The 144,179-nt window shown below is 43.7% G+C and overlaps 1 protein-coding gene across 1 annotated transcript; it reads left to right on the plus strand.

The window, feature by feature from the left end:
* The first annotated feature begins 33,762 nt into the window (after positions 1 to 33,762).
* On the plus strand, positions 33,763 to 77,445 carry LOC124719707. The gene is made up of 7 exons (XM_047244912.1): positions 33,763 to 35,121; positions 35,220 to 35,386; positions 43,508 to 43,635; positions 55,296 to 55,471; positions 63,881 to 64,089; positions 76,531 to 76,822; positions 77,388 to 77,445. Exons 1-7 carry the CDS (start codon positions 35,075 to 35,077, stop codon positions 77,443 to 77,445), a joined length of 1,077 nt encoding a protein of 358 aa, XP_047100868.1. The 5' UTR covers positions 33,763 to 35,074.
* The last annotated feature ends 66,734 nt before the right edge of the window (positions 77,446 to 144,179 follow it).

Genomic DNA, 144,179 nt, shown 5'->3' on the forward strand with positions numbered 1-144,179 from the left:
ACTGATCATTATCAGAACGCAACAACAAAACACCACGTCGAACAAAAAGTCTCTCCTTGTGAGCAAAAAATTTGCGAACCAACGGATCCTCGATCCGAGACTTTGACAAAGGCCGTTGCGTAGCAACAAAACGCAAAACGGTAGCAAGGACCGGGTCAGCAGCTGTGGCTGTAGCTACACGACGAAAATCAATCGGAAACGATTCGACCACGTCATCAGTTTCCGCATCAATGAACATGCAAGCAAGTTCGGAAGAATCGAATGCTCTATCCTCAGCAACAGGCAAACGGGACAACGCATCGGCGTTTCCGTGCTTAGCAGTGGACCGATACAAGATATCGTAGCGGTACTGCGAGAGGAAAATAGACCAGCGAATGAATTTCTGTGCTGTACGCGGAGGTACAGGCTTGTTCGGATGAAAAAGCGACGTCAAAGGTTTGTGGTCTGTGATGATGGTAAAGTGACGACCATACAAGAAATCATGGAACTTAGTAACACCAAACACGAGAGCCAAAGCTTCTTTCTCTATCTGTGAATAATTTCTTTGCGAAGACGAGAGCAATTTGGACGCAAAGGCAATAGGGCGATCATGCGATCCATCTTTGTGCGCAAGCACAGCACCGATCCCGAAATCCGATGCATCTACCATCAACAAAAGGGGTTTCTGGGGATCGAATGGTGTAAGGCAAGTATTTGAAAGCAACGCCGATTTCAACTGGCGAAAAGCGCGTTCGCATTCCGTCGTCCAGACGAACGGAACACCTTTACGGCGTAAGCGATGAAGCGGAGCTGAAATGGAAGAGGCATTGCGCAGAAAGCGATGATAATAGTTAATTTTACCCAACACACTCTGTAGCTGCTGCAAAGTCTGCGGCGAAGGCAAGTCATGTATGGCACGGAGGTGTTCTGGACTGGGACGGATGCCTTGGGCATTGATTACATGTCCCAGATATGGCAAGTCACGAGCAAAAAACACACATTTGTCCTTCCGCAAGCGAAGACCATTTTGTCGCAATACCTGAAATAATGTTCTTAGATTTGCTAAATGTTCGTCGGCTGTCCGTCCGGAGATCACAATATCGTCCAGATAGTTCGCAGCAGTAGGGACCGACGCACAAACAGTTTGTAAATATTGCTGAAACAATGCAGGGGCGGAGGCACACCGGAACGGCAGTCTTTTGAATCGGTACAAACCAAGATGCGTGTTAACCACCAAGACGCGCTGGGATTCTTCGTCCACTGGTATTTGCAAGTACGCATCTTCGAGGTCCAACTTCGAAAAGTATTGACCCGGGCACAGTTTATCAAAAAGATCTTCCGGGCGGGGTAATGGAAAAGTTGCAATCACTAGTTGTGGATTCACTGTTGCCTTGAAGTCCACACAAAGTCTCAATTTTCCGGAAGGTTTCGGCAAAATTACTAAGGGTGAGGCCCAGAGAGAAGCCTGCACACGTTCAATCACACCTTGTGATTCTAAATCTTGTAATGTTCTTGCGACCTCATCACGCAATGCGTGAGGAACTTTGCGCGCTCTGAAAAATTTCGGTTGCGCGTTTACTTTCAGTTCCAAATGTGCTTCATAGTTCTGAGCGCAACCTAAGCCCGGTGCAAAAATGTCTGCAAATTCTTCACACAGACGAGAAACACTGTCTGAAGGCATAGTCTGATTCACTGATAGGACCTGATTTACTATAGACATGTTAAACAACTGAAATAAATCTAAACCAAACAAGTTCACTGCAGAAGAAGAACGAAGAACGTAAAATGACACAAGTTTTGTTTGTCCCTTGTATGTTGCAAGAAGAGTGCACTGTCCTAACAAAGGGATATGCTGGCCTGAATAACTAGTGAGCTGAACATTTGCGGCACGGTTTGCCCAGTTGTTTGTACGTGTTGTGATTGATCAAGGAAACTGCAGCTCCGGTATCGAGCTGGAATGGGATCACTTTGCCTTCAAAGTCCAAGTCTGCAAAAAGTTTATTGTCCTGCCGACGACAAGAGCGACTTTCGCGTGCAATTTGAATTGATACAGGTACAGAATCACTTGCTAATTGACGTGATTTCCGGCGACGTCGACGCACACTTCGTGTGGGATGAACACAGTCACTGTTAGAGAAAGTGGCACTGGACGAAGCAGAATTAACTACATGAATGTCCATGGGCGAAGGTCCACGAGCCTGAGTGTCCTGGGTTCGATTCCGGCGCGAAGCGAAGGGCCAGGAACGATTGTGATTGTCTGATCTGAGCTTTTTGTGGCAAACACTTTGAACATGTCCTTTTTTATTACAGTAAAAACAAATAGTTTGGCGTGACGGGCAAGTGTCACGCGAATGTCTAGTTGCACACCGCGGGCATGATTTCACTGCATTTGTATGCTTGCGCGGCACACCTGATTTAGAGTGTGGCGGCAGCTGCGTGGACGTGCGCGAGGGCAGTTTATCGGTCCGCGCAGCGCGCCCGGCGGGCCGGTTAATGTTACACACAGCTGGCGAAGTTGCAAATGATTCCTGAGCAAAGTCAAGTGTGTCTTGTCTATCTAATATGTCTATCACTTGCTGAAGGGAGGGATTAACTAGTTTCAAAATCTGTTCCCGTATACGAACATCAGAAACGTTCTGTGCAATTGCATCACGTACCATTGTATCTGAATAAGGGAGTCCACATTCACACTCAAAACCACAATCCCTTGTAAGGCCTTGCAATGTTGCAACCCACTCCCTATTAGTTTGACCGGCCGTACGTTTTGTACGAAAGAAAGTATACCTTTTTGCAACGACATTGACTGTTTCCTTGAAATAGGCATCCAATGCAGACAAAATTTCTTCGTAGGACAGAGTCGCTACGTCGCGTCAGGGAAACATTTTCACTATCACACGGTAGGTGGACACACCTACACACGAAATCAAAAACGGCTGCCGCTCATTACCTTGAATTCTGTAGGTGGCGAGATGGAATCCAAATTGACGTGACCACTCCGTCCATGATTCCTGGGCTGAATCAAAAGGCCGAAACTGGGGTGCAACTGCGTGTTGTGGCTGCGGTAGCGGTGGAGCGGCAGCTGCCGCATCGTTTGGCAGTGCACGTTGACCCTGGACGAGCTGACCAAGGGCATCCAATAACGCCTGCGTCTGCTGATTCTGCAAGCGATAAAATTCGGACAGTACATCTGGCGAAGCCATGACACAAGTAAATGTAAGCAATTAGAAAGAACAAGACCCTTTCCGTTGACTCGTCGCCAACTGTTGTGGCGTAGCAAGACAGCCACGCCACGGAAGTAGCCGAAAGGCACGCGTTTAGCAGGCAAGATATAGGTCTGTAACAGGATACGTAATGAATGTTATAAAGAAAAGTACGTAGCTTCTGGAATATTTAACTTTATTCCATCCTTGGTACATCGCTATTGACGATATAAGTGAGACTCCCTAGATACATGCAATGTTACTAATGGCGCCTTGCTAGGTCGTAGCCATTGACTTAGCTGAAGGCTATTCTAACTATTGGCTCGGCTAATGAGCAATGCTTCGTCCATGTAGTCGCTAGCAAATTCAGCCGTACAACTGGGGCGAGTGCTATCCCGTATCCCGAGACCTGCCTTGTGGTGGCGCTCGGTCTGCGATCACACAGTGGCAACACGCGGGTCCGACATGTACTAATGGACCGCGGCCGATTTAAAGCTACCACCCAGCAAGTGTGGTGTCTGGCGGTGACACCACACCAGTAGTCATTACATTTCATGCAATGGGCAAATAATTCTTTATTTCTTTCTTTGTCGCTGTGTTTTGTTTCTATCGAACTGCAGATGAAACAGCGCTCTACTGTCTGCTGTTCTCATCTGAGAGTGTGTACCTGCCTTTAGTTTTTCGAACGAAAGTGGAACGCTACATTCACGTTCAGGAGAAAGTGGAACAGGAAGTACGAGCTGGTCGCTCAGGGAAAGAAATGGAAAAAATGAAAACATTAACTCACCAACAAACCCAGGAAAAAATGCCAGTGTACTACCACCTACTTAATTGACATTAGACTACTTATGTGGCGAGATGGTGCATAAATTCATACGCGTTAGCGTAAATTCACTTGCATTTCTTCAAGACGAGACCCTGATTTCCATATGTCGTCAACCATGTGTCTGCTACCCCTGCACTCGTACATACGTTATGTATATTCCCGTACAGGGGAGACATGTTGCATGTTGCCGGCCGGGGTGGCCGAGCGGTTCTAGGCGCTACAGTCTGGAATCGTGCGATCGCTACGGTCGCAGGTTCGAATCCTGCCTCGGGCACGTATGTGTGATGTCCTTAGGTTAGTTAGGTTTAAGTAGTTCTAAGTTCTAGGGGACTAATGACCTAAGAAGTTAAGTCCCATAGTGCTCAGAGCCATTTGATTTGGAGACATGTTAACTGACAGTCGCTTTCCCGGTATCGGCGGATAAATGCGATGCTGAAGTGCCTGTGTTGTTCAGAAATACGATGCAATGTTTCTTCGGACATGCAAGCGTGCATATATGTATGCATGTCCGAAAGAACATTGCACTGTACTTCTGAAGAACACAGGTAGAATAGTAGGGGACTGACCGAAGAAAATCTGTGTCCCGAAGCAAAACTTTGACTATTATTTTAGTAATACTCTTTGCACAGTCGTTCGTAATGTATAGGAATGGATATCATAAACAATGTGTCTCAAATTGCCCTGCGAATGAGTATTAAACCTATGGATGCTAATATCTGTAAGTAATGTTTTCAATTGTAGCTAATGACGTAAAGAATTCCTGATACCTCCAACCATTCACTGCTTAGCTTCTTTGCTTTTTCTGTACTACCGCACACTTTGTTCCATTACCTGACTAACGATTCCTCGATACTTGAAGACGTTTGCTGTCAGTCGATTCCTTCTATATGTTTCATCCATTCGATTATGTAACTTTTCGTTAAGAACTGGATTTACCCATATTATTTTCAGCAGCATTATTCTGTGTAGGCTGCTGCCGCTCTACGGGAACCATATGTTGGTCTGGCTCCTGCACAGACGCCCCTTCCACGTTGTTGGATCTGCAGTACGGCTGTGTGCATCACTGAGGCACGCACGCCATCTCACGGCGGCGAGGGTCTTTCCGCCAAACAGTGTCGGTGGAGGAGGGATTGGAGTAATTTAGTGTACATTGTCGGATATTTTACTTCGTACATAAACGACATGAGGGTACCACAGATTCTCTGTATTCTATGTTGTACTGATAATCAACAGGTAAAATTTGCTACTCTGATATCTATATGTCTACTTAATCGATTTAATCTTCTCCTTATATTCTTTTATAAAATTTATAAATCAGTTATTTATATCTTTAAAACTTAATGAAGCGGTTATCAATGGGTGTAGCTATTCGAAACGGACGAAATTTATTTTAAATTCTTTGTAGGGATTTGGCATGAAGCCATGGTGAGACTCGCATCATGTAAGAGACACAGCGTGTCAGGCCATACATTTAGGTACAAAATGGCTCTGAGCGCTATGGCACTTAATATCTGAGGTCATCAGTCCCCCAGAACATAGAACTACTTAAAGCTAACTAATCTAAGGACATCACACACATCCAAGCTCGAGGCAGGAATCGAACCTGCGACCATAGCAGTCGCGTGATTCCAGACTGAAGCTCCTAGAACCGGTCGGCCACACCGGCCGGCCATAGTTTAAGTCTAGATGGCAGAGAGCGCAGTGGCGGCATGGCAAGGAGGACGGATTCAACGTTTTGGAAGGTGCCGATTCAAAAGTGTGTGGCACCTTCAAACTCACTGCTCCTGCACAACGATGGAAATTCTGAATTTTATTTTACGTTTTCTGTACTGCTTATCGACGTATCGGTAAGAGTCGACTGCAGCCACGTGTCACCACTACAGTGATTTTGGGTCGGTCCGTACGCTGCACCCCCTGGTGTGTGGACTCGGCCCGTGTCGCTCGCTGGCCTCCCTCGCCCTGTGTTGCTGTGACGCCCACAGCCGGGCTGTCGGAAACTGGAAGCGGCTCAGACCGCAAACGGGATGTTAGCTGCCCGCTGACCGCTAACTGCATGCTGACACAGCGAGGACATGACGCACGTCCCACACACACACACACACACACACACACACACACACACGTAAAAGCGTGGAGTATTCCTGGCACACATCCGCAAAGCTCCACTTACGCAAATACGACTTGGAGGCGAGAAATCGCGATCCTGCGACAGTAGCTTCCCACTAATGGACAGATTTATAGCAAACATGTTAGTAAGTCACGGCTCTATTCTCCCTTGGCACACAAAACAGCCACTGTTGAAGAAGAAACGAGAGAAATGACTTAAAAAAAGGACAGTATCACCAAGAATGGCGATGTTTTACTGAAAGTCAAAATTTTGCCGGGCTTCAATGCGATATGCTTTTAATAGTTTCCACAACGGAAGTGTGTCTTCACATCTGGCAGAAAACCCGCCTGTGTAAACATGTCGCCCACACATGTCGCGCGATCGCATTGACGAGGGTTGCAACCGGCAAGGTCAAAAACAAACTAATAGACGTCCACCATTTAACAGTAAATATATTGAAGCTGCGTTATAAGACAAAAATTCTCAACACATTCTAGAACAACTTTTATTCTCAAAAGAACGAATAACTTGGAGCAGTGAAAGTTATATTGTGTCAGAAATGATCAAATCAGTCATCCACACCGTACTCGTACATCCAGCAAACGTGTCTGTAACTGAATAGCTTACAAATACAGGCCTTGTCAAGAAATCACAGTGGGCACCTGCTATTCTTTGTTTCAACTGATACAGGGTCAGTGATTTAACAAGCAGCCGTGTTCACTATACTCCAGCATATTCTGTGTAACGCGCTATGGTAGGTATTAGTTCTCATCAAAGAACACTTCTAGCGAGCGTAGTACTGTATTACGCTCACCAGTAGGATCAGAGACACAAGTTTAGGGAACAATCAGGTGAACAAATCGTCAACGCGGATGTAGCATTTCGGCGTACACCGCCTGTGTTATTCACGTCACTCCGGTTTGCACACGCGAATAACCCAACACTGACGCCAGTGTACAGAGCTCTAGAGGGACTGCTCCGGCTGCAGTGCTGTGCTGACTGAGGTAGGCGGGGGCGGCCGCAGCGCCTCACCAGCTGCAGCGCCGGCCTCTGCTGCCGCCGTGCGGGGGCGGAGCGACGCCCCGGCGCCGACCGCTCTGCCACTGGGAGACCGCAGCAGCTGGCAGTGGAACAGCTCAGCTCCTTCACTAATACAGTAGGGATATGAGGTGAAATTAACACTGCATTCACCTATAAACCCACTATTGAGACTAAATATCTGAACAGCTATCATTTCTTTCCTTCTGGAAGATAGTATCAGTCATACTTAAATGCCGTTCCGCCGCGTCTTTTAAACTTTGCAATACTGTATCGACGCTGTTCACTTGATGAAAGTTACTGAACACCCAATTCAGTACCTATGAAAGACGGAAAAGTGAAACTAATGCTCTTCCATAAATCAAAACCAATATTTTCATTACAATGTTCATACGACAAATCAGGGTCAGACATTTTCGTTATGGAGTCCAAATGTTTCCTCTAGAGTCAGCCATGAATCTAACTAGTCAGCTAGATAATTTCTGCCTGACTGTCTGTTGACAATCTCTTGCTTTTTTACCAGACCAGGATGTTTAGTAATATCAAGCAACCAAAAATCTTATATTCTTTTCACAAAACTCAATTTATCCCTGATCATATTCATAACCATTATATATATTCGTACATCTGGAAGGGGTCAAATTGCCGTCCTTTTACAGAACTGCGGCATAAGCTGCACGTGCTGCGCCACTCTGTGATGCTGTCAGTGGTCACGTGATCACTCTCGCATTCGCAGACGAGCTCCTGCACGCCCACGCAGCCCTGACGCCCGCCAGAATCGTCTTATTCCAGGGGCAGCGGCGACAGGGCGTACAGCTACCACAGCACAGGTAACAGAGCTCGTGAGACCAGACACCTCAACACAAACTGTTGCGAGCCACCTATTAGCAATGACACTATGGGCACCCACACTCCTAACTCCTCTCCCACCCACACCACAGCATCGACTGGTGCCGCCAGGGCTTCTTTCATCTGGAAGAAGGAATGGCGCGCCCTGGTCTTCAGCGACGGCAGCAGATACTGCCTGCATCCAAGTGACGGTGGTTTGTGCATATGACGAAGAGCTGGTGAGTGCTACCTCAAAGAGTGTACTCTTCCGAAACATAATGGCCTTACTGTGCCGTTCCTGGAGAGGACATGCAGAATGTTGTTAAACCTGCTCTTTTGCTTTTCTTGTAACAGGAAGATGGTGTGTTGTTCCAAGAGGATAATGCTCGCCCACATACTGCTCATCGAGCTCAATGTGCCCTGCAAGACGTGTGGCAACTTCCCTGGCTGGTACGATCTCTGGACTCCTCTCCAGTGCAGCAGGTGTGGGCTATGATGGGACGACAAGTGACAGGTGCGGCGTGTCAAGCGAGGACTCTTTCACAACTAAGTGACATCACGTATCCCAGGGCTGTATTCGCCACCCATACTACTGACTCGATGACAGAGTCAGCGCTTGTGTTGCCGCCCGTGGTGGCTACGCCAGTTGCTAATATGGATGTCTCAGGTTGGGTCGATGCCTGGTTCGTCCAACCGTGTGTGCTAATCGTCTGTATGTGTTACCACTTCATGTACTCCATATGCAGTGTTGCAACAATAAATCTTGAGTGACCTATTAACCTACAAAAGCTCCAATTTTTTTTTTCTGGCAGTGTATTAGCAACAATGAGCGGCAACATTTGCAGACAATAATCCTATACTATGAGATCATCAGCGTCCATCTTCCACCTCTAGTCCACGCTCGCCATAGACATTAAATCACCAGTAACCTGTAGTCATAATAAATAACTTCACACAGAAATGTCCGTGGAAGCCCTGTAGGCTTGTTATAGCTCTACTACTGATGTGGCGACAATGATTTGCAACTCATATAGGGTGTGGGGTTACAAGCTCAGACGTCTAGGTTATAATTAATAAGTATTAAGGAAGAATATTTAAAAAATTGCAGTTCAAATTTGCCGAAACTAGTCATCACTGTACGATCAATTGCGATTTCGGCAAATAAAGTTTTCGAATCAGAACACTTCATCATTTAAAGTTATAGAGAGTCTTCTACAAGACTCTCTCTGTGCCAGGTAATCCAATAGGTGACTTTAATTATAATGAATGTAATCCAAATAGAGATGTACAGGGCGAATCAAAAAGGAATTTGCAACTTTAGAATGATATAGAAATGTATTGAGATAACTTATAGAATCGGTAGGTGTATGATTATGCAGCAAACAACCTCCATGTACTTCAGTCCATCATTACCCCATTCCACCACCAGGAACGCCAGCGTTGTGCACAGTTAAGATGGCTGCTTTCACTGGTGTGGAGCGTGCCCGCTGTGTGTTCTGGTACCATGAAACGAACTCTGCAATAACTGTCCTGTGGTTTCATTAAAGACCGCGCGTATGTTCCTCCCGTAGCAAACAATTCGGCCGACCTGAAAAATTTAATCTACGCTGCCGTTGCTGAAGTTTCGCCCGATTTGCCGCAATGTGGGAAGGGGAGGTTGACTACCAGTGGGATGTGTCCCGCATCATAGATGGTAGTAACATCGAAACGAAATGACACTTTTATGTGAAACTTGAGCTTCTTTGCTACTAAATAACACATCAACCGACTCTGTAAGATATTTCAATATATTTCTGTATCATTCCAAAGCTACAAAGTCCTTTTTGACACACACTTTCTTTTTAGCAATTTTCTAGAATGCTACTGTTGACCAAAGATAAGCTCCGTCTAAACGGTAAATCTTTGAACATTAGCCTTAGCCACACTCTTTGGTTTGTTTACACCCTGTGGAACAAGTGGGAGTTGTTGGCTGTGGAAAGTTTGCTTGGTGCTGTGTGATCAATTGAATGGAAAACATGAACTACGTTCTCCAATGTGGTTTGTGAGCAATGGGTAAACTGGTGGATGTTTATTACTGCAACTAATACCATCAAGCTGACCTTGGAGGGTAAGTACTTCTGGATACCTCGCCACATTCTGTGCTTCTTTCTATCGTCTTTTCTATCTTCCCAGGACTACATTTAGACATTAGAACAGCTATGCCACAGATGACAGGTCTCGTGACATTTTGTGAAATATCTCATGTGATAAACTAATAATGGGAGGCACTGCCCAGGGAAGTCGGGCTCGAGGACACGATCTGAGACCACGTTCCTCACCAGTGTTGTTGAGGCCACAACTACCAATCATTCCTACTTTGCATTTTCTCTCTTCTCAAAAGTTAAAAATTTTATAATTTTATATTTGTAAATTTGATGTATTATAATTTCGAGAAGTGATTACAACTGTATCTTATACAAAAAATGACAAAAGACCTCCACGCGGCAGTGCACGGGCAACGCTGCCCGTGACGTCAGCTGCGCAGCCAGACACCGCGGTGAGGCGGGGGCCGAGTGCACTGAGTGGAGCACTGAGGTCCGCAGAAAGTTATCAGACGGCGGACCCTGGCTGTGCAAATGCAGGCTCGCAAAAGAAAGAAAGTGCAGCCTTTGCTGGAGTCACTGATAGCTCGGTTAACTCGCGCCGGTCTTCCAGGACGCTTAGCACGATGCCGCAGCCGTGGCGGCTACCTCGGCAGTGAGCGCTCAGCCCCCACTGCCTGAGAGGACAGCGCCGGCCGCCACCGTCAGCTGCCGTCAGCCTCCGAGGCACCCACTACGTTGTTTCACGCGGCTGCACAGACAATTTGTTGTACTGCATTTGCGGCATTCTTAGTGGCCTTTCCTCCACGGAAAGCGAGCTGCCAGTAGTTTGTACCGCTCAGAAGCTGGTGAGTCGGCAGCTTGGCGCCAACCAGCTTTTCAAAGGCTTTTAACAGAACAGCCAGCAACCAGCTAGATCTATCGGACTTCCTTAATTATAATTACCTCCGCGATTTTCCATGGCCTATTTCTAGACACAGATTACAAACGAGACATTAACATGGAGTTACCTCTGGCGCCAAAAGTTATGTAATTTCTTCTGATAATCCGTTAGGACATTGAGGTGTGCCTCAAACAAGACTATTTAAGGGTATGGAGACAACCTCATGAATACATGTCAGCAGGGGACCGACCGTTCGAGAGGCTGGAGGCTCAGGAATGGTGTGGAGCGTTTTCAGTTGCAGTGACATGGGACTCCTGGTATGTCTATATACAATTCTGATAGGTGACACGTACATAAGCATCCTGTTTCATCATCTGCATCCATTCATGTCCATTGTAAAGTCCGACTGGTACAGCGAGAATACACGCATTTATACACTGCTCCTCTAACATTCAGATACCAGCACCCCAGTGTGTCTGTAGCAGTCGCTAAGATGCAGTATAAATCATGCAAATTCCCCACACTCGAATGTTTTATTTAAATGCGCATATCCCCTGAAGTTGATTCAGTCATAGCTTCCCTGTACATATTCACTGTTGACATCCTCCTCCCATACTTTTTAAAGTCAGTTGGTGATTGTAATGCACCACACTCTGTTGTCATCTACTTCTTTGTATACTCCCTCATGCTGCACGGATAGTCCTGTGATGCCAAAAACACGTCGAAAGTTTTCTATTTCTACAGCCATCCCAAAGTCACTGTCGGGTTCTGGACCTACACTAACGCTTTTAGATAGACTAACAGCCACAGTATATGTGTTGGTGAAAAGCAGTACACTTCTGCAACTTAACTAAGACTTGCCGACTTGGGGAACTTCTGATCTCTGTGTGAAATAGTTGAAAGACTGCAGGTCTGATAAATCTGGAAGATACTCTGTGGCTTGTTGCTGCATTCCAGCTGGAGTTCATTGGCCTGGTGTAAAAATACATACGTATTGCCGAGTATGTTTGGTTTTTCGGCCCATCCCTGCTGACTGCACTTTGTGACGTTCTTTTCACTACTTTATACAGAACTGAAATGATCTTTATTGGGTGAGAACAGTGTCGGGGAGGGGAATGTAGGGGGATTGGAGTGGGGAGGGAAGGGTGAGTGGATGGGAAGGCGATATACGGATATGTGTCTGCTGTAATATGACACCGGAAGAAAAGTACTGACAGATCCTGAGGCAGCGATTTCGCTCGCAGTCCACTGTGGTCCTGTGATACAGTGCCTCACTGCAGTCTCTTAACGGATGAACGCAGATAAGGTTTCTAGATATGGGAGTGGAACGCAAATTTCATAATAGCAGAACCCCTTACGTTGCACTCGACAGCGAGTGCTCATGAGAGACAAAGGTATCGCCAGGAGTGCGGCAGAACGTAATCTGACAGACAGGATGAGCTGATGATGCTGTGGTGTACAGGAACGTCTAAGTGTTGAGTAACTGTAGGAGGGTACAAGATGACTTAAGCAAAATTTCTAGTTGGTAAGATGAATTATAGTTAGATCTAAATGTAGAAATATTCGAATACAGAATTAGCAGCGCGCTACTTGACATTCACGTCGATGAAATATCTAGGTGTGACGTTGCAAAGGAATGTGAAATGAAATGAGCATGTAAGGGTGCAGCGGAGAAGGTGAATGCTCGACTTCGAGTAGGAGAATTTTAGGAAAGAACGGTTCATTTGTAGAAGACAGAATATATAACACTAGCACAATCTGTTCTTGAGCACTGTTTGAGTGTTTTGGATCCGCGCAAGGTCTTATTAAGGAAAGACGTGGAAGCAATTTAACTGTGCAGCCAGAGTTGTTACCTCCAGAATCGAACAACATGCTAGTGTTGTGGAGGTGGTTTGTGAACGAAAATAGGAACCCCTGTAGCGAACACGATATTATTTCTAGGAAAATTATAGAGGAAATTTAGAGAACCGATATTAGAAGCTGACTGCAGAACGATTTCACTGACGTCAACGTCCATTTCGCTTAAGGAGCACTAACAGAGAAATTTGGGTGTCTGTGGAGTAATGGTGAAGAAGTTGGATCTAGAGAAGGTAAGATCCAACAAATAACAAATTACAGAAATGCTGTCACTTGAGTTTCTAAACACATTAAGAGACAAAGAACCACCTGATAATGTCAACGAGTACTGGAATATGCTGAAAGAAGAAATCATTAAAGCAGAACAGCAAAATACACGATATGTAAAAGGGAAAAGGGAAAAGAAGCGATAGGTCACACAAGAAATTATTTCGAATGTGGAGGAGAGAAGAAAATTTAAAGACAAGAACACTGAAGATGCAAGAAAGATGTACCGAAGGTTAAATAATGAACTGCAAAGAGAAACAGAGCAGGCTAGGAAAAAATGGCTAAGAGGAATGTAATGCAATCGAAGAACTGGACAGGAAGGGAAGATACGACTTATTGTACAACAGAGTAAAGACTATGACATGGGATTAAAACAGAGCAGGAAGTGCTACTATGGAAATTTTGAGTAAAGACGAAGAGGTAGTGTACAAAGATCGTGACGATGTCCTCCAGCGATGGGAAGAATATCTAAAAGAGCTATATGACACAGATCGCAAACCAGAAACTGTGGAACTTGAATTACTCAACAGTGTAAATGATGACCAGAAAGGAAGGCCCAACCATCATAATGGAAGAAGTAATGTCTGGCATAACTGCAATGAAAAATGGTAAAACAGTAGGTACAGATACCGGGAGAAATATTAAAATGCTAGAAACAAGATAAAATAAGGGAAACATTGAGGTTATGAATAAAATATGTGACAGTGGTGAATGGCCTGAGGACTTTCTCACAAAATTAATGATTCCATTACCGAAAAAAACAAGGAATCAAGAAATGCAGTGAGCACGGGACAATCAGCCTCAATTCACATGCTGCCAAAATGATGTTAAGAATAGTTAATAAGAGACTTTAAAAATTAATGGAGGAGAATCTTGGCGAGGAGCAGTATGGCTTTAGACGGAATACGGACACCAGAGATGGAGTGGGGCTCCTACGACTCTTGTGAGAAAGGTTTATTGAAAAAGGAAGAGACCTCTAAATGTGCTTCACCGATCTAGAAAAGGCATTTGACAATGTGGCTTGGGACAAGCTGGCGACTGTAATGAGAGAAAAGAGAGTGGACTGTAAAACCAGAAGACTCATTATATCTTAATCAAAAAACCTCACTTAAAATGAGAGGAGAAAGTACAAACTGGATCGGACTAGGAAAAGGAGTAAGACAAGGATGCTGTCTATGACCTAACGTTTTCAATCTCTACTTGGAAAATATGATTGCCCAATGCACATTAGATGACAAAGGAGTAGAAATTGAAGAAGAGTAGGGTGTTTGAGGTTTGCTGATGACATGGTTCTTCTAGCCACAGGGGAAAAACAATTACAGGATTTAGTGGACACCGTTGACGCCATTATGGAATGAAAATTAACACAAAGAAAACAAAAGTATTGGCACTAGGAGAAAATAAAGAAATAAAAACTATGCTGAATGGAGAAATATTAGAACAGGTGCTAAATTTTAAGTATCTTGGAAGAAGGATAGACACCGACTGGAAGTGCACCACAGAAATGAAAACAAGGATAGCAATGGTAAAAGATGCATTTTATAAGAAAAGGAGAGTTTTCTGCAGCAGTGTGGACAGAGAACTGAGGAAAAGATAAAATGTTTTGTATTGAGTGTTCTTCTGTATGGCCTGAAACATGGGTTTTGAGGAATAAAGACCGAGAAAGGCTGGAGGCTTCTGAGATGTGGACATGGCGGAGTATGGAAAGAATAAGTTGGATGGACAGAGTAATAAATGAAGAGGTATTGAGATGAGTGGGAGAGAAAAGACAGTTGCTAGATGTAATAAAAAGAAGAAACAGAAATTGGATTGGGCATATATTAATAAAGAATGACGGACTGATAAAAACATGTGTAGAAGGTTATGTAGAAGGGAAAAGGAAGCGAGGAAGGAGGAGATTTCAGATACTGGATGACGTAATGGACGGTACAACATACCGCAGCTGTAAGAAGGAGGCAATGGATCGCAGAAAATGAAGAGGCAAATACCTGCTAATATAGCAAAAAACTGATGATGATGGAGGCATAAAGAGAGTCGCTTTTCCCTCTCTGTATTTACGAGCGTAACAGGAAAGAAAATGACTAGTGATGGTGCAAGGCAACTTCCACCATGCACCATATTGCGACTTACGGAGTATGTGTGGAGTTGTAGATGTACATCTGCATCTACACCAGTACTCCGCATGACACCCGGCGCTGTGTGGCGGAGGGTTCTTCTAGCATCACTAAGTGAAGGTCTCTTTAGTGGGCTTGTCGCTTTGTCTAGGTGTTCTGCAAACAAAACACAGTCTTCCCTACAAGATTTTCTATTTGATTGTTCCTATTTAAGTTGGCCCTAATTGTAGTACCTTGGCATTTAGCTGAAACGGCACCCTTTCGATTTGTGTGACTCATCGAGTAAAAGAAATTTAACGGGTTCCTTCTAGTTCTACTGTGGATGACATAACACTTTTCATTATTTAGAATCAAGTGCCACTTTACGCACCGCGCCGGTACACTCTCTAAATCATTTTCCTATTGCTTTGATCTTCTGATGACTTTACTAGATGGTAAAAGAAAGCATCATCTGCAAACAATGGCTGCTCAGATTGCCTCCTAAATCGTTTTTATAGATTAGGAACAGCACAATGACTACAACACTTCCTTGGGGAAGGGCAGATACCACTTTCGTTTTACTCGATGACTTTTGTGAACTGCTACCAGGCAAACAGGAATACGGGTGTGACCCGGATGAGAGGCGTCACGCCACGCTTCCCGTGGTTTGGCCGTCCTGCGGCAGACTTCCGCTGCGCCCGCCGTCATATTGAGCGCGCGCTCCCTGCGGTGCGCACTGCTTCTGTTTGCTCCCCAGTGTCGACAGCGGACAATGCAGCCGGCGGGCGTAATTGCCACAATGGCAGCTCTGCTTGCAGCAAACGGGACCTCCTCGGTGCTGGATTGCTTATGCTGGCACATGGACAAACGCCCGGCGTTCAGTATCGGTGAATATGTGCTACGGTTGCAGTACTGTCACCGTCCCGGTAAGTGCTCTTTCGTGCTGTACGGATTCATAAGACGTTATGCACAGTCCACTTATCAAACACTCACAGGCGGCTTGGCTTACATATGCTGTTATTAAAAATTATACGTTTTCTGCCTGACAGTGAAGGACTACGTTTATTATGAGGACGCTCAGCCAGGTATCCACGCTTAAGGAATACGTATACAAATGACATTGGTGTAACAGGGTGACGAGAACTGAAGGAAAGTGATGGCGTGCAACCGAATGTGAAACAGCCTGTCATGGAGCTTATCGTAAAACTGGCTGTCCTTTAAGGGGTTGCTGCAGGTAGTGTTATAAAATGTTTCATACGCACAGAAAAGACAGACATCTGGAGGTACTATTCATCTGGTGGTTCCAGGTGGTACGAACTGCTATGTCACACACTTTCCAGGAGCGGTAGCTTGTTCTTTAGGATTATGATTTCTATGCGCAGCCTAGGAATCAAGAAAAAACACCTATTTTGACGAGCTATTGGCCAAAAGTAGTGATCATACAATAGCTGTAGTTCTCTTACGTCTGTTCTCCCACTCTTGTTTGCTGTGACGTAAATATTCCCTACGGCCCCTGCCAAAATTACACGCACGAGAAAGAATCAAAGGGCACAGAGCAATAAATAGCGTTCCAGCCAATTTACTGTCTGGTTAATCAGTCGGCATAACTGTATACGAATGCGAATTGATAATAGATGATCTTGATTGATCTCTCTTGGTACCTCCAATTTCCAGGGTCCCTTTCATGTACGTTTCCTCTTCATATGCCGATTGGATGGAGTTGAAAACAAATTCCTTACTCAACGACGGGGTAAATTTACTTATCTCGTCTACAAATATTTCGGTCGATCCTGTAGTTTGCTGCGCATCGTTCAGTTGACGCTTTCTTCGAAATTTCATTATCTCACGTCTCACCCTACTGTAGCACTGTTTGACGTCATGCAAGCATCCACTGCTTCTTTTGAAATCTCTGTAATGTATGTCGAGCATCCTTGAAACGCGCAAGTGAGCCTTGTCCTCCGTTGAATGTCTGTAGTTTTCCTTACACACTAACGTCATATTTCTGCAGGCTTGTTCAAAGTATGTTCGTAATTGTTCTTTTGCTATGCTGTCTGCAATTTTGCAAGTACGTAATGATGTTTAGTATCCGCTCCTTGGACAACGACTGTCCTTCACTACGTGTGACTGGAAACGGGAGCTGCGGCCCTCTGTCCGACAGCGACGATGAAGTACAGCACACCTGTTTCAGTACAACTTTCTAGTGCCGTGCACGTATCGCCATCACTGCACTCCTCTTGTACACTGTTCGCACGACACCACGCATTCCACTGACTCACGCGCCACTTCTTTCACACTCAGCGAACTTTCTTGAGTTCCTTTCTGATCAAATCTCGACTTTGGCTACTGTTTCTGAAGATATAACGCAATGTTTGCTTTGTTTATCGGCGCCATTCCTCTGCTTTGTATCAACAGCACTAGCACTGTAGCACTGTCGTGAGTTACTCGTCAACTAAGCAGTTCAGCCACGCTCCGTAGCCTCGTGCTGTCGACATCATTTGACAGCTCCAGTCCCGCCCCCTGTTGCCATCATCAGCCAGTGTTGTGTTAGCATCGTGGGCAATATGTGGGCCGCCGAATGCTGTCACATCTGACATGCAAGTGCATGTCCGGCTTGTGTCTTTACCCATAGCTTACAGCAAACATGGAAAATAAAATAGGTTATTGGTAGGAGTTGACCAGGAAATCCAAATGTTACTTTTACAAATATTTATATTAAAAGAGCTGCAGGATGCCTTACTTCGGCGTTTTCACCTTTGCTTTACCTCGAGCTGAGGCAGCGGCTTTTGTACTTCATAGTTCCCTTCGAAGCTATAAGGTGTGTCATCCAGAGCGATGTACGCCCGCAATCTCATTCCTCTACAGTAATTTTTATTTTGTGCTGAGATTTTCTTTTCCGCCAGTGTATTTCTAGCGACCTTTGCCCTCGCTCCTCTCTGCTGAAGGAACGATCATCAACTTCCTCACGGAGGTTCAGAAGAGAAAGTGAACGTTATCAGTCCCCGGGTAATGCTTTCAGACATACACTTGCTATATGAACAAGTTAAAATATCACACGATAAAAACTAAAGATACAGAAAAAATGATCTCATACGACGCAGAATCGAAAGACGATTGTTTCATTAGATACAACCAGCTGTTTTCTGGGGCTTATAGAGTTTCCAGACTTATACAGATTCCAGGCCATGGCTGGAGTGTGTTCCCACGGCCGGAGAACGCGAGCGGCCCGCGGCGCGAGTCGTCCAGTGCGGGGGTGGGGCCCGTGGCCCGCTGCGTGGGAGGCCGGCCTGCCTGCAGCCAGACACACAGGTCGGGGAGTACGTGGAGGAGGCGCGCCAGTCGGCAGTAAACACACTTTCGCTTAATCACAATAGGAGTAGTTTCCTTTCGTTACAGTGATTGTCAGGGAAAGTCCCTGAGGCATTGGCCGTAACTGTGGCATTATTCCAGTGATGGAAGCTTCAAGTATCGCTGCACAGTTGACGGGGACAGGTTCTCGCGAGGATATACGAGAAACACCGAGTCGTACAATTGTACATCGCAGGTTACGGAGAGCGCCAAGTGCGTCAGTCGGCCCTCAGACACGACGAGGCGGAGGTCTCCGTGTTGGGTCAGGAGCGTGGACTTCGCTCTGTACGAGTCAATTACGTTCATTGATATCAGGTGTGCAATACTCGAACGTTCGCAGTGGTTAATTACAATAGACATACCGCAATGGCATCCCGATTTTTCGATTAACAGTAGCAGCTGCCCACAGTCCTATCAGAAGCGACTGTTTGTATGTTTACAGCCCGGTAGCCACACCGACTGGGAGAGACGTCTTCAGAATTAGCAGTCTCACTGGGCAGGTACGGAACTTTCAGAATGTTTACCGGCGAGGTCAGCTCACCGCCGAGGTAGCCTCAGCTGGGCTGCCTAAGCGAAGCGGATCTGACGAGTGAAGCTGCGCGGGCTGACCGTCTGTTCCTTCACAGAGACATTACGCTTTCTTCTTTCCTTTTGCTTCATTTTGCAGTCTAACTCATTGCGGGTTTTGTCACGCATTTGCTCAAAAAGACGTGAGTCCCTCGTGAGGGAATGAGCAGGCAGAATATCTTTTGTGTGTCCAGACACTCTGCCATAAACTTTCTGGCAGGTGAGAACAGATCAGCGCTTTTTACTGCAAAGCCACTCTCCGCCACTCAGTGCCTTCATTGCTGCTTTTTTTGCGGCGAGGAACCGTATGTCAACCGCACTCGCATATCGGTCGACAATTTAAGTACGATTATTTCTAAAATGATCTCAACATTTGATGAGTACTTAGCTATTACATTTGTTTTCTCCCTGCTCCGTAAGCGCTGAACGTTCCCACACAAGACAAAGGGACAGAAGTGCAACTACTGCCTCGGAAGTGTACAGAACAACGAATGGGAGCGCCTCTGCTACTTACCTAACGAGATACCCGGGGTAAACACGGCTACAGCTAAGAGGAAAATACAGCTCAGAGGCGGATCCCAGAGATTAAAGCGAGAGGAGAGTGGTATGCCGATTACATCATTGGGAATTCCAGCTCTTCTGGCTGCGGTTACTTGACTGTGACGCAGTACTTGGCGGGTAGACTGTGACGAGACAGGCCAAGTGTGCGCCGCTCCAGGAGATGAGAGTACAGAATGCCCGGGGTCGTCATTCACGGCCCAGCCTGGACTGGAGATCTGAAGTCACCAGGAAAGGCTCCCTCCGGCTGCCGCTCCAGTCTGGAGCGCCCTGCCGCCTGCAGTCCAGCTGCCTCTCGGCCAGCCTGGAGTCTCCTCTCCTGCCCCGCACTGCCAGCTCTGACACCAACGTGAGACTGTATCTGCTCTGGCGTTCTGCAGAGGTTTATGAGCACGGGTCCATATGTCTTATTCCCAATGTCGCCAATCAAACCAGTTAACGATAAGTGTGATTTTCACTTAAATATTACTGTCTGCGCCTAGCCAGGTACATCGCACGTTCCTGTGGTAGCGGTGCTAACTCTGTCAAGCTGGGGCAGAACAGCATGGCTGACATGCGACATTAAATTATTTTGTTGAAAGGATGTCGAAAATATCGCAAGCGAGCTGCCTCAAGGACTCAGAAATGTAACAGTTGCGATCAGTGTAAGCAATTACCAAGTGGCTCCCCGTGAGATGGGCGAGAGTGCAACGTGGCATTCTCCACTCTGCTCAGGGCCTCGATGCACGGACCGTCCACACCGATGCTGCAGTCAGAACCTCGGCTCATACGGAATGACGGCACAGTGTCCAGTGTTGTACTGTCGGCGCAGCTCTTCCCGCTTCCTCGTCAAGGGGAGCCGCAGCAGTGGCCGCCGTGCTGACAGTCGGCTGACTTGTTGACCTTTTGCTTGTAAAAGTGTGCAGCACACCTCACGCCGTGTCGATTATCGTTGGCTGCAGCTCTCTTAGTGTTTCACTTTCAGTAGCTGCTACTACTGATGTGCATATGAGTAGCCCATGGAAGCTCGTGAGTCAGAGTGCAGACCTCGAGGTGACTGAAGAACGTTTTGCAGATTGGTTACGCGAGTTCGTAACGTGCGGCAGCCTGGAGCAGCCGCCCCCCGCGTGGTCAGCTGCGCGGCGCCTGGCAGCCCGCCTCAGGGACTCCGGACTGCCTCCGCCGCCAGCAGGTGGAGCGGCGGAGGGAGGGGGGTGCGCCGGCGACCTGGCGCAGCTCCGCCGCCTCACGTTGGGCGAATCCTTGCAACTCCTCGTGGAGCTCGACTGCCGGATGGCTGACGACTGTATCGACTCCCGCTGTGTACCGAGGTATGTAGACCACTCGACGCCATTACTACTAACCGTTCAACTAATTCTTTCCTTAAATTTATTCTCAATGCTGTCACCTACTTTTCCTATTTTGCGATACTAACTATCTGTCAATAAGGGCACATTTGTGAGACCCAAAGAGGAAGCGCGCTAATACGTTCTGCCGCCGCCTCTTCTGTTGACACTTTCCACCGAGCAGTCAATGGAATGTGCCTCGTGGCATACGTCTCTCTCCGCTCGCTGTCTCCGCATATCGCTACAGCAGACGGTAAATAATCTGGTGATGACAGTCAAAGACTGAAAGCGGCAACTAACAACAAAAGCTTTTGCGATCGAGACTGCTAGCCTTACTAAAATTGAATTTATATCCCTATTTCCCAACCGTATTATCAAAAATCAATAAAAGTACAGTGTCGTTTGAGATGACAACAGCAGTAGCTCGATGTCGTTGTTAGTTGTACATCATTTCAAAAGTGAACAATAAACACTGCAAGTGGCTAAATTAATTACTTTTTCGAAAGAAGCAATTATAGAATCAACACCCTGCACCACCAGATTACAGTAATACTCCACAACATTTGCTGTACATACGTAATTAAAATCTCTAACACGGCAGCAGTCAGCAACAGTAAAATTATGGAAGCCATAGTTTCAAATGGTTCAAATGGCTCTGAGCACTATGGGACTTAACATCTATGGTCATCAGTCCCCTAGACCTTAGAACTACTTAAACCTAACTAACCTAAGGACATCACACAACACCCAGCCATCACGAGGCAGAGAAAATCCATGACCCCGCCGGGAATCGAACCCGGGAACCCGGGCGTGGGAAGCGAGAACGGTACCGCACGACCACGAGATGCGGGCGAAGCCATAGGAATCGTACAGCCAACCAGTGGCACGTCAGATGTTTATTCACACTTTTACGTTGCTTTACTGTTCATTAAGCCATGTGGCTATACCTTAGCATTTATATGGGTCATTTTAGTGTTGACTGAGCTTTATGACCTATTTTCTCTTTTCACACAATAAGTTTACACACGTTACTACTTCTTCCAAGGAAGAAAGGTTTATATCTGTTTAAACCTAGGTAAGGTTTCGAATAAACTTGTGAAGTACAACTAGCTGGTGCATGACTCCCATTCTGCCCATACATCATTAAGTTATAGTAAGACAGTCACATTCAAGCCAACTTTTGCTTCAATGATCATGAAATGGCATCACGGTATTACCGCCTCTAGCCTCGAAGACTTCGTCAACTCGGCGGGGAAGAGAGTCCCGAAAATTTCTTCAGATACGCAGCATCTGCCCGAGGCCTCCCACTGCTGCATCAGATCCCGCAGAGCTACCAGTGTGTGGGGATGTCGGCTGCCACGTCTCAGCTGCTGTTCCAGACAGTACCGTACAACGCGTGCAGCTCTGAGACCGGGATGTCTAGTGTTCGCCTCGAGGTGCTGCAGGGCGCCTGAGTGTTCGTGAAACCGGGAGTGTATGCACGCAGCCCTGGGAACACGACTGTGTGTGTCATCTTCTACAACGCAAGTGTCCAGAGAATAGGGTAACACTTCGTCACCGACAATGTTGAAATAAACGTGCTGGTTCAGGTTCACATTGACCGTAGTGACTGAATCCAAGTCGCGGCGACACAAACACCCCTATGACACCATGGAACCACCAGTGGCTTGAACTACATCCTCTATAGGCCGTCAGTCCAATCGCCACCTCCATAATTTCAGAAGAGGCGAAATCGCGCGACTCGTGTGACGCACCTCCACCCAGCCACTGTCCGTCTCTGTGTGGTTTGGCCCACTCAAGACGCGCAGCTGTGTGTGTCTGTGTGAGCGGCGGCTGCTGTCTCCATATGTCGAGCCTGTGCAGCCGCCTTCCGAACGATTGCTAGGCACTGGTTCAGATGGAGCTGCTTTGCCAGGCATTGGCAATTTGCGTCTCGTTTGAAAACTTGGAGTGGCAGTCGTCAACAGCCCTGTCGGCTAGGATCTTCTTACGGCACTGCCTCACATCACTACGAGTGGTTCACCATTCGTTGCAGGTACTTGGACAGTCCACATTGATTGACCAACAGATCGTGTAACTTTACTAGTGGTGTGGTCGTGGACATGTCGAAACGCAAAAAAATCCTTTCTGCCACTTCTCAACATCTCCACGTCGACGCAGGTGACCGCCTGATCCCACGCGAGCGACTGGCACAGCGATTGTCGCCTCACCGTCACCACTGACGTCAACGGTGGAGCGTCACGTGACCGCCTGGTTCCTGCCCTGCAGCACGGCATCCAGCCCTCCAAAGCGACCTCTGTGCTCGATTAAGTGGAGGCATAGCATTTCGTCTGATGAGATTAGTTCATGCTTTCTAGAAGGTCTGCGATTTGTACACTTTTAGCCAAAATTTACGATCGCCACCCAAGTGTTGTTATTGCTGTTAGAGGCATATGTGTACTCTTCACTGAACATACGCAAATTTCAAATCTTCGTTCCTCATTTGCATACGTATAAGGTTGTTATGTATGGAGCTGTTGCATCAGCATACTCTGAAGGAAACGTAATTGGTATGCAGTACGGACCGGAAGACTTGCTGTTATTAAGTGATTTAAGTTACCTCACAAATCGGAGGATATCTGCCTCTAGGTTACTCATGTGGAGAACTGTTCTTGATTCGGATTCTGGAATATGCAGAAAGAGTTTAAAGATTTGATTGACAATGAAACAGGATTAAATCACGAATGTCGACAGACGAGATTCATTGTTTTGTACATCAAAAAGCACTTTGTGCTAAATTTGCAGGCCTTTGGCACATGGCAAAATTGGAAGAAAGCATAGTATAATTGCTGAAGTCACACGCATCTTCTGTTTTCAGCTGCAACAGTTTTCAGTGAAACTGAACGATTCCTATGGAGACTTCGTATCGTACTGCAAAGTACGTAGGTTATGTCGAGACACATACCTGGAACGACTTAAAACTTGCTAGCGTTTAATTTTTTGACGGAAAAAGGAGTGCACGAACGAAAATGAAAACATGTGTAATCTAGTGCAGATTTCACATTTTAACTGTTCTTGACTGTACACTGCCCACAGCAATGCACTGCAAGGTAACTTTTTCCTCATTTGATGGGGATGCATTTAAAAAGAAAATCGCGTTTCTGGAACCGACACGTTCTGACAAAGACAGTGAAGTTCCCTAAGATCACTGCTGTTAAACAAAATATGAAGTTTGAAGAATACGCTGTGGCCTAGAAAGAATTACAAGGGTAGTTTTATGAAGTTTTTGAGATTTTTAAAAGTTTGTTTACATTAGCGCTTCATTGCGTATTAATACAGGTTACGTAATATCAGTGCTCTTGTACCAAGTTATCATCTTCCTTTGCGTAAATTTTTCTGTCAAAACATGTCTAGCAAATGTGATGTTTGCTGTAGAAATCTGAAGGCGGGGATGTGAAGACTGTGTAGGTTATAGTTTATTGGGGCGAATGTAGCGGCGAGGAAACTGGGTAGATAAAACGCTCTCCATGGCAACGTACGTTATGTAGAAAGGACAGAAAAGTCGCTGAAAAGGAGGCAAAAATTTGTGCCATTGAGGCTGAATTAGAAAATGAGGACTTGGAATTATGTAGGCTAAGGGAAGAAACAGGGACGGGAAAGGTAGAACCAAAAAGAGAAACTTGAAAAAACTTCGAAATTCAGTTAGTAAATCAGTTTGGCTTGCTATCTGAAGTAGTGGAGGAAGGGCCTCATCCAGATGTAGTTGAATGTATTTTGAAGCAGAATATTAGCTTCAAGAAAAAAAGACACGTAGGGATCAAATCAGAATAGGAAAAGAAGAATATTGCTTCTAGTTAACAGTCAACGCTAGGAGCGTCAGGAGGAATTAGGTGCAGCGTACCAGCTAACAAGTTTTGTGAAAACAATGCTAGGGAGACCAGGAAATTACAGTTGGGGCAGCAGGAAACAGCCTGTGGTATGAATCCAAGGTGTACTATTGCGAGAGACTTGGATGAAATAGGAACATGAACTGGCCACACAAATGTGGTGTTTGTGGAGGTCTTTCAGCGCCATGTTCGGTCCTGCGTAAACACTGCTGTAAGGCGTGTTAACACTCTGGCTTGCTATCTGAAGTAGTGGAGGAACGTGATGTTCCAGATACCCCCAAAACCTCACACACGCGAAGTTCCTGTTGATACTACTGGTAGGTGAGGATACACTACACATGGCCTGCACCTAAATAGGAAGGAGAAAGATAAGTCAGCTTCTCTATTAGCAGACACTGTAAGGGGGAGCCTCAGTCACACGAGGGTGACCCCTGTGGTTAATGGCACCAGGTAGACAGGTTTCTTATGTTAAGGTCAAAGTCCAAACAGATAACACTCAAGAAAAATAGAATAACAGAAGCTTCATGTACAGTAAATAGGGATGAAGCTAAGGGTAGTATCAACTTACTTCATCAGAATATCAGGGGAATAAAAAATAAAGTAGATGATCTGTTAACATCTACATTTATACTCCGCAAGCCACCCAACGGTGTGTGGTGGAGGGCACTTTACGTGCCACTGTCATTACCTCCCTTTTCTGTTCCAGTCGCGTATGGTTCGCGGGAAGAACGACTGTCTGAAAGCCTCCGTGCGCGCTTGAATCTCTCTAATTTTACATCCGTGATCTCCTCGGGAGGTATAAGTAGAGGGAAGCAATATATTCGATACCCCATCCAGAAACGCACCCTCTCGAAACCTGGCGAGCAAGCTACGCCGCGATGCAGAGCGCCTCTCTTGCAGAGTCTGCCACTTGAGTTTGCTAAACATCTCCGTAAAGCTATCACGGTTACCAAATAGCCATGTGACGAAACGCGCCGCTCTTCTTTGTATCTTCTCTACCTGCTCCGTCAACCCGATCTGGTACGGATCCCACACTGTTGAGCAATACTCAAGTATAGGTCGAACGAGTGTTTTGTAAGCCACCTCCCTTGTTGATGGACTACATTTTCTAAGGACTCTCCCAATGAATCTCAACCTGGTACCCGCCTTACCAACAATTAACTTTATATGATCATTCCACTTCAAATCGTTCCGCACGCATACTCCCAGATATTTTACAGAAGTAACTGCTACCAGTGTTTGTTCCGCAATCATATAATCATACAATAAAGGATCCTTCTTTCTATGTATTCGCAATACATTACATTTGTCTATGTTAAGGGTCAGTTGCCACTCCCAGCACCAAGTGCCTATCCGCTGCAGATCTTCCTGCATTTCGCTACAATTTTCTAATGCTGCAACTTCTCTGTATACTACAGCATCATCCGCGAAAAGCCGCATGGAACTTCCGACACTATCTACTAGGTCATTTATATATATTGTGAAAAGCAATGGTCCCATAGCACTCCCCTGTGGCACGCCAGAGGTTACTTTAACGTCTGTAGACGTCTCTCCATTGATAACAACATGCTGTGTTCTGTTTGCTAAAAACTCTTCAATCCAGCCACACAGCTGGTCTGATATTCCGTAGGCTCTTACTTTGTTTATCAGGCGACAGTGCGGAACTGTATCGAACGCCTTCCGGAATTCAAGGAAAACAGCATCTACCTGGGAGCCTGTATCTAATATTTTCTGGGTCTCATGAACAAATAAAGCGAGTTGGGTCTCACACGATCGCTGTTTCCGGAATCCATGTTGATTCCTACAGACTACATTCTGGGTTTCCAAAAACGACATGATACTCGAGCAAAAAACATGTTCTAAAATTCTACAACAGATCGACGTCAGAGATATAGGTCTATAGTTTTGCGCATCTGCTCGACGACCCTTCTTGAAGACTGGGACTACCTGTGCTCTTTTCCAATCATTTGGAACATTTCGTTCCTCTAGAGACTTGCGGTACACGGCTGTCAGAAGGGGGGGCAAGTTCTTTCGCGTGCTCTGTGTAGAAACGAACTGGTATCCCGTCAGGTCCAGTGGACTTTCCTCTGTTGAGTGATTCCAGTTGCTTTTCTATTCCTTGGACACTTATTTCGATGTCAGCCATTTTTTCCTTTGTGCGAGGATTTAGAGAAGGAACTGCAGTGCGGTCTTCCTCTGTGAAACAGCTTTGGAAAAAGGTGTTTAGTATTTCAGCTTTACTCGTGTCATCCTCTGTTTCAATGCCATCATCATCCCGGAGTGTCTGGATATGCTGTTTCGAGCCACTTACTGATTTAACGTAAGACCAGAACTTCCTAGGATTTTCTGTCAAGTCGGTACATAGAATTTTACTTTCGAATTCACTGAACGCTTCACGCATAGCCCTCCTTACGCTAACTTTGACATCGTTTAGGTTCTGTTTGTCTGAGAGGTTTTCACTGCGTTTAAACTTGGAGTGAAGCTCTCTTTGTAGATGACCTCACAAATAACAGTGGGATTGATATACTTTGTCTGAACACCATGTAACTGCGGTGATGGATAGTGTCAGCATAAATTAGTATAATTTAGCACCTTACACTTCCAGATATAGCATGGATAAAGGAGGGGTTGCCGTTTACAAAAAACAAGGATATAAGTACAAAACTGTAGAAGTACGCAAATTCTGCATTGATCAGCACTTTGAAGTTTGTGCATGTAAACTAGAGATAGATAATCTAGTGTTGATGTTAGCAACAGTGTACAGGTCCCCATTAGGAGATTGGGAGCTAGTCATAAAAAAGTTTGACTAACTATTACGCTGTCTGTCAGACAAAAACAGGATGTTATTAATCTGTGATGATTTCTATGTAAACTTTCTAACCAGTTCAGATCGGAAAAGTGTGAGTGTTATTAATTGCATATAACATAGAACCAGCTATCAATTTCCCTACACATATAGCTCAAGGCAGTAGCGCTCTAATAGATAATGTATTTGTACAGCAAGAGGGTGTAAAACTAACACATGCTTTTCCATTGATAAATGGATTATCAGCCCATGATGTACAATTGATTAAATTAGAAAACACAGCAAGGTGTACAGTTCAGAAACCATGAAATAAAACTGTAAGGTTGCTCAACCCCGTGTTTATTGAACACTTCAGGGAAAATTTAAGAAATCTTAATTGGGGAGATGTATATAATGAGCCAAATGCACTTGTGCCTGGCCAATGTCTTGGCCACCCCATTTCTACACTCCTCGTTTCTTTTGTAATTCCTGCAAACACTAACACCTGTACTCGTACTGGTAACTAATTTAAATACAACCTACTGGTGAATTTTGCTTAATGGCTATTAGGCCACTGTCCATGGCATATTTCTGCGCCTAAGACTTCGTCTCCTAAATGTGGAGGCACCACCAGAGGCAATAAACAATGACACAACACTAACTTGTGGAAAGACACCTATCCGAGATTTCAATTCTGATGTATTCTAGAGCTTCCAGCAGATAAGGGCAACGCTACAATGCTCATGAAATAATGAACCTACTGCAGAAAAACTTGCGTTATATTACAACCATGAAGGTAAAGTGAGATTAAAAGCAATCTCCCAAGATCAGTTCTTAGGGTAACGCATCAGCTAGTAAAAGCCTCTTTGATTTCTCTCACCAACTAGAAATGTCTTACTAAATCAGAACTGGTCCCATCAAGATTGTGTGGTATACTAAAAATTCACAAACCCGTCATTCCATTAAGACCAGTTGTTAGCGCTATGGACTGTTCGACAAGCGTGACTGCCAAATACCTGGACAGTCTGCAACACACCTCTGTAGCAAAAAAAGACGTATAAAAGGTTCAGTTCATTATACAAAAAATAGAATCCTTCATGTCCATCAGATATTTGCCCATTTAGACGTTCTATTACTGTTTACTATAGTTGCTCTTAATAAAACGATGTCACATATGGAATTTACACTCTTAGACAAAAAAAAGAACACTCCGTGAAGGAAATATCCGGAAGGTACAGAAAGTAGATGTTGTGCTGTACATGAGCAGACAAACAAGTGAATGACTTCTTCAAGAGGGAAGCTTAACAAGTTAAGTAAGTCAATAATGCGTCCTTATGTAAGCAATTTTTCATCTTGATATTTATTGACAGAGTTGTTGGATGTCTCCCTAAGGAACATCATGCCATATTTTGTCCAAATGCTGCGGTAGATCGTCAAAATCCCGACCTGGTAGGACGTCCCTGCCTATATTGCTCCAATTATTCTCAATTGGGAAGAAGTCTGGCAACCTTGCTGGCCAAGGTAGGGTTTGGCAAGTCTAAAAACAAATAGTAAAAACTCTTCCCATATGCGAGAGGGCATTATTTTGGAAAAAAAGTTAGCCAAGAATGGCTTACCTTGAAGGCAGCAAAACGGGGTGTTGAACAGCATAGACGAACTGCTGTGCTGTAAGGGTACCACAGATTAAAACCAAAGAAATCCTGCTGTGAAAAAAATGACACCCCACACCATCACTCGAGGTTGTCAGACCATATGGCGGACGACAGTAAGATTGGTATACCACGACCATCTGTGGCATCTCCAGATGCGACTTCGGCCAGGAATCTCATTGACTGGAACAGTCTTCTATGATGAGCCTCGCTTCTAATTGAGCCCCAATGTCCAGCAAAGATGTGTCTGGAAACGCCTTGGAGACTTGGGGGGGGGGGGGGGGGGGAGTTTCCAACCTGACTGTCGCCCGCCATGAAGCCCAACAACCGAGAGTGATGATCTGGGGTGCCGTTCACTTTCATAGCAGGACCACTTTAGTAGTCACCCACACAGCAGAGCGGTACGTCGACGATATTCGATGTTCCACGTCCAGTTTTGTTGTCCTTCATGGCAAGCCATACTGACATTACATATCAGCAAGGTAATGCCGGCCCACACACACAACGAGTGTTTCTATTGCTCGCCAAACATACCTTGACTAGGAAGGGCGCCAAACCTCTCCCCAACTGACAACGTTTGGGGCATACCGGGCAGGGTACTCGAACCATCTCGGGGTTTTCATGACTTAAGCTGCCAGCTGGACATGATTTCGGACGATGTCCCTCAGGAGGACATTCAACAGCTCTGCCAGTAAATGCGAAGCCGAATAACTGAGGCGGACCAAAGTGTTACTGACTTCGCTCAGTTTGTGAGGCACTGGAATAAATCATCCAGTTTTCTGAAACTGTATTCATTACAACATTACAGGAAACACACTCAGCACAGTTACAACGGAGTTCTACATGTAAAACTGGAAGGAACAGCTCATCAGCCCAGCAAGAAAAATCACTATCGTTGGCTTTGTTATATTGATGATACTCATACTTCGTTATATAGCCTCATGGGCAAAAAGAATTTCTAAACTTCCCGAATGATATTAGTTATAATATAAAATCCAGTATAGAAAAAGAGAAAGAAGTTGAAATATTTTAAAATGTACGGCTACTTAGAAAATCCACAGATGTTAGGCACAGAAGGTCTGCAAAAACCTCACTCACACATGTGGATACATTCACAAAAATTCCAGTCATTGTCACAAACTGAAAAGAGCAGTGATGAGAACATTGGTGGGCTTGGCTTAAATAATATGTCACCAGAGTAGTTGGAGGAATGCTCCGACCATTTAAACACTACTTTCAGAATAAATGATTAATCTGAGAAAGAGATAAATAGGGCAATAAGTCCATAAAGATATGGAGCGTCTCATGAAGAAGAAACAAAGATTTACTCCCATTCGTAAAAGCAGTCATGGTTCACATGATCATAGTACGAGGAATACATAGTATTGATGCAGTGTTTATACCAATTATGAAGGAGCGTCAATGTTTCGAACACTGTAAAGAATGTACGGCCAGCACTTGCCACAGGAGGAATATATAAATTGTCTTGCACACACAGTGAAGCACACATGTGTAGTACTCATTTCTTGCTTAAGGAACAGAAGAGCAGTTGTCATTTGCGAAATAGCAATAAATCGGCAGTTGCAGAACATCCACTGGGACCAGGGAAACTAAAAATTCGTCTCTGCAATACGGAACCAATATTACTGTGCTTGAATTTACAGAGAGGGCATTCAAATTCCAAAGCACGAAAGCAACTTTAACGGAAAGAAGAATGAGAGAAATTAGGCTAGTTGCTGACCTCAGTGCTGAATACTGAAACCAGCGCCAAGTGTTCCCCGGCAGAAGCTCGACAACACACGCACTCGTGACTCTGCGCTCTTAAGCAGCCGTCTGATGACATCATAGGGATCCGAACAAACAGTTCAGCTTGTACAGTTTATAGAAGTTTCAAACTGCTGCCTGAGCCTTTTTAGCCTCTGAAGATGTCTCCAGCATTTGGAGACGAAACGGTAGAGACCTTTCCATGTGTTTTTTTTTTTTTTTTTTTTGAGTCATCTGTCTTCTCATTCGTTTGGTGTGGTCCACTACAAATTCCTCTCCTATGCCAACCTCTTCACCTCAGAGCAGCACTTGCGACCTACGTCCTCAATTATTTGCTGGATGTATTCTCCAATTTCGTACCATGGAAGTCATTCCCTGATGTCTTAGCAGATGTCCTATCATCGTGTCCCTTCCACATATTCCTTTCCTCTTCCATTCTGCGCAGAACCTCCTCATTCCTTACTTTGTAAGTTGACCTAATTTTCAGCATTCGTCTGTAGTACATCATCTCAAATGCGTTGATTCTCTCCTTTTCCGGTTCTCCCACAATCCATGTTTCACTACCATTCTAGGTTCTGCTCCAAACGTACATTCTCAGAAAATTCTTCCTAAAAATTAAGGCCTATCTTTGATACTAATGGACTTCTCTTGGTCAGGAATGCCTTTTTTGCCGGTGCAAATCTGCTTTCGATGTCCTCCTTGCTCCATCTGTCATTGGTTATTTTGCTGCCTAGGTAGTAGAATTCCTTAATTTGATATACTTCGTGACAATTAATCCTGATGTTATGTTTATCTCTGTTCTCATTTCTCCTACTTCCAATTCCTTTCGTCTTTCTTCGATTTATTCTCAACCCATATTTTGTACTCATTAGACTGTCCATTCCATTCACCCCATCATGTAATTCTTCTTCACTTTCACTTTCAGGATAGCAATGTCATCAGCGAATCGCATCATTCATGCCCTTTCACCTTCAATTGTAATCCCACTCCTGAACCTTTCTTGTATTTCCATCATTGCTTCATCGATGTACATACTGAAAATACGGGCGAGACGCTACATCCCTGCCCACATCCTTCTTAATCCGAGCGCTTCATTCTTGGTCATCCACTCTTATTGTTTCCCTCTTGGCTTTTGTACATATTGTGTATTACCTGTCTCTCTCTACAGCCTACCCCTGTTTGTCTCAGAATTTCTAACACTTTGCGCCATTTTACATTGCTCAACATCTTTTCCAGGTCGGCAAATCCTATAAACGTAACTTTATTGTTCTTTAGTCTTGCTTCTATCACCGACAGCAACGTCGGAATTGCCTCTCTGTTGCATTTACCTTTCCTAAGGCCAAATTGATAGTCATCTAACTCATCCTCAATTTTCTTTTCCATTCTCCAATATATTATTCTTGTCAGCAATTTGGATGCATGAGATGTTAAGCAGACTGTTCGATAATTGTCGCACTTGTCAGTTCTTGCAGTCTAAGGAATTGTGTGCATGATATTTTTTCGAAAGCTAGATGGTATGTCGGCGGACTCACATATTTTACACACCAACATGAATAGTCGCTTTGTCACCAGTTCCCCCCAATGGTTTTAGACATCCTGATGGAAAGTTATCTACCCCTTCTGCCTTATTTGATCTTAAGTCATCCAAAGCTCTTTTAAATTCTATTACTGGATCTCGTATCTCTTCCAAATCGACTTTTCTTTCTTCTTCTATCACATCAGACAAATCTTCCCTCCTCATGGAGGCCTTCAATGTACTCATTCCATATATCCACTTCCTCCTCCTTTTTTGACGGTGAAATTCCCACTGCACTCTTAATACTACCACCCTTTGCTAACAATTTCATTCAAAGTTGCTTTGACTTTCTTATGCGTTGACTCAGTCCTTCCAACAATCATTTCTTTTTCGATTTCTTCACATTTTTCAGGCAGCTATTTCGTCTTAGCTTTCCTACACATCCTGTCTATTTCATCCCTCAGTGACTAGCCTTTCTGTATTCCTGAATTTCCCTGAACATTTTTGAACTTCCTTCTTTCATCATGGGTAATAAAAGAAATACTTCAGTTATTTATTTGAATTCCCATGGTTTCTTTGCAGTTACTTTCTTTGTATCTATATTTTTCTTTCCAACTTCTATTATTGTCGTTTTCAGAGATATCCATTCCTCTTGAAGTGGACTGCCTACTGGATTATTCCTTGTTGCTGTATCCATAGCCTTGCAGATCTTCAAGAGTATCTCGTCATTCCTTAGTACTTCTATATCTGACACATTTGCGTATCGATTCTTTCTGACTTATCTCTTAACCTTCAACGTACTGTTTATCATTACTACATTGTGATATGAGTCTATATCTGCTCCTGCGTATGCCTTACAATCCATTATATCATTTCAGAATCTCCTTCGGACCATGATGTAATCTAACTGTTGTTCCCCATATCACCCAGCCTTTTCCAATTATACATCCTCCTCTTGTGATTAAGAGTATTCGCTATTACTTGCCGAAATTTATTACAGGACTGAGTTAGTCTCTCTTCTCTCTCATTCCCTATCCCAACCCCATATTCTACAGTAACCATTTCTTCCACGTTTTCTCCTACAACTGCATTCCAGTCTCCCACGAGTAATGGAGTTTCATCTCCCTTTACGTACTGTATTACCCTTTCAGTACCTTCATATACTTTTCTGTCATCTTAAGCTTCCGACGTCGGCATGTACTATCTGAACTATCGTTGTGGGTATTGGTTTGCTGTCGATTGTGATAAGCTTAACTGTATCACTGAACTGTTCACTGTAACACACTCTCTGCTCTACCTTCCTAAAGAATCCGACTCCCGTTATACTGTTTCCTGCTACTGTTCATATTACCATAATGGCAGCCCAAAATACGACAGTCCCGCCCCGCAGCAGAACCCATGCATAGAGACCTGCACCGGTGCCTGGTCACCTACACAGCCTTGCACGACGATCCCCAGTCGACGTTCGAAACCTGTGCTCGCCGGTGAACACAAGCCCACTCCACTGATCCAGATTCCGTTTCACGTGTCCCCTTAGGCAATTTCTTCGCACTCCAAGGTCCCAGATAGTTTTTTATTGTTGTTCGTAGTGGTCGCCTAGTGACCACATTCATCGAGTGAAACTGGATACTTACTGACTGTGTCGACGAGCCTCCGAGTTGACACCAAACTGAGGGAGTACTTTTACAGATAGAGACTCCAGCAAAACACAAGCGGAAGTGAGCCCACAGAGTTCTACCTCCATGATACAGAGGCACACAGGCAGTCATATGTGCCCCTGGATAGGACCAAAATTTCCTGCAGCTACTTCCTTAATTACCTTGGTGTCTCCCTCTTCCCGTCACTGTCATTTATGCAGCACTGCGCGGACCTGTGAAAGTCGTTTGGTTCTATCCTAAATCAACTGCACTACATTCTTGCAAAAAAAACTGGGGAGGAAATGTAAACAAACAAAACAACGCTGCAATTTGTCTTGGTTATTGAGCTGTCGCATATTGTGCTAAAGCGTGGGAGAATGGCACTCACACAGTTAAGACGTAAGGAGCCATGTTGACTCTTAATGACATTGCTACAACAGCTCCCACTTAGGGGTTGCATGTTCTGTCAAATTTTGTCCCTGCTAATCTCACAATCAAGGATGCCAAGGTACTAATTCCTAAGACAGGGTGCAATAAGTATTCAGTCCAATTGAGTAAGGTAGCGCAGTATGGTCTTTCTTGTCACGAAAGACCAAGATTCAACCTCATCCAAATGGCACGAGAGAGACATGGCAACGTCTTGAAATCGTGGTATTATAGTGGAAGTGCTGCTCGTGACTATGGCGCCGAGGAGCAGACGGTGAGCCATGTTGTGGGGGAGCGCCCACTCCATGCCTTTGAAGGCGGTCTGCTGTGCTTGTCCATCATAGTTCTGGCTAATTGTTTGTATGTGAATTCTTGTATTTCATCAGAAATGATCAGTTCGCCAGAATATGTTAGCAGACTCGCATACCAGCCGTGATGTACGCAACAATTCCTGTCTGACACCTCGATTCGTCTCTAATGGGCTGGCGACCTCCATCAATGGGAAACGTAAAAGCTGGAGAAGGGCAAGTTCAGTTTAGTTTTCACTATTCTAGTCTACAAAATACAGTCAAGTTTCAGAATATGATCTGTCACATAAGCTGACTCCATTTTATTTTGAAAGGTTGAACAACATGGAATGGAACGTGACAGCGCTGCAAGCGGATGATCTGAGGCATCATATCCTGTCCCAGTCAGCGCATGCTGTTCGACGCATCACAAGAGCCACGGCCAGCAGGGTGAGATGTGAGTGGGAGCGTCATAATCAGTTTAAGTGGAGGAATAAACCTGGTGAGTATATTATTTGCAAGTTCGTTATTGTTAAATAAAGCGTAATGTGCACATTTAGGTTTTCTATAAAAACTCTCGTCGAAGTTAATCAACACATGGTGAAGGAGCTGCACCACATTTGAAAATTCTGTCCTAATTATAGTGCATAGAAATAAAAACATAAGAACTAAATAATAGTCACTCTGAAGAAAAGAAACAGTTATCTAATGACAACCGACTGCATCTAACAAGAGAAGATGACCAACCTGGTCTCACATACAAAACGCACACTTGCAAGGTGTGAGCCCCAGCTGTCTATGTCGCGCGGAGATTTGTGCCACGATTATGACTGTACGCAGTTAGACTTTCTGAACACATAGTTTTTCAACGCTCGTGTACCACTTGTTTCTGGCACGCTCCGCTGCGTTCGCCCATAGTCGGAGCTCGAACTACTGTACGGTACGGTGAGTAAGAGGTTCGCGTTTATAGTGCCGGTGAACCGACAAGCGACAGTGTGGCACCTGCAGGAGCAGTATACAGTGACGGTCAAATTGCCACGTTTAAACGTCAAAGCTCGCGACAGTTGTGACCCGTAAGCGTTGTTATATGTGGCTATTCGACTAACTCTTACACGAGGCAAAAGAAACTCTATGAGCGTTTCTTTGTGCTACTATTTGTACCTTGCGATCAGTTGCGGCAGTCATAAAGAAGACCCGTTAAATGGAGAGAAGAATAGTTGATTGACGTTAGACTATTCTTTATGAGAGGATGGTGGTGACAATGATGACGATACCCCTTCACCACTATCATTTTCGTCAAACAACTTCATTGGCACAATGCGACAGAGACGTAAAATCACGAACTGATTGTTTAGGAAGCTTGCTTTGAAGAGGTAATATTGTCAGATTTTACTTTGCCTCTGTCCGTAACAGAGATCTGTGTGTGTGTGTGTGTGTGTGTGTGTGTGTGTGTGTGTGTGTGCGTGTGTGTGTTTTATATAAAACAAGCTTGCTTTGAAGAGGTAATATTGTCAGATTTCACCTTGCCTCTGTCCGTAACAGAGATCCGTGTGTGTGTGTGTGTGTGTGTGTGTGTGTGTGTGAAACACATGGGGCAGAAGTGACCGGCTCCACACTCGTCTTCCCACGTCTTCGACGTGAAGAGGGTCTGAGGGCTCTGGACGTCACCCCGCTGCACAGTACTCTGCACTCGTGCATCAGGCAGCTGCAGTGCGGCGGAGCCAGTGGCAGGCAACCTGCACTCAAGACGTCTAAAATGACTATTATCATAAGTATGGCCATTTATTTTAAGAGAGGGCGGGTGTTTGGTATCTAGGGTTGAGATCTCGCAAGTGTACGTTTTTCTCCTTACAAAACAAGGTCGAGTTAGTTATGTTTATGTGGAAGGTTACAAGTAATAAACGTGAAGGTTGAGAACAGATTTCATTCGATGTCAGATAAGGAGACATCATGCTGACACAGGAGTAGAGCACACCGCCTCTAGCCCTGACAAGGGCCTGAGTTGGCCGACAAAGAGAGTCCACGAGTCTCTCCAGTTGTGTCGTGTTCAGCTGACGTCACTCAACAGGTCCCGTAGAGCCGCCAGACCGCAGGGACGTTGAGACCGCCGCTGTCCACACGCTGGTCGCAGACATTTGCTGTGAGGCTGAGACCGGATGGCTTAGCGGGCATGTCGGGATGCGGCAGGACGGCTGAGTGTTCGGTCTTCCAGCCAGGAGCGTGTCCACGCGGTCTGTGAACACGGCTGCTGTCTTGGGAGCGTCCCCAGGGTACTCAGCATGAAGGTAGCGCACAGGTCCGGATTAAAAAATCACTATGCGATGTGATGCGATCTAGACTGCTCGCTCACTAAACTTCAGCACAGATCTGAGACACGTGACGTTTTAAGACTCCCGTTCATTGTCGTTGCGATAAAAGTGACAATGCAGGAACGTACAGCAACTTTTACGAAATTTTTAGACCTTTAATGCCATACGCTACAGAGCGTACGGGGATCCACTACACGATGCCAACCTCAGCAGAACAGACACTAAGAGTCGCAAGAAACGACAGAGCCCGTGTCCTTAGAAATAGTGTAATGTGCGTTATAAAAAGTGGCGGAATTTGGCACATCGTGTACATTTATTTACTTCTTCATGCGTTTATTCCACCTGATAAAATTAAGGCATTCGTGCACTCTCTTATATATAACCTGACATCTCAATGAGTCAACATTACGGCATGCGAAGTACACGGGCAGCACACGATAGTGACAATTATACTACTTCTGCTAATAACAACAACAACAACAGTGGAGACACATAAGAACACACGTTTTTGTTGATGGGACATGCACAACTGTTGATACACATCCCAGTGATCAAATCAACTGCTGATGTACAATTTTGCAACTGTAGCACGTTATGCTTTATATCAGAATACACATACTACAAAAATTGTAGCTCTGCATCCTTAAGTTGACTTAAATGTAAAACAGTGTAACTGTTTCAAACTGTGGATGCATTACTTTTACATGTTTGTTCGCCTTTCTTTTAACAAATTACATGATAAAAATATCAAAACTTCACGTACTGCAATTACATAACATTATGGCTTCAGTACAAACAGTCATGATTGCACACGACGTTTGGCCTTGGAGCGGAGTGGAAGAGAGGGGAGTCGCTTTCTCTCTCCTTCTGTCGCTCTTTGTTTTAACTCGCAACCGTCGGTAGCTACAGAAAACTCTCGCTTCCCCACGGGAGGTATGCTTCGAAAAGGATCGAGGCACAGGAAACTTCCATCTGAGGTTACGTCCTGGCGAGACTCTTCTTAATACTCGCACATCTGTATTTATGGGAAGAATTGTCCGATTATCTATGTCTAGAAGTCGAAATGTATCGTTTTGTAAATCCTGCTCTTCGATTGTGTGGCACACCTAGGCCCAGACATAAGCTCAGATGTCAGTTGAATTGCGATCAAGGGTGGATTGAAGTTTAAGAGAATGGTCTGGAAGAACAAAACGCGGAAAGGAGTGGGACACTAAAGTGCAAAGCAATCACGAACTTCATTTGAATTTCTCTTGGTCTGTAGATATTACGTTGATGAATACCACACAGGCAGTTCATTTGAACAGAAATGGACACCTATGAAAAGGGCATCGTAGGAATTGGACAAACAAAGATAGATATAAGGAGCTAACGGAAAAGAAACCTTGGGAAACAGAAAAAAACACAGCAATTGATCAGCAAATCATTGGCGAAAGTGTCAACCAAGAATTATTGAAGTTGGCGTCTAGAATATACGAGAATGGCGCTATAGCATTAGATACAACCCTGAAGATATAAGCAGATAGTTGCGAGGCCTACCGCACAATGAGCATAACACCTCATGTATGGAATTTGTCGACAGGAATAATATATACAGAGGAATGGAAAAGATAATAGAGGATATGATAGATGACGATCATTTTGACTGTCAGAAGGCTAATAGCACAAGAGGGCGGCAAGTCTGACATTGTAACTGATGCGGGAAGCAAAACTTGGAAGATAAAATGGACACATTCATAGGCCCTGAAAGGAAAAGCATCCGGAAATGTAAAATTCTGCAAAATGTTCGGAATATTGAGAAAAATAAGAGTAAGTTGCAAAAAAAGACGGGTAATACGTACAAGAACCAAGAGGAAACAATAAGGTTGCATGACCAAGAACAAAATACTGTCCCATCTTCCTACCAAAGCGTTTGGTATGTTCCATTCTTCACCGATACTCCTGAGAACCTAATCATTTTTTCTTTTATCAGTCCATCTAATTTTCGAAATTCTTCTCTAGCACCACATCTCAAACGCTTCGATTCTCTTCCGTCCCGGTTTTCCCACTGTCCATGTTTCACTTTCACAGAATACTGTGCTCAAAACTTAAGGGGTAGATTTTGGGAAAGTCACCCAGAACTGTGGGTCAGGGGAAACTTACTGTACGAGATGAGGAGGGAAGACTAATTGTTGAGGACTGCATCGGACGAGATTTGAAAACCTAAGAGCTTAAGACAAGGTGATATGCACGACAGAGATTACTGCTAAATCACTGATCACAAGTTATTAAGAGTGAGAAGGTAAGCACATTGTACATAACAGAGGTGGGATGGGGCGGTGAAAAATAGATGGGAATGACAATGAAAGATGCAGCAAACTGAAACGGAGTGAAGCAAAGAGTAGTTACAGTGATAAAAAGCTGGGTGGCGAGAACCAAGCACACGTTGTAGAGTTAGTTTTCACCTACGGAGTCCTGAGATACTGGTGCCTGGGGGAGGAATCCAGGTGGTGAAACAGGCGCTGGTGTCACGAATGTCACGTCGTAGACCGTGCTCTGCAACAGGATATTGTGAGTTACCAGTATATACCCTCAGCCTATGCCCATTCATCCTAATTGATAATGTGATGGTAGTCATGCCTATGTAGAAGGCTAAACAGTGTTTACGTAGTAGCTGGAATATGACTTGTATCTTTTCGCAGCTGGCTCTCCCTTTGATAGAATATGTTTTGCCAGTTACAGGGCTATTATAGGAGGACACACTCTTGTTAACTCGAGATCAATGTTTTAGCAGTAACCTCTGTCTTGTATATTAACCTATCTTCCACCTTTTAGCTCCCTGGATGCGGTCCCCAACATTCCTTCTCATCTTGTACGGTAAGTCTCCTCTGACCCGCGGTTCTGGGTGACTTTCCGAAAATCTACCCTTTTTCCCCCTTTTCCTAGACCTGTCCAGTCCTTTTCCTTAACCCTTCTTCCTTCCGTTTCAACCCTTTTACCTGCAGAAAGAGCCACTGGTTCCGAAAGCTTGCCAATCACAACAGTTTCTATGTGTGTTCTGCCGCTGCTTCGTGAGTCGATTCTTTTATCTATCCTATTAAATAATTTTATCAATGATTCTTTGATTTCGTTGTTACAAAACTGACAGTTGATGTTAGTTGACTTCGTTTGGCCGTGAACATCCTCTTTGAATGTTCTTCTCTACTCTTCATGTTCTCTTTCATTTTTCCATTATGAGTTAGTTTGTCCTCGGTTAAAATGGCTCTGAGCACTATGGGACTCAACTTCTGAGGTCATTAGTCCCCTAGAACTTAGAACTAGTTAAACCTAACTAACCTAAGGACATCACACACATCCATGCCCGAGGCAGGATTCGAACCTGCGACCGTAGCTGTCTCGCAGTTCCAGACTGCACCGCCTAGAACCGCACGGCCACTTGAACCGGCTACTATGTCCTCAAGGTAGCAGAATTCTTTCAGTTCGTCTTGATCCTCGTCTACAGTTCTACAAGTTGAACACTGATCTGATTTCTGCTAGACATCATTAATTTAATCTTTGTTTGGTTTAGTCTTAATTCATAGAGTCTACCCATTAGATTGTTCATTCTACTCAACATCTCCTACTGTTACCTCTGACTTCCATTGAGAACAGCAATGACCTCAGCTATTCCTGTCACTGATAACCTTTCAACATGAATTTTAATTTCATTTCTGAACCCCATTTTTAATTCCGTCATTGCTTCTTCGATGTACAGATTGAATCGTAGGGGCGATTAGATGTATGTCTTTTACCTTTCTTAACCTAGTCTGTTTGTTATTGGTCTTCCTACTTTATCCTCTTGTTTGATGTACAAATTGCACGTAACCCTTCTTTCCCTAGAGGTTACACCCATTTTCCTTAGAGTTTCGGAAATCCTGCAACATTTTAAATTATCGTACGATTTTTATCTAACTACAAATCCTACGGACATGCCAAGATTTTCCTTAAGTCTCGCTTTAATCATCAATCGCCAACTGAGAAGTCCTTCGCTGATGCCTTTATCTTTCCTAAAACGAAATTGATCGTCATCTAGCACTTCCTCAATCTACTTTTTCCTCTTATACACATATTCTTGTCAGCAACTTGAGTGTGAGAGCGCTTTAGGTAATTGTGCGGATGTCCTCGCACTTGTCTGTCCTTGAACATACAGAACTATGTGAATGATATTTTCGAGAGATACTGATTGTTTATCTGGAGAACCAGTTTGAATAATAATTTGGCTTCCAAATTTTCGAAATTCCTAAGAACTCTTCCATATGCCTTCCACATCATATGATCGCGAGTCTTCCTGACCCCTGTTTGTTTCTGTGGGCTGGAGAGGTAGGCATCTCGACGACCGCTGCTTCCCGTGACGTCTCACGAGGCCACCTGAGGACAGAGCAGCGTCGACCTGACCGCCACAGGCAGAAGCGACTCCCGCCGCTGAACACCACAGAGCGCCCTACACTATGCTGCTTGTGGTGTGGTGTCAGTGGTAGCCACAGATCTCAACCCAGGCTACATCGGTCTGTCTGTGATGGCTGGTGAACTTCTCCCAACCCGTGGCTATACATTCTGCAGTCGTTGCCCTACAGCCAGATGCCAGTGTAATGTGTCGGTACGATGCTCTCAAGTCCCTCATGCCGATGATTCGTTATTAAGATGCACGTTCTTTGGACTTTCTCTTTTGCGATTTGCGCTGAGTAATTCCAATAGCATTAGGAACAGAACAAACATCGTGTCCACACATCATTCTCCATCTGTAGCAATGTCTTTTTTGTACTGAAAATAGGCTCGCATAAGAACGAAATGCCAAAAATCTGGCACAGGCATAAAAATAGTGGAGGTGTCAAAATTTACAAATCTTCTGACGTGTGTATATCTCACTGTTGTCTCTGTATGTTGAGTCTCCTAACTCCGAGAGTACATCAACTTTACATGAGCGTAAGGATCATAGCAATGGCATCAGGTAAATTTATTGTTACTGATGTTAACATCACTAACATGAATCCCCTCTAACCACTGTTCATGTTGTTCATATGACAACTGAGGCGGTTGGTGGGGAACATATTCACAAGTCGTTTCTTCTTTGCCCTTAGCAGTGATTGTACATCCCACAATAAAGGTTTTATACCAGAGTATCTTAATATCGTGTTTACATTTGTTAACAAAATTTGGCATTCTGTTTACGATACAAGCATTTCGCGTAAAGAAAAAACATAAGACATTTCTTTATTGTGATAGTGCGTAATAGTACATATGGTATCCATCGTCAAAGGCTTACAGTAGCTTGGCTGCTCATAAAAATATGGCAGTAATAATCATATATATATAATTTTACATGTGTATTCTTTGTACCACAGTAACATCACAAAGGTATAAATCGCATTCACAACAACATTCGTACATGAATTGATCCGGTGGACAAATAAAAAGAAAAAGGAGTACAAAAAAAGAGATAAAAACATGTGATGGGATACATGTCACATATTACAGAACATTATGTGTATCATCATGTAATTGTAAAATGTACTGTTAATATGTAAGGTACTGTAGCAGTACAAATGTAGTCATACATTTCCATGCTCCTTAGAAAGTTTAGGCCGTGAATGGCTTTTTCAGCTACACTTGCAAAACACCTTATTCAATTTTTTACTGAATTACTAAAATATATTACTTATGTTAAAATAAATACATCCTAAATATAAAAACGTTTATGAGTGGACATAATTCTTCCTCATTTCCATACATATCATACAACTCACGGGAAACATAGTAAAGACTACTCATATTATAAAACCAGCATAGACACGATTCTGTGCAAATCGTTACGTCCTATGCTTGTCAGTAAGTCAAAGTCAAATAGCCAAACTATGCATTCTCATTTATGTTACTTTCTATTATTAGCACGTAAAACTCACTGGAATTTATCTCAAGATCTCTTATTTCTTAAATCTGTCTTATTGTTGGGCAACCCGTATGGGTGATTTTTGAAATAGTTGTATATTTCCACTTCTTCAGGTATTTTGATACTTCTACCCTTAGGTTAATTTTTATTACTGGATCTACGTTAGGTGATGGTACTCTCTCTTTGCTTGATGTGCTCTTTAAATTTGTCGCTGGAATATGAGCTTTGTAACGTCCGGTCAAGGTGTCCGTGCTATAACTCATACGATTACTGACATTGTATATTGATCTAGTTTCAAAAGGTAAATGCTACCTGCATACGCTTTGTGGGGGCAGAAAGTGAAAGCTGTGCTTCCTACAGAAGTCTGATCCACTGGCTTGTTCACCAGTCCGTCGTCTCCCGTCTTGTGCAGGACTGCAGGTCCAGGCGGCTGTTTTCCGGGAGCGACTCTCCAGCTACTGGCGGGACTTGGCGCAGCTGCTCTCACTCGGTGCCACGCACGCCTCGCAGCTGTTGGTTCCCCTCGCATTCGAACGAATGGTAAGTGGAGTTTTTTCCTCCTCTTATAAACTGTATTATACGTACAGGGTGTGAGAAAATGACACACACCACCTGGTCAGTTCTTGGGGAGTGTTTCCCAGTATACCTTTTTCATCCTGTAGCTATCTTTGGCTCTCCAGTTCTAATACTAACCATCTGGAAGAATTCTGAACCAACCTCTACTTCTGTGAGCCTTTTGGGGCTATGATACAGGGAGGCTAAGTTCGGAATGGTTAGAGATCGAAGAAAATCGTCTGTATCTTTCTTTTCTCGTATTTGCTAGCTACTTCTTTAACAGATTCAGATAACTTTGCATGCTGCTTTACAAGGTGAAGGATGTTAGCTTCATATTCAGTGGGGAGTGGTCTAGAGTCTCAGTGTGGCAATTCAAGTCTCCATCAGCATCTTCTCTTCCTAAGAATCTCTACTCCATATTGAAGGCCTATAAACTTACTTCTCTCAACATGGAGGTTCGTCAACTTCAAATCTCCTTATTAACCTGTATACGTACCACATAATTCATACATTTCGAGACAACTGCTCAAACTCTTCCCACCTTAACATTCACGTGACCATTTCCCACGACTCCATGACAAGACGATAGCGCAGCTGACACTTGTGGCGCGACGCCATTGGCGGCCCCCTGTGCTCACCACTGCCAGCCACCACTGTCCGTGTGACACGGCAATGCCCCAGCCGCCGCAGCCACAGAGGACGCGCGTCAATAACGAAAACCTGCAGTTGAGGTCCACCAGTTGGAGCGTGTTGCGTCTGAGAGTGGCTTTGTTAAAGGCACTGTGCTACTACAGTCACAAGCGTCAAGGCCAATGAAAATCTGTGCCAGACTAACGGGAAACCGGATGCTGCTTTCTGAGAGCATTCATCTCAGTCGTTAGCATTTCTGCACGTGTCTCGTGGCCTAACTCGAACCATTATCGAGTCTGAATTCTCTGTCTATGATTTATGAACACCACCACCAGTGATTTTCCCACTACCGAGAGTAAAAGCTATGTGCTCTTAACACATACACTGGACTCGCATTCAGGAGGACGACGGTTCAATCCCGTGTCCGGCCATTCTGATTTAGGGCACGGCCGACTTCCTTCCCCATCCTTTCCTAATCCGATGAGACCGATGACCTCGCTGTCTGGTCTCCTTCCCCAAACAACCCAACCTTAACACATAGAATGGCCACTGTGCATTATGACTATTTGGATTCTGACAGTAGTATACATGGAAAGCAAAAAGACGCAGTATGATCTGTGTCTTTGTGTAACTTTTTGTGGCGTATGTAGCAACGTGCCAGTCCCTAAAGTATCGTGTGAGCCTCATTTTGGATCCTTTGAGAAGAGAATTACGCGATACCTGTTTTAGTGAACTGAAAAGGTTCTGGGTAGATTAAATGATTTTCCTATAAATATTACGGATGTTTGCTGGATGGTAATTTCAACGATTGACAGTAGCGGGTTCCGTATTTAAGAATGGTTTCTGCTGACATCGTATTATGTCCTATCATTGCATCTTGTTTTCGTTACCATCACCCAAGCATTTCACTGCAGCAAAGGCAATTTACCTGATACGCATCCAATATTTTGTAGAGTTAGTACCTCACAGCTTGCGAGAATGTTTAAAGGACGACTTCTTTATTACATTTGCGGTGCAGCTACGCTTCGTTGATCATACACTGCACCTGCTTAGGAAAAGTGTAATTGCTAAAAGTTATTCCGTGAAACCAATGTTGTACAGATAGTTTCGATTTAAAGACACACTTTGCTCTCTGAATGAAACTTGAGTCTTCAGACAGCTGCAGCAGTCTCGAGGTATTCGTATTCGAGATAATTCCTCTCGTGGTTCTTCACTACAGCCCTGCAGAGTAGTACGGCAAAGCGTGCTGTGGCCCAGGTAACGACGCAGCTGACGATTTTGACCCTGTGCCCCTGGTAGCTGGGCTCTCACATAATACTGTGTACAAATATGTATGTATGTATGGTCAGAATAGTTCAAATGTCTCTGAGCACTATGGGACTTATCAGGTCATCAGTCCCCTAGAACTTAGAACTACTTAAACCTAACTGACGTAAGGACATCACACACATCCATGTCAGAGGCAGGATTCGAACCTGCGACCGTAGCAGTCGCGCGGTTCCAGGCTGAAGCGTTTAGAACCGCTCGGCCACACCGGCCGGCATAGATTAGGTCTAGATGGCAGAAAGCGCAGTGGCGCCATGGCAAGGACGACGGATTCAACGTATTGGAAGGTGCCGATTCAAAAGTGTGCACCACCTTCCAATTCACTGCTCCTGGACAACGAGGGAAATTCTGAATTTTATTTTTCGTTTTCTATGCTGCTTATCAACGTATCGGTAAGAGTCGACTGCAGCCACGTGTCACCACTACAGTGCTTTTGGGTCGGGCCGTACGCCGGGCCCCCTACTGTGTGGACTCGGCCCGTGTCGCTCGCTGGCCCACCTCGCCCTGTATTGTTGTGACGCCCACAGCCGGGCTGGCGGAAGCGCGAAGCGGCTCAGACCACAAACGGGATGTTGGCTGCACGCTGACCGCTAACCGCACGCTGTCACAGCGAGGACGTGATGCACGTCCCACACACACACACACACACACACACACACACACACACGTAAACGCGTGCAGTATTCCTGGCGCACATCCGCAAAGCTCCACTTACGCAAATACGACTTGGAGGCGATAAATCGCGATCCCGCCTAGAACCGGTCGGCCATGTATGTATGTATGTAAATTTAAAAAATATTGTATTCGAAAAGGATTTCTTTTTTCTCTGGCTCCTGCCATCAATATAAAACTGATAAAGGAGGTATTTCATTCAAAAAATATGAAAAAGAAGAACAACTGTATTGTGAAAACAACTGAAAGCTTTTTAATTTCCATTTTTTCTCGTATTTGTTATATACGTAACAGTTTTGTTATTTCGTATTTGATTCATTACAATATACACATTCTTTTGTGAATAAGGTAATTTTTTCATTTCCAACGTCTATTAAACACTTATTAGTAACTCAGAGAGAGAGAGAGAAGTTTTCAGTGTGTACATACTTAGAACAGCAAAAGCAATGGCAGCTCAAAAACAATACACACACACACACACACACATACACACACACACACACACACACACACACACACACACACACACACGAACCATAAACATATAAAATACTTTCTTTACACGGATGCATATTGTACATGTTCCACACGAAATATATACTCTGTCTCTCTCTCTCTCTCTCTCTCTCTCTCTCTCTCTCACACACACACACACACACACACACACACACACACGTGGACGCACGCAGTGTGCAATGAAACATTCATAATCTCAAACATGCAGTCAGAACTGTGACAAACAGTTCATCAAACTATTCCACACACACCCAGTCAAGTGGAACACTCTTTTACCTTTTTACTAACAAATAAACCCACCCAGAGGCATCAGTAAATAGTCTGAGTGCAGCAGATTTCCACACCTATGCCCCCCAGTGAACCACTTGTGATCGTGGTAGGACACCCCTGCTTCCAGCTGGAATTGCAGTATATACCTCAGTATATACCCTCAGTCGAAAGGTCTCCTGATAAGCATTTGTGGTGCAGCGCCAATGCCCTAGAGGAGGCACCTGTTGAAGTCCCTGAACGTGAAAGTCTTTCAGGCTGTGCAAATCACCATGTTTGTCATGCAGACTTGTGGGATAGTCCAGCTCTACCTCTAGGACATATCCCTCAACAGCATCAGCAGCCACATATTTGATCTCTTTCCTCAGTATGGTGATTTCCCCTTTGGACATCCATCAGAACCCTCCAAATGGTATACGTTGTTGCATGGTTTGCCTGTAGAGACAGTTTACATCCAGGTAAAGGATGATACTGAAATCGTCAGACAACGTGTACTCCCCCTCGATTATTTGCAGGTTATTTGCCTTGGCATACCTGCGCACACGTTGGCAAAGTAACTCGTGAATCGCATGTTCCAGGAAGACAAGCATGTCAACGTTGGTCAAGAATTCGCTGCCGGCTTGTGTCTTTCTTAACATGGCATCCCACGAAATCTCAGCCGTATGCTACAGAACTTCTCGATGTTGTCGGTCAGATGTACATTCGTGTTCACCATTTTACATGTTGTGATAAATCAGAGATGCCGAAGTCCTGCTGTTCATTCACCAAGTGCCTGTTCTTTCCATTCATTATGGAAATGCCTCTTAGTTTACTAGAGAATCCAGATATTCCTATGGAAAGACCCCTTCTCCGTCACAAGTTGAAACTCTTGAAACTCTACATCATCGAGATAAGTGGCTCCCTTTGCTAAGAATATCTTCAGGACGCGTTGGTTCAGCAAATTTCTAAAGAGACGTGAGCATGAAGCGTTGTGAATCCAGGAAGTGGTGTGATCCTCTGTGAAGCGGCATGTATCTGTCAACGGTGTCAGCAATGACACTGATCTTATCATCCTACTACCCAGACTCGTCAAAGTGCTGAACTATAAAGTGGGCATCATCCTCACTTAAATTGTGGAAAAGATGGCTGTGTGCTGTGGCAGTTAGTACTTAAAGTTACATGGGTTGTCAGCTGCACTCTGGGACTTCCCCGTTACGTGGCAACAGTCTCTACAGGGAGCTTCCTCACCTCTGTCCAGTCACAGTCCCCAGATATAACGATCAGCTGCCTGCTTGCACAGTGCATCATTCTCCTTCACGTTGGTCATGAGGACGTTTTCACTATAAATGTTATAAACATCCCGGACAAGACTTTCAAGCTCAGTGAGCAGCCATCTCGCACTATTCCCTTGACATAAGATTTTAATTTTAGTGCACAGAACTTGATGGGTAGCCACATATCGTATGCATCATTTTGTGACAGTGATATGGGAGGCAGAGGCACCACGTTCACACTGTACCACAGGAGCTAGGAGGCGCTCTAAATCGACGTAAACGACGAAGGGACAGAAGTGTTGGTGAGAGGCATTCTTAAACTTCTAGAACCGTTTATCCTTGATAAGCATTTCCACACATATTGTTTCCTGGCTCTAGCAGTCAATTAGGTCTTTCAAGATACATGCTCTTGGTATACGAGACATCCACAGCAAAAATGTCTTGCACCTTTTTTGTTTTCATTTCAGAGGAACGTAGGTGGGACATGCATTTGATCCAAACGTTGTGTTGCTTATCGCCTTCAGAGATTAGCAGCAGGCCTACACTTTTTGGATGTTTCTCAGCTAATATGGACAAGAAGAGGGGACCACCTAATTTACGCTTGACTTCTTTGTCGATGGGCCACACAGTGTGTTAATGTTCGTCTTCTCCTTATGGCTTTCCAACATCCGGCCATATACGAGAAATTAGATCGTCAGTGGATATCTGGTGTTTGTTGTGTATCTGTATGCCCTGTATTTTTAGGGTAATTTCTATCGCTAGCGAGAAGCAACCATGGAAATCAATTTAAATTCCTCTCGTCATGATTCTGGGCATTAGGGCATGCTTTTTGTTAGCAGTATATACTTTTGAAGAGAGATGCAACTGGACCCCACAATAAGTTGATCAAAATCTTATGAACATAAATCAAGGCAGGGTATACAGCTGAGTGTCTTACAGGACCCCCTTTCCTGCACCTCAGAAAAGTGACTCAGTATGACCACTCTGGTATCGACTCACCCCATGACGTCACGACAGCTCTCCCCCTAACTTGGTCAATGCTCTTCCCCTCAACGACACGTCGAAATCCTAATAACTCTGCACACAAGAAGGAGAAAGAGACGCAGTTGATAAGTATCTAAGGAAGGAGAAATAAAAATCCGTATTCGTATAATAATAATAATAAATTCTGAGTACTTACAAGTGAAATTGTTGTTATGTTCATTACTGGAATACACTTCCGGCAACTCATCATCAGTGGGCATGTTTGTCATTAAGGGCATATCCAGCATGGGTACTAGAGGAGGTGTATGACGTCAGTAGGGGAATGTGTCTGAAAGAATATGGACAAACCCATACGAAAACATAGGTGCAAAAGAACTAGTAGCTGGTGGTCGTGTCAAAACACCGATATTCGCATTGAGAACATCTACAAACTAGAGCATCTCAAAAATAACAAACAAAAAATTTAATACTGTAGAACAAGCGATATCTGCCTCTGAACAATCTAAGTCGTTCCCCAGAGATCATCATCATCGTCATCATCATTATCAGCTGCTGGGCTCAGATCACACAGCGAGTAACGCCTGCTCACACCTGGAAAGGAAGAAGTAGAACCCATAAGAATCACTTACACTACTAGCCATTAAAATTGCTACACCAAGAAGAAATGCAGATGATAAACGGGTATTCATTGGACAAATATATTATTCTAGAACTGACAGTGATTACATTTTCATGGAATTTCGGTGCGTAGATCCTGAGAAATCAGTACCCAGAACAACCACCTCTGGCCGTAATAACGGCCTTCATACGTTCTGGGCATTGAGTCAAACAGAGCTTTGATGGCGTGTACAGGTACAGCTGCCCATGCAGCCTCAACACGATACCACAGTTCATCAAGAGTAGTGACTGGCGTATTGTGACGAGACGGTTGCTTGGCCACCATTGACCAGACGTTTTCAATTGGTGAGAGATCTGGAGAATGTGCTGGCCAGGGCAGCAGTCGAACATTTTCTGTATCCAGAAAGGCCCGTACAGGACCTGCAACATGCGGTCAGGAATTGTCCTGCTGAAATGTAGGATTTCGCAGGGATCGAATGAAGGTAGAGCCACGGGTCGTAAGACATCTGAATGTAACGTCCACTATTCAATGTGCCGTCATTGCGAACAAGAGGTGATCGAGACGTGTAACCAATGGCACCCCATACCATCACGCCGGGTGATACGCCAGTATGGCGATGACGAATACGCGCTTCCAATGTGCGTTCACCGCGACGTCGCCAAACATGGATGCGACCATCATGATGCCGTAAACAGAACCTGGATTCATCCGAAAAAATGACGTTTTGCCATTCGTGCACCCAGGTTCGTCGTTGACTACAGCATAGCAGGCGCTCCTGTCTGTGATGCAGCGTCAAGGGTAACCGCAGCCACAGTCTCCAAGCTGATAGTCCATGCTGCTGCAAGCGTCGAACTGTTCGTACAGATGATTGTTGTCTTGCAAACGTCTCCATCTGGACATGGCTGCACGATCCATTACAGCCATGCGGATAAGATGCCTGTCATCTCGACTGCTAGTCATATTAGGCCGTTGGGATCCAGCACGGCGTTCCATAGTACCTTCCTGAACCCACCGTTTCTAGTCTGCTAACAGTCATTGGATCTCGACCAAAGCGAGCAGCAATGTCGCGATACGATAAACCGCAATCGCGATAGGCTACAATCTGACCTTTATCAAAGTCGGAGACGTGATGGTACGCATTTCTCCTCCTTACACGAGGCATCATAACAACGTTTCACCAGGCAATGCCGGTCAACTGCTCTTTGTGCATTAGAAATCGGTTGTAAACTTTCCTCATGTCAGCACGTTGTAGGTGTCGCCACCGGCGCCAACATTGTGTGAATGCTCTGAAAAGCTAATCATTTGCATATCACAGCATCTTCTTCCTGTCGGTTAAATTTCGCATCTGTAGCACGTCATCTTCGTGGTGTAGCAATTTTAATGGCCAGTAGTGTATAAACAAAAACAGTATAGAAAATACGTATACTTGCTTTCATCCTCAGCCAAGGCGACCATGATGAATGACATCACACCGTCGTCGGTAAACAGTGACAACAGTGCGGCGTCATCATTGTTATCCAACGTGCGTGGCCATGACTGCAGTCACCATGGTCGTCACGGATATCGCACGAGCGCTTGAATCCGATATCGGGGCTGGCTGGCAGTCGGAGAGGGAGAAAAAGACTCGGGTCGCCCTCCGCAGGGCTGTTTACAAAACCCTTCAGCCACGCAGCGTGCGCTGATCAGCAATTCAAGTCGCAGTCCATCACGCTTCTTCTCTCCCCACTAACATTACTTACACATAGCGCATTGCGACAGTGCCCAGCGTGTTGGTACACATTTGAACATGCCTCTCTCAACTTGCTACTACTCTCATTACTTACCAAGCGTGGACGCAAGGCAGCACAAACGGGTTTATTTCTCGTAAGAAGAAGAACTTCCACATATTAAACGAGTGGGATTGTGCTGTGACAGAAACGCACGAAATGGAATATGCTGGCTACAAGTAGCTGCTGATCGGTTACGTTTCGTGTGACACATTGCAGAAACTTGGGAAATCATCTCGACAGTTCTCCAAAAAGAGTGTAGATGTGACCTGGTAAATAAACATAGCTGACAAAAGAACTGTAAAAAATGATCTCGGAGTAGCTAAATAAGTACAAAAATTTTATTAAGAAAATAATATTTGCACATATCTGCAACACAAGTAAATCCGTTTTTCTCTCCACCACCGTACACTTGCCTAAGGTGTCTGACTGACATACAGTTGAATGATTCCAAATTCAGGATGGCAGTGTTCTTGAAAATTTCGCACATTCATACCACCATCTCACGACCTTTGACTGCATGACGCTCTCTCTGTGATCACAGTTTCGGAGTGACGTCAGCATATCCTCACAGGTCATTCCTGTATCGTGGCGGCTACTGCGATAGTGGAATCGAGTCAATCACGCTACTGTCTTCCAAGACATGTCACACTTTATTGTTCTGAGCAGCTGGGCAGAAGTGACAACTGTGTAGAAACTTGTCGAGACACAGACTGAGTCGATGTGTGTGACAACAGCTACATCTTTAATCATCTTTAAACATGAAGCGGCCGCACTCGTCGTGGAGGCGTCGCCCGTGAGCAACAATGTTGTACCAGGAGGCGGGCAGCTTGGACCCTGGCAAGCAGGTCTTCAGGTGTATCTACAGGTGTTTCGTACACCTACATCTTGGCATAACCTCAGAGAATGATGTCGAGGGTTGTAAGACCCAGCGATCGCAATGGCCATCAGAGAGGACCCCCCCTTTCCAGTCCTACAATGAGAGTGAGTATTCTTCAGGTGCTTGTAAACTTTAACATCAAAGTGGAACGATCTTGGATAATGCCCTAAAATACCTTGACTGAGAATCTTTGCTGTTGGCCTCCCATATGGGTGGCGTGGGTGTTGTCCTCATTCTAGATCTGCCTGTTTGGCTTTTGAAAACAACATCACGGATGAATGAGGCCTCATCCACAAACAATACAAACTGTATGAAGTTGGACAGTACAGCGCTGTGAACGATACTGGATTGCCACAAGCAGACATAGGGCTCAAAATCCGTTCGTCGCAGTGCTTGCACATTTCATCTTTGATTACTCATTGTGCAGTGTACACAGCAACACACCTCACCATGAACACGACACAAGCTATCTGATGCAATGGACAGCTGACAGCAGGGTCAGTGGTGTGCTTGCGTCACAGGTTAATGCGCCACTGCGATGCTTGAGTGCTGTGAGACCAACTGTGTACAGTATGTCCGTTTGGTGGTCAGGTGTGTACACTGTTTATCAGCTGCTACTGTTCGAGTGCACAACGGACACCCGAGATCTTTGCAAGAGTGTGAAGAACTGCAGCCATCATTGCAATACATGCATTCATTCAGACTGACAGTCGTTGCTTTGAAGAATTGCTGTGAGCTACATTGTTGTTGGGTGGTGTATGCTGTGCATGTCCTTAACACAGCAAATATGCACTTTCGAGTATTGGTTCCCTATCTCAATATAATCTATTGTGGAACCACTGTCACCTGTTTCAGTGTGACCCAAAAGGATTGGGGACTCCACGTACAGAGAACAAGAGCAGTTCTGTCCCACTTCCCTCAGACACTCCTGACGGCACCCATGTCTGTGGTGAGCACTCACCTTCCAGAACAACATACTGGGTGATGCTAGGGTAGATAGAAGAAAGGAAAACAGAATGGGAAAGTGCGAGAGGGACTCACGCACTAAGGGTTCTGTACAAACTCCCCATCCTCGGAATCGAGATTCCCAATAATTTTTGCCTGTTATCGACACTTTGTAGATTTACTGGCAAGATACTGGTCCCAGGAATACCAAGATCGATTCAGAAATTCTACGTTATTTCCTCAGACCAGCCAAAACAAACAAGAACAAGCAAGCAGAGGACTTTAGTTTATGTATGTAGGGAGAGAAGATTTAATAACACATTTCCGTTTACGTACTACATCATGAATACAACATACATTTTATGTTTGGATGCAGTAATGTTCGTATGTTATACTTTCAACAGGTTATGAATACAATGTAAGTCCAAATCGAGAACGACATTTTTATGTGATATCATGAAAAATTAACAAGTTTCAGATTTTTTGCTTTACTTGTACTGGAAAACTTAGTTGTTGCCAAATCTCATGATTCCAAGTCAATGGAGGGCACCCTATAGGTTTCCATGAGTGAATTTTCGATTATAAAACACGAGACATAAACATCCATATCTATTGACTGGAGTCAGTTATAAGCTTACAATTTTTACGTATACCTTTGTATGTGACATAATTTGAACATGATACCCAGAACTGATCCAGAGAAAAAGATTCACAACAGATGGACAGACAAATCGACAGACTGATAAAAAATAATACGAAAAGTATTTTCTAGAGTTATATAGTTACCAATTATGGATTTTAAGATTTTTTCCTTTATTTTCACTGTGAAATCTGGCTTCTTCCAAAATGTCATGATTCTAAATCAACAGGGAGCGCCTTATAGATTTTTGTGAGTGATGTTTCGAGTATCAAAATATATCATTTAAATGGCCATATCTTTATTGCATTGACTTAGAAGCTTACGATTTTTACAACGCCAAAGTAGCATAGACCTTAATATGTGACACAAATGTGAACTTCGTACCCGAAAATGGTCCAGAAAAAATGATCTTAACACTCGGACAGTCAATACATTCCTTCAAATCTGCAATAGTCGAGACGTGTTGAGATGCAGACGACATCGTGTTAGATGACGAGCAACAAACGCAAATTTTCTGCAAAAGCGATCAGCCAGGCAACAGACAAACGCTACAAAATTTTTAGTCAAACTGACATTTCCCGTGTGCACAACTACCTCAGATAATGTTTCAGATATGGAGCGGCTGATGTCTATCGTTGCGTTTGTAGAAGGTCATAACATGTGTTCAGGTTTCTCAGAGCGTTGGTAACGAGTAGGATTTTGACGGATTTGTCAACAGTCTGGCCATTCTGTTTTCGAAAATCGTTCAAAAGTTTGAATAGAATCTCGTCAGAGTTCCAGCCAGGCCATGTGGCTTTACACGTAGGAACCCGACGCTGCTGGCAGCTGCAGAACATTTCAGTTGGATACATCGTCACGGGAGTATACATTCATACATTCAGGCGTCTGTAATGTCAACTACCAACAAATATCTGCACCTCTCTTATCTGATGTCACAGTTTGAGAAATGTATTTATTTTTAAAAAAACCACCGGGCATCTGCTGTGCATTAATGTTTTTATGCATGTACAAAACTGAATGTACTGCACTCATGCGCTGGCAGTAATTTCAGTGTCATGTAATAGTGCTACATGTAACTGTATACTAAGACAGGCTGCTGCTTGTGGATGTTATGAAAGTAATTTGAACTATTTTCTGTGTGTCTCAGGGTAACCACGCAAGTGATCAGCAACTCCACGGTTGGATTAAGGACATGGAACGTGTGAAAGACATGCTGCGCACGAAATTAACCGGATGGGTACATGACATGCAATTAGCCAGCAAACAGGTGGAGCACTACGAGATGGAAGAAGACAAGGACGGGCCAGGGAACTTGATAATCAGGTATAAACCAGTGTACACTCAAATGTCTGTCGTACTCACTATGGTTTATTGGAGTTTATCTCACTTTTATCCATGGAAGTATTCATTAAAGTTATAGAAAACACAGGGATCATTTAATTCAAAATGGATCAAAGAACTAGCACTAATAGACAGTAGTGAAGGACATGGTTAAAGAAACTCGTGATTTACAAAGGATTTTGACTGTGTTTGACCTTCGATTTTTTGATTCGTATTGTGTCTTAAAATGTGCCACGTATTACGTAACAGGCCAGCGGAGAAAACTGACACAATAAACGATGTTACTGCATTTACTAGAGAAAGTACTGATGGTTACAGATACTTCCGAATTTTTCATAATTTGTGGAAACAATGATGTGGAACCTGGCACGAAAAGTGAGCGTATCCTCGTCTTATTCGGGACAAAAAAAACAAAAACACTTCGGGAGTAATTACGGTAATACCGTGTAGTTGCGACTCTAGTCCAGATACTGGCATCCAGTCGGTGAGGAAAAGAGGCCACTTGTCATGTTCATCTCAATAGATGGAGGAAAAATCTAAGCAGCGATGAGGGCAGGAAGCGGATAGCCGTCATTCTTATATTTTGTCCTGTGATTGGTGTGTTTAAATCAGTCCGTAGCATAGAGCGTAAATAGTGGAGGTTGTGAGCGGGAGGAAAGCGGAATAGTCTCTCGAGTGGTTGACATACGGGGCCGTGGAATGGAGTATTGTAGGAGATACGTTGGCACTATGAAGTGTGACCAGGTGGCTTCCTATGTGGGAATGGGCAAGCTCCCAGCAGGCACCCCAGGTCTTGTGGCGGTGTTCTTGGATTCTTTCAGGTGGCTTATTGTGGGATAGCTATGGAGGTGGAGAACATAGATTAGGATGGACAATTAGACTCAGTCGTGATTACTATCAATAGGATGAAAGAGTTCTGCAGTTATATCTGAAGAGGTCGGTAGGGGAGCTACTTTGGGATGAGTGTGTCTGGGAAACGGACTAGGTCTTTTGAAACGAAGGTGATCAACCGACATCCACAGTTAAGTTCATCATGAGAATTGATGTGGGTAAACAGCTGTGGACAGGTAGTGGTCAGTGTAACGAAATTATGTGCTATAGGATGATGACTGGCAGTAGCACAGATCACGGTCAGGGTGGTAAAATACACACTCAGGATAAAGTATTATGCAGGATGATTGAACATGATTTGCAGCCAACTGGAGCTGTTTTTGAGGAACAGTATTGTTACTCCACAATGTTTATCGTGTGGGGTTTTTTGGTTTGCTACTCCACATCTGTCATCAGAACTGTGAGTAGGTTACCGGTTCACTGTGCACGGACACAGGCAGATAGTGTGGCGGGATAAAACTATCGATATTGTGTCAGGCAGTGGGAATGAAGGTAACAGTGATTGGGAAGGTGAACTGAAAATCGGAGATGGGTAGATTTCAAGACAGGTGTGCAGTACACAAACGAAGCCGCTAATCGGATAGCAGAGTACTTGTGGAGAGTACATGGGGGGTTTCAGGCTAGCCAGTAGTTTGAGGTACTCTCATGAACACTCGCCAGTTGGTACACATTTAGGGAAATCAGATAGCTTTCAGAGTAAAGTGAGTTCGACTCTGAAACTTTTATCAGTCAACTGTCGAAGTATTTGTAACATAGTTCCCAAATTTACTCTCCTCCATGAAAGTTCTCAGCCTCAAATTATTCTTGAATTGAGAGCTGGTTAAGACCCAAAGTGAAAAACTCTGAGATATTTAGCGAGTCTTGGAATGTTTATCGGAAAGACATATTCGACGCCGTAGGAGGGGAAGTGTTCATTGCAGTTGACAAAAAATATTCTCTTTACTGACGTTGAATTTGAGTGCAATAGTGAAGTTACGTGGTCGCACATAACAGGACTAGGTGAAACCATATCAGTTGTTGGATGTTTTTACCACCCACCCGACTCCGCTGGGACAGATGTGGAGCCATTCAAAGAAGGTAAATAGTCAGCATTGCATAAATATCCAGATCACGCGACACTAGCTGGCGGTGACCTTAACCTACCGAGTATAGACTGGGACGTCTATGGATTCACTGCAGGTCGTGCAGACAGACAGTCTTGTGAAGGACTTTTGAGCACATTTTCCGAAAACTGTGTTGAGCAGCTAGTTCGTCAGCCAGCACAAACAGGCAGGACCTTATCGATGGCGTCAGCATAGAGATGGGGATTAGTGATCATGATGTTATCATAGCGACTATGGTTACGAAAGTCAGTAAATCAGTCGAGAACGCTAGGAGAGTTGATATGCAGTTCAAAAATGGTTCAAATGGCTCTGAGCACTATGGGACTCAACTGCTGATGTCATTAGTCCCCTAGAACTTAGAACTAGTTAAACCTAACTAACCTAAGGACATCACAAACATCCATGCCCGAGGCAGGATTCGGACCTGCGACCGTAGCGGTCTTGCGGTTCCAGACTGCCGCGCCTTTAACCGCACGGCCACTTCGGCCGGCTAGATATGCAGTTGTCAGCGTCTCACTTAGACAATAAAATACAATCATTTAATTCCTGAATTATGGCCATAGAGGTATTATGGCTAAAGTTTAAAGAGATTGTAAATCGTGATCCGGAAAAGTATGCGCCTACTCAGTGGATCAAGGGCGGAAAAGACTCATCGTGCTTTAATAACGAAATTCGGAAAATGCTGAGGAACGAAAGGCTGTTACATTCTCGGTTCAAAAGAGAACGCGCAAATGAGGACAGCAATATTTGTAGAGATTCGTGCGTCTGTGAAAAGATCTGTGCGCGAAGCATACAACAGCTACCACCGGAGAACCGGAAAAAGTTTTGCTCCTCTGCAAAATCGTTAAGCGGATCCAACGCTTCTATTCAGTCACACGTTGACCAGTCTGCTTTGGCGCTAGAATATTCCAAAAGGAAGGCCGAAGTTAAAAATTCCTCGTTTAAGAAATCGCTCACGCAGGAGAATGGTACAAACGTGCCGTCGTTTGACCATCGCACAGAGTCCCGTGTGGAAATCATAGTAATGAGTACCGCTGGCGTAGAGAAACAGCTGAAACAGCTGAAAATAAATAAGTGGCAATGCCTAGGTGGAATGCCAGTTTGGTTTTATAAAGAGTAGTGTACGGCATTGGCCCCTTACTTAGCTTGCATTTACCGCGAATCTTGCGATCAGCGCTAAGAACCAAGCGAATGGAAAAAAGTGCAAGTGACTATAGTGTATACGAAAGGTAAAAGAACGGACCCACAAAATTGCAGACCAATATCCCTAACACCTGTTTCCTGCAGAATCCTTGAACGTATTCTCAGTTCGAACATTATCAACATTCTTCAGACTAAGGAGCTTATGTGCACAAATCAACACGGTTTTGGTAAGCATCGCTTCTGTGAATCTCACCTTTTCCTTTTCCCACATGATGCACTGAGAGCTATGGATGAAGGGCAACAGGCAGATTCCATGTTTCTAGATTTCTCGAAAGCATTTGACACGGTGTCCCATTGCGGGGTGCTAACGGAAGAACGAGCATATGGAATAAGTTGAGTGACTGCAGGTTGACACTAGATGACGTCGACAAAATTTCTAGTTGGTGTGATGTAGAAGAAAGCGGATGAGTAGCAAAAACGAACCCGTAATATCCGCATACGGCATTCGAAGTGTCCTCCTTACCACAGTCAGTTCGTTTAAATATCTGGGCCTAATGTTGCGAAGCGAGATGAAATGGAATAAACATGTGAGGATTCTGGTAGGGAAGGCCAACGGTCGGCTTCGGTGTATTCGGAGAGTTTTGTGAAAGTGTGGTTCGTATGTAAGGGAGACCCCGTATAGGACACCAGAGCGACTTCTTGTTCAGCATTGCTCGAGTGCTTCGGATCTGCTCGGAGAGCTGAGGTGCTGGCGAAGTGTAGTGGGGCGTGTCAGTAAAACGGAGGATATACTTCGTACTGGAAATTTTGGGAGGACATTTTGATGTTCGCATGAGTAAAGCGAGTCAGAGAATGTACTCCAGCCGATAATGTGCTCATCGCGAGTAAAAGGGTGAGGGATGTTGCTCGAAACAAAGAACGTTCTCCGATTTCGTGTGAACAAAACTAGAGGAGCTTCTCACAACCGGAAAATATTGAAGCGAGATCTGTAGCATTCTTCGGGCTGAGTAAGTTCTGTTAAGTTTTAGCTACATTTTGGCAATGATGGCAGAATTCATATTGCTTGGGAGGCAAAAAAAGAAATATATATCCCAACGAAGTGCTGAATTGAGGAGCTGTAGAAGTTTATATCGCTTTGACAATAAGAACATAATCTGCGGACTACCTCTCAAAAGAAGTGAAAACTGAAACGTTTTTATTGCTATTTAGTAGACCCAAGTTTTCAGACTGACGTACGAGAACATTTAGCTGTAGGCCTACACCAAACAACCGTGTCGCTGACTTTTCCAGACGTTCACCATCATGTCTTCTCACAGCATAAGTCTTATATAGTGTGATGTTATAAATAAGTAGGGTTACCAGAAAAATTAATAACTGGTTTATTGCAAACCTAGCGACCTGTTACTCATATCGAACGCATGGTGTGGCGCTTACGTGCTTGCCACGCGAGCAGACAGTTGTGGGCCGTATTTAACCAAAATTATCTCGTGTTAGAGAGCTCTGACAGAGTTCCGGCTTGAAGTAGATAAAAAGTCATGTAATCTTAAGATTTCGTTCGCATGATGTTCGCCTGACTTCTATAACTGAAAAGTTTTCCGCATGTTGTAAATTCGGTAACATCGCAAGTAAATACATTTTCGTAAACTGTACGTAATTGTCTTAATAATTTGTTGCCGCACATAAAATAAACAAAATGAAACGCAGTGCAACTCTGCCTGAACACACTGATGCCGGTTCCAGACTTGTCGCCCGTTTGAGCGAGCTGAATGACACGTGACACTGCGCGTGCTTTCTGTGCCGGACACGGCAGACCACACACACCGAGAACTCAGCAGGGAACAGAGGTAGTGAGAAAAAGGAAGACTCTCGTCACAGATTATGGCTTCGAATGTTTTGCTCGTAAGAGCTTTCCCAGAGAATGTCCTTTTGCTCGGAGAATCTTCTCCAGAGAACGTCGTCTTGTTTATTCATACGACCCAGCGTGTTTACCTTCTGTTGGATGTCAGTACAAAGGCGAGAACCAAAGACGCATGAGGGGCCACAGCGGCAGTGGTGGAACTTAGGTACCGCCCTCCTAGTCCAGGCAGCGCGCCATTTCGTGCCTCTTCTGTAGTTCACGTATCGCCATTTACAGTCGGTCATTTCTAAATTCCGTCAATCCACTTCATTACTGGACTCGCATGGTACGTTCAGAAATGGCTCCAGCACTACAGGCCAAAGCCGCCTATATGACACTGACCCTGCCTCTGCACGCAAATTGTCGACGATTGCCTCCCGTGGCAGCGGTCTGCCCCGCTTGTCGACACTCCACCTCCATGTGGCGAGTATTTATTGCGTCCTCTGTTGATTTGCCACTTTGTGTTGCAACGCACTTGCTCCTAAACTGAATATAGCAGTCAGTTTTGTATCATTATAGCTGTATAGTACATTCGCAACTGTCCACAAGTTTCGAGATTTTCTATAGAGCTTGTTTCAGTGGATATTGTTTGTTCACTTCCTTGCTGCATTTAAATCCGTTCTTTCGTTGCCTTATGGAATGAACGGCTCTATTACGTGAAAAACAGCCCTTTCCCGAAATTCTTCCCCAACCAAATCTCCGTATAATGTTTATTCAGATCATAGTCAGTGTGCACGTACATCCTGCATCTGGGGCGTAGAAATGATGATTTTCATCACGGCACGGGTTCTGAGTCCCAGCTTGTCAGTGGAGTAGGTGTGGTACTGTAGCTCCAAGCAGAACAGCGTGCTGGTGTACGTGGCGTGGATATGATTTGCGAGCCTTAGCACCATGGCACCACATGTCTTATGGGAGGGACAGCCTTCCGGTCAAACTGCGGACCCAGACATCACACGGAACTCATTATTGTGGTGTCACCGCCAGACACCACACTTGCTAGGTGGTAGCTTAAATCGGCCGCGGTCCATTTAGTACATGTCGGACCCGCGTGTCGCCACTGTGTAATCGCAGACCTAGCGCCACCACCAAGGCAGGTCTCGTGATACGAGAGAGCACTCAGCCCAGTTGTACGAGAACCTAGCTACCGACCAGATGTACGAAGCCTTTCTCTCTCATTAGCCGAGAGACAGAATAGCCATCAGCTAAGTTAATGGCTACGAACTAGCAAGGCGCCATTAGCCATACAGTGATTGTACTTAAAGTCTCCTGTGTATCGTCAAGATCGATGTACCACAATGATTGAGTAAAGTTAAGTATTAAACCTGCTCCGTACTTTTCTTCCTAACATTAATTACGTATCCTGTTCCAGTACTTCACGCCCGTCTGCGTTAGTCTAGCTTGCCTTTTCAGCCATCTCAACTTCACGGTGTCGGCCCAGCTACCGACACAACAATTATGATACAGCTTCATGCTTTAATTGACAACGTCGTTGTCAAATAACACTGATAAGCAAGAACCATACTACAAGGAGTAGAGGGAGTACTGATTGTTCTGCATTGTATCTGGCAGTATGGAAACTTTCCATCGTTGATGGGCTATAGGGAATGCAGTCGCAGATTAATCAGGAAAAAATTGTCTCATAACCGATTCTGAGGGCTCCATTCTCATCACAACATGTACCTGACACATATGCATCGAATCGATGTACGGAACACTGACCTTAGGACAAAGTTTTACGGCCGACAATTTCTATATGATAATTTTCACTGCCAAACGAGAGACCCGCACCAACCACTCACGAAGCGAGACTGAGCGAATGCTTCAGAGCCAAGTAAAAAAACATTTTTATGCAATATTACGTCAGCACACATGTACTTCTGCACGTCAAGCATAGCAGTGTGAGATGGTGGGATGCACACTGCCGGATGTAAGCAGAAACATTATAAAAATGCCACAACTGATAAGGGTATAATGAGTAAAACGAAAGACCTATTGTGAAATAAAAAAACATGTTTGGTATTTGCAAAGACGGATTTGAAATAGTGTAAGTCATCGTATCGCGCTGTCCTTAGCCGTTGGATTAGCTGAAAGGGACTGAATAAGTGGACCTGCTCGACGGTACATTCACGTTTGTCCATAGAGCTCTTCTTCCTGTGGGAGTTCTGCTTTCAGCTGTCATACAGTCTTTACGGAAAATTATCGCAGATGTCACATCACCTAATGCAGATAGGAAACTCCCTGGCAGGTCGGATCCGCGACGTTTCCAGTGACTGCACTCTCCACTGCAGAGTGAGGATTCGCCCAGGAAGCAACTCCCGAGGCCTCTGGTCACTGCAGTGCCCATCCTTCCGGGAGCGCTGGTCCCGCCGGCCGTGCAGGGGAGCTTCTGTGACGGCTGGAAGGCAGCGGCTGAGGTACTGGCGGAAGTAAGGCTGTCACGGCGGCTCTAGGTTCGTGCCTGCCTAGCTCGATGTCTATTTTCGCCATTGACTATAAAAATTGTTTTACAATTGCAGTTTCGGCCTTTTGAGCCATTTTCAAGTGGTAATGAGGACGATTTTGCTTCAGCTGATGACAGACATGTGTACATGTCAGCGTCTAAAATCATCTATAACAAAATTTGAACAAGTCATTCATATCCTTAACATAAATACCACATGTTCACTCTCTTGCAATGCATACGAAATTCCTCTTTAAAGAAAAGAGGTATTCTGCGACAAGCGCTGCAGTTCTGCGGTTTGGTGTGCCTGAAACCTGTTAAAACGATATAGCAGCAGAGAACGGAGTGGATGACCTGCAAGAAATAGTTACAATCGGTGTCTCACTAAAGTGCTCCGAAATCTAAAGATGAAATCTCGATGCGCTAAAATGCTAAGAAGACCAACGGATTTGCGATTGTTTGCTGTGTTACTATGCATCCTTTAAAGAATGAAAAAGTTCCAGGTTTGTGTCCCAGTCTGGCACACAGTACTCATCTGCCAGGAAGTTTCTCATCCACTGCTGAGTGGAAATCCGTTCTGGATACTTTTAGCCGCGCGGGATTAGCCGAGCGGTCTCAGGCGCTGAAGTCATGGGGTGCGCGGCTGGTCCCGGCGGAGGTGCGAGCCTTTCCTCGGGCATGGGTGTCTGTCTGTGTGTGTGTGTGTGTGTGTGTGTGTGTGTGTGTGTGTGTGTGTGTGTGTGTGTGTGTGTGTCCTTAGGATAATGTAGATTAAGTAGTGTGTAAGCTTAGGGACTGATGACCTTAGCAGTTAAGTCCCATAAAATTTCACACACATTTATGGATACTTGTACGTTCTTGCATAAACTATACATGCTAGGTTTTCAACTTTTAACCTGGCACCTTGTGTGCTACAGGCGGCCGCTGTTGAGTGAACGCCTGCTGCGCTATCAGCCGTGGAGCCTCTCCTCTGACGACGACTTCAGTGCGCTGTGCAAGGAGCGGCAGCCAGAGGCGTCGCAAATGTTCAGCCTCGCTGACGAACTGTACGCCTTCCATCGTGTCTCCTGGTACAATGCAGCTGACTACATCTGTTCATTCTACGAAGATGACTTCAAGATTGTAGGTAAGTTTAATACTGGGACCCGGCCACTTCACGGTTATGCGCTGACAACTGAGATTCAAATATCCTTCTGAACATGTAGTTTTAGATCTTGCGTGATTTTGCACGCCACGCATGATCTCTGGTGCTCTTTCCAAAGTCAGTTTTTTGATTCCTCGGCAACTCTCCGTCTGGATCTATGACAACCTAACTACTTCATTTCGATGTATTATTGTCTTCTTCATTATGCAGGGACTAAAAAAAGACTACGTACACAAAATTTTGGAGTGTTTAGAGAAGATTAAAAAGAACAAATTTTATGTGACACAAATGTCACAGGTGTGATGTTTTAGAGACGTTACTCAAGTGCCAGCTGGGTGCTAACGATTGTGTAACACACTCGAAACAAGTGGGTGTCTCACAAATAATGTTTGCATCCTCAGCCTAACAGGCTACCACCTCACCTGGGGTGTCTGCCAGGGTCTGTACACTGAACAACTCGTCTCCCTCCCGTAGGAGGCACGCAGCACCTCTAAAACAGGGCCCATCCCACAGCACTTTGAACTCCGTCTCTGAACGCCAGTGCAGATAAGACCTTCATACATATGCGACACGTGCCTCATATAAAAAAGTGTTCCTCTTTATCTTCTATAAACACTCTAAAATTCTGTACATGTAGTTTTTTTCAGACCTAGTCTAAGGCTTTTTAAAAATGGGGAATGGTCTCTGCAACATAACGGCTACAGACAAGCTAATTTTCTGTCAATACTGTAACTGGTGTAGTGTTCTAGATTTCTCATGTGTGATTCTAGCACGATACTGTTCGTATTTACTAATTTTCTTTGACGAACAATATTTAGATTTGTAACAGAACAGTTAATTGTATGAGATACACTGTTAATATTATCCTTAGAAATGTTACTACTATGAACTGTAGTAGGACTGAGGAAACACTGTATTTTCAGCTATCGCACCTGTTTGCTAAAGAACTCTATTTGTTCGAATCACTATATTCTTTAAATTTATTATTTTACTCTCGTTGCTGGGCTTTATCACTTACTCGGTTATCTATCTATCGTTGCACCAGACATGAAACAAGCTGTAATCGTTCTTTTCTTTGTAACTGTCCGATAGCTTCTTGTTCGGTAGAGGGTAACTCCATTTAAATGAGAGGAAGGGGGCACACTGAGCTTGTGCTCCCTCAGCGGAAAAATTATTTATGCCTGCCGTTGTCACTCTTGACCGCTTCAGGCAATCGAACTTGCAGGGTTTTCATTGGTAGTAAACCGACTAATTAAGAAACTAAGGTGGTCTAAAAGGGCTACAACACATAAAGAATTAAGTTATCATACGAATATGCGTATATTAGAACCAGGGACTGTAATACTGCGAAGAACGGTCTTTACAAAATTTCGGCTGCAGCCGATAATTTACGGCAGACACTCACATGAATAATAGTGGCACATAAACGGAAATACGCATTGTTAGCAAGTTACTAAACAAGCAGACTCTTACCCCATCTGTTTCTAGACTCAGCTGCACTCGGCAGCAAGTCTATAAGTATGACTGAAACTGTAATGGACACCGAGAACAAACGTGTGAGCTGAAGTTGATGTTTCCATTCCTCGCGAGTAGCGACCAGATATTAAAGAATGAGCAGCGACAAGAGCTTACAGAGTTGTGAATCACTAGCCGTTTGTCTGGAAGCTAACTTTAAACCCGACATTGAAGATATCTTCAGGGAAAAGTTGTCATGATAATTCAGAGAGATTGTGGCAGTTCGGTCGAGATAGGGAGTGGGGGGTGGGGGGGGGGGGGAGAAGAAGAAACGGGTGCGAATCTCTTCTGAGCACGTGGTGATGTTGGAGATGCCTTGCGACATCCAGCAGGCTGCTACAACGCCCCTGTCTGAAAGAGTTGCCCTCGTCACTATTAAAACCGTGGTGCTTTACTGTCGGCTGTTTTACGCATCACTGTCCAGCAGAACTAGATGCTTGCCCACAACAGACCAACGTATCAAGAACTAAGCCCTGATCTGTTGTCGCTGCCATTGTGTAAAATCACCTAAATCGCAAATCCAAGCCTACAGATCTCACAAATACTTCCAGTGTGACGACTATCTGACCCAGTATCGCAGAAGCACCTGACCTATCCCGGTTACAAACAAGACCCATCAGTAGGACGAAAAACCCGTCCTAGTTGCAAATTTTTATTTTTTATTCGTTCGATGACTTGTTTCGGACCGAGACCCATTTTCAAATCACCATAACATAGTCGAAAATGGCATTTCCGAAGATGTCAATAACGTGCAATGAAAATTTACAGCGCATACAGGTAACTCATCGAATGAACAAAAACTTGGAACGTTTTTTCGTTCACTGATTACCAGGGGTTGCTGACCCAAACTACTGCATCATACTGGAAGTTCGTAAAACCATCCATTTTAACTGTGCCCAAATGTACAATCCTTGCACAACTGCATCATTTACACAGCCTTAACTCGAATGATCTCATAAGTATAAAGTAAACGCATTATTCACGACACTAAACTTACATTCCGCATCCCAACAACTACATGCATTGCATCCTCACCATCAAAGACATTGAGTTCAGATCCACAGTTTTCTACACCGTCAGTCGAGCTCACCGTCATCATCTCAACAGTTTTTTGTGTCGCATCCCTAACATGAAAGACATCCAGTTTAGGATCACTGTTTCCGACAACATTCACTCTATTTCAACGTCCACATATCGTCCAACAGATGACGATAACAGCCACAGTCACCTTCCACTTTTAACATCCAAGTCACCTGTTCCAAAAAGGAATCCAACTTTATCTTCAGCCACAACAAAACATCAGCTTAAAACCTATACATAACCTTGTTTCACCACATAAAACATCAAGACAAAGCAGCAGCATAGCATTCCATCCATATGTCTGTTCCCTCAGCTCCAACGAGATCTTCATCACTCACATGTTATCTCAGTGCTACAACTATACTTTAATGAAAATTGTTACAGTCACGTAACACAGTCCCAGTCACTATACACTCTACAAGGCACAGATAATTGCTACAACATACAATCAGATGGTACTGCCAATGGGTGCTTGTGAGATATCTTGATACCAGCACCTCATTCCGCAGATAAGAAACCCTGGGATTGGTGGTACACATGAACAAAACACTGCCACATTTTCCATTAACTGAACAATCTTTTGAAAAAGCATTCATTCTCCTCTCATCCATAACAACCACACGTTACCAAACAACCTCAACAAGCCAGACTCAGTGCTTCATATGTTAAAGATATACTCACTGTATCTAATGACTGCTCGACAATTCGGTACGTACAATGTCACACAAATACGACCACCATATCTCTTGGTCCCAGTTTAAAATACCTGTCTATAACGCCACAAAACGAATTAAATATAGCACTTACAACACAAGACTATAAAGTCACACATTTTGTGAGTGTGTGGGTTGGTGCTATTCTGTCATTCTGCGCAACAGATTAATCTGAGATGTACCCTTTACCCTTTGGCCCCTGCAAGATGCAATTTCCACCCCCACACTACTACAGAAGTCAGATGGACACTCCTAAAGTTCTAAAGAGAAATGCCTGAAAAACTTTCAGCAATAAATACCTTCTGGAGTCGTCCACTGTAAGGAAATGACACAAAAATTCACAAAATGTCTTACGTAACTAGTGGGATACTTGGGTACTGGAGTAGTGCTAGTTAGTGTAAGATAAACATGAAAGTAACGAAAATTATTATTTATTTTGCAAAAATTCTGAGAAATCACAATAGCACTTTTAGTCATGAATTGAACACGTTATTTGCGGGTTCTTTTCAGAATGTGAAGTTACCTCTTAAGGATAGGATTCGCTAATGAAATTTCTATACAAAGTTTAAGATTGTTATTGACTTGGCGGAATGGCTGAGAGCCGCACCTACTCGAATAATTACCGGTTAGAATGTTGCTAGGTACAGTCGAGGCTGTCACGTGTGATATGCAGTGAAGGGTACTGTTGTGGAGGAAATGTGGGGGTCGCAAGAGCTGTAGCTGTGATGACTGCTGTCTGCGCCGCTCGCTGCCGACAAATAAGATAACTCTCGTTCTATCTGGATTGACCTTCGCCAATCAAACTCTCCCTACGCCTTGATGAATTCAAAGACTCCTATTCGCCCCTAGTCTATTGGCGTGGTACACCAGTCAGATAACCAGTCCACCACGATGCCACTCAAAAATTCGCTCACAGGCGTTTAACTATTACTCAGTCCATTCACACCGCACAATAAGTGTGGTGGCCAACACAGTGAACAACGCTTAATCGCAAGGACTCAATATACAGTTGCACTTCGATTGGCTCTCGACAGAGGTGCTCTCCCAGTGAAGTACTGAGGACAGACTTGTTCCTCGCTCTTTGAGTACATGTACGAGCGCGCACGCTCTCGTTACGTGTTCTCGCTCCAAGAACGACAACGGAACGGCCCCTCTGCACACCAGTCGTGAAGGGGTATATCCTTCTATCTCTTCCATTACTCCTTCAGCTCAAGGCGTCAGAAATATCGTCTGCCAATCAGAATTGCTCTTCTAAAACGGGAGAATGACATTTTGTTTAAGGTGACCAATCCGGAAATCTGTAGTATCGGTGTTTGGCGTTTGCTGTCTTCCTGTGAAAATCTCTGAAACTGCGTTCTATGTGTAAAGAATGCGTAGGCTAACCGCTCCCACACAATGTAGCGGAATTTGCTTTTAAGCCGAACACGGGGTCTTCCTTTCACTCGGGCTAACGCTGTCTGCTCTACAGGCGGTCACTGGCCGTCGTAGATAGCTTGGGACCGGCCTCCTGGGGTGCAGTTGCCTCTCTCGAGCTAAAAGCTCCTGTGACCGTCGAGTCTGGAATGTATGTGTGTACGCCAGCCTCGAGTATTTCAACCACAGTGCGCACTTGCGATTTATTAGTTATTTGCACATCGTTTACATGAATTCATACAATACTGACTTTATCTTATCGAGTTTGGGCTCGAATGAAGCGTCTTGATGTGCAGAATATGATTGTGAGGGCGGAATATGTAACCAATGAAGGAGACCACGACGTCTTACAATTTCAGGAAATTCTTATGAGAGGCTGCTCATGACTCCATTACTTTCGACCTCCTTAAAAAACTCTTATTTCCTACTAGCTCTAGTCAAGTTGTGTGATATCATACTGTATGCAAGTTTATATCCCACGGCTCACTTATGATTTGAGGGTAGTGTCTTTGTATACTAATCAAAACGTCATGGGACCCAGTCTCAAACCTCGCTACTGCTTAAATTTAGAATAAAAATCATCAGTAATGATGGATGGGCGGACAGAGCTTCAAGGAACTTTCTTCCCCTGCTCCTAAAACCCTGAAGAGTCAGCAGTGCTCAAAGGCATGAGAATGCAGAAGGTAATGGGAACCACTGGTGTCTGTCCACAGGACATTTGGCCTGATATTGAAAAGTGGTATGATGACTGCTCCATTGGCGAAATATTCCGCAATAGTCGCACATTCGGATCTCTGGGAGGAAACTGGCAAGTGCCAGGTGTCCCAATGAATTATGTTTACTGTATAGCTCCTTGTCTGGCACACCATGCTTCTTCTGTTACTGTAAATCTTACTCAACAGCGTATCTCCATCTGCCTCGATAACTTCACCTCTTGGTGTAGCCTCTGCTACATCAAAATCACTTACGTTAAAAACCCAAGGAATTATTACAATAAATACCACCAATCATTGCTCTCTCCCTAACTTCCACCATGGCACACATAAACATGACTGTGTGGTGGTACTCTCTTCAAAGGTAAGCTGGTTCGAATCCAGGTGATGGAAGAAATTTGCATTGCTGGTATTTCCCCAGTAATGGGAGGGGTAATTGAAGCATAAGGTTTCTCATCACCAGACCTCGTGTCAGTGTTCTACATTACATTACCTCTCCTCAATGTATCATGATACACTGATGCCTGTGACACTGTTGAAGGTGACACATGTGGTGTCGACGATACTCGCCTGCAGCAAATCGTCAATCGACTACCGTAGAGATGCTGTACACCCAAGCAGCATCGCCACCGCCTATGAGAAAGAAGTAGTAAGCCACTCCTCCTGTAGCTTCGAGGCGCCACACACGACAAGTATTTCCAGCTCTGCCAGTGCCTGGTACGAGTTCTGCCAGAGTCCAGCCTGACTTCTGTTCCGTCTACGAGGGTATCAACAGTTCCATGACGACTGCAAAAAAGCGACGAATTTCTGCCTTCAGAGTGCAGTGTTGGCGTAACGTCACTCAGTCAAGCCTAGGCCAAGCATGCACGTACAGAGAGTCGAGGGCCAACAACAGACACATATTTGGCACAGTTGTAGTAAACGTTCAGTGCTCATCATGTGCAGACTTGCACTGTAATGCCGCTCAGTGTTTTCAGCAGCTCCTGTGTATTTGGACCCCAATTAATACCACACGTGCTCACACAGCCACAGCCACGAGGAGCTAAAGATAAGTGTATTGCTTTCCAAACAATAAGGCGTTCTGATCATTGACTGTTTCATCTATCTACTTGTAAATTTATTAAAAGCATGACACAACAACATGTGTGTCAGATGTGGATGTTAAGCTCTTAACACATCCATTACAGTCATGTACACTCAACAGATAACTCCGAGTCACAGTTCTCTCATAATGCAAGGACAGTGCCCAATTATGTGGAGGAAGATAAGCGCTTGCAGTAAGGCGGTGGACCTGCTGCTCCATTCCTCTCTGCTGACATGGGCACTTTCTCATATCTTGGAATAATCACGCATCCCCAGCTTACAACAAACAGGAAAGACAGAAAACTCGATAATGTGGGGATTCCATCATTCAGCCATCCTCTGTACTTGGGTAAAACCCACTAAACGAGGCGATGCTGTGATAAGCTGTTGGCTCCAAACTTGATTTTCGACCATATTTAGTTTCTCTGCGATGTCCCTACACAGCTTAAGGTGAATGACACGACGGTTCCTATGGATGGACGCAGCTGTCCTGCTTCCCCGTTCTTCCCAATTCTGGGTTATCCTCTAATAGCTGTTTCACCAACAGGACGTTAACCCCTGATCTTGTTTCTTCCTTCGTCTTTCCAAAAGCCTTAGTGGCCCCAGTGTTACTTTCGCCAATATAGCTTGGATCTCAGCACTCTCAAAAATTTACCATTCCTTACAGTCTTAGAACACCTTGCATTCTGTATCATATCTGCAGTCTCAGACGCAACCTCTACCAGCTGATTAGATTGCCCTCTCTTCTGAAGTTCATCAGACTTTGTCACAAATTGTAAACGTCCCATAAACTTGGGGAACAAAAGCACTTTTTCTCGCCTATCCTCTGGATACCTAGGCTTCTGGTGCGCCTATACCAACATGTCATATCCACCCTCCACTTGCCACCCTTCTGTATCCTATTCGAGCGGAACTTCAGCTGGCTAGTTCTTCCTGTTCCAGAATAGTATGTAGACACTTACTCCTCCAACCAGCTATAATCCTAGCGTCTACGCCTCTTCAATATGTAGATGATCCCGCTTCCAGCCTCCTGACCACTGTCATCCCTCCCTCACACTTCCCTCTACCCACATCAACTTGTCAATCATACTTCCCAGCCCACTCCAACACCTTGAATACATACACCCTTTCTGGCCGGCACCTGCATCATACTGTATTACCCTCGTAGTAGTTATTGGGAACTGACTGCCAGTGACTTGCCAGAAGCAAGAGCCTTATCTTCACCATAGCACCATCATCAACTTCAATGTACATGTGTTTATGTAGAAACGCTATGTCTTTTATTTTTTTGAAACCTATCATTTTATTCATTCTCCCATAAAAACTATACTGGCCTAACTTCGATAGGCTGAAGAGCAGCAAAGTGTCCGAAGCTTGCGCACCACGCGATAATGTGGTGGGAGAGGAATGAATAACAAAGAAAATGGAGTGTTTACGACAAAGTCGTGCATTCGGCCTTTCACAGAACGTGCCGGTGTATAAGAATCTTTCAGAACTTATTCGTCTTACTGGGTATACATTTGCGCTCAACACGCCAATGAACTATACAGGGTGAGTCACCTAACATTACCGCTGGATATATTTCGTAAACCAGATCAAATACTGACGAATCGATTCCACAGACCGAACGGGAGGAGAGGGGCTAGTGTAATTGGTTAATACAAACCATAAAAAAATGCACGGAAGTATGTTTTTTAACACAAACCTACGTTTTTTTAAAATGGAACCCCGTTAGTTTTGTTAGCACATCTGTACATATAAACAACTACGTAATCAGTGCCGTTTGTTGCATTGTAAAATGTTAATTACATCCGGAGATATTGTAACCTAAAGTTGACGCTTGAGTACCACTCCTCCGCTGTTCGATCGTGTGTATCGGAGAGCACCGAATTACGTAGGGATCCAAAGGGAACGGTGATGGACCTTAGGTACAGAAGAGACTGGAACAGCACATTACGTCCACATGCTAACACCTTTTTATTGGTCTTTTTCACTGACGCATATGTACATTACCATGAGGGGTGAAGTACACGTACACACGTGGTTTCCGTTTTCAATTACGGAGTGGAATAGAGTGCGTCCCGACATGTCAGGCCAATAGATGTTCAATGTGGTGGCCACCATTTGCTGCACACAATTGCAATCTCTGGCGTAATGAATGTCGTACACACCAAAGTACATCTGGTGTAATGCCGCCGCAGGCTGCCACAATACGTTGTTTCATATCCTCTGGGGTTGCAAGCACATCACGGTACACATTCTCCTTTAACGTACCCCACAGAAAGAAGTCCGGAGGTGTAAGATCAGGAGAACGGGCTGGCCAATTTATGCGTCCTCCACGTACTATGAAACGCCCGTCGAACATCCTGTTAAGGGTCTGCCTAGTGTTAATTGCGGTATGTGCAGGTGCACCATCATGCTGATACCACATACGTCGACGTGTTTCCAGTGGGACATTTTCGAGCAACGTTGCCAGATCATTCTGTAGAAACGCGATGTATGTTGCAGCTGTTTGGGCCCCTGCAATGAAGTAAGGATCAATAAGGTGGTCGCCAATGATTCCGCACCATACATTTACAGTCCACGGTCGCTGTCGCTCTACCTGTCTGAGCCAGCGAGGATTGTCCACGGACCAGTAATGCATGTTCCGTAGATTCACTGCCCCGTGGTTTGTGAAACCCACTTCATCGGTAAACAGGTAGAACTGCAACGGATTCTCTGTTAATGCCCATTAACGGAATTGCACTCGATGATTACAGTCATCACCATGTAATTGCTGATGTAGCGACACATGAAACGGGTGAAAGCGGTGACAATGCAGTATGCGCATGACACTACTTTGACTCAGTCCACCGGCTCTCGCAATGTCCCGTGTACTCATGGCAACAGCAGCTAACACACCGACTGCACCCGCTTCTCCTGTGATGGGCCTGTTACGGACCCGTTTGCGTGCTACGACCATACCTGTTGCATACAGTTGGCGGTAGATGTTTTGCAATGTGCGGCACGTTGGATGCTCTCTGTCCTGGTACCGTTCTGCATACACCCTGCAAGCTTCAGCTGCATTTCGTCGACACTCGCCATAGATGAGTATCATCTCCGCCTTTTCAGAGTTCGAATACACCATGGTCACAGTTCCTACAACACTACACTATCACAGACGTCTGGTAACACGGTGTACTACAGTTGGTCTGCGTGCGGAGACGAATGCAGAATAACAATAGCAGCAAGCGCTACATGCGGACATTGCGACAGCTAGACCAAACCACAACAGTGCACTACAGCCACACCCGTAAACACGGTCGTCATCGAAACATGTCCCTGCAGATGCTGCTCGCCGACCGTGGCCCGTGTTTGTTACAAGACGCAACTGAACGTCGGAGATTTCAAGCGTCAACTTTAGGTTACAATATCTCCGGATGTAATTAACATTTTACAATGCAACAAACGGCACTGATTACGTATTTGTTTATATGTTCAGATGTGCTAACAAAACTAACGTGGCTCCATTTAAAAAAACGTATGTTTGTGTAAAAAAACATACTTCCGTGCATTTTTGTATGGTTTGTGTTAAACAGTTAGACTAGCCCCTCTCCTCACGTTCGGTCTGTGGAATCGGTTCGTCAGTATTTGATGTGGTTTACGAAATATATCCAGCGCTAACGTTAGATGACTCACCCTGTATACATTGGATGATGTGTAGCACATCAGTATCATTCTCCTTTGATTTGTACTCTGAACAGGAATAGTGCTCGAGGAAAACGACCATGAGGACTTCTCAGAATGCAGTAGGTAAAGCCGTCATCAAGCTGAAGCCTGGTTTGGTCACCACAGTGCTTCACGAGCCATTGTCCTACTGCAGGTTGTGGTCACTCGCCGTCTTCCTACTTCTGAACTAACTTACCCAGTTAATAATTGTGGGACACAGTTAATTATTGGGTCTCCGAACAATTCTACAGTTCCAACATTTTCGATTTCCATAAATCAATGTCAGAGGTGAAAGAAGAGATAAGTGACATAAGGAATCTCGGGAGCAATGCCTGAATCCCAAATCTCTGGAGTTGTAATCCCACATTCATCCACTCAGCAGCTGAGGCATATATGTCACAATTGCATTTATTGCTGCATCATTATCATTACCCAAGGTACAAGTGAGACGAAGTAATTACATTTTTCTGCGTGTTTTTGAATTCATGCAAACAGACTATTAACAGTAAATCGTTCATTGTGGTAAAGGTACTTTACTTCCAAAATCGTCAGTTACTGTATTTTGTTGTGCTTTTTCTCGACAATCTCGTGCTAACGAAACAAACTGGTGACAAATATGCTCCATCACTTTTTTTTACGCTGCGTGATGGGGTCACTAAGTTCACGGAGGAAAGTGAAATATCATACAGACGAGAATTCAGCCTGCATCCTATTTCTTTGTACAGCACGCCTATGGAGTTATGTCAAAAGAGTATATTCTATACGGACGTAGTTAGATATAAAAAAAATACGTATCCAACGGATCAGTGTATGGACGATCACAGCTTCCTCAGATATCTACGTGTCTCGCTGTCCCCCTTGCTTTATTGCGGATGGTTCTAGTAATTCTGCTTAGAAAGACTTCCTCAACACTTGTGTCAATTTTCCATTAATCTTTCAACGTTGAGCCACATGCGGCTTTATTATTCTTCATATTCAGTTATTTGCGTGGTAAGATCAAAAGTTTGTCATGACGATTTCAAAAGGTTGTTGAGGTGGTAATGTTGGGATTTCGTGATAACCATTTTAATGAGGCTTTAAATGCTGCAGAACCAAATACAATCCGAGAATAAGTTGTTCATTAAGAAACCCACACATCTGAACAACGAAACGAGACTCAAGCTCCTTTCTTCTATAACCACACAAGATCCGTGATTGCCTTGTCATGGAGCTGAGATACTGAAAACTTCTGTTGTACAGAGAAATAGAAGTTCCCATTCATGCAAGCTTCAAAAGAATGTGGTCCTAACAGGTATTCTGATCACACAATGACCCACATAATGTGAGGTAGGTTCCTTTCCAACTCTTGCTGATAATGGGTACTTTCCTTAGACAAGAAAACAATTTTTTCCTGAACAAACAGTGGTATATGGCACATTTATAAGTAACCAACACTCTTGAGCGAGACATGGCACAAGTCGCCACAACGAAGTACGGTAGGTTACAAATCGTTGCTCCACACCATTGTCAGTTAATTCAGTAACAAACATGGGCCTAAATCCTTTCGTATTCATATTTTTTCAGTGTGGTCGTGCATTGTTGAAGAAGATGCTTGAAGTCCAACTGCTCTCTTGCAAATGATTTTCATTGGAGACTGCTCATCTGATTAAGAGTGGGTGACACACGTTTCCTGTCACTTTTTATTGCTTCCAATATGTGGTCTGTCTCTGAGACAGCCTGAAAATACAGGACATTTATCTCAATCAGGCATGGCTACTTTACGAGGGGGACTGCGGCAAATGGTCTCATCATACCTTACATAGTTTTTCCTATCTGCGGATGTTCATGCACCCACGAATCCTCCACTGATCTCTCCATTACAAGATAACTGTTGGTCCATGGATTCGGAACTCAAAGACTGCAGTGCTGAAACAAAAATATAATTCTGATAACATTGTTTTTTTTTAACATCTTCAGTGCAGGACTATCAATAAAACCTATTAACTTCCTTATTTTTACTATGTCAAGAGTGATGCAGGGACTTCTTGGACATGATGAAATAGACGTGAATATTAACAATGATACCTGTCTTTGTTAATACTCTTACTTTGTGTTGACATGCCGCCTTACATACGCCCAGGCTCGTCATCCAGAGAAGACTTTGGACTCAGCTGCCTGCAGTGTACGGCCACCACCTACTTGCTGTCGTTTTCTTGCAGACGAGGAGTGGCAGCTGGAGGACAGAAGCCACGATACGCTCTCCGTGGACACTGACTGCGTGCAGCTGTTGGTGAACGCCCTGGACCACCCCACGTGTCCGCTGGAAGACCTGCCACTGGAAGCCGTGAAGCAGCGCGAGCGGTGCCGCGAGCAGCTGTGGGACGACGTGGTGCAGAGGTCGCCCCACATACCCGTCACCAGCTACCTGGCCTACACGCAGAGGATAAACGTCAACCTCTGTCTGCTGGCCTGGATGGCGGTCAACTCGTACGGCATTTGTCAGGACGTCCCGTTTGGTTTGATACAGTCCGTGCACGATGCTCGCTGCTATTTCGATAGTCCTGACGATCAATCATGTCTGCAGTCAAACGCTACAGACGCCATCTGCTCTGTTTCCAGAGCTATTCTGTTGCTAAAGTGTCGCGAGTTTTCCTCCATTAGGACTTCCTATAATTGTAAGTTCACTAGTTACGCATTTCCATTATTCCATAGTAGTAGCAGTGTACTGTATCAGAAGCTAACAGAAGAAACACTGAACTACAGAAACAGTTTAAACAACGCCACCTTGAAATACAAGGACTTCAAAATAGACAGCTTGAAGCCTTTAGAAATCTCATTTATACTGATAAATATCATTTTCCGTTTTTCGACTGCCGGAGTATACATGTACCTTCCCCAGTTACGCAACTTGCCTGGAAAGATACTCTTGTCCTTTCAGGTCACGTGCATAGTCCAGATCCTGTGTTCTGAGGTCGTGTATCGTATGGCAGGCGTCCCTGACTTACCTACAGCAGTGCTGATAGATAGCGCCCTCACACTTCTCAGCTGTATCTGGCTGAACTCATTCTGCTACCAGATGTATTCTTGTGTTCGCCATCTCAGGCTTCCTAACCAGCTACTACCTGCTGAAGTAAGCCAGTTATTCTGTCGTGAGGTGCTGTGTGTGTTTATACCGTGGAGTATAGTATGTGTGGCAGCTGTTGCTTTGGAAAAGACGAGTAAATATTACCTGATCCACAGTCGCATAGTAGTCCTTGCAGGGATTTCAGTGTCTGTGGCATTCAACTTGGTTTGTCTCGGACTGCTTGGATACATGTACCTACGTAATCGGTGCTCCATGCGGCAACTCGAAATTGTTGATAACAAGAAATTTGCCTCAAAGAAGGAATGTCTTTTCATGTCAGTTAAGGCCATTATATTAAGTGGAACAGGAATTATTATTAGAATTGGGTTCCACCAGGCTCAGGGAATAGCGCAGTTAGTGTACTATATGCATCTAGTTACGATGGTGCAAGGACCAGTGCTCTTCGTCTGTTTCGTTTGCAATGGAACGACGCTCCCTCTACTGAAGAACAGGATACTTGTTTGGTGGGACCCAACCAGCATCCCTGCAGGTCTAGAGCTGTGTTCGGCAGCCGAGAGGAATCTGGCCAGGAGAAACAATGAACAGTCTCCCTTTTCAGAATCCTCGCTGTAGCCTCCTTCAGTATTTTTCGCAAATAACTGTTTCCACACTACACTGCATTAAACTCAACAATAAAATGGAGTGTACCTGGTATGACAATATCAAACGTCATTAAATCTCATATCGTACAGCCAGTACTTCTCTTTCCTAACGTCTCCTTCATTTATAACTGTGTGCTTATTTGTGAGTGGTAACCTCTGTCTACCTATTCTAATGCACTGAGACTACTTACTAAAATTGTTGGGAAATGCTTCGTGTATACAATAGGCTGCGTCAATCACACGGCCTGTTATATACAAGCAGAACGCAGCATGTTGTCGGAGAAATTCCCGTTCGTCAGGGTCATCTACCATGACGATGGTGCATTTCTGGACACATGTTCGTAGGACGTTTTATCTCCATTTTCCGTCGAGGATCTGTCTTTGCAGTTTGTCGGTTTTATTAATGTATAATGTATGATATTAGTATATAACATTATGTCTGAAACAAGGAAATTTTCCATATGTGTGTGAAAGATGTACTTTTACATGATTTGTAATTCAAGTACCATGACAAGAGACATTCAGATACTTATAAAATCAAAAGAGAGGGGCCAATGACTGAAGTGGTGTGTGCATGAAAGTGTAAATGGGTTTGTTCAGCTTATTAGTGGTTCGATTACATAGAGTGGCTCAAACAGGTATAGTAATAAAGTAACACATGACTTGTTGTGTGAAATGTGGCTTGAAGTGAACGCAAAATGTCGAATGGCAGAGTTATATGAGATTAGCATTATTGGGTTTGTGAGACAAGATGGTGATTTGTTAAGCTAGAGGTTTGTAAGGGTATTATGGCAGATGTTAAAAGTTAATGTTCCATGTGCCACTCTTGGGCAAGGAAGAACAGTGCTTAAAGGCGTATTTACAGGAACAGTACTGTGGAAGGATAAACTTGTGCCAGTACTGTGAGTCCTGGAAAACATGTGCCATAGTAGCTTCACTAGAAGCACACAGTACGCCGAAATTGTTGTGATTCGTAATCAATAGACGATCTCCCATTTGTTCAAATAAAACCTGAGTGAGCAAAGTAAAGGAGTGTCTGTGTGAATGTAGTATCAAGCCCAACTGAAAGTCCTGTGATAAATACACTCCTGGAAATGGAAAAAAGAACACATTGACACCGGTGTGTCAGACCCACCATACTTGCTCCGGACACTGCGAGAGGGCTGTACAAGCAATGATCACACGCACGGCACAGCGGACACACCAGGAACCGCGGTGTTGGCCGTCGAATGGCGCTAGCTGCGCAGCATTTGTGCACCGCCGCCGTCAGTGTCAGCCAGTTTGCCGTGGCATACGGAGCTCCATCGCAGTCTTTAACACTGGTAGCATGCCGCGACAGCGTGGACGTGAACCGTATGTGCAGTTGACGGACTTTGAGCGAGGGCGTATAGTGGACATGCGGGAGGCCGGGTGGACGTACCGCCGAATTGCTCAACACGTGGGGCGTGAGGTCTCCACAGTACATCGATGTTGTCGCCAGTGGTCGGCGGAAGGTGCACGTGCCCATCGACCTCGGACCGGACCGCAGCGAAGCAGGGATGCACGCCAAGACCGTAGGATCCTACGCAGTGCCGTAGGGGACCGCACCGCCACTTCTCAGCAAATTAGGGACACTGTTGCTCCTGGGGTATCGGCGAGGATCATTCGCAACCGTCTCCATGAAGCTGGGCTACGGTCCTGCACACCGTTAGGCCGTCTTCCGCTCACGCCCCAACATCGTGCAGTTCAAACTCAACAGGAAGACGGTCACTCAAAAAACATTACTCCCAGATTTGGATAACAAACTGAGATTATCGCTATCCGATTACCCCAGCCAAGTCAGTCATTTGAGTCGGAGCACCACTGCCACTTAGCTAACATCACCGAGTTTTCCCTGAGCTACAATTCGCCGTAAACGCCCACACTAATTACCATGCAACATTAGCAGATAACGACAGGAAAGTTCTTAAGCGGTAATAGATGCGCGCAAACGAGAAGGCGTTTGGAAACTCGAGAACACTGTGCGCCGCGACACAGAACTCCGCTCCAGAGCGCCCACGACCCGCCACGTCGGCCACACGGGCGCCGACGGCCAGCTCTCGATTCCCCGAGCTCCGAGCCTCTCCACGAAATCCTTCTACACGTGGGCCTTTCAGCCAATCAGGAGCAGCAGCGGACTGCAAGCCCCACCACTGGCCACTCCCTGCTGCTGCTTACAGCCGCTGCTGTCACGTTCTGATCTTCAAAAAGGCGAACCAGCGAGCAGATATCGGTGGTCAGGGAATCACCTGTTACAACCCTTTCACTCGTGGGGTATCAAGCATTAACTTCTGCAACTGATATACCTACTAAGGGGTTTCCTCTGATATATATGGAGACAAGCATTCTCGCAGCCGAAACTGCTTTAACTGTTGTTACATGTACGTAGTTGTTCGACAGCACACATGTTACTCAGACGATGTCCCCTGCAAAGAACATCATGCGTTACTCGCGCCACTGCCGTCAAATGCAGCATTGTCAGAGCGACTCAGACTTGGGATCGGCAGTCTGCACAACCGCCACACTTTGACACAGGGACGACCAACTCGCATCTGCCGAGGCTAAAGGCACAGAACTCAACGCTGACTGCGAGCGTTCTCAAGCAGGGCGTGGGGACTATGGATCGTCCTGTTTCCGATATGCAACAACAGATCAGAGCGTACCAGACTGAAGTAGAGAACTCTGTCTCCAGCAGATCTCCAGAAACGCAACGCTACGCCGAAAACCCGGACAAGAAATCCGAAGTAAACAGGCAAAGCCGCCACAAACACGGTACTCCAATTACAAAAAGTTTACACTCATCCAAATACATCTCACGAAGAACAAGGTTTACAACTGGTTGGATGTAGATGGAATTAAAGCACATCTAACACAACTTACGGCACTTTAGCAAACCCTACTATAAACTAAGAAGGTGGCAAAGAAACCGCCAAATCATTGTAACCTGCATTAAAACAGTTGCCTGGGCCACCAAGTCATTCACAAAAAAATCTGAAAAAATTTGCCAACATCACAACACACCCATCAGATATCGAAACCCGAGAGAACAGTTTGAGTTACTTCCCGATCTCAAGCAACAGTAACAGAAATCACATCGCACGCCAAACACTAAGCAAAAGAGAAACCACACAGACTCACGCTCGCCTTTGTGATAACCAATTTTGACCGTGATACAACAAACGAAAAAAATGAGGGGCACCTAAAGGTACCAGGAAACTAAATCAAAATTCCCCGCTATTCCTTCCAGTCATCTATAGTTACAAAGAACCAACTAACAAGCTACTTGTTCACCATTTCAGAATGCACTGTGTACCTCACAAGGTTGGACTATTTAAACACTACCTCCTCAATAACAGCAACGTCCATATTGCAGCACTTTCCAATAAGCCACGAAAAGCTGCGATATACAGAGAAATGTGAAGAACGGAGTCGAGCACATCGAATTTTTAATTGCAAAATATACCCGAAACAAGAAGCACCAAAATGCAGGAGCTGCAACACTGATAACGTTAATACTGATGAGAGTTGCAAAGAAAGACCAAAACAGCCTATCTCAGCAAACAAAACTGAATACATTAAGCGCATTGATGAAACTATCACGGTCTTCGTCCAAGAATGTCACGAAAGCAATCAAACGGAGAACATACTCTGAGTCTTCACTACAGCCCTTCCCAATATGATATTTGAAAGAAGGGAAATAATAACAGCAGTTTCTAAAAAGCTACTTTCTTTGACGAACACGGATCCACGTCTATATCGCCATATTGATAGACAAGGAGGCCTATGCCCAACCTAGCCTGAGACACCAGGAAACAAGAATTAACCTTCACATTCAAGCCTAAGAAAGATATTGCCACTATCTGCATTGTCAGCACACTGGGTTTCTGCTCTACAAACAAACTCCCTAAAGGCATAGTAAGAGAAAAAGAAGTTGGTATTATAGTCGCAGCACATACCGCATGAGCAGGTAGAGAAATCAATCTAGATAACTGTATCTGTCACGCAAACCAAACCGTAGTAGAAGCTGAGATAGATGCTTCATAGTCTTTCATATAAAACACCACAACGATGTATCCTGCCGAGGAACCGCCAACTGATCTCGTTAATTATATACCCTCATTGTGCCCAGCTAAAGAAACAGGAGACTCAGTGTTAGATCTGCGATATTTGCTGAAAAATTGAACAAGAAAGATATTAAACTTGTTGTAGCCATTTTGAATCACGCAAGACTCAGAAATGACTCGCCGCCTTTTATCAATCACTATGGCACTTCTATCTTAGAACATATACTACGTACAACATAGCTACCCAGATTCTGAAGCTATACTGAATTTGGCGACTGGATAGCTTACGAATACCTCACATTTATTATGCTGTGAACCGCAAAACATCAGACGTTTCTTCATCGCGGCCATGAAACTGAAAATAGTCTCTCTAAAATAGAAGCAAGCTAAATTCAAGATGATTTCCCAACCCGAAAGACCAAAAAACAACACCAAATCATAGGTTACCGTTCTCTCAGTGACAGGGAAAGCTTTCGAGACAGACTAAAAATATTCAAGGAATAGAGCAACATAATGGCACAAGAACAAGCCGGGTTCAGCGGCAACCACAGCACAGGTGACCCGGTCCCAGGACTGAGCAGCAGAGCGACGCAGGCTGAACGCAACACGGCAGGCGCGACGCCGGCACGCTTTCTCGTGGACGGCGAACGCGCCTTGCATTGGTTGTGGCATGCTGGGCTGCTCTTTGAAACGTTACTTTTGAACTTCGCATGCCAAAGTGTGCAGTTTTTTTTAAAAACGTTACTGGAAACAGGTAAGTACAAGCGCTGCTTGGTGATCACCATTGGACAGGTATTAAGCCAGCTGCAGCGACGTCACGTGGGACAGTCACGTCTCCAGTGCTACACACCTACAACATGGCTGACTTCGCTAAGGGTCGAGGATCGAAAGAAGAGCCCTGTACGCAGACGTCACTGCCTACTGTTGTCAGGGCCCGACATGCGGCAGAATTAACGAGCAGGTCAGCCCCTTCACAAACAAGCAGGAAGCATCGCTAAGCAATTCGAGTAGATTGAAATACAGTGGATCCACGAAATCTATCCTTCAGCACCAACCTGTGATCTTCAACTACTCCTACTTTAAATAAATATGTAATCCTCACGTCATCTTCAGAGGTACTCTGACAGTCAGTTATAAACAATGAAGAAATACACCAACTGGAAAATAAGATGTTATAACACAGAGAGAGGTTGTTGCGCCCCTCAGTGTCAGGACTGGTTTCAAAAATTGCTCTCCATTCTACTGTATAAGTTGCAGGCCTCTTCATCTCCAAGTACATACTGCAGCCCACATCCATCCGACCTCTTACTGTATTCACCACCCGGTCTTTGTCTACGATTTTTAACCTCCACACTTCCCTTCAGGTTTAAATTGGTTACCCGTCGACGTCTCAGAACGTGTCCTACCAACCGCTCCTGCATTTGGTCAGGTTGCGCCTCGCATGTTCTCACGTTTCTCGGGAATCCAAACTTATCTTCCCTGAGGTCGGCGTCTACCAGTTTTTTCATTCTTCTGTAAAGAATTTGAGTTAGTATTTTACAACGACGAGTTATTAAACCGATAGTTCAGTAATTTTCACACCTACCAGCAACTGCTTTCTTTGGAATTGATAACATTACATTCTTCGCCTGTCTCATACGCCTGGCACAACAGGTGGGAGAGCACCGCCGTGGCCGGCTCTCCCGAGGCTGCCTGTAATCCTGCCAGAAGACTGTTTACTACCTGGGCCTCGTTTCGACTTAGATATTTCAGAACACTGTCAAATTTGATCTCGCACAGTTACATCTCCCACCTCATTTACATCCATGACCACTTCCCTATCTGTAATATTACCTTCAGTAAGATATATATCTGACATAACTACATTAGCAAAAAACAAAACCTATGTGATGTCATGACAGCAGAAATTCTAAATATGATGTAGCTGTGCTATTGACTATACAAAGACTTAGACCACTACACTATTCAGAATGACTCCAGTTTCTTCTATATAACATGGCACTTACCTCTGACTTACACGGTTATGTTACAAATCCCTTCGTATCATACTAGAGATTAGTTCCTAAGCATTAGTCTTAAAGACTACTAGGACAATGTAACAGGACACAAAATGCCATAACGATCGACAAACAATCGCAGGTGATGCTTTTTTAGAGGAAGGTTTTAACCCACTCATAAGGCGAATGCCAGGACTCAGCTGTAAGAATAACATCGTCCTCCAATCCACCAGGATTACACGCTGCGTCCAAACCAAATAAGAGCCTCACATTAAAGATGAACACTGTCACCACATCATTAAGCACATTTCCGTTTAAAGAGTAACACGTTTGCTAGGGCACATTGCTGCTTGTACTAAACTTAAATATTTTCATTTTCACCTCTCCCCTGTCAACAGTGACTGTAATTTGGATCAGCAACTCAGAAACAGACATTCTTTAACAAAGTCAGTCTGAAGTAGTCGACGAATGATCTTGACATTAATCACATTTTATTAAGACCTGACTTATCAGGAGCTGCATTAAGTGATCTTATGTATTTCTAAAACATTAAAACTTAATTACGAAACCTTTTAATTTTCTTGATCGCAAAAACACATTGCTTTACCATTCATTACACGTTTTGGTTGCCAATCAACTATTGTTAGCTTGTAAAAGAAACAATAAACAGGGAATTGCCTTAGATTTAACCAAATTTAAGGAAGTTACGTAGAATTGCGTAATGATATGCCAATCATGGTAAATGCAATGTGGCTATGAATTCTGTAGGCTTCAACGCCATCATCTAATAGCATATCTTGGAACTGTGTAAGTAATTGGAAAGTACCTATCGGGTGAATGTGAATAGTAAACTGTTTTCAGATATTAAAGAATTAAGCAAATAGAAATAATGAAAACATACCATGCTGACTAATGAACCACATTTTCCATAGACTATTGGTTACACCAACGAAGATACAGAGTGCAACTCTCAACATATAGTAACAATCGAAACACACTCTTTCGTTAAGAATAAAGGCGCTAGCCCAGCTTAAGAAGCGAAAGTAATTTAAGGAAGAGACACTCTCTCTAGTTACTTATATCGGAAATGAGTATGAGCAGAAATTAGTAAGTGTAGCTGCCTTTTTGGCCCTATCAGCTGTTCTCGACACTGCTTGGTGAGAAGCACTTCTTTAGAAATTCACGATTGTGTCGTAAATTTAAGGACTTACTTAACAACATGCTAAACAATAGAGCATTTCATATCCATTCTCACAATGACAGATGCAGGGTAATTAAACCAAATGATAGTTTACTTCAAATGTCTATTCTGAGTCCACTACCACTTTGGTCTGTACATGCACAGCTTACCAAAAGTCTTCAAAAAAATTGATTTATACTGATGACATTTGCTTGGTGGCCCAGAGCCTCAACGTTTATGATGCTGAAACCTCTTTATCCACTGATATGCAAGTCTTAGATGTATACATCAAGAAATAGTGGCTCCACCTAAATCCACAGAAAATAATTGTATCCACATTACATCTATGCAGAAGACAGTCAGAGTGCACACCAGAAGATAGATTCAGAGACCAAGTCTCGTTGTACTGCATTGTATCATAATACCGAGAAACAGCGCTAGATAGAACTCTTAACTTACAAGTAGCACTCAAAGTCAAAACGAGAAACCACAGTCTTCAAAAATTTGGTGCTATCTTATGTGGAGCTAATGCTCGTGTTTTGAGATCCATAGCTCTAACCCTATCATAGCTGCTCTGTTGCTGAAGATTACTGTTCGACCAGGATCAATAGTGCTCATACTAAGAAGATAGATGTCCAACTGAATCAGGTATTATGGGATGTATTCAGAGTACAATCGCTCTAAGACTTCCTGTTCTCAGCTTCATCCCACCCCCAGCTCTAAGAAACCAGTTCTCCTATAGGTCTGGAAGAACATTCTGAAGAATCCTCAGCTGGCCAGTCATCGAGATGCTCCACAGGCAGATTATCAACAACTGAAATCAAGGAAACCCTCATCATGCACAGCAGAAAACCTCGTTCTGTCCTCTTTGATTGTCAACCATTTACGGAAAATTCAGTGGAATCCGTCATCAATAGTCAACAAGCATCTAGTCAAGGACCCATTCATGCAGACAGGATTCGATCTCCCCAGACATCAGTAGAGGATCTTGAAATGGATTAGCAGTGGAGAAGGCTGATGTGCTTATTTCAAGTATGGGGTGAGTGTTCTTTTTACAGACAATTCAATGTCACTTTCTAAATATTCCAGTTTCAATGGCCTCAGTATTATCATAACAGAAACAGGATCACATGTTGCAACACGCTTGAGACAGCTGCATGTCTTGCCCGCTGCTGTGACGTCACATGATGATCAAATCTAATGCTAATTCCAGAGATCTCTTTATCCTCACACGTGCTGATTCGATTATGTGCATGCTTAATCATCAGGATATGTAATTACCCAGGGGCTGTCTTCTGGATCCTGAGGTGTATGTCATAATTTTATCAAATAATTACAAATGATTTATCAGTTATTCTTCTCCCATGGTCTTGGTCTCTGTATCCTGAAGTGAACTGGACTGTGGATACTGAAATAGTACTTACCAACGAGAGTCGTGGCACAGTGTCATTTTCACTATGTCTTCACTGCTTAGAAAGTGTGTTAACTGCCCTGTCGTCGTGCTATATAATTTTTGCATGTTATTGCATTAAGTCTTGGGATTTCGAGGTCATCTATACAGCTCTATGATATCAGTTCATTTCAGAATGCTACTATTTACTAGTACATACATGTTAGCTTATGGTTCAAAACATGTATATGTAGGATTACCATGAGATCGTGAGTGTGAAGTTATAGTAGAAACTGAGGATGTCCGTCGTAATGTAAAACACAATTTACAGATGTGAGTTAGGGGGAGCATTGTTAGCCAATGAAGCACACTGAGAAGTTGATGACAACAGACTACGATCCTTTTCAACTTCCTCTTCACATGAACATTTGTAGCAATAAGGCAACCATCATCGACCTGTATAAAAGTGTCGTGAAGTTGTATTGGTTATGCAGTGCACTACGGATTGCAACAGACAAATACGGTGGCAAGTATATGTGAAAGCGTTACTAAACGATGTTATATGTTATGTAAGTGAATGTTGCATACAAGATGATTTAGAACAATATGTAAACATATGTATGGTTGCAGCACCAAGGGCTGCTACTATAATCCTATAAATATTGAAACTGTAGAGCCTGGTTTACAGACAGAGAACGGAGATACGACGTCGCTCCTGTTGGATTGAACACAATGGAAGCACAATTTATAGCATAAAAAAAACAATTATTTAAAGAATAATGTAGAGATATAAGACATAATGAATATTAAGAAATGTGTCAACAATTGTTTTTTTTTATTTTGTGCATGTATAAAACGTTAATAAACAAAGTTATTTAAAATGTGTATTTGTCTTTCATTGAAAGAGCACCAGTGCAAAACAAATATTATACAAGATATTTACAGATATGATAAATACGTTATACTATTCTGCAAACCCTCAATCATACATACAGTAAATATATTCACTCATTGAGTGAATAGAGCCAGTATGGTACAGTGTCAAAAAATTTTGACGATATAAACACACATTTAAAGATTAAGAAGGGTTCAAGTTACTTGCACATACTTAAAACAGAGATATGAGCAACTGAAGACGGTATTGACTTTGTAAGTGGAGGTCCAATAGTACTACTTTCAGGCTTTCTGTTAGGACAATGCTTAGCATTTGATGCTAAAAGATTTGCAAATCCTATCAGCCTGTAGATACACGCATCAAAATGTATTACATCACCTCGGTTCCGAGAGATCCAGAACCTGTACAGAAAACTGGAATAGAATCAAGATAAACATAATTTCCGCTCTTTTTATTGGTCATGAAAACCACGCATTGCATATTGTTCCACCATACAGCGAGACCTTCAGAGGTGGTGGTCTAGATTGCTATGCACAACGGTATCTCTAATACGCAGTAGCACATCCTCTTGCAATGATGCATGCCTGTATTCATCGTGGCATGCTATCAACAAGTTCATCAAGGCGCTGTTGGTCCAGATTGTCCCACTCCTCAACAGCGATTCGGCGTAGATCCCTCAGAGTGGTTGGTGTGTCACGTCGCACATTAACAGCCCTTTTCAATCTGTCCCAGTCATGTTCGATAGGGCTTATGTCTGGAGAACATGCAGGCCATTAGATACAGGAGGATTCCAGTTACATTACATTATAGTCAGGCAGAGATTCCGAAATCAGGTATTGGATTGTAAGGCATACCCAGGAGCAGTTATAGACTCAGCTCACAATTTAATAGTGGTGAAGAGTAGACTGAGTTTGAAACATTAGTCAGGAAGAAACGATACGGGAAAAAGTGGAATACGTAAGTACTGTAAGTAGGCTGTTTAGGTTTTTTTATTGGTAACGCCACCTCTGTATGAAAATCACTGGCTGTGCTGTGTGCAGTCTGTGGCTGCTTTGCATTGTTGTAATACTCGCCATTGTAGTGTTGGGCAGCGGCAGCTGGATGTGAACAGCGCGTAGCGTTGCGCAGTTGGAGGTGAGCCGCCAGCAGTGGTGAATGTGGGGAGAGAGATGGCGGAGTTTTGAAATTTGTCATGAACTGCTATATTTATATATGATGATATCAAGGTAAATACATTGTTTGTTCTCTATTAATATCTTTCATTTGCTAACTATCCCTATCAGTAGTTAGTGCCTTCCATAGTTTGAATCTTTTATTTAGCTGGCAGTAGTGGCGCTCACTGTATTGCAGTAGCTTGAGCAGCGAAGATTTTTGTGAGGTAAGTGATTTGTGAAAGGTATAGTTTGATGTTAGTCAGGGCCATTCTTTTGTAGGGAATTTTGAAAGTCAGATTGCGTTGCGCTAACAAAATATTGTGTGTCAGTTTAAGCACAGTCATGTATAATTGTTCAAAGGGGAAGTTTCATATGTCGACCCTTAGCCTAGGATACCTCACTGGAATCTTCTGATTTTTTTCTTGTAGTTTGTGTAATTAGTATAGCTATTGTTTATTGATAGGGCGTAATTATAGAAAGAATTTCCTTTGTAGTTGTAGTTTTTCATTGTTGTACAGTAAAACAGTTGTGGCATGCATGTAGATTTGCACCAAGTATTTCGCAGCTGCGCTGGCAATTAAGTAGACATTATTTCCATTGCTATGTTATTTTATTTTGCTCTTCAAATTGCGCTTTTCTGTGTTATCGTGTGAAATACTGTGACAATAATGGCGTGTGAAAAACGTAATACTAGGCTCCAAAGTAAACTGAGAAATGACAGTGAAGACGAAAGCAGTGTGTTAGCGCCGCAGAGTAATGAATTAACTAATGTTCAAAGTAGTAATTTGGTAATTGCGCAAAGGGAAATGGAGCGGGCGGCAAACAATGGTGTAGACAGTGAAACAGGTAGTGAACAGGGAAGCGTTATCGATCGATTGGTCGGAAACAGCTCGCCTCAGGAATCGGGAATGACAGAACACAATATTGCAAATACTGCAGACTCAGGTTTTGGGTTCCCACCGTTTTCTCAAATGAGTCAAGACATATTTTCCACTTGTCAAAATGTGAATGTTGCCGGTGCAACTTCACTGCCGAAAAGCACTGAGGAACATGTTTCAGACACCAGTGCATTGTTATTACAATTAATGCAACAAATGGGACAAAAGCTTGAAAAGTTAGACACAATGGAACAACATCAGAGACAAACACAGCAACAGTTAGACGCAATGGAACAAAATCAGAGACAAACACAGCAAAAGCTTCAAAAGTTAGACACAGTGGAACAAAATCTTAAAAAGTTAGACTCATTGGAACAAACACTTGAACAAACACGTGAAGATTTAACTACTGAGTTACATAACATTGAATCGAAATGTCAAAAAGTCTGTAATGACGTAAAAACACAAATTTGTGAGCATTTTAAACCTATTTTTTCGCGGCATGAAAATGCATTACAGAATCACGAAGCAGCCATAAAAGAACTGCAAATTATTGTTCATGAAAATCATGAGACCTTGCAAGCTAAATTTGACTCAGTTGCATCTATCGATTCGGTTACGCAACTTGCAAAAACTCAGGAAAACTCAAAGGACACAGTAGATACTCTGAAACTTGGTTCAGAAAAACACAATGAGAAAATAAGTACACTATCGGAGAAAAAAGCCGAACTTTCGGATCAGTTCACTAATTTATCTACAAAGGTAGATGATGATCTGAATGACACAACACCTGTAGCCTTCACGGACACTGAAGAGTATGAACAAATTAGAAAATTCAAACAAAATCAAAATCAAATCAATACACAGTACAAAAGAGAAATCCGGGAAGTGCAAGATCAGTTGGCACAAGTAGTACAAGAATTACGTATTTCAGAGGACACTCGCGCCCCAATACGGGAAGAGGGACATAGAAATACGGAACAGACACAAAATAACAACACAGGGCACTTCGGAAATTGTGAAAGAAGTTGGCAAGGTACGCCGAATTTTGAGATGGAACCGCCGAAACGACGTAACAATGACCGACATGCGACTTGCCGACATGATGATTTTGACTATAAGCTGTTCATTACTTCACGTAAATTCAAAACATTTAAGAATTCTGGCAACGACATTCATCCACAAGCATGGCTCCATCAATTCTCTCATTGTTTTCCTCCCAACTGGTCGTTAGAACACAGATTAGAATTCATGTGTGGCTATTTAGAGAATGAACCAGCTGTAAGAATGCGATCGGTCATTCACGATTGCCACAGTGAAGGAGAATTTTACCATGCCTTCCTCTCAGCATATTGGTCTCAAGCCACACAAGACCGAGTAAAACATGGCATCATAATGATGAAACATTTCGAACAATCTGAATTCTCCAGTCTTGTGAAATATTTTGAAGACATGTTGCACAAGAATCAGTACCTGACAAACCCATACAGCCCCTCAGAACTCATCCACATTTGCTTAATCAAATTACCTGAACATTTACGACATATTATTTTAGCAGGACGTTGCAAAGAAGACATTGAGGCTTTTCAGGGACTGTTACAAGAACTGGAAATTGATACAGACAGTCGCGGGATGCGAAAACAGGAAAACAATCACTACAGGTCACATCCGTCACAATTCCGTGATGACAGAAACAATAACTGGACACGACAGGTCTATTCTTACAACGCAAATCGTGACCAAAACAGACACCACCCATATGACAACCACTGGCAGAGTAATAATAGTTACAGAGAAAGATCGCATTTCCGTAGTAATGAATATGACAGAGACAATCATAGAAATAGACAATATGACAACCAGAACTATTATTATCAAGGGAGACAGAATAACTTCAGACGCAACAGTTCAGCGCGCAGTTACGACTCAGGGAGAAATTCTCCACCACATGACCGACAAACAAGAAACTATGTAAGCCACCGACAAAACGACAGACGTGAATTTCATCAGAACTGGCGGGATTCTAACAGAGCTGGGCCCTCTCGGCAAGGCGAATTCGTAGAAGTTAGGTCTCCTAATCCCAATAACAACGCGCGCCAACAAAGAGACAGACAATGACTCGCGCCGCAGGCACCCACGTGCGCCGGCTGGCTCAGAGAAAAATAACATAGACGCTAACCTTGTGAAAAATTCCAGTATTCTTTACTGACGTATACTGCATGATAATTGCGTTCAAGCTGAAATTCTGAGTACTTTCAAGAGTAAAAGATTGTACCACATTTCACATGTAAAACCGATTATTGAAAGATAATCTGCTTTTTAATTTTTTCTTTGCCATAAAACTTTTCAATTGACGCTACTAGTATGCTTTGTCAGACTTAAGAAACTGTTAATATGTAACATACTTTGAAGTGAAATATCCAGTCAAGAACCAAGAGAACTTATTGAAACAGAAATTACGAATGCATTGTTATTGTGAACAGACAACACAGTGTTATTGTGTGTGTACATTCTTGCTTGTTAGTTGCACGATTACATAACGACTATAAGGCTCACATACTTAGAACATTTACCAGTAGTGCTAATGAGATTTTAATGCAACATTTTGGTTTACTTGAAAATACATTCTGGGTTTAAAGTACTTTCTGTGAGATACCAGACGACACAGTGGTTAGTTTAAGTGACAACTACACGGTTTTATCACGACGCTTCTAATGAGTGACAATTTACAATGTTGCTTTTGCGGTGTTTCTGTTTTATATCTGCACAGTTTTTCTGTTTTATTCTGGAAAGTAAAACATGTTTTAGTAGTAACTTTTGTGGTATAGCTACAATGAGACAGCCTCTTTCGTAGCACAACAATACGTTACAGCACAGTATGTTCTTCACCACAACAATAAGCGTAATAACTAAGATATCTATACGCAAAGCATTTCACTTTCGTTTACCATGAGGTAAGTACATTGTCTTCTGCAGAACTTAGCTTTCGGAGGACGATAATTACGACACTTCCACAGAGATTATCTTACAGCAAGACGCATATTTAGCGCTACAGGACACGTATTTGAGTGATTAATTTTGTACTTAAAACATTTATTTTTAAAGATTTTTGAATTACAAAGAAAGTTTTCCGTGATACATTTCATTCCATTGCTGTAATCTGTAACACCTGAGGGTATAATTACATTAATCCTCAGGGGGGTACACGCTTACTTTGTGTACCATGTGTTTGGCAAGCACAAGGAGCCCTAGCTAATATGGTATTTGCTTATACAACTTTACACTTTGGTACCATATTTCTCTGACACAGAATTACACAGCTATCTGATTATTTAACAGAGAAACAAACATTTTTTATTACATCAGTGACAGATGTTTATGCAATTACACAGTTGGATAACTTCACACTTATGAAACTGTATTTTGTCTGTACTGTGTGAACTCTTCATATTTTTTCGGAACCATTGTGATACTATGAGAGCTTTGAATGATGTATTTGGTATGGATTCATGATTTTTAAAGTACGTTTGAGGCAGATGACACTTTTGACATGAGCAGAGAATTTTTTTAATTATTGGAGGAAGCTACGACGATTTTGAGATTTGACTGAGGTGTTATGATGTTATTTTTACGACGACGATGTGTATTATGCTGCTGAGGTATGTTTATGATTAATAGGCTGAGGCTATATGAGTTATTTGATTATGCTTCATATTTATAATGACGAAATATTGACGAGTGTCGATGGATACGTATATGTGTAATAAGGTAAGGAGTAATGAATAGTGGGTAGGGACTCTTGACTTGTGAAACAGGATGTTGGAAACCAGAATCGTACTTTAAGAGTTATGAAATGTGTGTAAATGCGTGAATGTATCACAATGCCGGCGAAAATTTTTTTGGACACTTATATTTATAGGATTTTGTTTCTACAGATTTGCAACGCTAATTCTTGACCTGTGAAATATTTTTATGTAAGACTGTCACTGTAGCGGAAACTGCTGTCGTAAATATTTCCGTAAGAAAGTTAAGTGACCACCTGCACGTAATGCGTCGCGGGCACCCACCTGGGCGACAGCCGCCCGAAAAAAAAAAAAAGCCATTAGCCTTTCAGAGGCGCAGGTGGAGAAAAAAAAAAAGGAGAGACCATTAACCTCGCTATTGACATTCCTTTGTGGAAAGCATCACAAATAAGACACGCTCATTACTTGGAAACATATGATTATATTGTGGAGCGCCTACTTTCTGCTACTTACTGAAATGCTTATAAACTGATGGGAAATATTCTTACATCTGCAAACCTGATTATGACAAGTCTCTTTCTACGAGAGTTGAGAGCTACTGACTTACAAAATGCCACATGACTATTGAATGATATTTTTATGCTTTGCTTTTCATAGTTGCTTATTTCACTTGATATCTGGTTTCCAGCTGTGTTGCAGCATTGCTTTTATAAAATAAAATACATTTGCTAATGTGATCACTTTCTGTCAACAGATCTATTAAATAATAATTTGGTGATCCACATTCTTTAAAAAAAAGGAGCACTTGGAAAGGAAAGAACAATAAGAAGGAACTAGTAACAGTAACACATAATTTTCTTTTCAAGTACATGGTAATATTTCTTTTTACAATCAGTTGTTGTGGTGCACCACTTTAATTACTTAGACATTAAGATGTGATTATACATTTCCCTTATCTGCATTGTTATCTTTAGTGTACTATTTTTTCTGCTTGAGCTATGTCATGTTTAGATATAAGCTGCTGTTTGCCAGGCATAGTGCTACTGAACTTTAATTTGTGTTACTCTGCTAAGCCAGATTTATTTTTTGTTTGCTGCGCATTGCCTCATATTAGTTGTAATGTTGAATTGCTTAGTAATTTAGATTTACTGTAGCTTGCTTTGCGATTTTCCATTTTTTTTATTGCTGTTTATATTAATTGTTTTATGTGCTGCTGCATTGCCTCGTTCCTTAGTTTAGCATCTGAGCTCAGTAGATTTAAGCTAGCTTAAGAGGAGGTAGACTATATAAGAAACTGACTATGGACAATATGAAAAAGATTTGGGCCAAAATGAGTATTGTACACTGAGAAATAATTATATTTAAAGAAATATGAATAGAATACAGAAAGCAGGTATAGATAGGACTTTTTGGGAATAATGATGAATGAAGGGAGATCTCCAAGAAGTAAAGAAAGTTTTGTTTGCAAAATACTGCAGTACAACAAACCCTGTCCTTTCCTTTTGTGTTATCCCACTATATGTTTGTGTACCCTTGCGTATTTGTTTTCTTGCTGTCTCTGTGTAGTTTCATAGAATTTTTTCTTCTTTTAATATTAAGCTACATTCACTATGATGAGGAATACTGTTATCCTCAAATATAATTTGCATTAATAATATGTTTTTTACCTTATAAATACGCTTACACATTATTTATTCTGTTTTGTTTTAATGCTCATGTGTGAAGTTGATGTTTCGAAAGTGATTCTGATCTTTTATTTTTGTACTCATGTCATAATTCCTGTAACACTGATGTATATGTTTATTTCTATTCTTTTGTAAAGCCTGTACTACAAATGTTATCTGTATTATTATGTTCTTTAATGATGTATTTTGTACCTTTGTTATTGTATTTTTATGTTACCAAATTGTAATTGTTACCAGTTCTTCAAATTAAGTAACATTTCACTGCACACGTTTCTGTTGGTCATAGTACATGGACAATATGTGAGAAGTAGGGACTGATAGTGTTTGCACGTGTGTTAATGATTCAGCAAGGGACTGGATAACAGCATTGCTGGATCTAAGGACAATTCCAGAAACTTTGTGAGTGCACAAGTGGTGGTTTATGGACTTGCTATGGACTGTGAGAACATTTTAGCTTTTGACCAACATTGTATCAATAAGTGTGTGCATTTGATTTCTTTGTTATTGTAATTATGAAAATTTTTTTTCAAATCTGTATTGGCCACTGCCCAAACCAATTTGTAAAATTTTTTGTGGGGAGCATGGGGGCTATGTAAGTAGGCTGTTTAGGTTTTTTTATTGGTAACGCCACCTCTGTATGAAAATCACTGGCTGTGCTGTGTGCAGTCTGTGGCTGCTTTGCATTGTTGTAATACTCGCCATTGTAGTCTTGGGCAGCGGCAGCTGGATGTTAACAGCGCGTAGCATTGCGCAGTTGGAGCTGAGCCGCCAGCAGTGGTGGATGTGGGGAGAGAGATGGCGGAGTTTTGAAATTTGTCATGAACTGCTATATTTATGTATGATGATATCAAGGTAAATACATTGTTTGTTCTCTATTAATATCTTTCATTTGCTAACTATCCCTATCAGTAGTTAGTGCCTTCCATAGTTTGAATCTTTCATTTAGCTGGCAGTAGTGGCGCTCGCTGTATTGCAGTAGCTTGAGCAGCGAAGATTTTTGTGAGGTAAGTGATTTGTGAAAGGTATAGTTTGATGTTAGTCAGGGCCATTCTTTTGTAGGGAATTTTGAAAGTCAGATTGCGTTGCGCTAACAAAATATTGTGTGTCAGTTTAAGCACAGTCATGTATAATTGTTCAAAGGGGAAGTTTCAGTACTAAGTAATGGAGAGGCAAGCTTAAATGTCTCCGAAGCTACTGATACTGCAATATAGCGCATTATCCAGTTCAGTAGAATAAGAAGGACACTTCTATAAAGGGCGATCAGAGAGAAACGGTCCAGTGAACGAAGTTCTAAAATGCATACCTTATGAGCTATGAGCACTTTTTCACGTTCGATACTGTGGAACGAGCACTAAATAGTTTACCTCTCACTCTTTTTGACGTGTCAGTCCTTTTGTATTTCGTTCTTTGTACCTTACGAATATGTCTATAGTAGTGGAAAAGGCCAGTCACTTGTGTGCTGATAGCAAAGTTTAATCATCCTCCACTCGGCCGTCATTTCAGCATCGTCAGAGTTCTGAGGTGCAGCGATCATGGTTCATTAAGTTACTTCCTCAGTTTGCACACATACCTGCAAATCCATCGCTATTCTCCGGTGGAAATGATGAAAGTAACTGTGACTGTTGACATGTATGAGCTACGCGTGGGCATTATCGAGGCATTTCGAGCCATGGAACAGAGAATAATTTTAGGAACTGGAAAATATATTTTAGAAAATGCTGCTTGTTCCAGATATAGGCACAGAAGCTCAGGACGACTCACGAGAAATATGAACAGACAGTCCAGTTACGCTGGATTCCCTGAAAAATTACAGCAATCTTAGATAAATAAGGGCATAAATGAGAACTGCGCAAGGGGGAGTGGCACCTCATTTTGGAATGATCAGAAGTAAAAGTCTGCAGTCCTGCAAATGAATTAGGACACAAGCCGGCCAAAGAGCGAGAAAGTGCAACAGGAAACTAGAGCGGAAATTTTGTGTCAGTGAGGAAATGACAGATGCAGCGCGAAAGAGAAGTGAGAAAGAGTGGTGTCAAACCATGAAAGAGACTATGGCAAAAAAAATTTTTTTCAGCTGTTCAACATCGCCATTCTACCATTTACCACTGTCGCCTAGTCTTACAGCTGTGTCGGCTGTGCAGGGGAGATTAAAGGCTCTCTCCAGCTTGCTGAGACAGTTGAGTCTGGTGGGCCTGGCGGAGGGGCGCGAGCCCGGAAACCGAGGCGTCACTCGACGAATTCTCCTCGGGTCTTCAGCGAGTGGTGGCGTCGTCTCGTCCCAACACTCTCTTATACTATGGCTAGCAACTCGCGATCGCGTAAAAGCAGTGGAATTTGGGGTTTCTTAGCCGATTTAGGTGATGGGAAAGCAAAGTGCAGCTGTTGTTCTAAGTGTGTTTCATATAAAGGAGGAAATACATTTAATCTAGCGCGTCATGTTCGAGTGCTGCATCCGACAGTGTCATGTCAGTCAGGCGCTTAGCGCCCCCTGCTCCTGCATCTTCCGATATTTCTTGCACAAATAACGCGGACAATCCGGAACAAACACCAGCAATTGTCAGAAGCGAACAGCAGTCGGTGCCAGAAAATAACAGTATCACTTCATTATCAGACAGCAGGCATCAATAACACAGGACATTACCTACGTACTTTTCGAAACCTCCTTCGAACAAAAGAAATCAGGAGATAGATTTCACACTTCTGGAGATTGTTGTAAAGGATTATTTACCCTTCAACATAGTGGAAAGCAAACATTTCCAAAGTTTTGTAGGCAAACTAAATGGAGCTTACAGAATGCCAGCTCGGAAGACCATTTCCAATACACTACTACAACAACAACAGTACACCATGATGAAAGAAATTGTAAGAGTCAAAATAAATTCTGCGGTAGCGGTTGTGCTGCCAGTGGATGGGTGGACCTCAACCACAAATGAGAGTTATTTGTTGGTGACAGCACTCTACGTTAAAGACCTGGAGCTGGCATCTTCCCTCCTAGAGTGCTTTAAATACGACGAAAGGCACACGTCAGGAAAACTCTCCGAAGAACTGCGACATGTCACAAGGGAATGGTGCATTCCAGAAAAAGTCGTGTGTGTTGTTAGTTACAATGCTGCTAATATTGTGGCAGCTATAAGACTCACAGCCTGGAAACACATCCCCTGCTTTGCGCACACACTCAATTTAATCGTTCAGAATGGGCTTCCGCACATTCAACCCATTCTGAATAAAGTAAAAAAAAATTGTTCAATTTTTTAAAAGAATTTCATAGGCCTGCACGAAACTGAAAATGATGCAGGAATTTTAAACATAAAACGTGTTATGCTATAGTTGCCCTCTTTTATGCTACCTTTTTGTATTTTATGTCTGAAGAAGTCTGGCCAATGATCTGAAACTAGTAATCAGTAGAGGAGCTTTAGCGATCTTGAAATACGACTTTTATCCACACATTTTAACATAACAGATCGCCCATCATCCCTTTTGAAAATGGGAAATAATAACGAAAAAAAACTTTAACTTTTGTGCCCAAGGGCATATTTTGCACTGGGTTGACACCACCTGCGACCGCAATTCTAATTCGGTCTAAATTTCTTTTGGCAACCCAGAATGCAAGTTTGATGGCGCATTGTTGAATGTCTAGTTGCTTAGTTTCATTTTCGTGGTTGATTTATAGACTAACCATTATTATTATCAGTTTGTCACAGTTGAGCAAACGTGTTTCTTTTGAGGAAGATTTTCTACAATGAGTCATAGAGACCTGAACGAGGCGGAAATTTTCGCTTAACATGTAATAGACGAACAAGTATCAGAGTTAAGGGATTTCGAGTCGAATTATATAGACATTGAAGAGAATAAAAATAAAGAAGATACGGGGAGGGGTGGGGGCAATGAAGAAACAATGCACACGACAACACTCCCAATATGCTAAAAGTTCTGGTAGAGTGTATCCAGAAGCAGCTCCAAGAATACGTAAAAGTGGTTCTGCGAACTTGGCCCATAAACCTCAGCGAAGAAGTCCAGCTGGGAAAGAAGTATCTGAATCAATCAAAAAAATTTTCGCTCCTGAAATGGTTAGGAAAGTAACTGACGATACAATTGTGTCATGTGAATGCAAAAAATGGATCTCTTGTTAGCGATTCTGAACTACACGCTGTACAGTAACACATACTACAATATACTGCCCTACTTAACGTACTCTGTTATATTAGTTTGCTTTTAGCATCTAAGGTGTACGTACTTACTTTGCATTTGACGATGTATTCGTTGTGACGCCTGATTTGAAACCAACAATCTGCAGAAATCGAATGTTTGAAAATAAGAGTTACCTCCCCAAATAAGCGACAAAAAAAACTAACATTGGATCTTACAGCCGATACATTTGTCCGAAAATGGAACAAAAATACGTAGTTTTATTCGGTAAGTCGCAAAAAGAGACGTCCTAAGGGACTTTATAAATACAGCGTTCATATAGGGTTTAGATGAGACCATTAGATTCCTGTGTTATAGCCTAAATGCAGCATTCATGTACGGTTTAGATAGAACCATTAGATTTCGATGTTATAGCCAATAAGTCGTTAAAAGTGATGTCGCTACGAACGGTCTCGACTGAATGTATCCACAGGACGTGTGGCATGTAATTGAAAAAGTGGCGTGCCAACGCGTCTCCTCGAGGCTTTCAGGCTTGCAGCGAAATGGCCACGACGAGAAAAAATGAGGAACTGCAGCCAATATAAGAGGCCCTGCCGACGATCGCCTCAACCACGCGACATTCGCGAGCGGAACAGGAGTAGACGGGTGACAGTGTGAGGAGAAATGTTGCTGAGAATAGGTTCTGGGTTCGAACCCCAGTCCAACACAAAGCTTCACGTCACGGCATTTCAAATAAGTTACATGCAAAGAAGCAATATTTAACATCTCTCGTAGTTCGTTAACAAGGACGATAGATGCTGGGTAGGAATCCGCGTCCGTTAAAAATGTTTACGTTATGTAATTTATAGTTGATATTTGCTAACTGATACTGTCTAGAATCGAGGCATATCAATCTCTGTATGCCTAGTCAGGAATGACTGTAGGTTTCCGTCAGTCACGAAATCTTTGCTTAGTCTACATGACCTGGGTTTGAATCCATATGCAGAACGAGACGGTTCGTCGTGTCATTTGAAGTCCATAGATATTCTCAAGTAGCTGCTCGTGAACAACTTCAATTTTTAATGGCATTTTGCGTTAAAAAATACGTACGGTATGTTACTTTCAAGAAAAAAATCATGAAAATGACGAACTTACTACGTGCATTACCTATCCGACGTAACAATGAGAGTGGTAACATTTGAGGTATGTCATTTATTGTAATAAATGTGAGCTTACAAGCGTTAAGGACAGTTTATATGTGATAAGGGGTTGCCTGATATTTGTAGTGTCGTGGTATTACTTTACATCTTGAGTTACTGCGATACAGAGCAGTGTTTCCTAGTGATGACTTGTTGGAACCATTTTCAACAGTCAAACGACCGTACTGAGGGGCGATTAGAGGACCTGCTAAACAGCTGCGTTATGCGGGTTGCATGCGATTCAGGCAAAATGCAATTCGATTCGTTCGGATACTTTTGAGCATGACTGTACGTACATAAGTTGTGTACCAGAAAGGGGTATTGTGGGTCCGATACAAGTAGGCTATTCTCACCATTTACGTACGTAATCGTTCATTGCTTACGGAAAGATTCCGGACAGTAACGTACACAGTGTAAGTACTGGCATCAGAGGCGGTACCTTCAGTGTCGGCGCTGTGTGGTCAGGAAGGGGCAAAGCGCGAGCACGTTCTGTGAAAGAAATATTAGGCGCTGCAGTCATTAATAGTAAGGGCACACAAGTATTTTGTTTGTAAACATTTTCGGGGGTGTTCTTGGAGGCAGATTATCTGTGAAAATATTCCTACGTTATTCAAAGAATTCGTAAATACAATATTGTCAACCGATCTGACTAAAAATTGAACTAATTTTTGGCCTTACATAAAACCAGAGCGGATCGAAACCATGAGTTGAATCGCTCAGTGACCGACAGAACGCGAAATACAGAGCTGCCATGAATCATTCACTCGTTTCCAGAATTCTAAATTTTCGGAAATACTGCTTGTACAAATATGATTGGAGCATGAATATAACAGCAAACTCAGCGAGTTTAAACTGTGCTGACCACCTCACATTAACAATGCAGCGCCTTGCCAAAATGCCGACAAAGCGAGATAACACTTTTCTCGTGTTGTAATATGCGGGATATTTGACCAAATGTGGCAGCTGCAATCGTGTAGGGGGGTGAACGAGATTTCTGTACGCGGTCCACAGAAGTCAACAGCAGGCGCAAGCCGCGAACTCTAAGATACCGGAGCAAAGTGCGTGGAACACCGTGCGTCGGCGGTCACACATCGAACCGCGCCGTCTGCATTTCTCACAACTATTAAAAGCAGAAGGTTGCGGCCGGCTCCTTCAGATTTGCGCCACAATGCACGGACCGCTTGATGGACATTTCGTCCCCATGCTCATACTTAGCAACGAAGCAACTTTGCATTTATCTGAAAATGTTTGTCTCCGCCATGTGAGACTGTGGCGTACTGTGGATCGTTGTAGTTCCTTCACAGAATAAAAACGGCCCATTTAAGCTTTGTCTGTGACACTGGACAGAAAACATTAACCATCGGAGAATCTGGTTCATGCGCCGCAATTTCATGAGGATTTTCAGTAGCCCACACTCATATTGCGGAGATTAAGTTTTTCAGATAAATTCTAGGTTGCTTCGTCGCTGAAGATCAGGATGGAGGTTCAGCATGGAGGTTCACCCTCCAGTGATGTCTCCGTTGTGGCGCGAATCTGAAGGCGCCGGCCGCAACCTTCCGGGCTGCAGACGGCACGGTTCGAAGTGTAACAGCCGACGCACGGTCTTCCACACACCTTGCTGCGGTATTCAGAGTTCGCGGCTTGTCGCTGCTGTTGACTTCTTTGTACAAAAATCTCGCACACCCTCCTCCACGGCCGCAGCTGCCACATTTGGTCAAGCATCCCGCACATTCCAACACACGAAAACTCTTCTCTCGCCTTGTCGGCACTTTCGCAAGGTGTTGCATTGTTAATATGAGGTGGTCGGCACAGTCTAAACTCGCTGAGGCGAAAAATTTATTCGGAAAATGTAGAATTCTGGAAACCAGTGAATGATTTATTGGTAGCCCTGTATTTCGCCTCCTGTGTCGTCTTGCGTTGCTGTGACGGTATGGTCACTGAGCGACTCAACTCATGATTTCGATCCCATTGTTATTTTCCCGTGAGGCCAAAAGTTCTCTTAATTATTAGTCGGAAAGGTTAACAATGTAGTATTTACAAATTCTTTTAATAATATAGGTAATATTTGCACACAAAACCTGCCTCCAAGGATTCTCCTGATAATGTTAGGAATCAAAGTACTTCTGTGCATTTCCAATTAATCACCGCAGCGACTAATATTTCATTCACAGAATGTACTAGCACTTCTGTACTAACTAATCACATACTGCCAAAACTATGTAGTGACTTCGATGCTACTACCTATACTGCGTACATTACCATCTGCCATCTTGCCGTAAGCAATCAACGATGACGTACGTAAATGGTGAATATATGGCTACTTGCATCCGACTTTTATTACTCCTTTGCAGTACACTATTCAGTAAGTACGAACATGCAACCCAACGCAATTTCGCACCTGACTGACGTACTCACAGACCAAGACACAGGTATCGTTAATAGGTAGCGTGTGTTTGAATTCCGTAATTAAATCTAGAACTTCTTTCTGTGCAGCCTCAAGAATGAAAAATTAATACCCCAATGGCTTTATTCTTCCTGCAAAACAATGATGAGAAATTTATGTATCATAGTGTTTTCTAACACGTATGGTGAGCTGTCAGTGCTGCTATTCATTAACTTTTAATTCACGTCTTGCTGACAATTTACTTATAGAATCAGTCACGAGTGGCTCCTTTCCTTACCTGAAATACCGATAACAAGATACGAAGTGCCACAGTAACTGACCTAATGTTCTTTAAAGGGGAGATGGACCTGTACTGTATCACTGGCTTGTACCGATAATGTACACCATTTTCGTTACCACTCACGAATGATCCTGCGTCCTGTTTATTTTTCATTTAAGGCATACTGATTCTGTAGCTGATTTCACTGTTGCCTTTCATCTAGTAATGTAGTGCCCGAGCACAAAGCTCGGACGTCATTTGCATGGGAAAATTTAGTCGATAATTTCACATCTCCAGAGAAAAACCGATCGTGAAGGTTTGATATTTTGCACAGAAACGAATATTCTTTTAAATGGCGGTTAACGCAAGTTCTGATCAGCTTTTGAATGCCACCTAACAACTTGTTTTTGAAAATCGGCGACCGGCAATGCTTTTGTGTAAATAAACTTTGCATATCATATTCGTGGTTGACTGCTCTAATTGTAATCTTTATAATTTTACTACAGCCTACTTTCTCATGCTGTTTTCGAGAATGCAGCGATAGATAGCAGGCACTATATAGTGTGTCTCAAACCAACATGAATATTATTCAAAGGGCCATTAGTAATTGATACGCATTGGAAAGCACGTTTCCTCATAACGTTAGCAGTAAAAAGTTCAACTCGATTATCCATTATATCATTCAGAAGACACACTAGATGATACCGATAACTCGCGTCATAAGTATGCACGATAATATTCTTCACATCCATTTGTTCCTTTTTAGGCCACTCGGCCAATGGGTTAACAAAAATTTGAAAGTGCACGAAAGACTAGAACTTAATAGTGCAACGCAGCAAAACGGAGCAAACGAAACAAAACCGTGGACGGGACAGCACGGCCTGTATTCGTCTGGGACGTGTTGACTGCCCGCGCCCACGTGTCAACAGGCGTACGAGGCTGGCTGCACCGATGCCTCTTTGTGCAGAGTCTGCGTCCGTCTTGTGCACACGCAAATTTACACAGGTGTAAAACGTACGTTTACGCTAGCTACGAACTGTGCCCAATGCTGAAAAATACTGAACCTGCCGTTCCAACTGTGTTTCGATCCATGACGACATCAAAACGGACGTAAAACACTCATCGAAATCTAACGTGCATAAAATATCTGACACAGCAATAATTATCATTACTGTAACACTCCATTTCTTTGGCTCCGCTAACTGAACCGTACTGTAACCTGTCAACCCAGCCTAGACTTCGGGCTATGCAACACGTCACTTTTCCACCACAACCTATATTAGAAAAAACACGTAATATAGCAGTCATGTAAACATCACCGCGTTCTGTTGTATCCGTAAGTATATATGACGTCACAGAGTACATCATTACGCCACGGGGCAATGTCGACGCCCCCTATTTGTAGCTGCGACCTGCTCCATTTTAGACAGTCGCCTGTACTGGGAAGACGGGTATTTGCAGAACCTAACGAGTGTTGATGCTTCAAAAAGGTGAAACAAGACGGATGTCAGACAACTGCAGACTTTTTTTAACTGGCTAACTACTAAATGATTCGCCAGACCGCTACGGTCGCAGGTTCGAATCCTGCCTCGGGCATAGATGTTTGTGATGTCCTTAGGTTAGTTAGGTTTAACTAGTTCTAAGTTCTAGGGGACTAATGACCTCAGAAGTTGAGTCCCATAGTACTCAGAACCATTTGAACCATTTTTTTTTTTTTTACTAAATGGTTTATGATCAAATGGGCCACAAATGCGACAGCGAAATTTTGGCGAATCGCTTTTTTCTTCAGCAGAGGCATAGAAGTACCGGGTGGTCGTAAGTAAAATGCAGCCACTCATCGAGGTTCACTGTGGTCTGTAATTATCGTATGGCAACGAAACTTGGCAGGTATGCTAAGGGGTTAATGCGAAACCAGTTTGAGCCGGAGGAAATCAGTTCCGATTTTAGTTAGCAGGTGCGAATCTATCGCTGTACAACCTCTCGCCGAAGTCTTCGGTTCTCATACTGAACAAATTGTTCAACTAACAAGATCAACATTCTGCCTTTCTCACTTGTTTGAACCTTCCTGCCCACGTTCCGTTGCCAATCCATTACATATGGAAACATTTCTATACGTCTTTCTTCCGTTGATAGAGCCATTTGGTGGCCAAAATCGGAAATAATTTCTTTCCAGTGTAAATCGGTTCCGCAAGGGGGCTTTAGTATACCAAGTTTCGCTGCCATACAATAGTTGCAGTCCACACTGGACCCCTGTGAGTGGCTCAACTTCAGATTATGAGCACCCAGTGGTACAGTACCGTTACTGCCAGCCCAAGTATCGTGTGAGACACCACACTGTCAAAGATTCTGCTGGTGGACAGAACACGTGAAGAATTAAAAGCACCCAGAAACATTGTACACATTCGTAAGTCAACAGCGATCTTAATCCGTAATTATGGGCAATCGATGTGTGCTTCAGAGAGCGAATTCCACACATTATCGATTAAATGGCGCCCTTTTTCTGAAACTGTTTTGGCTCCGGCCACTCTTCATCCGTCAACGTCACATTTCCCGACAATTCAGCACTACTAATCTCGCTACACACGAGAAGTTTTGTACAGGTCTTCAATTCGGTGCATCAATTGCGTTGCACATTTTGTGACAGCCTAGTAAAAGAACGGAAACCACCACACACACTTCAGTGTCACGAAAGTGAGAACCAGTTGGAGCTCAGATTTCGGGTTACGCATTATTCATAAAATTCGTGGAACTTTTATTTAATCATCCTGTCCCTCATGTGTGAAGACAGTCACTCTTATGTGACATCACGCGTCCTGTGCTGCGACTGGATGCGGGGAGCAAACTGAACAGTCGCTGTGCTGATCTATGTATTTGCGAAGTTAAAGTTGGCAATTTCATAGTTTTGGTACTCAAATTTGCGTTTGACAACGATATGCAGTCTAAATGATATACGACATTTCAGAAGTCTTCAAGATTTTGAGTACTTTATCATGCTAAAGTGTCGGTAAATCTGGCGTCAGTGGCTACCGATAATTCCCTAAAAGTGACTTACCAACAGTAACGGGTAAGGCTTCTGTAACAGTATCTACCTAAACGAAATAATATTTGCTATAGGTTTCAGCCAAATATAATTAGCAAATGCCTCCACAAATGTAATTCCGACGTGATTCAGTGCTCTGACGGAAACTAATAACAAATCTACCTCGATTCTTGCAAATATTGCACTGGAAATGGCTGGCTCTGAGCACTATGGGACTTAACATTTGTGGTCATCAGTCCCCTAGAACTTAGAACTACTTAAACCTAACTAACCTAAGGACATCACACACATCCATGCCCGAGGCAGGATTCGAACCTGCGACCATAGCGGTCGCGCGCTTCCAGATTGTAGCGCCTAGAAACGCTCGGCCACCCCAGCCGGCTTGCACTGGAAATGGCACAAATTAAATCTAGATTCTGCCGTCGATGTAGGTCGCACATAAAAATTTACACTGCATTTTAATCGTGTCATTTGAACGTCAGATAAAGAAGTTGGCAAGTGACGGTCAATCACCATTATTCATTCTTTGGTCACGTAAGATACGACTAATGCGCAAGCACGATTGCGACAACTTTTCTGCATAACAAGCCACAGGGAACACGACGCGTCTCAAAGACCTTGTGCGTGCAGTCCGGAACCGCGGGACTGCTACGGTCGCAGGTTCGAATCCTGCCTCGGGCATGGATGTGTGTGATGTCCTTAGGTTAGTTAGGTTTAAGTAGTTCTAAGTTCTAGGGGACTGCTGACCATGGATGTTAAGTCCCATAGTGCTCAGAGCCATTTGAACCATTTCAAAGACCTTGCGTAGCTTCGTCGACACACGAGTCTCTCTTACCCAACAAATAGTAACACGAGCGCTGCAGAGTTCTATAGAGCAAAAAAATTGTGATGTGTGATCGCTTCTCTTTTATCAGCAAATCACAAACGAAACATGACATCACAGAACGATAAAAGAGAATGAGAAAGTTTTATTTCATGAAACGCAAACATTACGATAAATTCTCAAGAATTCGCCAACAACCAAGCAAATCTTCGCCTCAGTCTAAGGTAGGTTGGGGAAAACAACAGATCCCTCGTGCATCACAACCTAAATTCCAGAAAACTGTAAAAATACTGAAATAAACGCAAGTGCTGCGTTTCATCGCCAGAAGCACGTCGGCATGACGCCACGAGCTGAGTGCAGGATTCAGAATGCCTATGCACTAAACAACTTCGGACGTCTGATTAGTTTGCAGACGAGTTAACGTCTGTAATATTTGACGTTAAGCGTGTAAGCGAGAAAAAGTTTTGGAACTCTTTAAAATTATTCTCAACGTGTGTTCGAAGTCGCGAAGTGCTCAAATACTGGGTGAATAATGTTCGCGTATTTCAGCGCCGTGCGTTCCGTTACCTCGCGACACGCCAAATTTACAACTGTGATACTTTTCTTATTGTGTAAAAGCCGTAACGGCAGGTTATACCTTAGAATGAGTACCTCACAACATTTTAGATGTTCAAATTCGGCCAAATTAAGCGAAATGTTGAAAAATAAACTTCTGTCAGCACTGCAAGGCGCAACAGAGGCAACCTGCTGTCACTCTCGGCTGGCGGTCCAGAATTACAGACAACCACGGCTGCTGGAGTCAATGGCAGAAGACGCCGTGTCGCACTAAAACTCACTCAGTCCGAAGTGCTGTTTGGTGGTTTTCGTATGCTTGCGTCCTCTACGAACATTGGTTATTTCGTTGCAGTGACGTAGCCAGGAACGCGTGGTTTTCGTTTCCAACAACTGTGGTACGAGAAATCTGCAGGAATCGACAATGGTACATCGAAACACTGCCCGACTGAATGTGGCGCTATTTTCCGTTCGTTGCACGCTATTCTCGCTCAAGGAATCAGCGATTAAACGACTCTAACAAGGCGATAAATAACGAGTAATAAATTATTAAACACTCGACGAGCTAATTTAACAAACTATTCGCCATCCCTAATGTTCGTATCAATCCTGATTTTTAAAGTAAGACAATGTATTAAACAAGAGCATTTCCGTCGTGAGTTACGCGACAAGCCACACATAAGCGAGCAGAACGACAGCCGCAGCTTCCAAGTAACCCAGTGGAGGCCGGCTGCCCGCCTCACCTGTCTCTGGTGTTCTCGCCGAGAGGCGGGACTGCGCCGCACGCCGCCACACCTTTTTCTACGCTTCCACACCTTTGGGTGGTACCCGCAACGCGTTCTTCAACGCTTTCCATTCTTTGCGTTGTGCTCGTGGGCTTTCATTGCATCGATTCCTATTGCATTCATGTGTCCAATTCGCCTAGCGATTCTTGCACGGTTATTTGCGGTTTTGGCCAATGTTTTGGCGCCAGCTGCCTCTACCGTTACTAATTCAGCATGTCTCCTGGCTTCGGTGGCCCTTTTCTTGGCTTCGACACTCGTCTTACCGACCTCCGCTATTTCATATCACATAATCGGTACTGTTTAGTTATGCGGCTCTGATGCAGCTGTCGCGATTTTGTATGTCGCGTGCTGGCGTTCCAGTGACGTGGCGGAATATAGGCGGATGATCGGGCTTGGGACTCATTCAATGACATACGTGTAGCGTACGTAAAAAGAGTACAATTTAAGCAGTGCTGGTTGAGCAGGGTTTCCCACCCAGCAACGTTATATCGGGTGCGGAACAACAATTTGACCAAAAGTGCAGGGCGGAAAGACAGTATGAAACGTAAGAATGTAAGGGTCGCACATGCGTATTTTCGGCGCTATAGGAACGTAATTAAAATCTGACATAGGGACGTCTTTACTCAAAATGTAAGGTAATCCACAGAAAATGTACGCGTGAACACAGTCTTTCGACTAATCAGTCTTCAGGACGAGAAAAAGCAAAACTTAGATCATCACATACACGTTTATCATACTTAGCCGACGTACGAGGCAGTACTTCTTTAGAAATGAAGACAATCACATGTTCATGTTTCATGCAGTAGTTAATGTATAAACGTCGTGACACAAGCGTTTGTTACGTTATTATGGGGCAACATACGAGACCCTGCACCATCGGTATTAATGAAAAGAGAGACAGTGCGCCGTTGCTCAATTCCCAATGCACGGAAAATGAAACACAACTTTAAATGGCGTGGGTTGCATTGCGCCTATCATCGTCAGTAGAGACGAAATAATTTTATAGCGTCTGTGATGTGGAAGTGACGACTCAGAGACCGATCAATAGTGTGATATCAAGTTGTCTCTGTATCTCCATATACACCTGTCACACACTAACCTATGGAGCCAAGTTGCCCTCATTTGTCCTCCTGTCAGAGGCAACCCGTATTCTATTTATTTACGGTTTAGACTGTACTGAAATGTGATGAATTTTGCCTCTACGCCGCCATCAAGGTGTTTGATACCTGCTGCGAGTTCCCATGTTTGTACTGAGCAGTCAAGATGAACGGTACGACAGAGACGACGACTACACGGAAAACAACATTCAGATGGCGAAAATTTGGGAAACCGTTTTCCTCTAATGATGTCGTTACATGTTAAACGTTATTCGACTTTGCTACGGCGAACAAACGTCAATGTCTCGAGCTTCATAACTTTTACACTCATGGTCTGTGCAATGCAGCTATCCTTTGACGAAGCGAACTTATCAGTCTTTTTGTAATACGAAGTGGAGACATTAACAAGTAGTGGATAGTACGGAATCCTGGCAGACGCCAGTGAACTCATGATGTGGTGGAGGGAGAGGAGGAGACTGCACGTAAAGGGATGTTCAAAAGCCTCGTGCACGGCCACTGAAGCGTACGCAGCTGATTTATTAAGCGATCAGGATTACACTCGTTGCGGAAAGAAGCGCGAGATGGGCACTGCTGCAAACATATTTCACCAAAAAGTATTATGCGTTTAGGCACGGCGACAAAACTTCTCAAACGCTACAGACCCATCCACACGGCTGTGCACAGGGGATGTTTTGTCTCCGGCCACTGTTTGCCGTAGCCCTCGCCACTAAACGAGAGGCTGGCTCTATCTATAAGCACATTTCCAGGATCGATATCGCAATGTTACGTGATAAGACGGAACTGGTATTGGCAGATCGATTTGCAAATACTGCCCTCCGTACTGTGTAGTAGCAGTCCTACTATTTGACGTTCACAGATACGCTCCCCTACGTAAGTATATTACTGAGAAGTCGGAGATTCGAATACTAGAGAACAATTCTATCATCACAAATGTCCCGCAGATGTGTTTGTCTCATATTGGGCAATGACTTCGAGAGAGTATGTAGATGTACAATTCGCGCCCATCTGTGGTACAGCGTTGCGATGTCGCCTGTTGAAACACGACGAATGGCACGTCTAATAAGAGGAATTAAAAATGACCACTTTTGTTTTCGTGGTCATTCAAAAAAATTTCGGAATTGTTTTAATATATACCAAGAATGTGAAACAGACTACGGTGGAATTTCGAGATGTAAGACGCTGCAGGAATATTATTAGCATGTTGCCAACAGAGAGCACGTGATCCGTATGACGAGGCGAACACAAAACCACAAGGAGTATAAGGTTTGCGCTCATAGCCCGGGCAGGTATCCGCCATCGGACAGATATCGGCCATTTGCACGCTTTCATAGAGGTTTAATACCTACACTAGAAGAAAAAGTGTCTTATTAAACGGAAAGAATCACCTCTTCAGAAAATCATGGATCTTTTTAGAGTACTTAATACATTATTCTAGTGAGAAGCAAAAAGGCCATGCTCACTCGATTTCACACGTAGCACATGTGGCAATGCAGAGCCGTTCGTAATGAATGAGGCGAGTGTGTGGATGTTACGACGTCACCTTAGTGTGTGAGCAACATACGCCTGCAGTGGCCTTTAGATAATCAAGTGCTGTCCCCCCCCCCCCTCCCCCCACCCAAAAGAAAAAATGCAGAGATACTCACTAACCTCTTGATAGTACGAGATAAAATAATAATAACAACTATTTCTTTTCGCGTCGCAATGGAAAACGCCATAATAACGAAAACATGTCAAGCAGTCAACTCTTACAACACAAGTAAGGCCTGAATAAATTCGTCTCCGATGCTGATTTGACGGCGGTGAGTTTCCTGCTCTGCTATTGGTGCATTTGCTTGCCAACGGCCACTAACACATGTGAAAACAGAGAGGGTATTACGAAACCTGAATATGCTTAGGACGACAATGCGGGAAAACAGTTAGCAATAAGTATACATATTCGCTGTAGTATTTTAGGCAAAATTAGTTACGTTATTTATATTCAGGTAAAACTATGGTACACCAGTTCCGTGGAAAGACAGGCCGCACAGATGGGAATGTACAGCAGAAACTTGCACCGTCACCACGGCTACCGTCTTTCCTTGAGAAGCTGCACAGGATCTCCGAGACTCGCAAACGTTACTGGAAAGCATCTTACAACTGGCAGCAGACGCGAAATGAAGTCTGCCTTTTTCATAGAAGATCAAAATCGCAGCATTCATTCACACTATGCAGTACTTAACTCGGTTCGCCCTATTACTAAATATTCAGTTTATACAGTAAAGTATGGATTACATGCAAAGGTAATTGTAAAATCATTCCTCTGTCGGAGAAAGAAATGCTTTGGATAGAGGAATTATTTCCTGGCAGATTGCGTGACAGACGCAAGACTGCTTTCTCGTCTGAGCATTTTGCTAATTCCTTACCTAAAAAAAATACGAGAGTGGTAGTAGAAATAGTCAACTTCGTCATGAATTACAGGCTAGGTAATGTGTAGTTCATTGGAAATAGTACAATTCCGTTGTGTTTAAAATGAAACTTGGCAAGTACGATAACTATAGTGAGTTTGTCTGTGGAGGGCCAAACTTAAAACCTGGGGTTCTGTAATTGCTGGTAACTCAATCGCATGACGAAAGTTATCATTCAAATGGTCAGCGCATTAAACTACCAGAAACGTACTGTTTGATTCCGAGTTGCCTCATTCGTTACTTCTTTCTGTTTTCATTCCTTTAACAGAATCCCAGTTACTCCGGAGAAACTCTGAATGTTAACTGCCATCATTCCGTGGCGCCAGCAACAACAATCGACCGCTGATGCAGCGACAGAGCTCTGTGGTCTGCGGGAGACGGAGAATTAACGGAAAGATTTAGTCGGCTTCTACATTACTATGATCTGCAATTGCGATTAATGTCCGAATGTGGTTACGACCAGTACAGTGTCACTATGCGAATCTGGTGCTGCTTTCGTGATTTTGAGGATCGCGTGCTGGATTTCCAGTGACGTGGCGGAATATAGGCGGACGACCTGGCTGGGTGTCATTCAGTGACGTATGTGTAACGAACGTATGAAGCGACTAATTTAAACAGTGCTGTTTGAGCGAGGTTTGCCATCCAGCACCGTTATACAGGGCGTGGAGAAACAGTTTGACCAAAAAAGGAGGGCGGAAGGACAGCACGAAACATAGGAATGTGTATATGGTGACTAATAGTCGTTAATGCATATTTTCAGCGCAACGGAAACGTAATTGAAATCTGACATACTGAGGTCCTTGTTCAAAATGATAGGTATTTTACAGAAAATGTATACATAAACAGAATGTTAGGACTAACCAGTCGTCACGACGAGAACAAGATAAATTTCAAGCGTCACAAACACGTGTATCGCATTCAGCTGACGAACGAGACAGTACTTCTTCAGAAATGAGGACAATCACATGCCCCTGTTTCTTGTTTGAGTATATTTAAAAAAAGTGAAAATGAGTGAAAAATGAGCCACCACTTAGTTAACAGTAGTATGTATAGAAAATGTTCTAATTGACCACCGTTTCCATGCTGCCGCAGCGCCTTAAATATTTAACTGCGACCTGTATTTTCTATACTCAGATTCCTTCGTTTGGCGCTCTCTTTGTGCCCTACGCTTTTGGTCAAATAGTTTTTCCGCCCTGTATATGCCAGACGATGCGTTACAGAATGTTGTTCGAATTCTCAGGAGTCCAGTACACTTAATCGTTCGTAGGATGTGCTAACAACGGCAAAATGTCAGAATGCGTCGGTAGCGATTTGTAACTATAGAGTTCAGTAGACAGTAACTATGTAAAAGGAAATGTGACACGTATAACGAGGCACTACGGAATTAGACGTGTAATATGTTTTCTGATTACAAAAAGTTCTCTAGTAGAGCGGTAACCGCATAAATGTCGTGACAAGCGTGTGTGTCACGCTATTATGGAGCAACGTATGAGACCCCACAGAATCGGTATTAGTGAAAGCATGCACCGTTGGTCAGTTGCCAAAGCGTTCAAAATTAAACAAAACACTTAACTGGGTGTATGACATTGGAACTATCATCGTGAATGAAGACGAAATAAATTTATAGTGTCTATGATGTGGAAGTGTGGATTCAGAGACTGATGAATACGGTGAAATTAATTTCTCTCTCTCTCTTTTTTTTTTATAAATATCTACGACACTATGCAACCAAGTAGCCCCTATTCCATCTCCTGGCCAGAGGCAAACACTATTCTACTTATTAACTGTTTTGACAATACTGAAATGTGGTGGATATTGCTTCTAGCCCTGCACCGAGGCGGGCTAACAGAATCGGATACCTGCCGCGAGTTTCCATGTTTGTACTGAGCAGTCAAGATGAAAGGCGCGGCAGAGACATCGACTACGCGGGACACAACAATTAGATGACCAAAATTTCGGAAACCAATTTTCTGTTGTGATGGTTACATGTGAGACCTTAATCGATTCCACTAGCCGGAAGGAACGCCTGCGGTGCGTTCCAAGCTTCATACGTTTCACACCTATGGTCTCCGCTGAGCAACTGTCGACGATGAAACAAACTTGGCGGTGTTGTGAAAGGAAGACGTTAACATGTAATGTAGAGTACGAATTCCTTACGGACGCCAGTGAAAATATAAGGTGGAGAAGTGTGAGGAGCAGATCACACGTAAAGGGTTGTTCAAAAGTCTTATCCAGGCCCATTAAAGCGTTCGTGGCTGTTTTATTAGTAGACCGGAATTACGCTCGTTGTCGAAAGAAATATGAGGCGGGCACTGGTGGAAGCGTTTTGCACCTGAAAAGATTAGGCGTTTGGATGTGGGCAGAAGACTTGGAGTAAATTCACATTCCCACCGCTGTACGCAGGGTTATGGGACGTTTTTGTCACCATCCACTGTTGTGAGCTCGAGCATTTGCCACTAAGCGAGAGGCGGCTGTGTAGCAGTCCTACTATTTTACTGTCACAAAACGATTTGAAGGTCGCATACAGCTCCCCAAATATGTATATAACCGACAAATCAGAGATTCGAATACTAGATAATAATTGTATCATAACGAATTTCCCGTAGATGTACTTGTCCCATACTGGGCAATGATTTAGAAAGAGTACGTAGACATACAAACCGCACTCGCTCGTGGGACAACTTTGCGATATCGACTATTGAAACACGAGTGATAGCACGTTTAATAAGAGACAATCAATATATAATAACTTTAGTTTTACGTGATAACAATAGGACACTACGGCAGAGTTTCGAGATTGGCCGAAGGTACGGAACACGGTTTGTGTCCAAAATTTTGCACAGGCCGGCGTGTAGCTTGTAACGCATTCAGGCACCGTGAACAAAGCTCTTGTGGCGTTGGTTCTCGCGACCGGCTCTGCCCAGCAACTGGACAGAAGAATATGTATGACAAGTTTTTTTGTTTTAATTTTCTGCCGCCTTCTCAGTGAATTACTGTTTGACTTGAACGTGTTCTTTGTCCTCACAGGTGCAGTGTGTGACTGTTCTGGGTAGATATATTTTAATCTGTTTCCAGTTACGAATGGAATCTGTCGAAACAGAGAAGCAACTGCTGGACTCTCTGCGTTTATATTCCGCATCGGCACAAAGATGATGACATAGTCGACAATTTTTTATGCATCTTCACAATCGGTGTCTGTTGACAAAATAGACGCTGATAATGCGTATATGATTAAGACTTGGCCGCGACTCAAGACGAATCTTTCTAGCCGTTACAAGTCTTCGTAACCTTGGAGCGTAAATACATAACAACTCTTAACACACAAAGCGTGTTATCCAGGTGAGCGCAATAAAACAGAATCTCATGCATTCACTGACCCGGATAAAAATGTTATGACGGTGTTTTTTGACGATTTCTATACTTATTTTCTGGAAGATTTTCTGACACAACCTCCTCCTCCTCCTCCTCAGAAATTTGGGACAGCATCAGCTGGAGGCAGCTGTGACAGAAGGCCAGCCATGGATGTGCGGACTGCGAGACAGCACTGTCGGGATGCTTTAAAATGGAGCAGCTGGCCAACGGCTAGGCGTGTGATTCGCATGCTGGAACGGACGCGCATCTCGTGAATGGCGGGCGACGCCACGTGCTGCTGTGGCCAGTAGCAGAACGATCGATTAGATGTACGGCATTTATTTGTTTTGATAACATATTGAAGCAGTAGCAGAACAAACAGTACACCATTTAAACGCTAAAACTTAATAGCAGGACAAATCTTTCGCAATACTAAACGCATCGTCTTAGTGAGAAGACTGTAAGGCCGAGCTTTGTGGAACGCAGGGGCTGCACGTGCGGCGCTGCAGAGTCGGCCGAGATAAACAGGGCGAGTGTCTCCGTGTTGTGACGTCACGGTTGTGTACCACGTAACGAGGCCTGCCGCGATGGGTACAGAATGTGCGTACACTTTCCAAAGTGGGTGTCTCTACATCTGCATATTATCCGTTTCCCGGGCTGCGTGGGCGGCAGTGAATTATCAGCACTGCTTACAAGTGCTTGCAGACCGGCACAAACACACGTGAAACAAAAGTCGTTACAGTTTGCTCGGTGGCGGAGCACTGAGGAATGGTTGGACACTCTTCTTTCAAAAGGAAGAATTTTAACCCAACTGACACCACAAGCTGCGCACCAAACCTGATTCAAAATCCTTGCACGGGTTGAAAGCAGGGATGCGTGTCGTTCGTCAGGTGTAAAACGCTACGAATGGCGAAGATTTTGAGACGACGGGATGTTCATCTCTAACTCGGTATACGGGCGTCCTCCATCAGTAACTTATTCGGTTCTTCACGCTTCATATCTCGATACTGTGTCGGTATCTGTACTGGAGTATGCAGGGACCATAGCCTCTTATTCTGTGTACATTCGGACATCACAGATGTTAGTTCTTAGGGCAAAACGACACACATCACACGTACTCCCGAGGAAACGGCCAGAAAACTGTTTGCTTCCCGCCAGGCCGATATTTGCTCTTCTGTAGAAGCGGCCAGCTAAATGAGCCACAGCCTAACAAGAACAGGAATTCTGTCGTTCGTGAAAATAAAGACATGTCAGGACAGTGTGTGAAACGTTTGCTGTCGTCCCACCTGACCAAACGCAACAAGGATAGATACCGGATTAGCACTGCGAGTCTTGGGGAAATTAGCTTAACGGAATTGCTACACGCGTGACGCTAATACGACACGGAGATCCGTCGTTGAAATGAGTGCTTAATACCGCAACTGTCTTATCCACCTGGTTTCGAACCTCGACACGGCAAGGATAGATGCATTTGCCGTCTACATGTGTGTGTCTATGGCCTAAGGTATGACACGCTGTGTGTGTCCAAAGTTTCACGTGCGCCGTGCAACGCAAACAGGCGCCGTAAAATAAAATAAAACTTTGGTGGCGTTCGTTCTCGCGTTCGGCGCTGCCCAGAGGCATGACAACAATATCGCTGACGCAAGATTTTTTATATTTTTATCACCTTTCTAGTAAATTAGTTGTTAGTTTCGATCGGTGCTCTTCTTCACAGGTGCAGTGTGTTAAGGCCGTTGAGAGATCTTTTTCCGTATCCGTTACCAGATACGAATGCAGTCTGTAGAAAAACAAGGACAACAGCTGGACACATTGCCACGAAGTAAAACATGTTCTCATACTGCGATTATATTCCACGTCGATGCGAAACAGACGACGCTGTCAACTTGTTTATTAAACCTTCACAATCGATGGGTGGTGACAACATATCTGCTAATCCTATGTGCTTGTTTAAGGTTTCGCCTCGACTCGACAGGAATTTTTCTAGCCATCACACGTCTTCAAAGCCATGGAGCGTAAATAAGTTCCATCCCTTACCGCTACGTATATTCTGCACCACGTGTGTCATTAAAGTGAGGATAATATAAGTAGCACAAGCGTTAACTGGCTTGGATAGAAAGGTTCTGAAGGTATTTTTTGGCGATTTCTATACGTGTTTTCCAGAAGATTTTCTCACAGAATCGTCTACTTCTTAGGAGTGTAGGATACAATCAGCTGGAGGCAGCTGAGACACAAGTCCATCCATGTAGGTGCGGTGTGCGAAAGAGCACACTTCGAATGCATTACAATGTTACAACTGCCAGCGACTAGGGGTGCGATTCACGTGTCGGAATGGACACGCATCTCGCAACTTGACGGCTACGCCAGGCTCTGCTGCTCGTAAATATTAAAAATTAAGCCGCTGTGCCAATTATGGATTCACTCTCGATCAGATGATGCATATACATTTTTCCCCCGTTTTCGTTTGTTTCAGAAAACCAGTATCAGAAAGCCACTATCGGTTTTGAGTGAAGAATAGGATACATTGTTTCGTTTGGGAAGGAAGATAACTTTGCGAGTTTGTCTGCGAAGGCGTAACTCTAAACGTGGGTTTACGTAGCGTAGTTGCAGTTGTGTGTGCCCTACCGACGTAACTCGCCGTTTACAAGTTTACTCGCTTATTACTGTGCCGAACCCAAAGTCTGGCTGGTGGTTGCGCATTTATTATCATTTCTTCCCGTTTTCATTTACGTCAGAAAGGAGCCATTACTCGCGACAGACATTCCGGAGCGTTGGCAGCAACTGCCAGCCTCTGAGGCACCGACGAAGCTCTGTCGACTGCAGGAGACGGAGAAAAAATGGCGGAAAGATAAAGTCAGATTCTACACTACAGAGATCTCAAGGAGCGATTAAACGTCTTCAGAGTCATTACAGCGTCAGTATGCGAAACCGAAGGCGGTTTCACGATTCTCTGTAACCCGTGACGAGGGCGCTAACTGCATCCTCAGGCGTCGAATATTTATTCTTTCACAGTGTCGAATGTGCTTCGAAACAGCTAAATGATGGATTGCTGTGATATCGATTTTCATTTTTAAAGTGCAATAAGAAATCAGGCAACGGAAACCGCATTTCGACGATCGATACGAAAGTGTTGACATGACGAATCGGAAGTGGTATTCGATCGGTTTATGAAAAACAGATCTGCTAGCCGCATGCAGTATTGTTAAAGTGCGTTCCGTCAGATTGTCTCCAGTGTCCAGAGCCACCCACTCCAGACCTCGGGCTGGAGCCCGCCGGTACCTGCCTTAATGCCGCCTTTGTGGCTGAGCGGCCAGCCCTGCCGGAGGAAATCCCAGAGCCGGCACATCCGGACCAACACTCAGGTCCCACTGTGAAACGTTTCCACCTGCCTGCCACTCGGCTGGCGCACGCTTCAGCTTACTGCGTCCACAGGGCTCGGCGATCACTGTACTAACAGCAAGATCTGATGTTTGCATCTAACGAAATTGTAGATCCCCAGATATGCCGTCGTCTGTCGCTGAGCAACTGCGGGCCAGATATTTACCCAAGCGTTCGTCTTAAACTGTGTGCATGTATTCTCGCTCAGTGTAGACGCGGAAACTCCGCTAACGGAGTTTCTGTATGTACAGAAAATGGAAGAGCCACATGTGTCGTCTCGTCTTAGAAATGACCAACTATTCCGATAGGAATGCAATCTCATACCGAATCGCCGAAAATTCGGCGTGTGCGCCTGACACACTCCATCTGTTGTTCTCTGCTGCTACGGTCCACAGGAACGGTACACCACTCTTTCAGTAGATTGAAAACCACTCAAAACTCCTTCTCCGTTCTTCACACGGTCAAACACGCCGGTATTGACTGCACACATCTCCTCACGAAGGTAACGACATATGTACTCCTCGCATTTTCACTAAATTACCGGCATTTTTTAAAGACCACGTGCCTCGCGTTTAGCGGGAATATCAACTAATGAAACCAATCGAGGGTGCAAGGGACTTGTGTACACTACAAACGAACCAATATTTCGTCATCTTGTACACACGTGTTTTAATTGTCGCATTGTACCCAGAGGAAATTACAGCCGTAATTTTCCCCGAGGGCAAGCAGCTTCAGTGTGTGCACGGAGAGCTGCATCAAACCAGTCTCTGGACTGAAGACCACAGCAGCAACAACACAGTGGAGGGAGGCTGAACTTGTATTTCAGCCGATAATTGCGACTGTGTGTGTGTGTGTGTGTGTGTGTGTGTGGAGAGGTGCCGAACGATACTTGTGGCCTGCGATTTGCTTATACTGGCGCCAAAGACCGCGCACCTGATAACTTCCGATCACTCAAGTCTAGCAATGCTGCGCCTTATCAGCACTTGGGAGACTGGGCAGCACAAACGATTCGCCCCTGTTTAACGTTGCGCCTGTTGGCCGTTCAGATAGAGACAATAAAGGTCATACTAGATTAAGATAATTTTTTAGAAATACGTCCACATCTGGAGCATTCCTTACAGGTCATTCTCGAATACAACACCCTTTCCTGGGCTGTTCGTTCGCGTGCATTAAATGTGCTTTGACCTGTTTTAGCAGACGCACTATGACCAGCAGAAAGATTGAGTGCGTCAATGAAACACTGCTTGTGATATTCGATTGCCTCGGTACAGTAGCGGATGGGGCCTCTCCCGTACTAAGTCTCGTGTAATTCGCCCACCCGTCGACAACTGAACTGAAATGTTGCCGTGTGCGTTGCCACATTTCCCAGGCTTCAGTGATGACGGAACTGGGGTATGCAACAGCAAGATAACTTGAACTGAAAGAGACAGGCGTATCTTTGTGATGGTATTCCGTAATTTGAGAGCGCATTGGAAGCCACAATACTCAGAAAAATAAGCAGGCAACATTTCCGCACGACACCTTCTCTGGCACCATGAGGATAGTGACACGCTGCCGAAAAAAAGGTGATGGACATTTTCAAAATAATCTAGACCTGTTACCAAAGCTTAAGTCCCAAGAACACGGGCAGCGTCTGACGCAAGAATGCCGTCGCGAGCAACTCCATTCCCAGTTGTAACGGAATTTTCGGTCCAAAGCTGTTTCCGCGGCAATTTATAAGCACAGCGTCATTGTAATTGTCCGTTTATATAATACTGACGTATTACAGAGCGGTGAACTGGAAAGAATTTCTGTTACGATGATGACGTGAAGGCTTTTCTTAGCTGTTGTTAAATCGGAAAAACGTACCATTTCTTACCGTGTTTGCTGTGGATGTTGTTTCAGTCTGTTCCCCTAAGTAAATAAATAAAAAAATAAAACAGAAGATGTACCTCGAGCTGGCAAATCACTTCATCGTCTCGCTAGTAGGGAGACCTCCGGGTTGAAAACGGAGATTTAGCGGTTGAGAAAAGTTTGCTACCGTTACTAACTAGAGACGCTTCCTTAGTTCTGATATAAAGAAGTACACATAGCGATAGGTGAATGACATACACAGAATCGAATGACGTCGTTAAATATACTGACACGAAGCGCCATTTTTTTTTCTTTCGTGGGGTTTGTTCATGCAGGAACAAAGAGGTACTATAGTTTTTTTTGACCAGAAGACAACATAGCTTCAATTGTTACCAATTCTGACTGAACTGGAAGCACCTAAATACTGCGTCAAAAACCATATCTGCACTGGCTCCAAAACTTTACGAGTAGCCGGAAGTTTCGATGTTTACATCGAAGCATCGGTCTGAGCCAAACAAGACTCGTAGTATGCATCATTCATAGAAATGTTCTCGAGTACGGCAAACGCTTTACTACATAAAATTCATTGTATCACTGACAAATTAAAAATTCTAATAGAACAGAACAACTCTTGTACAGCAGCTGTGTTTCCCGTAATCGGGTCACAGTTTTCAAAGATTACGTACATGTACGATGCCCGCCAATTCTAGTACAGTTTTCTAGTATGGACTATTTAACCGCAGCAGAGAGTGGAGAACACATTTGGTAAAAGCAGATATTAATTATATATTTCTTCTGTGCCGTCATCAAGGCAACTTTGATACTGATACGTGGCCGGAATGTGTAATATGTTGCAGCAATACATCGCGGATGAAGGTGCAACTACAAAGTTAACACTTTGGCAGCAGAAGTTGCGCGATACGATTGTTGTGGTAGAAAACGAGGCGATGGAAATTTGTGGGTTTGGCACTTGTAACCCGCCGTGTTTCAAACGACCGGCTAGTTTATTCGTTATAAAAGTTTATTAAAGCTGTAGCAGAACAAAAAGTACGCCTTTTAAACACGTAAACTTGATAATAGGAGGAATCTTTCAAAACGCTAAACGTATCATCTTAGTGAGGAGAGTATGAGGGCAAGCTCTGGCGACGGTATGGGCTGAACACGTGGGGTTTGAGAGTTGGTCGTAATAAACAGGACGCGAGTGCCAATGTTGTAACGTCCCGGTTGTCTATCATGGAACGCGATGTGTATGGAACACAAGTAAATTCCCTAAAGTAGGTGTCTACAGCTGCATACGCGTTTTCACGGCTGGGTTGACAGTGGTGAGTTGTCGGTACTGCTTAAGGTGCAAGTGCTTGCCGACCACGACAGACACACGTGAAACAAAAGTCGTTGCAGTTTGCCCACTGACGGAGCGCTGAGGAATGTCTGGACAGTCTCTTTCCGAAGAGAGAATTTCAAGCCAAACGACCGCACACGCTACGCGGCCAACGTATTCCAAAATCCTTGGATTGGATGAAAGTAGGGATGAAGGCTATGTCGGTCGTCAGATCTAAAACTCTACGAGTGGCGAAGATATTTGACACGACAGAAAGTTAATCTCTGACCCACTATTATGAATTTATTCTACAGGTAACGTTTTCTGGTACATCTCGCTTATTATCTCGATAATGTGTCGATATCTGTACTGGATGAAACACAAGTCATAGCTCTTTATTCCGTGTAAAAATCGGAGATTACGGATGCTACTTCTTGAAGCACAGTGCCACACGTAAGATGGCTATGTGCTTCCCGCCAAACCGCTATTCAGTCTTCCGCGGAAGCGGCCAGCTAAATGAGGCGCAGTGCAGCAAGAACAGGAATTCCTCGAATTGTTGCAGTTTTGTCGTTTGTTAAAATAAAGAGTTGTCAGGACAGTGTTTGAAAAGTTTGCTGTCGTTCCACCTGGCCAAACGTAACAAGGATAGTTATCGCATTAACATTGCGAATCTTGGGGAAATTAGGTTAATTGAAATACAAGAGGAGATGTTGAAGTCAGTGTTTGATTGCACGCATTGATAATGTAATTGTCTAGTCCACTGGGTTTCGAACATCAGCATAGCAGGGGTAGAGGCAGGCGCTGAGCATATGTGTGTCTGTATGGTCGAACGTATGAAACGTGGTGTGTGTCCACAGCTTCACACTCGCCAGCGAGGAGCGGATGACAGAGTCAAGCACCGTAAAATGAAGCTTTCACTGTCTTCGATGTCGCGATCGGCGCTGATCAGCGGCAAGACACAACAATATCGCTGACGCAAGCTTTTTCCTGTTTGCCGCCTCTTCGGTGGATTGATTGTTGGCTTGAATGCGCTGTGTCTCCTCTCATGTGCAGTGTGTAAAGGCCCTCAGCGGATCGTTTTCCATCTGTTACCATTTAACGAATGCAGTTTGTGGGAACAGAAGGTGAACAGCTGAACACAGTGCGACGAAGTAACACAGATTCTCACACTGGGTTTAAATTTCACACTGATAAAAAACAAACGATGCTGTCAACTGTTTTATTACATGTTTACAAGCCAGTGGCTGGTAACATATCCAATCATTCTACGTACATGATTAAGAGTTCGCCTTGACTCTAGAGGAATTCTTCTAGGCATTATACGTCTTCAAAATCATGGAGTGTAGACACGTCCCACCCCTTTGCGCTACGCCTATTCCGCAAAACGCATACCCAGGTGAGCATAATAAAACGGCATCACGTGAGTTAACTGGCTTGGATAAAAACGTTTCGACGGTATTTTTAGACGATTTCTATGCGTGTTTTCCGGAAGTATTTCTCACACAATCGCCTCCTTCTCAGTAGTGTAGGGTAACATCAGCTGGAGGCAGCTGTGGCAAGAAGGCCAGGCCATCCATGAATGTGCCGAGTGCGAAACAACACAGTCCGGATGCTTACAATGGTACAACTGGCCAGCGACCAGGAGAGCGATTCACACGTGGGAAAGGACACGTGTCTCTCGCAACTGGAGGGATACTAGAGGTTCTGCTGTGGGTAGAAATTAAAAATTAAATCGGTGCATCAACTACGGATTCACTCTGATTTCGACGATGAACATTTTTTTCCCGTTTTAATTTACTTCAGAAACCGTCAAATCTCGCGGGAGAGCTAAAACCGCCAACGTCCCGCGATGTTGACAGCAACAGCAACAGTCGCTCGGGCGGCGCCAAAGCTCTCTCAGTTGCAGGAGGCGGAAGATTAACGAAAAAATAAATGCAGCTTGAACATTACCACTATCTGCATTTGTGATTAACGTCGAAATGTGGTTCAGAAATGGTTCAAATGGCTCTGAGCACTATGGGACTTAACTTCTGAGGTCATCATCCATGCCCGAGGCAAGATTCGAACCTGCAACCGTAGCGGTCGCGCGGTTCCAGACTGAAGCGCCTAGAACCGCACGGCCACACCGGCCGGCCGTCGAAATGTGCTCGTAATCAGTACAGTTAAGTTATGCGGATCTGATGCTGGTTTCGTGATTTTATGTGTCGCGTGATTGCGTTCCATTGACGTGGCGGAATATAGGCGGACGATGGGCGTTGGAGTCGCTCAATGACATATGTGTAGCGTATGTGAAAAAGTGAATAATTTAAGCGGTGCTGGCTGAGCGAAGTTTGCCTTCCAGCAACGTTATACGGGGTGAAAGGAAACAATTTCACCAAACGTGCAGGGTGGAGTGACGTGGGAAACATAGAAATTTGAGTAACGCAACTAAGGGTCGCAAATGCGTATTTTCGGCGCTACAGGAACGTAATTAAAATCTGACATAGGACGTCTTGACTCAAAATGAATGGTAATTGACAGAAAATCTACCTGGAACACAGACTTTCGACTAACCAGTCTTTAGGTTGAGAACAAGAAAAAGTTAAAACATCACATGTACGTTTATCATACTTAGCCGACCTACCAGACAGTACTTCTTTAGAAATGAAGACAGTAATATGTCCATGTTTAATGTTTCAAGATGTCTAAGAAAGGTCAAAGCAAATGAAAAATGAGCCACTACTTAATTAACGTAAGTATGTCGTAACAGATAACGATAGTCGCCTTCTCACGAGTCCATAGAACGCGCTGGAAACGGCAAAATGACGGAATGCGTTGGTAGCGATATACAACTTCAAAATTCAGTAGACGGTAGGTACGTGAAAGAAAATGCGATACGTTTAATCAAGGTGCTACTATGTAAGATGTAAAATACATTTCTTGATTACAAAAAGTCCTCGACCGAAGTAGTAAATGTATAAATGTCGTGACAAAAGCGTCTGTCACATTATTATGGGGTAACATATTACGAGTCCCTACAGCATCGGTATTAATGAAACGAGAGACAATGCATGACTGGGCACTTCCCAATGCACTGACAATGAAACACAACTTTTAATGGCGTTGGTCGTATTGCTCCTATCATAGAGACGAATTAATTTTATAGTTTCTGGGATGTGAAAGTGAAGACTCAGAGACCGGTGAATACTATGACATCAACTACTCTCTGTACCTCGATGTATACCTGCGACACAGTAACCTATGGTGCCCAGTTACCTCATTTGTTCTATTTCTGTACGGTTTTGACTTTACTGAAATTTGGCTGAAGTCCTCTATGTAGGTATCTAACACCAGCTGCAAGTTTCCATGTTTGTACTGAGCAGTCAAAATGAACGGTACGGCAAAGGCGGATCTCAACATTCAGATGAAATTTTGGAAACCGTTTCTCACTAATCATGTACTTGCATGTTAAACGTTAATCGTCTTTGCTAGGGTCAACAAACGTCGACGTCCCGAGCTTCATAATTTTTACACGCATGGTTTCTGCAATCCAGCTGTCCTTGACGAAGCGAACTTATCAGTCTCTGTGTAATATGAACAGGAGACATCAACAAATAGTGCAGAGTACGGATTACTGACAGACGCGCGATGGGCACTGCTGCAAACACATTTCACCAAAAGGCGTTAAGCGTTTAGGCACGGCGACAAAACTTCTCAAAGACTAAAGACCCATCCAGACCGCTGTGCACAGAGTCAGGGGGTGTCTTGTCACCGGCCACTGTTTGCCGTGGCCCTTGGCCCTAAGCGAGAGGCAGGCTGTGGTTATAAGCATATTTCCAGGATCGATATTACAGAGTTTGCGTAATAAGACAGAACAGCCATTGGCAGATCGGTTTGCTAAGACGGCCCTATGTACTACGCAGTAGCAGTCCTACTATTTGACGTTCACAGAAACAGAGTACCAGATACGCTTCCCTACGTCATTATTTCACTGAGAAAGCGGTGATTCAAATACTAGATAAGAATTCTATCATCGCAAATGTCCCGCAGATGGGTTTCTCTCATATTGGGCAATGACTTCGAGACAGTCTCGTAGATATACAAGTCGCGCCGATTTGTGGTACAGCTTTGCGATGTCGACTGTTGAAACACGACGGATAGCACGTTTAATAAGAGGAAATAAAAATGACAACTTTGTTTTCTTAGTTATCAAAAAAATTGCGGGTTTGTTTTAACATATAGCAAGAATGTGAAACCGACTACGGTAGAATATCGAGACGTGAGACGCTGCAGGAATAATACTAGCATGTTGCCAACAGAGAGCACGTGATCCGTTCGTCGAGGCGAACACAAAGCCACGAGGAGCGTCAAGTCTTGCGCTTGTAGGCCGGTGAGTTAAAACACGATCGGACAGATGTCTACCATTTACACGCTTTCAAAGTGTGTTAATATCTGTACCAACAAAAAGAGTCGTAATAAATGGGAAAAAAATAATCTGTTCAGAAAAGCGTGATCTTTTTAGTGTACTTAATGTATTGTTCTAGTGAGAAGCTAAAAGGCCCTGCTCACTCGATCCCAGGGCTAACATATGTGGCAGTGCAGAACTGTTCGTAAGGAATGAGACGCCGGTCTGGATGTTAGGACGTCGCCATAGGGTATCAGCAAGAGACGCCTGCCGTTGCCTTTAGTTAATGAAGTACTATCCAAGAAAATAAAAATAAAAATAAACTGCACAGATACTCACTAAACTCTTGATAGTACGAGATAAAATAATAAAAACTTTTTCTTTTCGCGTCGGAATGGAAAATGCCATAACAAGGACAACATATCAAGCAGTCAGCTCCTAGAAAACGAGTAAGGCCAGAATAATTACATGTAGGCGACAGAGTAGGAAACGGTTACATACAATCGGCTGAGATGTTTTTAGAGTGTATCGAAGCCAGAGCCAGACGAAAAGTAAGCCCTCGAAATTCCTTAACTTCCGACAACGACGGAGCTCCTCGGATGGTAAATGTATTGTCCTTGTGTGGCCAATAATAGACCAAGGTCTGTCGCTTCCAGAATACTTGCGAACTATAATAACCAGTTTTTAGGCTAGCAAATTCGTCTCAGATGCTGGTTTGACGGCGGTGAGTTTTCTGCTCTGCTAATGGTGCATTTGCTTGCCGTGGGCCAAAAAAAAAAAAAAAAAAAAAAAAAAACCACATGGGAAAACAGTGAAGATATTACGAAACCTCAATATGTTTAGGACGACATTGCGAGAAAACAGTTAGTAATAAATGTAAAAATTCGCTGCATTGTTTTAGGCAATATTAATTACGTTATTTATATTCAGTTACAACCAAGGGACATCAGTTCCGTGAAAAGACAGGCCGCAGAGATGACAATGTGCGGCAGCGACTTCTACCGCCACGCCGGCTGTTGTCTTAGCGTCGAGGAGCTACAAAGGATCTCCGAGACCTGATGACGTTTAAAGCATGGTGGAAGCAGCGTCGCAGACATCGTCACTTTGTTTACCGTTTTAGTGAGTTTGATGGGGGAGGGAACCAAACAGCCGGGTCGTCGGATTAGGGAAGGTCGGGGAAGGAAGTCGGCAGTGCCCTTTCAAAGAAACCATCTCGGCATTGACCTGAAGCGATTCAGGAAAATACGGAAAACCTAAATGAGGATGGACGCATGCGGGTTATAACCGTGGTCCTCCCGAGTGCGAGTCCAGTGTGCTAACCGGTGCATCACCTCGTTCTGTCTACCGTTTTAAGCACATTCATTTTATCGAGGAATGAGTGCGGATCTCTTGAGATTGCGGGCAGCACGTCATGTGTAACGGTGCCGGATGACAAAACATCGCTCGAACAACACTGCTCACGTTTGCTTTTTCTCACATACGTCACTGAATGACTTGTAGAAGAGATGTCCGCCTATGTTAATCCACGCCACTCGAACGCCAGCACGGGTTCCACAAAATCGTAAAAGCAGCGTCGGATTCACAATGACACGGTACTGACTTTGAACTCATTTAATCGCGATCGCAGACCGTAGAAATATAGAAGGTTGAGTTTATTTTTCCGTTAATTCTCCGTCTCCTGCGGCCCACAGAGCTTTGTCGCTGCTTCAGCGACTGATTGTTGCTGCTGGCGCTCCACAATATTGGCAGTTCATAACATTCTCGCGAATGATGGCGGTTTTATGGACAAAATGAAAACGGGAAAAAATTATAACATATGCACAATCACCAGTCAAACTTTACGTTTATCCAAGTTGTAAGCGAGTAAACTTTTAAACTGTAAATTACCTGGGTGGGGCACGCCTAACTGTATCTAGTCTATATAAACCATCATTTAGAGTTAGGTCTTCTACACACAAACTCGAAAAGGTATCGTTCCGTCCAATCAAAATTACTCGTCGTATTCTTGAATGAAAAATGCTACTGACTTCTACTAATGACTTGTGGTGTCATACTTGCATAACACTTCCACCTTTCGACAGCAAACGATTGTGTACTACTTTAAACACTCTGTCCGCACATAAAGGCACTTCAATATTTCGCAGTAGTAATGGGCGAACTATAAAGATTTATCGCTTCTTAATTATCATGTCGGCATTCTCATATGTAATGTGAGCTTCGAGCACTGGTTTGTTAGCATGCAGTGTTAACGTTTTATTGCTGTGAAATAGCGGTTAAAACTCGATTCAAGACGTGGAAAGTGAATCGCAAAAGTCGTCGTTCGTTCCAACAGGAACTACCTACCGTATTGATCACTAGAAAATGATATTAACTGATATAAGCCACAATAATCTACATAATCGTTCTCTTTCCAAATCTAATTGGTTTGTAGGCTCATCATCGTAGAATGAGGAAAGACAGGAACTAACGAATAAGTACCCGACAAAAATTGAATGTAAAATTGGTAATAATCATTCCGGTCGTAACATAGTATTATAAAGATGGTTTAAATTGATTATATTGATACCCACAAAATATACTGGTGTTCGAATGTGATGATATGCTCGATAAGGCGAAATAAATGATTAGATACAGCGAGACACGAGGCGCGTGCTCCAGGGAGACAGGGGTGCCATGTGACGTCACACGTCCGTCTGGGCTGCCGCTACGTCTGTAACGGACATCAGCCGCTGTGGCCGCCATTAAGACTTGACGGACGTCTCAGCTGCCACTGCGGCTCTATGATGGCAGACATCTGTAGCCGAGTCTTAGTATTTTGTGCTCGTTGATCTTTGTTGCCGCCAAAATTGCAGCATTCATTCACACTATGCAGTACGTAATTCGGTTCGCCCTTTTACTAAATATTCAGTTTATATAAAGTTCAATATGAATTACATGCACAGGTAATTGTAAAATCATTCCTGTGTCGCTAAAGGAATTGCTGTCGCTGGAGGAAATTCCTGGATGATTGCATGATAGACGCAAGACTGCTGTCTCGTGTGAGCATTTTGCTCATTCCTTACCTCAGAAAAATACGAGAGTGGTAGTAGAAATAGTCAACTTCGTCATGATATACTGGCTCGGTTATGTGTAGTTCATAAGAAATAGTGTAATTTAGTTGTGTGTAAAATGAAACTTGGCAAGGACGATAACTTTAGTGAGTTTGTCTGTGGAGAGCCCAACTTAAAACCTGGGTTTGTGTAATTGCTGTTAACTCAATCGCATAACGAATCTCATCGTTCAAAATTGTCACCGCATTAAACTAACAGAAACGTACTGTTTGATTCCTAGTGGCCCCGTCCGTTACTTCTTTGTTTTCATTGCTTTAACAGAATCCCAGTTACTCCGGAGTAACCATGGACGTAACTGCCTTCATCCCGTGGCGCTAGCAGTAACAATCGACCGCTGATGCAGCGACAGAGCTCTGTGGTCTCCGGGAGACGGAGAATTAACGGAAAGATAAACTCGGCTTCTACATTACTATGATCTGCATTTCCGATTAATGTCTGAATGTGCTTACAATCAGTACAGTGTCAGTATGCGAATCTGGAACTGGTTTCGTGATTTTGTGGATCGCGTGCTGGCTTTCCAGAGACGTGGCGGAACATAAGGGGGACAACCTGGCTGGGTGTCATTCAGTGACATACGTGTAACGAACGTATGAAGTGAATAACTTATACAGTGCCGTTTGAGCGAGTTTTGCCATCCAGCACCGATATACAGGGCGTGGAGAAACCATTTGACCAAGATTGCAGGGCGGAAGGACAGCATGTAGCATAGGCATTTGTGTATGGCAACTAAAAGTCGTAAATGTATATTTTCAGTGGTGCAGGAACGTAATTGAAATCTGACATACGGAGGTCCTTGTTCAAAATGATAGGTAATTTACAGAAAATGTATACGTAAACAGAACGTTCGGACTAAGCAGTCGTCACGATGGGAACAAGATAACTTTAAAACATCGCTAACACGTCTAGTACTTCTTCAGGAATGAGGACAACCACATGTCCATGTTTCTTGTTTGGATATATCTCAAAAAGGTCAAAATTAGTGAGAAATGAGACACCACTTACTTAACATGAGTATGTATAGAAAATGTTCAGACTGACCACCGTTTTCATGCTGGCATTGTGGTTCAAAGATTTAATTGCGACCTGTATTTTCTATACTCAGATTCCTTCATTTGATACTGTCTTCGTCAGACTGGTTTTCCGCGCCCTGTGTATGCCAGACGATGCATTACACTCTGTTGTTCGAATTCTCACGAGTCCAGTACACTTAATCTTTGGTAGAAAGTGCTAAGAACGACAAAATGGCGGGAATACGTTGGTAGCGACTAGTAACTTTAAAATTCAGTAGACAGTAACTACGTAAAGGGAAATGTGACACTTATAACGAAGCACTACTGAATTAGACGTGAAATACGTTTCTTGATTACAAAAAGTCCTGTAGTAGAGTGGTGGACGCAGAAATGTCGTGACAAGAGTGTCTGTCACGGTATTGTAGGGCAATACGTCACGCACATCCCTAAAAATGTATATTACCAACAAATCAGAGATCCAAACAGTAGATGTGCTTGTCCCGTACTGGGGAATGATTTAGAAAGAGTACATAGATATACAAATGGCACTTACTTGCGGGACAACTCTGCGATGCGACACGAGGGACAGCTCATTCAATAAGAGGAAATCAAAATGATAACTTTTGTTTCACGTGATAATAAAAAAAATTGTCAGAGCGTTTTAATATATGGCAAGAATATGAAGGACACTAAGGCAGAATTTCGAGGTTGGTCGAAGGTACGGAAAATGGTGCGAGTCCAAAGTTTTACACTGGCCAGCGAGCGGCAAATAACGCATTCAGGCACCGCGAATGAAGCTTTGGTGGCGTTCGATCACGCGACCGGCTCTGCCCAGCAACAGGACAAAAGAATATGGATGACACAAAGTTGTAATTCTAATTTTCTACCGCCTTCTCAGTCAACTGCTGTTTGTCTCGAACGTGATCTTTATTCTCACAGATGCAGTGTGTCAAGGTCCTGGATAGATCTTTTTTTCAGTTGCCAGTTATTAATGGAACATGTATAAGTAGAGAAGCAACTGCTGGACACATTGCCCCAAGAAAGGAAACAGTTTCTCACACGGCGTTTAAATTCCGCATCGGCACAAAACAGGTGATACTGTCGACTGTTTTTATTACATCTTCACAATCGAGGCCTGTTGACAAAATACACGCTGATAATACATAATTATACGATTAAGATTTCGCCTTGACTCAAGACGAATCTTTCTAGCCGTTAAAAGTCTTCATAACCTTGGAGCCTAAATACGTTACACCTCTTACCACGCATTGTGTGTCATCCAGGTGAGCATAGTTGAATCACATGCGTTACCTGGCACGGATAAAAATATTTTGACGGTATTTTTTGACGATTTCCATCCGTTTTCTTGTAGATTTTCTCACAAAAGCTCCTCCCCCTCCTCCTCAGAAGTTTAGGATACCATCAGCTGGAGGCAGCTGTGACAGAAGGCCACCCATGAAATGTGCGGACTGCGAAACTGCAGTGTCCGGATGCATTAAAACAGTGCAACTGGCCAGCGACTAGGAGTGTGATTATGACATGTGGGAATGGTTACGCATCTCGTAAATGGCAGGCGACGCGACGTTCTTCTGTGGGCATATTCGAAAAACTTTTCCCGCTTTCCTTTAGGCCAGTAAACCGCCGTCACTCGCGAGGGAGTGGACCTGCCGACCTTTCGGAGCGCCAGCAGCGACAGTCAGCAGCTGAGGCATTGGCAAAGCTCTGTCGGCCGCAGGAGACGGAGAACTGGCGGAAAAATGTATTCGGCTTAACTGTGTATAGAAGAGTGGCAGGGGTAAAATACAGGGAGCGAAAGGCTCTTTACAATTTGTACAGAAACCAGATGGCAGTTATAACAGTCGAGGGGCATGAAAGGGAAGCAGTGGTTGGGAAGGGAATGGGAAAGGGTTGTAGCCTCTCCCCCATGATATTCAATCTGTATATTGAGCAAGCAGTGAAGGAAACAAAAGAAAAATACAGATTCCTAGTAGTATGGACTTTTCGGACACGTCGAGGAGCGGACACCAAACTTCGTACGAGAACCTTGAAATGATAAATTTCTTCTCTATTGTCATCAAGGCGACTTTCATACTGAGCTGATACGTGGCTGGAATGTTTAAGAAATCACAGTACTACTTCGCAGAGGAAGAAGCAAACTACAACGAAAACTCTTTGGCAACAATGGCTGTGCGATTCGATTGTCGATGCAGAAAACAAAGCGAGGGAAATTTGTGTGTTCTCCTGGCGATCGTTTAGATGTAAGCCATTTATACGTTTTGATAGTAAAAGCAGTAGCAGTACACCATTTAGATGCTAAAACTTCATAATAGGACAAATCTTTTGCAATACTAAACGTATAGTCTTAGTAAGAATACTGTAAGGCCGAGCTCTGTGGAAGGCAGGGGCTGCACGTGTGGCGCTGCAGAGTCGGCCGAGATAAACAGGGCGAGTGTGTCCGTGTTGTGACGTCACGGTTGTGTACCACGTAACGAGGCCTGCCGCGATGGGTACAGAACGTGCGTACACTTTCCAAAGTAGGTGTCTACATCTGCATATTATCCGTTTCCCGGGCTGCGTGGGCGGCAGTGAATTACCAGCACTGCTTACTATGCAAGTGCTTGCAGACCGTCTCAAACACACGTGAAACAAAAGTCGTTACAGTCTGCACCGTGGCGGAGCACTGAGGAATGTTTGGACACACTCTTTAAAAAGGGAGAATTTTAACCCAACTGACTCCACAAGCTACGCACCAAACCTGTTTCAAAATCGTTGCATAGGTAGAAAGTACGAATGCGTGTCGGTCGTCAGGTCTAAAACGCTACGAATGGCGAAGATTTTGAGACGACAGGATGTTAATCTCTAACTCGGTATATTAATGTCTTCCATCAGTGACGTATTCGGTACATCACGCTTCATATCTCGATACTGTGTCGGTATCTGTACTGGATTATGCAGGGATCATAGCCTCGTATTCTGTGTAAATTCGGACATCACGGATGTTAGTTCTTAAAGCATAATAACACACCTCACACGTACTCCCGATGAAACGGCCAGAAAACTATATGCTTCACGCCAAACCAATTGTGTGGAAGCGGCCAGCAAAATGAGCCACATTCCAACAAGAACAGGAATTCGTCGTATTACTGTATTCTGTCGTTTGTGAAAATAAAGAATTGTCAGGTCAGTGTTTGGAACTTTTGATGTCGTTTCACGTAGCCAACTGCAATAAAGACAGTTATCGGATTAACACTGCGAATCTTGGGGAAATTAGCTCAACTTCATTACTACGTGTGTGATACTAATACAACAAGGAGATCAGTTGTTGAAGTCAGTCCTTGATTCTACCTATAAATACTGCAGAATGAAATTTCTATAAATACTGCACTGCCTTGGTTTCGAACCTCAACACAGTAAGGATAGATGCACGTGCCTTAATATGTGTATCTCTATGGCCTAAGGTATGAAACGTGGTGTGCCGGCCGGAGTGACCGAGCGTTTCTAGGCGCTACAGTCTGGAATCGCGACCGCTACGGTCGCAGGTTCGAATCCTGACTCGGGCGTGGATGTTTGTGATGTCCTTAGGTTAGTTAGGTTTAAGTAGTTCTAAGTTCTAGGGGACTGATGACCTCAGCAGTTGAGTCCCATAGTGCTCAGAGCCATTTGAACCATTTTGAAACGTGGTGTGTGTCCGCATGCGCCAAAGAGGAGCGTATAACGCAGTCAGGCACCGTAAAATAAAGCCTTGGTGACTTACGTTCTCACGATCATTGCTCTCCGGCGACATGACAGAGTAATATCGCGGACAGAAGATTTTCTGTTTTTATCGCCTTTCCAGTAAATTAGTTGTGACCTTCACTGCGGTTCTCGTCTTCACATATGCAGTGTGTAAAAGCCGACGATAGATCTTTTTTCTTATCCGTTACCAGATCCAAACGCAATCTGTAGAAACGGAAGGACAACAGCTGGACACATTGTACGAAGTAAAACACGTTTGGGTTCGATTCCCGGCGGGGTCAGGGATTTTCTCTGCCTCGTGATGACTGGATGTTGTGCGATGTCCTTAGGTTAGTTAGGTTTAAGTAGTTCTAAGTTCTAGGGGACTGATGACCATAGATGTTAAGTCCCATAGTGCTCAGAGCCATTTGAACCATTTTTGCCGGCCGAAGTGGCCGCGCGGTTCTGGCGCTGCAGTCTGGAACCGCGAGACCGCTACGGTCGCAGGTTCGAATCCTGCCTCGGGCATGGATGTGTGTGATGTCCTTAGGTTAGTTAGGTTTAACTAGTTCTAAGTTCTAGGGGACTAATGACCTCAGCAGTTGAGTCCCATAGTGCTCAGAGCCATTTGAACCATTTGAAAACACGTTTTGACACTGCGATTATAATCCGCGTCGATACGAAACACACGACGCTGCCAACTTCTTTATTATGTCTTGACAATCGATGGGTGGTGACTACATATCTGCTAATCCTATGTACGTGTTTAAGGTTTCGCCTTGACTCGAGAGGAATTTTTCTAGCCATCATACGTCTTCAAAACCGTGGAGCTCCATCCCTTATCGCTACGCATACTCCGCACAACGCACGTCATGCAAGTGAGCATAATAAAAGTATCACATGCGGTAATTGACTTGGATAAAAACGTTTCGACGTTATTTTTTGACGATTAGTATACGTGTTTTCCGGAAGATTTACTCACAGAATCTCCTCCTTCTCAGGAGTGTTGGGTAAGATCAGCTGAGACAGAAGGTTATCCATGTAGGTGCGGAGTGCGAAACAGCACACTCTGAATGCATTACAATGGTACAACTACCAGCGACTAGGAGTGTGATTCACGTGTGGGAATGGACACGCATCTCGCAATTGGCGGGCAACGCAAGATTCTGCTGTTCCTAAATATTTAAACATTAAGTCGCTGCGCCAATTAGGGATTCACTATCGTTTCGATGACGAACACTTGCATATATATTTTCCTCCCGTTTTCGTTTATCTCAGAAAACCGCCATTACTCGTGGGAGAGCTAAAATTTACACTGATGATCGTGGTAGTAGCAACAATCAGTCACTGAGGCAGCGACAAAGCTCTGTCGGCTGCAGGAGACGGAAGACTAGCAGAGAAAGAAATTCAGCTTCTACATTCCTACTGTCTACTTTTTAAAATTTTTGTCTACTTTTTAAAATTTTAAATAATTACACTCTGCACAGTGTAATTATGAGGAGCTGATGCTGGTTTGACGGTTTGTGTGTCGCGTGCCAGCGTTCCAGTGACGTAGCAAAATATAGGTGGACGATCGGCGTGGGAGTCGTTGAATGACATATGCGCAGCGTATGTAAAACATTAAAAATTTAAGCAGTGCTGATTCAGCGAAGTTTGCCATCCCGTATCGTTGTACAGGGTACATAGAAAATATATGATGAAAAGCGTAGCCTGGAAACGCTGCAAGAAACACAGAAATTTGAGAATAGCATTTAGGCGTCGCAATTTGCACATTTTCGGCGGTACCGGAACGTAATTAAAATCTCCCACACGGGCATCTTGGCACCAAATGATGGCTAATTTACCGAAAATGTATACCTATGAAATGACTGATAAAAATAAATGCAGCGGACACAAGAAGACTTGGTTGCCAAGTGACGTCACACGTCAGTGTGGCCTGCTGCCGTCTCTAAACGCCGCTCAGCCGCTGTCGTCACCGTTAAGACGTCACGGAAGACTCAGCTGTCACGACAGCCGTGTGATGGCAGACATCTATAGCCAAGTCTTTCTATTTTTTTGCTCGTTTATCGTTGTTGCCGAGAAAACTGCCGCATTCATTCACGCAATGTAGTAGGCCTACGTAATTCAGTTTGGAAGGTCACATATGAATTACATGTAGAGGTAATGACAAAATCATTCATGTGTGGCAACAGGAAATGCTCTGGCTGGAGGTATTGTTTCCCGGGTGATAGCGTTCTAGACACAAGACTACTATCTCATGTGAGCGTTACGTAAGGAAGATACAACAGTAGGAATAGTAACAGTCAACTTCGTCATGAATTACAGGCTTAATTATGTGTAGCTAATTAGAAATAGTCTGATTCAGTTGTGTGTAAAATGAAATGTGGCAAGGACGATAACTTTTAGTGAGTTTGTCTGTTGCGAGCGTAACTTGAAACTTTGATTTTTTTAATAGATAAAACACTTTATCTTTTAAAATTCTCGTCGCATTAAACTAAAAGAAAGGTACTGTCTGACTGCTAGCTGCCGCGTTCGTTACTTGTTTCTGTTTTCATTTCTTTAATAGAATCGCAGTTACTCCAGAGAAAGTCAGAATCTAACTGCCATCTTTCCGTGGCGCCTACAGCAACAATCGACCGCCGATGCAACGACAGAGCTCTGTGGTCTGCGAGAGATGGAGAATTAACGGAGAGATAAACTCGGCTTCTATATTACTACGATCTGCATTTGCAGAACGTGTATACGTAAACAGAATATTTGAAGAACAGGATAAATTTAAAGTATCACACGTGTATCGGACTTGGCTGACGCACCATGTTTCAATTTTCAAAATCTCATAAAAGAGCAAAAATGAATGACGGATAAGCATCCACTTAATTAACATAATTATCTGTAGCAAATGTTCAAACCGACCACCGTTGTCATGCTGACATAGCGCCTTAAATATTCACGTGCGGCCTCTGGCTTCTACATTGAGATTCTTTCATTTGATGCCGTCCTTGTGCCCTACACTTTTGGTCAAATTGTGTTTCCGCACCCTGCATATGCCAGACGACGCGTCACAGAGGGTTGGTCGAATTCTCTAGAGTCTAGTACACTTAATCTTTGATGGAAAGTGTGGAAAACGGTAAAATGACGGAATGCGTTGGAAGCAATTTGTAACTTTAAAATTCAGTGGATGATAATTATGATACGTTTAAGAAAGGCGCTAAGGAAATAGATGTGGAATACGTTTCCTGATTACAAAATGTCCTCAGGTAAAGTAGTAAATGTACAAGTGTCGTGACAAGCGTATCAGTCGCGCTGTTATGGGGCAACACGTGAGACCGCACAGAGTCAATATCAATGAAAGTAAAGACTATGCACCGTCGGTCAAGTGCCAAAGCATTGAAAACGAAGCAAAATTTTTAACTGCGTAGGTCATATTGCTACCATCAACATGAGTAATGGCGGTACTCTTTTTTATATTCTGTGGTTCGGTATTGATGACTCAGAGGCTGTTGAATACGGCGATATTAACTTCTCTTGGTATTTCAATAAACATCTGAAACATGTGGACAACAATCTATGGAACCACGTAGACCTCGACCAGAATTTAATATTTTCTATGATTTAACACCTAGCCTGGTTACTGAGCAGGTAAGGTGAACGGTGCGACAGATATGACGTTCACACGGGACACAACATTGACAAGACGAAACTTTGGGCAACTGCTTTTCTCTAGGCATGTTTGCTTATGAAACGTTAGTCCGAAGAAGCCTCTATTTTGCGAGCTTCATAACATTTACGCTCATAGCCTCTGCATTGCAACTATCCTCGGTACAGCGAACTTTTCGGTGTTTCCGTAATATCGAGAGGAGACATTAACAAATGGTGGAGGATACGGACTTGTTACGGACGCCAGTGAAAACATGGGGAGCAAGAGGAGGTTGCACATAAACGGATGTTCAAAAGTATCCACGTCCGTTAAAGCGTTGGAAGGTGCTGTATTGAGCGACAAAAGTTACGTTTACTGGTGCACGGCTGTGAACTAAGTGTAGATACAGGTTGCGCACTTATTTCTGTTGCGGCTTTGTGGTACCAAGTATTCAAACACGATAGAGAATGGCCAGCATACTTGACAACAGGTTACAAAAAGGATAGCTTTACGTGTTTCCACATTGTCAAGAAGACGGGTACTGGCCTGTTTTTATACACGACCGGAATGTACAGGAGACCACAGCACCACTTCCGGGAAGAAGATGTCACAGCGATGTAAACATGTCGTCTACTCGGCTCGCGCGATCCTTTTGCACAATCACCAGACAGAGCGATTAATAATTATATTAGCTGGCAGCTGTAGCTAGCAGAGTTGAAACCAGTCGGAAAGATGTCCGCCGTTTACGTTTTCAAGGTGTATTAAGCGTATAGTAGAGCAAAAATGAGACACATTGAAATAGAAAAAAATTGTTTCTTCAGTACTTTAGTAATAAGAATGTGAGGCCAGGGTCACTAGATTACAGGCGTGGCTTGTTTGCCAGTGCAGGATCGTCGGTAATGAATGACTCGCGAGTGTCGATGTTGCGACGTCTCCACAGTGTATCAGCAAGAGACGCCCTCCCCAGACCTGAATATGTGTAACATAACTGAAGCGAAGGGAACAGTCAAGTCTGGGAAGAACGCCATATTTCTAACATTTTCCCTCGTTTGCCACTTGCCTCATCTAAGTGTAATACTTTGCCTAGCGTTTTACGTAAAAATATTTAGAGTACTGTTACCAACAAAAAATATAGGAATACAGACTTTTGTATAAGAAAAGGGCTTCACATTTTTCTGTCGTCAGAGATGCCGCAAAAATCAGATTTCCCAAAAAAAAATTCAATTTGTGCAGCGGCTATTCTACGGGGCAGTTGGTCGAATCATTTGCGTCCGGACGTGGGGGAGCAGCGTCGCAGACGTCGACACCTCGTCTGGCAGCACGACGACAGGACATGAATCTTTCTAAAGTAATCCTGAACAGATATAAAAGTTTAACTCGACAAGAGCACGGACAGCGTCTGACGCAAGAATGCCGTCGCGAGCGACTCCGTTCCCCGTTGTAACGGAATTTTAGGCGCACAGCTGTTTCCGCAACAGTATATTGTAAACACTGCGTCATTTGAATTGTCCGTTCATCTGATTCTGACGAATTGCAGGGCGGTGAACTGGAAGGAACTGCGATTACGATGAGAAGTTGAAGGTTTTTCTTAACTGTAGATTAATCGGAAGAACGGAACATTTCTTATCGTATCTTCTGTGGATTAGGGGAGACCACACTATGCTGATTCAGTCTATTCACCTATGCGATGAAATAAAAAAAATTAAACAGATTTACCCCTAGTTCGCAAATGCCTTCATCGCCTCGCTAGTACGGACGACCTCCAGATTCAGCCGTTGACAAAAGTTTGCTACCGACGCTTCCTCCTTTCCCAAACAGAGCAGGGCACACAGCAAGAGGTGAATAACGTACACAGAAATGAATGACTTCGTTAAATATACTGATGTCCGCTGTCTTTTTTTTTCCTTTCTGCTCTCACTATAAAGCTACGGCACAAGAGTAACACACACTGTGTGACGTGGTGGTTGTACGTGCAGGAACGGTAAAGTATAATCTGCCGGAACCAAGAGGTGCTATCAGTTTCTTCTGACCAGTAGACAAAGTAGCTTCAAATGTCACCAATACTGACTAAACTGAAAGCAGCAAAATACTTCCTCCAGAAGCACATCTTCACTGGCTCCAAAACTTTAATAGCAACTGGAAGTTTCGATGTTTACGTCGAGGCATCGGTCTGAAAGAAACAGAAGTGCCGTAGTATGCATTATTCGTGCAAATCTCCGGGGTACAACAAACGCTTTGTTACGCAAAAGTCAGTGTATCAATGACAAATTAAAACTTCTAGTAGTAGACAGTGGTTCTAGTACGGCAACTGTGTTTCCCGTAATTGGGTCACAGTTTTCAAAGATTACGTACGTGTATGACTGGCGCCAGTTTCTACTACAGTCTTCTAGTAAGGACCATTTAAACACGACGGAGAGTGCACAACGCGTTTTGTAGAAGCAGATATTAATGAGTAATTTACTCTGACTCTTCATCAAGGCAACTCTGATATTGATTTGATACGTGGCCGGAATGTGTGATATGTCGCGGAACTACTTTGCGGAGGAAGATGCAACTACAACGTTAACACGGAGGAATCTTTTGGAACACTGAACGTATCATGTTGGTGAACAGAGGATAAGGTAGGGGCTGCATATGTAGGTTGTGACAATCTCTCGTAATAAACAGGACGGGAGTGTGGAGGTTACAACGTCACGGTTGTGTACGCCATGCGTATGGAACATATGTAAATTTTCCACAGTATGACTACACATCTGCATATGCGTTTCTAGGGCTGGGCTGACCGGTGAGCTCCCGCGCTTGCCGACCATCAGAAAGACACAGTTTTCCCACTGACGGATCACTCAGGAATGTTTGGACACTCTTTCAAAACCGAGAATTTCAACCCAAATGACAACAGCACACGCTACGCGGCAAACATTTCCCAAAATCCTTGGGTTGGATGAAAGCAGGGATGTTGGCTGTGTCGGTCGTCATTTCTGAAACTCTACGAATGGAGAAAATTTTTGACACGACAGAGCGTTAATCTCTAACCCACTATTATGAATTTACTCTACAAGCAACGTTTTCTTCTTATCTCGATATTGGTTCGTCATTTGTACTATATAAAGCACAAGTCGTAGGTTTTTATTCCGTGTAAATATAGGACGTTACGGATGTCACTTCTTAAAGCATAATGCCACACATGAGACTTAGTCGTGAGGAAATGGCCAGAAAACTATATGATTCCCGCCAACCGATTCTGTGGAAGAGGCCAGCTGAGTGAGCCACAGTCCAACAAGAAGAGAAATTCGTCGCATTCCTGTAATTCTGCCATTTGTGAAAATAAAGAGTTGGTAGGACAGTTTTTGAAACGTTTGCTGTCGTTCCACATGGCCAAACGTAACAAGGACAGTTATCGCATTAACGTCGCGAATCTTGCAGAAAGTAGAGTAATTGAATTACCAAATGAGTGATACTAATGCAACAAGATCAGTTGTTGAAGTCAGTACTTGATTGCAGTTGCAGATAGTGCAACCGTCTAATCCATTTGGTTTCGAACCACAACACGGGAAGGATAGATGCAGGCGCCGTGTATATGTGTATCTCTACGGTCGAACACATGAAGCCCGGTGTGTGTTCACAGATTCACGTACGCCAGCGGGGAGCACATAACGAAGTCAGGCATCGTAAACCAAAGTTTTGGCGGACTTCATTCTCGCGATAGGCGCCACCCAGCTACACGACAGAATAATAACGCTGAGGCAAGCTTTTTCCATTTCTTTGCCTTCTCAGTGAATTAATAGTTGACTTGAATGCAGTCTTCCTCCTATCATGAGCAGCGTGTAAAGGCATTCGAGAAATCCTTTCTTATCTGTTACCATTTAACACATCGATACAAAGAAATGATGCTGTAAACTTTTTAATTACGTCATCGTAAGCGATGCCTGATGACAACATATTCGCTAATTCTACGTACACGACTAAGATTTCTCCTTGGCTCTAGAGCAATTTTTCTGTCCATTATACATCTTCAAAACCATGGAGTGTAAATACGTTCCAGCTCTTACCGTTCCACGTATTCCGCACGACGCGTGTGATCCACGCGAGCGTAATAAAACAGCATCAGTGAGTTATTTGGCTTCGATAAAAACGTTTTGACGGTACTTCTTTACGATTTCCTTACATGTTTACCGGGAGATTCTTTCACTCAATCGCCTCCTTCTCGGGGGTGTAGCGTAACATCAGCTGGAGGCAGCTGTGACAGGCCATCCATGAATGTGCCGAGTACGAAACAGCACAGTTCGGATGCGTTACAGTGGTACAACTGGCCGGCGACTAGGGCTGTGATTCACATGTGGGGAAGGACACACACCTACGCGAGTTCTTGCTGTGGGTAGACATGCGTCAAGTAGGGATTCACTCTCATTTCGATGATGAACACTTGCATCTGAATTCTTCTCCCGTTTTCGCTTATTTCACAAAACCGCCATTACTCGCGGGAGAGTTAAAACCGCCAACATTCCGCGGTGCTGGCAGCAACAATCGGTCTCTGACGCAGCGACAAAGCTCTGTCGGTTGCAGGAGACGGAAAATTAACAGAAAAATAAATCCAGCTTCTACATTACTACTGTATGTATTTGTGACTAACGTCTAAATGTGCTGACAATCAGTACAGAGTAATTATGCAGATCTGATGCTGGTTTCGTGATTTTGTGTGTCGCGTGCTGGCTTTCCAGTGACGCGACGCAATATGGGCGGGCGACCGGGGTGGGAGTCACTCAGTGACATATGTGTAGCGTACGTTAAAAGTGAACAATTTAAGCAGTGCTGGTTGAGCAGGGTTTCGCCATCCAGCATCGTTATGCAGGGTCCGGAGAAATGATTTGACCAAAGGTGTAAGGCGGAAAGACAGTGTGAAACTTAGTACTTTGAGTACAACAACTCGGGGTCGAAAATTCGTATTTTGGGCGCTACAGGAACTTAATTAAAATCTGACATGTGGACGTCTTTACTCAAAATGAAAGATAATTCCCACAAAATGTAAGTGTAATCACAGTCTATGGACTAAGCAGTCTCAGGACGATAACAAGAAAAACTCAAAGCATCACATACACCTGTGTAATACTTAGCCGACGTTCTAGACAACATTTCTTTAGAAATAAAGACAGTCACACGTCCATGTTATATATTTCAACATGTCTTCAAGAGGACAAAGTAAAGGAAACGTGATCCACCATTTACTTAGCGTTAAGTATGTCGCAGCAAATGTTCAAATTGCCAACCGTTTTCATGCTGGCATAGCGCTGTAAATATTCAACAGCCATTTCTAGTTCCTATACTCGGATTGATATTTTTAATGCTGTCTTTCTGCCCTACACTTTGAGTCAGACTGTTTTCTCACACACTGTATATGTGAGACAAGATATGGCAGAATGATGGTCAACTTCTCAGGAGTCCATAGAAAGTGCTGGAAACGGCAAAATGACGGAATGCGCTGGTACCGATATATAACCTTAAAATTTAATAGAAAAAATGCGATACGCGTAACCATGTAGCTAGAATGTAAGATGTAAAATACGTTTCTTGATCACAAAAAGTCCTCAACTGAAGTGGCGAATGTATAAATGTCGTGACAATAGCCTCCGTGACGTTACTATGGAGCAACACATGAGCCCCTGCAGCATCGGTATTCATGAAACGAGAGACAGTGCACCGGTGGTCAGTTCCCAAAGCACTGAAAATAAAACACGGTTTTTAACTGTGTTGGTCGCATTGCTCCTATCATCGTAAGGAAAGTATTTTTACAGCTTCTGTGACGTGGAAGTGATGGCAGAGACCGACGAATACCGCCATATCAACTCCCCCCACACGTTAACCTATGGAATCAAGTAGCCCTCATTTATTCTTCTGATCAGAGGCAAACCACATTCAATTTATTTACGTTTTTGATTGTACTCAAACGTGGCGAATTTTGCCTCTAGTCCTCCGTCAAGGTATCTGACACCTGCTGCGATTTTCCATGTTTGTATTCAGCAGTTAAGATGAACGGTACGACAGAGACGACGACTACACGGGAAACAACATTCAGGTGAGCAAAATTTCGGAAACCATTTTTCTCTAATGATGAGGTTGCATGTTAAACATTAATCGGCTCTGATAGGACGAACAAACGTCGATGTCCAGAGCTTCATAATTTTTACACGCATGTCTCTGCAATGGAGCTGCCCTTGACGAAGCGAACTCGTCATTTTGTGTAATACGAAGAGGAAACATTAACAAGTAGTGGAGAGTACGGAGTCCTGGAAGACGCCAGTGGAGTCGTGATATGGGGGAAGATGGGGAGCACATTGCACGTAAAGGGATGTCCAAAAGCCTCGTGCACGGCCACTGAAGCGTACGTAGCTGATTTATTGAACAATCAGGATTACGCTCGCTGCGGAAAGAAGCGCGAGATGGGCACTGCTGCAAACACATTTCACCAAAAAGCGTTTGGCGTTTACGCACGGCGGCAAAACTACTCAAAGACTGAAGACTCATTCAGACCGCTGTGCACAGAGTTAGGGGGTGTCTTGTCTCCGGCCACTGTTTGCCGGAGCCCTTGCCACTAAGCGAGAGGCTGGCTGTGGTTATAAGCACATTTCCAGGATCGATATCGCAGAGGTTGCGTGATAAGACGGA

Source organism: Schistocerca piceifrons, chromosome 11 (assembly GCF_021461385.2).
Source record: "Schistocerca piceifrons isolate TAMUIC-IGC-003096 chromosome 11, iqSchPice1.1, whole genome shotgun sequence".
NCBI lineage: Eukaryota > Metazoa > Arthropoda > Insecta > Orthoptera > Acrididae > Schistocerca > Schistocerca piceifrons.

Excerpts from the sequence above, each read along its gene's own strand:
- LOC124719707 (XM_047244912.1), top strand. The coding sequence starts at position 35,075 with ATGGGCTGGCGACCTCCATCAATGGGAAACGTAAAAGCTGGAGAAGG. Across the intron at positions 43,636-55,295 it reads CCCTCGCATTCGAACGAATG|GGTAACCACGCAAGTGATCA; the intron begins GTAAGTGGAGTT and ends TGTGTGTCTCAG. Across the intron at positions 64,090-76,530 it reads AGATGACTTCAAGATTGTAG|ACGAGGAGTGGCAGCTGGAG; the intron begins GTAAGTTTAATA and ends GTTTTCTTGCAG.